Source organism: Choloepus didactylus, chromosome 2, assembly GCF_015220235.1.
Source record: "Choloepus didactylus isolate mChoDid1 chromosome 2, mChoDid1.pri, whole genome shotgun sequence".
Taxonomy (NCBI): domain Eukaryota; kingdom Metazoa; phylum Chordata; class Mammalia; order Pilosa; family Megalonychidae; genus Choloepus; species Choloepus didactylus.
The window spans coordinates 33189404-33333582 of record NC_051308.1 but is presented as its reverse complement, the minus strand read 5'-3'; the positions used below and the strand labels follow the sequence as shown (position 1 = coordinate 33333582).

At 46.9% G+C, this 144179-nt stretch overlaps 1 protein-coding gene across 2 annotated transcripts; it reads left to right on the top strand.

The window, feature by feature from the left end:
• Positions 1-81608: 81608 nt before the first annotated feature.
• STUM (stum, mechanosensory transduction mediator homolog) lies at positions 81609-143470 on the top strand. Of its 2 annotated transcripts, XM_037822766.1 has the most exons (4): positions 81609-82006; positions 133208-133387; positions 135108-135116; positions 136135-143470. In XM_037822766.1, exons 1-4 carry the CDS (start codon positions 81808-81810, stop codon positions 136167-136169), a joined length of 423 nt encoding a protein of 140 aa, XP_037678694.1. In that variant the 5' UTR covers positions 81609-81807; the 3' UTR covers positions 136170-143470. The 2 variants fall into 2 exon arrangements, with proteins under 2 accessions (XP_037678694.1, XP_037678696.1); XM_037822768.1 differs by lacking the exon at positions 135108-135116.
• Positions 143471-144179: the final 709 nt, after the last annotated feature.

The window sequence follows — 144179 nt, the reverse complement described above, 5'->3', positions numbered from 1 at the left end:
AGTTTCTTTCTGTAATAGGCTTACACAGATTTTTGAGTCAGTTTTGTGCTGACTTATCCTGCATTAAAGTATTTTAAAGATATTTTGAGGAATAGTCATATGTGTAGATGATTTTGTGCTTCAAAGAAAGGTTGAAGCAGTCTTATCTGGGAAGGAGGAGGCAGGAATCCAGGAGAGAGAGAGAGAGAGAGAGAAAGAGAGAGAGAGAGAGAAGGGAGGAAGGGAGAGGGAGATGAGACTCTGGGTGTCCCTTGGGCTTGCTTTTGTCAGTGTTTTAGAATTAGTATATTCCTTGCTCCTTCCTGCTCCTGCCACCACCATCCCCAACACTCCACCCTGGTGCTCAGCCCATGCAAAGCAGCGGGACCCCAGCCCCGGCCTGGAGAAGGCCAGCTGCCCTCCCCAGCTCTCCTTAGTCTTTCATTTGTTGAACTGTTGGGATGACAGGCTGAGCCCAATGGCCAAACCGTGCTGTGCAAAACTTTCAAACTCTCGCCAGCAGTAGCCTCATGTTCTTGCTTTTTCCTCCTTTTCCCTTTCTCTTAGGTTTAGAGAGGCTTTTTATGATGGGAGGAGATGAAATTTATGAGTTACTGAATTAGGGGTTTGGTTGAGAGGGTCCTTGTTCCAGCCACATTGGTTCAAGGTCTAATCAAATATCTCTGTTAAAGGAGATGAGCCTCTTATGCTCTGCCCTAGGATACCAAACAAACATGCCTGTCTCTTCAAGTATTTCTCAAATAAGGGAGTATTTCAGCCAGGTTGCCTGTGGCTACAAGTAATACAAAACACAGCTCAACTCACTTAAACAATAAGGACATTTATTGTCCTGCATACTCAAGTCCTGAGGTGGGGCAGATGGCGGGGGAGGGGGACACAGTCCGGAGCCTCTGGCTCTGTTTCTCCTTCAGCCTCCAACTCAGCCTTCCTCTGAGATGTGGCTTCATCGTCAGGCTGGTGCAAGATGGCAGCCCAAGTTCAGCCTGACATTAAAATAGGAGAGAATTCACAGGAAGAAAGGGAGGCTAACTTCCTAGAAGCCACGTACCTCATTGGCTTGAAATAGATCTCATGTCTTTTCCTGAATCACTTTAAGGGGATGGGAGGACCCCAAGACCAGTCACACCCACTCCTAGAGCTGGTAGCAGTTTAAATTATCTTAAGCACATGGGCTGCATGGGGTAAGTGTGATACCTGAAATAAATTGAGGTTCTGTCAGGAGGGAGGAAGGGGAAGTGGATGCTGGCTAAGCAACCAGCAATGTCCACCAGAGATGAGTTCCAGATTCTTCTCATACTTGGTTACCCTCTTCTGGGTCTTTTGTTGAAATTGGATTTGAATGATGAGAAGAACTTGAATCCACAGAGAAGAAGGAGAAGAAGAGACATGCTGTGCAGATATTAAAGATTTCTTAATAAGTCTTCAGCTCTCTGTGGTGGAGAGGGTGCTTTGCCCTGTGGAGATGACCATCTGACCGCTGGACACGCATAATCCATCTGTTTATTACAGCTTGATAAGAATAAGCAATGTGACCATTCAAAATCATTAGTCTTGTTTCACCTTCACCCAATGACCTCCCTAATGTAATTTCTCAAGTAAATTTTCCTACCAAGAAGACAATGTTTAGACTGGCCAAAGTAAGTCCTCTGATCCTCTTGGTAATTAAATATTAAATGTTATCTTTCTCATTCTAAATAAATAGTCATTCTGGTTCCTAGAACAATTTCTTTGGAATTTTGGTTAAATCAGTTAGCCAAGACCTGATCACCCCTGGTGAACTAAAGATATTTGGACCTCCTGAACTGAAAAACCAGACCAAGGAGGTAGCATATGTTTAAACACCTAGATAAGTATCATGACTGTGATTGTTGGTGCTAGGTTCAAGTGATCATAATAGAGTAATAAAACACTGGGCAGACCCATCCTAAAACTATTTCCTCTTTTCAGCCTGACTGCACAGTCCTAATTAGCTAAGGTGGCATTTGGTAGGATAACAAGCAACGAAGATCATCCAGGAAGCACTTGAACATTTTCTAGGTGCACTTTTCAAAAGGGTGGGGCTAAAAAAAAAAGGTGGGGTGGGGGCTCCAAGTAACTTGCAGTCCATATGACTGTCCTGTGGCCTGGCCCCATTGGAATTAGCTTAGCTGCCTTGTGAACTTCAGCTACTCTCTATCTCTATTGATTAGTAAGTCAGTGAGCACTTACGATAGCCTATATGAACATCATGAGGAGATATGCAAGCCATAGCATGAATACACAGGTATTCCATTAGCAGAACTTCCATGCTTGGCAGAAAATCCAGACTAACTGTCTTATAAATAGAAATCCTAGTAGCTTATGTAACAGGGTTGCTCTCACTTTAGGCATCACTAGATCCAGTTGCTCAGATAAGGTGTTCAGGGTCTCTCTTTCCATCCTGCCTAGCTGGTCTCTGCTTGCATTATTTGCATGCAGGCCCTGTGGCTCTGGCAGCCTTGGACTCTTATCCTCTTGGCTTGACAACTGTGGTTGAAGGAGAATGAGTCTCTCCAAATGTTCATAAATCAATCCCAGGGAGGCTATGATTGGCCCTGATTGGGCTGTGTGTCCCCTCATAAGCCAATGGCAGGAGGATAAGGTAAAGTGACTGGCCCACTCTGACAGGCCGTTTGGGATTCTGATAAAGGATGTGCACCTCTGCCATTATCATTCAAGACCATTTTGGGTCCCTGTGTAGTTGTGTACAGGGAGTGTCATGCTGGGGATGTGGGAAGCCAGATAGACATGGTTCCTTGCACTCCAGGTGTTATAAGCTCCCTCTTGGGCTGGGGGAAAAGCTGATTAGGGGCTGGTTCCATTCCCCATTCACTAAGGGGCTTATTGGGAAGTTGGGGGGTGGGGTTGGGGTGTTTGAGAAGAGCTAAGAGAAATGGGATTTCTCTTACAACTTTGGTCCCTTCTAAGGGAGAGTAAAGCATATTTGTGTGGAGTGTATGAGTGTAGGAAGGATGGCTCAGTACCAACCCATGAGGGTTGCCTGCATCCTAGTGAAGGCCATCTCATCTAATCTCAGGAACAGCTATCAGATCTAGGACCAATGTAACTGAGTTTGCTATTTTTCATGTAACCCATCACACAATACCTCCAGGGACACCAATCATGGAAAGAGAGGTCCCCACCACAGCATATAAGCACCTGGAATTTTCACAGCTTGGTAGCACTTGCCCTCACTGCATAGTGCATGCCATTCCTCTGCTAAATTAACACTTGAAGGTCCTGGACAACCTCTGACAAAAGCCTTCATAGTGGGTCCAATCTACAGGTTGATGAAAGCAGCTGCTGGGGAGACAGAGCACCCATTTTTCAAGGTGGCTAAAGAATCATCCCAGACACCTACCTCGAAGTGAAGGTACTGCATGATCTTTTTACCCTGACACCCAATAAATGTGTGTGCATGAGTGTGTTTTAAATTGAAAGGGTTAGTTTTGCTAATTTTATACTGGATAATCTTTGTTATATTAAATCCTATAATTAATATAAGTAATTTGAATAGATTGCCTGTGGTTGGTTTTTACTTCTTGTGTCAAAGCCAGTGATGATAACAGGGTTGACTGTAGGTGGGCTTTGATAACGCTTCCCCCTAGGTGGAGACCCACACCACATCTGCTTTGCTGAGTAAGGGAGTGAAGAGGAGGAACTTCGAACTTAATCAGCACTCCCAGGAGAGAAGAAAGGCCCACTAAGTAGGTGGCACAGTCCACCCTCAGCACCGCTCTAGTGCCCAGCTCTCCACTCGGGAGACCCAGCAATGCAAAGCACAGGGTCATCGCTCCTCAGTTTTCCTGGGACTGGTGGCAAAGCGTCAGCTTCCAAACCTGCTTCCACACAATGGGCTAATGGTGGCCTGCAACTCTCACAGTTATATTGCTCTGTTCAGATGTTGCTTTGAAGAGACGGAGGCATTTGGAAGACCTGTCATTTCCGATCGGAGGGCACCAAGGCGCTGAGGGTGGTTGAGAGACTGGGTCAAGGTCACCGAGTTAGGCTGACCATGGTGGCTATATTGGATCAGCCAACCATCCAAAGCTCATCACCACCCAATAGTGAGGGAGGGAGAAATCCCATTTGCAGCAGGCAGCCTTTTGCAGAAAGATCACCGTCACAGATGGAAGTTTCTGAAAAACAGAAAATAGCCTTATGGCCTTGGTCATTTCCTGCTGTCAGCATAGAGGCCCAGAGTGGGCTGATGGGAGGTGGGAGGGATGGGATAAGAGGTGAGGGGAATGATCTCTGCTGAGCACATTAGCAGCACTTTCTTGCACTGTACCCCATTAACTCACGTGCCCTCACAGAGAGCAAATTACGGACAGCAGATTGCAGAAGAAAGGAAGCTTACAGATTTCAGCTCTGCAGAATACCTTTTCCCTTTTTCTGTTTTTAATAGTATTAAGAGTTCAGGAAGAGGCTAGAACACTTTCAGTCTTGTCGAGTTGGCTATTTTTACTTTTCCCTTGTTAGCTTTTAGGCATGCAGAGCGTTTTACCTTAATAATAGCAATAATAACCCTAAGGTCAGAGGCTCACCTGCGTGCGGTGCCTTCTCCTCCAGAGCGGTCTTAAATCTATGATCTCATTTTAACAATCATGGTAATCCTCTCTAAAGCCTCTTCAGGTTGTCTGGAGACAGCACTTCACACTCTGAGGCAGAGGAAGCCAGGGCCTCCCGGGAATGTGTAATCTGACAAGGGCAGAATCTTCCCTAGAACACTCAACTCTAGCCCTGCACGCAGGGCCTTCTGGCTAAGTGATGGTGGCTTAACAAGCCAGACGTGTCTTTCTTCTCATGCCCTGAAGCCCTGCAGGGTAAGTTTTGTGAGGTTGCTTCCGCTTCACATTTTAACTGAGGTACCTATGCAGGGGTCGGGTGCCTATTAGCACGCAAGACTGCCTGTGCAGTGCCCTCTGGGACACCATCGGGCTGGCTGGAGAAAGAGGGCGAGGGGTCCAGGCAGAGCTGCCCACCTGCCCACCCGCTGCCATTCTCAGCTGCAGACTTGGGCAACACATGGCGATTCGTGGGCAGAGGACAACCAGGTTGGGAATCTGATGAGCCAGGCCTGGGTCAGGCTCTTTAAGAAAAGTCAAACATGCAAGTTCAGTTAGAAGGAGTAGAGGAAATTGATGGAGGAAGGGAAATTTTTAAAGCACAATTTTGAAGGCAGGTAAGCGTAGGTGGCTAGACAGGCGAGTGGGGAGACAATGACAGGTTCAAATAAGGCTGCATTTGCCCAGTAAGGGTTGGAATTCATGCTCAGGGATCACAAGCAAGGCTGTCAGGCACTGGGGACAAAAGCACGCTTTTCCTTGGGTGGGAGGAAGGGCAGGCTGGGGACAGGTGGGTGGGGAAGAAACAGAAGTTCCTCTCTCTAAGTCTGTGCAGAGGCCTGCCAATCATATGCAAATAAGGTGCAAATGAACTCAAGATCTCAGTTCACACAAGTCTTTGACCCTGGGAAAGTTCTGGATGAGATCAAGAGGTTCATTGGAGCAGAGTGGAGAGGGTGATTAAGGGGTGGTAGGTGCCTCCATTGTCTATCAGTGGGCTACAGCAGATCCTGCACTCAAGCAGGATAAGTTTTCCCAGAAAATTTCCTTATTGTTTCAGTAGAAACACCATCCAGGTTCTGTTCTGTTTCCCCACTTGACAGAGCAGTCCCAGGCAAGTGGAAAGGCAGGCCCAGGCACACTTAAGTAAAAGGCTTGTTTTTAACAGTCACACCCTGATCTGCAGCTTTGGTGCCTGTTAGGCTGTGCCGAATGGTGCAAAGAGCACTCAGGAGTCCAAATGTGTGGGCTGAGCCTTAGTGCTTCAGGTATGGTGAGTCTTTCCTCATTCTCCCTGTGTTTTAGTTTCTGGGCTGCTGAGAGCAGATACCATGAAATGGGCTGGTTAATCTCTCTCTCTCTCTCTCTCTCTCTCTCTCTCTCTCTCTCTCTCTCTCTCTCTCTTCATAGGATCTTTAAGGGATGAGGACTAAAAAAATGCCTCCTCCTCCTTTTTTTCCCCAGTCATGAGAGTTTCGGGAAAGGCATAAGAAAACCTCAACTTCTTGGACAAGCTAATACATTTCCTTTGTCAACTTCATGTCTGCAAAGCACTTTAAGATAATAAAGATAGCAATAACAACTTGCATTATAGAAGGCTTTTGCTTTCAAGGCACTTTTACCCTTATTATCTCATTTTAAACAGTCGTATGATTCTACTAAGCCAGAACTAATGTTTGTGGGGGAAGAACTAGCAGCTCTTAAGCTTTGTGCTGTGCCAGGAGCTGTGTCAGGAGCTGTGCCCAGTGCTTCTCATTTAGTCTTCACAGCCTCACACCTGGACACCAGGACAACCAGAAGCCTCACACCCTGGAGTCAAGAGCCCAGTTTGTCAGATGAAGAAAATGAGATTCAAAGAGATGAAATGTTCTTGCCTCATCTCAAGTCCTTTTTTCGGAAAGAGGCAGATATGAATTAATGAATACAAAATAAAAGTCACATGCCCAAGACAACCCTGTAGAATCCTCGACCCCCGTGTTTCTGACCTGGAGCTGGGTCACATCTGAAGAAGCACTTACAAAAACAGGGAGTAAATAATTAAAGAGTAATTTCCCCCTGTACTGGAATCCCTTGAAGGGCATTAAAGAGGATCCAGTTTATAATTTCCAGTTATACCTCTAGTAACCCCCTTTCTTTCCTTCCTAATTCCAACCCCCCTCCACTCTCTAGAACCCCAGTTATCATCCTTCCCCCCAAACCTCACACCTCTACCCTCACCTGGCCCAGCCAGCTTTTGCTCCCTTCTCCTCTTTTCTCTTTTTCATTCTTCTTGTCACTTAGAATTTTTAATTTATACATATTGAAGATTTTTCAGACAGACTCATGCCACTGTATTGTGTATACATCAAAAGGAAAAAAAATGTGAAAAAATTGGTTAGGGTATTTCTCAGGCAATGACATCTGCACCATAATTGCCACCAAGATGACAGAGATTGTAAGACTGTGCTGATGTCAGAGTTAAACACCCATGGCCCATCTTGCTTAGGAAATAGAACAATTCCCAACACCGTTTACATTAGTTTCCTGGAGCTGCTATAACAAACTACCACAAATGCAGTGGCTTAAAACAATAGAAATTTATTCTCCCACTATTCTGGAGGCCCAAAGTCCCTCCAGGAGCTCTAAGGGGGAATCTGTTCCTTGCCTCTCCCAGCTTCTGGTGGCAGCCAGCATTCCTTGTCTTGCAGCTGCCTCACCCTGCTCTCTCCTCCGTGGTCCTGTTGCCTCTTCCTCTTTTGCCCTCTCTTCTGTGTGGCTCTTATAATGACACTTGTTTTGGGTTTAGAGCCCACCTGAGCCATCCAGGCTGATCTCTTCTCCAGATCCTTAACTTCATTCATCTGCAAAGACCCTTTTCCAAAGAAGGTCACATTCCCGGGCTCCAGGATTTGGAGGTGGATCCAGATATTTGGGGCAACCATTCCATCCACCGCACTACCGAAAGCCTCAGTGTCCACCTCCAGGATCACATCTCCATCCTTTCTACCTTAGAGATTGCTGCTCTCTGGAATTTTGTGTCTATCAGTCCCTTGTCTTCTCTACAGTTTTACACAACATGTCATTTGGTCTTGTTTTTGAACTCTGCTCCACAAGTGGAACCATATCAGATATATTCTTCTGTGACTTGGTTTTCTGAGCTCAATATTGCATGAGATTCATCCACGTGAATGTGCACAGCTACTGTTCATTCCCATCGTAGCATGGTATGACACTGTGATGCTACCAGTTTCTCTGTCAATGGACACTTAGGCTGATTCCAGAATTTGGCTATTACAAACTATGTTGCTGTAAACATTCTTGTAGTTTCTCCTAGAACACCTGTGGTGGTTTCCCTAAGGCATAAATCTAGGAGTGGAATTGCCAAGTTTAGGTCAGTGTTGTCCAATCGAACTTTCTGCGATGACGGAAGTGTTCTATTCTGGCTGTGCTACACTATCCAGTATGTGGCCAGTAGCTGTGTGTGGCTCTTGAGCACTTGAAATGTGACTTGTGTAACTGAGGAACTGAATTTTAAGTTCTATCACATTTCAATTAATTTCAATTTAGATAGCCATCTATGGCTAATGGCTGTCATATTAGAAGGTGCATCTCCAGATAAACTTTCTTATTCTATTGCCAGAAAATGCTGCTGCACCCCTTTTTCCTCCCCTGGATATGCTGTTCTTGCTTAGTCTATGGACTGGACTGAATGTCCATATTCAGGGATTTTCAAGGAGAAGAGGAAGAGGAGGGGAGGTGCTCCCCAGTCACTATGGTTGTGACTCTCAGCCATAGCCCTGAGGAACAAAAGCCAGGAAGGGGCTGAGGCTACAGGGTGGGAAGGTGGTGGATATTCACAGGTTCTGCTAAGCACAGGTGTGAAGTGGCCCCACTTGACTGGACACTAGAGTCTCAGGCACAGTTGACACCACAGAATCCACGCTGAGGTCATACCAGGCTGTGAGAGATGGAAATTCAAACAGAAGATAGCATCTCGTGCTGATAGTGCATGCTTCTCTTTTACTCATTTAAGCTGCAATAAGGAAAGCTAGAATGAGTTTTCTAGGGATATGTCCCTGTGTCCTGCTTCCCTTTGCAGCTTCCTGCCCTGGCTCCTCTTTAAGGAGCTACAAAGGTCACCGTCTCCTGGTCTCAGATGTCACGGTGTCAGTGCCCTCCAGCCATGCCACCCTCTGTGCCTCCACACTGGCTTCCATGCCACCCTCTCCATCATCTTAGAAGCCATGTGCATTTCTCTACCTCATGGTGTGGCCCTTGTTTTGCCTTTGAAGTTCCTAAGAAAGAAACAACCTGGATGGGTCTTTCGCACAGAACCGGAACCAGCTGTCGATTGGATCCTATCAGATGATCTGAGCCTGTGTGGAGGCTCATTGCACTCCCCCGTCCCACTCCCAGGACATCAAGGAGGTGACCCCTGGAGGGCTCTTGATTCTCACCTTAGCCTCATTCCCTTCATAGCTGCTGACTCTTGTCCCTTGACCCAAGCACAGATGTGTCCGTAGAGTCCCCGCATGGGATGGCCTGGGTACTGCTGGGACCCTCCGCTGGCGGTTTCAGGAGAAAAAGGAGTCTTTCCCAATGGCAAAGAGGAGACACAGATGCAGGTAGCTGGAACTGTCAGTGGCAAGCTTCAGGCATAGCTAGTATCTATCATGATCCTAAAGGGAGACCTTGACAGACTTCACAGGAAGAAGCCTGGTCAGCTTGAAGGTCTTTTTAGCCAGAGGCTTCTTCCCCTGGTGGCCTGGCCACTGGTGTGCTCTGCAGAGCTGGTGGCTGGTAGGGCAAGCGCCTGACCTCAGGCCATGGGAGGACAGAGCTGGTCCATGCAGTGCCCACAGTCACCATTCGGATACAGACGTGTGTATCATCACATCTCCTCTTTTGCTGATATGGATGAAGTTGCCCTCATGCATTAGTGTGTACTTGAATATATCATATTCATAGCACAGTAGACCATGCAGTGTGGCCACATTTATCCTCTATTACCCTCTGTGGCCTGTCACCCATACACATCCCTTATTTCTCACCCCCATCAACTGCCCTCAAGGGAGAGCCAGGGATCTCCTCCCAACACGAGGCCTCTGCTGTAGGGGACAGGCTTCCTCCTTGGGGATGTGTGTGTGGGGGCATCTTTTCCTTCTCCTTCTGCAGATTCACTCACCCTCTTTCTTGCCATCTATCCCCATCTCCCAGGGCATCTCTGGGCTTTTTCTGGGCCATTTCATGGTTTCTTTCTGTAGCACAGAAAATCTAGGAATTGGTCTCAAAGTCACCCTTGATAGAGAATGAGGAATTGGGATGGCAAGTTTTGGGATCTCTCTGGGGGTTAGGGAGGGAGAATCAGTTGGGATTTATTGAAATCCAAATGTTTGCCCTAAAAGCTTAGAGCCTTGACCACCCCTGTGTTTGTGGAGCATCTGCATGTGGTAAGTGCAGGGCTGTGGGGAAGAAAAGAGAGAAAGGGAAGTTCAAGGAGGAAAAGATAGTCCTTTTCTCAATAACTTACCCTCTAGTCAGGTACCCAAGATGAACACACGAGAATAAGAATAATTTCTTCTGTTTATTTAACACTTCTCTGTCCACATAGTTTTTTTTTTTTCTTTTTTAACTTCATTTTATTGAGATATATTCACATACCACGCAGTCATACAAAACAAATCGTACTTTCGATTGTTTACAGTACCATTACATAGTTGTACATTCATCACCTAAATCAATCCCTGACACCTTCATTAGCACACACACAAAAATAACAAGAATAATAATTAGAGTGAAAAAGAGCAATTGAAGTAAAAAAGAACACTGGGTACCTTTGTCTGTTTGTTTCCTTCCCCTATTTTTCTACTCATCCATCCATAAACTAGACAAAGTGGAGTGTGGTCCTTATGGCTTTCCCAATCCCATTGTCACCCCTCATAAGCTACATTTTTATACAACTGTCTTCGAGATTCATGGGTTCTGGGTTGTAGTTTGATAGTTTCAGGTATCCACCACCAGCTACCCCAATTCTTTAGAACCTAAAAAGGGTTGTCCACATAGTTTTTTAACATAGTTTTTCACTATCCCCCGGGAAAAGCCCCTAATGGCCCAAGTCCAGGATGGCAGGGGATGGTGATTGTGCTCTCCAGGATTTGTGATGTAGCCCAGTGTGGCTTGTGTGCAGATTTAAAGTGTCTTTAAAATCTGGTTTCATCTTCTGTAATCATGGGGATTTCTTACTCTACTCCATACTAAACCTGTGTTGGCATAAATGTAAAAATAATGAGCTAAATTATTATCCTTGGAATAAAATTGAGGCACCTGTTGATTCTGCAGTTTGAGACACGGGGATACCCCAGCTAACCTCTGTGCTGGGGGGATGCTCACTGCTGCTTCAGATGCATGGGGGGTAACTCCAGTGATCCTTAGGGACTCTCTGAGTGAACCAGGCACAGTAAATACAATCCCTCCTTTGTAAAAAAGAAAACTCACGCTCAGAGAGAAGGGACCAGCCCAGTTCCAACAGGCTCAGAAGTGGTGATTTTGGGACTTTAGTCCAGGTCTTTGGACTCCTAATTGAATGTTCTTTGCATGTGCATCCCAGTCTGACAAGAAGCAAACCACTGCAGCGCCACGTTCACCATGGTGGAAAGAGCGAGGTGAGCTTTAATGTAAAGTCAGAAGGGGGCGCTGCCAGGGTGGGGCAGGGGAGGGCGAGAGGGAGAGAAGAATGGGGGGTGGGGGAAGAGAGCTTTCTTCTTCCAGGAGGGGGAGTGGAGCAGGGGAGATTATTATTATTATTATTATTATTATTTCTTTTTTTGCAAAGAGATGGGGAGTAAGTGACTCTTTTCTCTGTAGAAGGATCTAGTTTGCAAAGATGGAAGGCAAGCCCTCAGTCATTTGGTTTTGATGATCCTGGGTGCTGCCACTGTCTTCCACCGGTGCTCGAGTGACAGCTGTAGAACTGAGTAGGCCTCACTTCTCTCTTACTAGTTGTGTTCCCCTCCCCTCCCTTCATCCTCTTCCAGCTCCACAAATGCCCCGGTGGTTCTGGGGCCCTGATGTATCAGCTGCACTGGTGCAGTCCCAGCACTGTATCAGGTAGCCTTTCAGGATAAGATTTGGTGGAGGCCTCATAACTAACCTCCACTTACCCACTCACTTAACTGACCTTCGCTCCCATCCCTGCCCGCAACCCACCAGCACCTTGCACACTTTTGTTCCCATAGTTACATGTATTTTTACCAAGAAACAGTGGTTTCCAAACCTGATTATGCCAGTTGGATTTGTTATTGTGCCTATGTAATTTACTTAACATTATGTAAATAGATATAACATGAGTGTAGAATGTTTTCTTTGAAGACTAATGTAAATACTTCAGAAGGATTTAATAAGGGCAAGTCATATGCAAAAAATTAGATGTTGATGAGGGAACAAAAAAAATTGAATAAAAGATACTGAAAAACCAGGGCTCTGACCTCAGATTGCCTCACAAGTGCCTTTACTGTCTCCCTTCACTTTAAAGAAGCAGACATTGGAATCCTCAGGGATAAATTACAGTATGTTTCCTGCAAGAAAGAGGACTCATAACTCCAAATGGCAGAACTACGTGCAAAGAAAGGCCTCTACTCTAACTAAAAGATTGCAGAATATTTATGTGATTTACATAAAAATGAAGTGTTTAAGGGATATAGAAATAAATTTGAATGATTTCACTCTGACTGTTTTGATTAACATACAAACTTCCAGGTTTGATTGTGCTGGGTAAGAGGGCTCCAGCTCACTACAGTTAGAGAGTGATGATGTGATACAGACACGCCAGGTCACTGGAATTCCAGAGTGTGAGGCCTCGGAAAGCCCGTGGAATCAGTGGTACTTGAACCTAGTCTTAAAGGAAGGCCAATCTGGAGTCACGTGTTATGTAACTATAAGGGCCACCATTCTCGCTGAGCTGAGCTCCTTTTCTTCCAGGCCCTTGTCACCTCTGGGCGTCTACCCACCCACGAGGGCACAAGCATCATGGATGCAAGGATGAATGTGATTTTTGCTTCCCATTGCATCTCCACTGTGCCTGGCACATATCGGCTCTCAATTGATACTGGTCAAACAAATGAAATAAAATGAAAGGGTCTCATGAACACCAAGGAGGTTCTTGGGTTGTCTGCATTTTAAGGACTCCAGATCTACATCCCCCAGAGGAAAAACAAGAAGAAATGTTCTGAGGGCCCTTCCTTGGAGCTGTCCGGGAACTGCATGCAGAAGTGGAGTAGCTGCTGATGTTTATTTTACCTGTTCTGTTTCACTTATCACATCTGGCGACTAGGGATTAAAAAGAAGTCACCCCCCTCCCTCATTTTAGCTTGTGGATCACAGGAGCTGATGCCAGCCAAAGCCCTGTGGTCAACGTGAAATGTTAAACAAAATGGGAAGAACAAATATAAGGCATTGATACATTAAAGTACCAGCAGAGTCCCTGACTACAGAAAGTCCATAATAAAAAACAAGCAAACAAACAAAATCAGAGCTAAGTTATGGGTGACCAGGGAGCAGTTATTTGCATTGCAAGAATGTGTTCACTTTGCAAATGAAGTCAACAGAGGTGTCTTAAAAAGTGGTCTCCTTTAGCACTTCAAAAATACAGTGCAATTTACAATTTAAAATACTTTCCAAATTTAGAAATGATCACTGAAAGGCCAAATCTGGTCAGGTCATTGATGAATGTGTGTGGTTGTTCCCAAAGAAGAGATTTCACTTCACGTAAGTAAACCTGTGGTGGCCACAGACTTGGTCTTACATGTAGCGCTTGGGTCATCTCTTACAGAGCTAGGTAAAATGGGCATGATAGAACTTCCTTGCAGGGTTGTTGGGAGGGTATATTTGTAGTAGGCCAAATAATGGCCCCCAGAGCTATCAGGTTCTAATCTATTGAACCCGCAAATGTTATCGTATTTGGAAGAAACATTCTTTGTAGATGTGATGAAGTTAAGCATCTTGAGAGGGGGCGATTACCCTGAATTTTCTTGGCACACCATAAATGCAATCACATGTGTCCTTACAGGAGGGAGGCAGAGGGACATCTGACCACTCACAGAGGAGAAGGTGGTGTGGAGATGGAACAGAGAGAGATTTAAAAGGTTCTGTCTCGAAGATCAGAGTGATGCGTCCACAAGCCAAGGAGGGGTGGCAGCCACCAGAAGCTGGAAGAGACACAGAAGGATTCTCTCCTAGAGCCTCCAGAAGTAGTATGGCCCTGCCAACACCTTAATTTCAGCCCAGTGATACGGATTTCAGACTTCAGGTTTCCAAAACTGTGAGAGAATACACTTCTGTTGTTTTAAGCCACTGAGCTTGCAGTAATTTGTTACAGCATCCCTAGGAACCAAATACAATATAGAAATCTATTAGCATAGCACCTGGACACAGTAAATGTTTAGGAATCAGACAGACATTGATTTGAATTCCCACCCCATCCACTTGCTATGGGATGTTGGATAAATTACTTAATCTCAGCCTAATCTTAGTGTTTTCAGTAACTATTTCATAAGACTGTTGTGAGGATTAAATGAGAAAGTGTAATATGCTTAGGGTAGAGCAGAGTTTCTCAGCCTTGGCACTACTACATTTTGGACTGGATAGTTCTTTGTTTTAGGGAGTTATACCATGCTTTTTAGGATGGCAGTAGGACCCATCCCTCTTCTACAACCAAAAATGTCTCTAGATATTGCCATATGTTCCCTGGGGGGCAAAATCGCCCCCAGTTGAGAACCTCTGGTATGGAGACTGGCTCCTAGAAAGTGCTCAATGGACAGTGACTATTATTGTTTGCTGAATGAGTGGTTTCAGGAGGCAGGAATGCATGGTAGTCAAGAGCACGGGCTCCGGCCTCACACATCCCAGGTTCCAATCGACCTTCACCACGTAACCACCTCCATGGGTGCATCATTTAACACGTCTCTTCCTTAGTTCCCATATGTAAAACAGGGAAAGTAATAACATCTACCTCATAGGGTTATTGTCAGGATTAGATGAGATGATCCATATAAAGAATTTAGAATAGAGTCTGGCATATTGTAAGCCTCAATAATAATAATATTTGTTATTTATTGCTATTATTATTATTATTACCTCTGAATAAGCAATTGGGAATCAGAATGTGGACACTTCTCAGGCATGCAGGCAGTCGTCTGCCAACCATCCAAGGCTGAAGCAATCCTTCCTTGGTTTATCTTCAATCTGAATTCTACGGAAAGCTTGTCCAGGTTGCCTCCTGTCCCAGCAACTTCCCAGGGGCCCCATGATCACCGTATTTGGAAGGAGGCCCAACCATGAGCACAATTTGCCCACACTGTTGTTTTCATCCTGTCTTTGTCACGTCAAATGGAGAGGCATGGTACCAGCCCTCAGCAGAGCTAGTGCATGAGCAGAGGGCAGTTCTGTCCTCCAGAAGTAGCTCTGAGGATGCTGGAGGCCAAGAAGACCAAGGAAGCCAGGATTCCATGTTTAATGATAAGAGTCAGGACAATAAGGATGCTTTATGGGGTACTGATCTAGGCACCATCCCTGTGCTGGCAGTTCTTGCTGTCACCTGCCTCAGCATGTGCAGGAATGCAGACAGGTAAACATGGACGAGGACTCACAAGTCCACGGGGTGAATGTCCAGGCAGCAGGAACACAGGGTGCTTGGCGTGCACCTAGAAAAGCAGGTAACCCCATCTTGGAGGGCTGAGTCAATCAAGATAAGGTTCAACTGCATAAAACAATAACACCCCAGGTCACGGAGGCTTAAGCAAGTTTCATTCTCTCTTTTTGCAAAAGCAGTCCTGAGTTAGGCAGCCCCGGGTTGTGAGGATGCACCGTCCAGTTGTTGAGCCCTAGTTCAAGGCAGCGGGAAGAAGGAAGGGATGGAGATAGGTGCATCCCTTCCTTTAAAAGGAGACTTCCTGGAAATCCTACCCAGTACTTCCCCCAACTCCTCATGGACCAGTAAGTACAGTGTCACATGGCCACACCCAGGTATAAAAGACACTGGGAATAGAGCTTTTTAGCTGAGAACTTGGTAGAAACCCTAAATGAAATCAGGATTCTGTTACTAAGAAGAAGGGGAGAATGGATGTTGGGGCAGGCAATTAGCGGATTTTGTACAGAAGGTTGGGTAAGTTTTCTTAGAAGGATGCAGTTTCCACTATTAAATATTATGATATTATGATTTTACAGAAAAATCCTGGATTCCAAAATTATAAGCCAAAGGAAGTACATCTGGGAAATAATTTTTGGAGTGGGTGGTATAAGGGGAGTAAGGCTTTCCAGCTGTCACACTTCTCTAACTAGCCTTTAGAAATCAATTTCCCGTTATCCAGCCTCAGTTCAAGATCAGATTAACCCTAACACCACTAAAACTAGCTCTAATGTTAACCTTAAATCCACTCAACCCCTATCCTAACTTTAATAACCTCAACTCTAACTGTAATACTAATCCTAGCTGCAACCCAATCCTAATCCTAACCCCGACTCTAACCCTGACACTTATACCTTAATCCTAACCCCAATCCCTAACTCATCCTCAACACCAGCTCTGAATCTAACCCCAACTTTAACTCCAAATCTACTCCCTTCCCTAATCTTAACCCTGATCCCAAGTCTAACTGTAACCCCTTCCCTAATTCTACCCTTAATTTTAATCCTAAATTGAAATCACAAAGCCAACCTCAACCCAAATTCCAACCCTAATCCTAATCGTCTCTAGAAAGAATCCATTCTCCGAACCCAATCAGCTTTTCCCCTGCAGAGGGGCTTGTCTAACAGGGCTCCGGGGCTCGCTGGGTTGGTGGAGCAAGTCAGGACACCACGTGCCCCGCGGAGCCAGCCTGCCTTGGTGCAGGGCGGCTGGCAGCGTGGTGCGGGCAGAACCTCACGCCCCGGCCCCTGGTCCGCGTGAATACTGGCGGTAATTGCGCTTACAAGGTGGCAGGACTTCAGAACACTATTTCACGAATTTGGTCTTCATGTTGAGTTTAAATACAATTGTAGCAAATTGTGCTGATTTCTATTTCACAGGCTTGAATTTAGTGGCTTTTGAAGTCATTATCTAAATGTATGTAAATTATTCACTTTGAACCAAAATCCAGCAATTTTTATGAGGACTGTGATTTTTAAAGAGGACTGAAATTTTTGTAGGAGGACTTTACACCGCCTCCTGCTAGCACTGGCGAGCTGGGCATGGGCCCAACAGAAGATTCAAACGAGGACTGAAAGAGCATTAGCGAAATTCACAGGAACAAGGACCGCTTTTTAGAGAGTGCAAGAAAAGCAATAGATGGTCTCGAGTCCATACAATTGAACAAACATTTGTTGGATCCATGCAAAGCACTGGGCTGGGCACTGAAGGAAATCAAATATGAGAAAGATTGCTACCAGGCCTCAGAGCTGGGGAAACTGGGGAGGGGGTGGCAAGACCAACAAAGAAAACACTTCACACTCCTGCAGCTCTCTGCTTAAATGTTTCATTATCGGAGAGGCTTTCCTTGAGTACTCTATAAGAAAGTGGCAATCCTCCTATATGAGTCAGGCTCCCCCTGGAAACAGAAGGTTCATTCTACAAGCATTTTGAAGAGCATTAATGAAAAGGCGGGGGCAGGGAAAAGCAGGGGTACTGAGGCCCCAGGGACCAGTGTCATTGCTAAGCTGTCCCTACTCCTGGGCCTGAAGGGACAGGGGAGGGAGTGGTGTTATTAGTGTCTGGTGAGAGCTGGGGTGGTGGAAGATGGGCTGCTGGACAGAGCTGTCATCCTAGGCCAATGCAGGCTCTGCCAAAACGGAGGCTGGAAGGAAGTGGTGAAGACGTTCCAGACCTCTTCTCCTCCCACCGATGGTGTACTGGAATTGGATCACATTGGCTCAGGGGAGCTGAATGTATGCATCTCTTCCCAACTCCAACATCAAGCTGGAAGTTTGAAATCTCTCATGGTAGAAGTGTTTATACCACAGAGATGGGCAAAGGCTACAAATCAGGACCTTTTCCCCTGGAGAGATGGCCGATAAACATTTATGAGCACACCACTGCTCCCTGCTGTCTCAACTCCTCTTTTCCCTTCTCATTGGCTGAATCCAGTAGCCAAGCAGGGCTTAGAAGGAAGAAGGGAGATGGGAGGCATGGAAACAGAATAAACAGCACAGACAACTGTCACTTTTTATCCCCTTACCCTGCTTTAGTTTTTTTTTTTTTTTTTTTTTTTTTAAGGAACTTATCCCCACCTATTATATTACAAAGTTAATTGTTTGCCATCTGTCTCCCTCACTAGATTGCAAGCTCCATGAAAAAGGGGACTTTGTTTTCTTTTCTAACATGTCTCTAGCATTTTGGGACAGTGCCTGACGGCTGGCTCAATCACTTTTGTTGAATGAAAGAGTACAAGGCAGAATTTCCTAAGTGGTTTAAGAGAAGTTGGAAGTCCTGGGTTATGCAGAGAACTGAAGGTGCCTGTGGAACAGATAGCCAGAGAGAAATGTCTAGCAGATGGTTGGGAATGCTGAGGATAAAAACTTGAGGGCCTGCATCTTCTTGACCAAAAGGGGGATGTGAAAGGAAATGAAATAAGCTTCAGTGGCAGAGAGATTCCAAAAGGAGCCGAGAGGTCACTCTGGTGGGCACTCTTACGCACACTTTAGACAACCCTTTTTAGGTTCCAAAGAATTGGGGTAGCTGGTGGTGGATACCTGAAACTATCAAACTACAACCCAGAACCCATGAATCTCGAAGACAATTGTATAAAAATGTAGCTTATGAGGGGTGACAATGGGATTGGGAAAGCCATAAGGACCACACTCCCCTTTGTCTAGTTTATGGATGGATGAGTAGAAAAATAGGGGAAGGAAACAAACAAACAAACAGACAAAGGTACCCAGTGTTCTTTTTTACTTTAATTGCTCTTTTTCACTTTAATTATTATTCTTGTTATTTTTGGGTGTGTGCTAATGAAGGTGTCAGGGATTGATTTAGGTGATGAATGTACAACTATGTAATGGTACTGTAAACAATCGAAAGTACGATTTGTTTTGTATGACTGCGTGGTATGTGAATATATCTCAATAAAATGAAGATTAAAAACAAAACAAAAAAAAAAAAACTTGAGGGCCTGATCCTGGGGGACACCACTCTGCTGAAGACCACTGGAAGGGTATAAGAGGAAGGGACAAATGCAAGAGCCAGAATCTTGGAGAAGTCCTACGACCAAGACAGGAGGAGCAGGGAGAGCCAAGGAAGCAGACAGAAAAGGCCTGGCCAGGGAAGCAGGAGAATGGGAGGAGGTGTGGAAATCAAGGAAGGAGCATCTCAAGGAGCAGGGAGAGGAGTGATGTCAGTGGGAACTGGCATTCTGTCAACACTCAGGCAACCTTCGCTGTTGAATAGGTTGAACCCTGGGAAACAGCCACTGGACTGTAAAATGGGGAAACCACTGTGACCAACATGGGCCATCTCAGTAGAGTGGTGGTTCAGAGTCAGATTCCAGTGAGTTCAGGAGCTAATGGGCTACCTTAAAAATTATGAGGCTACAACATGGATGTATTGTCAAAACATTAAGCTAAATCAAAGGAGCCGGTCACAAAAGACCACAAATTATGTGATTCCCTTTATGTGAAACACCCAAAATGGAGACAGAAACATTAGTGGTTTCCTGGAGCAGCAGATGGTGGGGAGTTGAGGGGGAATAAGGAGTGAGACCTAATGGCTACAGGTGAATGAATATGTTCTAAAATTGGTTGTGCTGATGGTCGCACAACTCTATGAATATAGTAAAAGCCATTGAATTGTGTACTTTAAATGGGTAAATTGTATGGCATTTGATTGTTTCTTTATAAAGCTGTTATTAAAAAATTAATTATGAAATATTTAGTATATACAAATACGTCCCCTGTACTTTGTCTATGCTAAGGCACCACTGATTGTCAGCAGCACCATTATGTTATATACCACAAAGAAAGCTAACCTACCAAATAAACTATGGCACAAGACTCTTTTTTTTTTTTTTTTTCTTATCACATTGACTGTGAGATACAGACCCATTTCAGAGAGGTTAATTTTTAAAAGTGCGTGTCTTCAGGTCAACAAGATAAGGTTGCTCTGGTCTGCTAATGCTGCTGCTATGCAAAATACCAGAAATGGACTGGCTTTTATAAAGGGGATGTGCTGGTTTGGATGTATTATCCCCCCAAAATGCCATGTTCTTTAATGCAATCTTGTGGGGGCTGATATATTAGTGTTGTTTGGATTGGAAAGTTTTGATTGGATGTTTCCAGGGAGATATGACCCACCCAATTGTGGGTGATGACTTTGATTGGATAATTTCCATGGAGATGTTACCCCACCCATTCAGGGTGGGTCTGAATTAAATCAGTGGAGCCATATAAAGAGTTCACAGAGAGAAGGAGCTCGGAGCAGCTGTGAGTAACATTTTGGAGAGCAACCGAGAGTGACATTTTGAAGAGGAGCTGCAGCTAAGAGAGGACAAAATGCCCCAAGAGTGACATTTTGGAGAAAGCCATTTTTAAACGCAAACTAGGAGCAGGCAGATGCCAGCTACGTGCCTTCCTAGCTAACAGAGGTTTTCCTGATGCCAATGGCTTTTTTCCAGTGAAGGTGCCTGATTGTTGATGCCTTACCTTGGACACTTTATGGCCTTAAGACTGTAACTTTGTAACTGAATAAACCCCCTTTATAAAAGCCAATCCATTTCTGGTGTTTCGTGAAACAGCAGCATTAGCAAACTGGAACAGGGGATTTATTAAGTTACAAATTTATAGTTCAAAGGCCATAAAAGTGTCCAAACTAAGGCATCAACAAGAGGATACCTTCACTGAAGAATGGCCAATGGCATCTGGAACACCTCTGTCAGTTGGGAAGGCACATGGCTGGTGTCTGCTGGTTCTTTGCTCCCGTGTTGTGTTTCAAAATGGCTTTCTCCAAAATGTCTCTGGGCTAGCATCTCTTAGCTTAGCTTCTTCAAACGTACTCTGTCCGCATGTTCAAACATCTCTAAGTGTCAGCTCTTAGCCTCTCCAGTGAACTAATCAAGACCCAAGTTGAATGGGCAGGGCCACCTCCATGGAAATAATCTAATAAAAAATATCACCTATAGTTGAGTGAGTCACATCTCCATGGAAACAACCTAATCCAAATATCCCACAAGACTGGATTAAAACATGGCTTTTGGGAGGTCATAATATATCCAAACAGGCACAGAGGTATATAGCAAACACATGTGGCTGCAGAGGAGGCAGGCATGGTTGGATACAGGTGATGAACTAAACAAATGTCATAGAATGAGCTCCTGGGAACCTCCCAGCAGCGCAAATCGTAGCTGTGTGTGTGCCCCTTCCCAACCCCATCCCTTGCTTTTATTTATATTTATACTATATATATGCACTTCCAAATACTATATTATTTGGTTTTACATGTTTTTAAACTTATGTCAAGAAATCAATTCAACAAATATTTACTGAGCTTCTGGTGGGTGCAGGACCCATCCTGGGTGCTGGTGAAATGTCCAGGGCGGGAACAGACATGGGCCTGCCCCGTGGAGCCGACAGTCTGGTAGGGACATGCTCTTCAGGAGGGGAATTGCAAGTAGGGTGCATGTTCCTCAAGGGACTTGTGGGGGTGGGTTTCAACAGGGTTTTACCTTCCTCAAGGGGTCAGGGAAGGCTTCTGAGGAAGTAACGTCAACAAGCGTGATAATAAAGAAGAGAAGCGGAGTAGAACGACCCTGCAGAGGGGAAGCAGGCTGTGGGAAGCAGGCGTGGGGGGATGTGGGGAACTGTCTGCCTTCCTGCAGCGTGCTTCCAGGGGGTCCCTCACAGAGCCGCTGAGGCTGGGGGGGGGGCCTTCTTCCTGGTGCTACTGGGGGTCTGAGGCCGAAGAGGGGAAAAGCTCACTTGTGCCCATTGCCCGGCAGCCTCACTCCCAGAGCCCTTCTGCAGGATCTCCGGGAACATGAAAAAGCCAGTTTTTCAATGGAGAAATTTAGCTCAAGTGGGTTGAGGGAATGGAGGGGCAGGTGAAGTGATGGCGCTGGCAGCAGCGGAGTCTCTCACGAACACCCAAAGCAAGACACCCACCGTTACACCCACCCCCTGCAATCTGCCGCGGCGGTCACCCTTCTGGCTCGTTCTATTGATAGGACCCGGGTGCGTGTTCCACCTCAGGATAGCAACAAGTCGGAGTCTATTGAGACTCTCCTCCGTGCTGCGAGTGGGTAGGGGCTGCGGGCCAGGGGGGACCCACGCCTCCGAGATGCCCCGCCCCCTGTCCTTTCACCTCCTCCCGCCAGTCAGCCCCGCCTCTTTCCAGTGGGGCTTCCAGGGTGGAGCTGGAAGGAAAGGTCAAAGGCAAACTGCTGCTGAGGATCCCGGAACACCTGGTATGGCCAGGACCTCAGCAAAAGGCAGCTGCGACTCAGTGGCGCGAACTTTGGAGCCAGGCTTAAATTCAAATCCTTGCTCTTTCAAACCTACCAGCTGTGTGACCTGTGGAGCGTTACTTAACATCTCTGAGCCTTTTAATTAGCTCCACTACCAAGTGGAGTGCAGTACTTTCTTGCAGACTGATTGGAGGATTAAAGAGATAACGCATATAAATTAACCGGTACAGTGCCTGACTTTTGGAGAGCACTTATTAGAAGCAATTATTTTCATATAATGGAACACCACACTAATAATAATGGAATGAACTATTGATACATGTAGCAATGCAGAGGGATCTCAAAATAATTACGCTGAGTGAAAAAAACAAAGCCAAAAAAAAAAAAAAAAAAGAGTACATGCAGTATGGTTCCATTTAAATAAAACTCTAGGAATCGCAAACTAATCTATAGTGACAGAAAACAGTTCAGAGATTGCTTGAGGATGGGGGAAGGGAGGGTGGTTAGGATTATAAAGGATTCTATGGAAACTTTTGGGTGTGATGAATGTGTTCACCATCTTGATTGTGGTGATGGTTTCATAGGTGTGTCCATGTGTCAAAATTCATCAAATGAAATACTTTAAATATGTGCAGTTTATTGCATATCAGTGATACCTCAATAAATCTGTTAAAACACACACACACACACACAAAAGTGATAATGTGGATGATGATGATGATGATGGTATGGAGTTGTCCTGTCCCATCAACCACGTTCCCCAACCCTAGATAATCACCATTCTCAAAAACAGAAGAAATTCTCCTGCAAGGAGGGGCTGAAGGAATATTCCCTTACACAGAAACACCAGCAGAACTCCTCCTGGATCCAGGCAGGAAAGGTTCCAGGGTCTGCTCGAATGCACCCCCCTCACTGGGCAAAGGGAGCAGAGGGGAAGGACAACTGCAGCTCTGGGGAGAGGTTCCCTCCCAGCTCACCTGTGCGTTCATGACAAAAGGCTGCAGGGATAGTAGCTTCACGGGAGACACTTCCATCCCTTTGACCTGGGGCAGTAGGACCTGCAGGCAGCAGCCACAGGAGCTTTCTGGGCCCTTTAGAATTGTGCTTCTCTTCCTTTGTGTATGCTCCAACATCTGTGCTGCACCCAGCACAGTCCCCCATTAGCAATGGTCCACTGGAAGCCGGGATCACAGGTCCCGTCAGCAAAGATGAGAGGTGGAAGGGCCCTAATCCAATTCAAGCCCATTTTGCTCAGGGGAGACAGAAGCCAGCTCCTTCTGCTCCCTCTGCCCATGTAAAGGATGAGCCCATTAGTGCTTCTGGGCTGCACTGGGAAACAAAGCTTCTTCCTCACAGAATCCATGTGGGGCTCTGTGCCCCCTCTGCCCAGCTCGTGCCCTGACACCCTGACACTCTCCTTGCTAGCCCTTATCAGGCTGAAGGACTCAGCTGGTCACATCACATCCCCTGGATACTTCTGGAGTCTGTGGGCAGGTGGAGGGGGTGGCAGGACACAAGAAAGCTTGGAGGATGCTGCCTTGGCCAATTGCTAATTCTAGAGGGAAAGGAGTCCTGGTCGCAGAGCTTCTGCAGCAGGCGCCAGGGCAGAGCGTTTGAACTGGTGGGGTCCTGCAGTCTGATGCTGCCCGCAGACTAATTTTGTCTCTGGGCCACGTAAGTGCTTGTTTCTCTTTTAATTGCATTCATTGCCAATATGGAAAATTGGGGCCTTTCAAATTAAAAATGCAGACTTCTCACCTTCCTGTGACAAATTGGATGATCTGGCATCACTGTGCCCACTTTGCTGAAGGACAATGATTGTTTGAGGCTGCATGGCAGCTGCCTCTTTAATAATAGTAAGGATAATAATCACTAACACTTACTGGGCTCTTTCGATGCGCCCAGCACACTTTACACACGAGTCATTTATCATGGTCCCATGGACCCGCTTCCCCTGTTTAGGGTCTATGCCTGACACCTGCAGGCTTTGAGCTTGCAACCCCTGCTCCACCTTCTAGGCTGCTGCCTTGAGCTGATGAAAGAGCAGATACCACCACCATGCCCACTACTTCCGGACACATTTTAATCTTCTCCCTTCTGCCACCTGGCAGACATCATCACGCTTTACCCTCTGTCTCCTCCCACTGCCCTTTGTTACTTCCAAACATCACCAATCCTTTTGATCTGGGTTTCAGGAGGGCCAAGGAGCTAACCTGGCCTGGGGCCAGGCCCTCCTGCTAAAAACAACAGCCCAAGCAGGCTCCTGGGACGGAGCTGCTGGGCTCGTGTCTGTTTATTACTCGGGGAGCCTGGGAATGGAAAGCCCTGATGAAATCTTGTGTGGAGATACAGCCTTGATTTTAGCAAGGCTTTTGGTGAAATGTCTCAAGTCTTCACAGCCGAAGAAATGTAGGCCAGCTGATAGCAGGGTTCAGTGGATTTTTAACTGATGGAAAGCTGCACCCTGACAGTTATGATTATTGAATTAAAATCAACATGGGTCTTGATAAGGACTTTGCTCACTAGAAAGAAAACAGAAAATATGTTTACCAAATGTTTAGAGGATGAACCCCACGGCAGTGAAATTAAGAGCCTTGGATCTGGAGACAAGCAGATTCAGGATTAAATACCTCTCTGCCTCTTGTTCACCGTGTGACTGCAGCAGGACTACTTAAACTTCAGAGAGTTAGTTTCCTCTCTGAAGTAGGGATGGTTGCAATGCTGTCTTATAGGGTTGTTGTAGGATTAAATGTTCTAATGCTTGAAAATCACCTGACCCATGAGAGTGCTCAGTAAACATCATTCTGTTGATCAGGTTTATCGTGACACACTGGTGTGGGGAAACTGAGGCAGAACACGTGGCATGAAGACCTAATCTTTCTCCCAGTTAAATTAGCTAGATGTGGTGACTTTGCTGCCACAAACGCTGGACTGTGTCATCCCCTTGGGACACAGGGAGACAGCAGATGGGAAGGAGGGTCACAGGTATCACTCCCCCTTGGACACTCAGGGATCAGCCTGAAGCCCAGATAATCGCTGGGCAAGAAGGAGAAAAGGAGCAGAGATGATAATTAAGGAAAAAATGGAAGTTAGAGGAGGAAGGGGGAAGAGGAAAGTGAAGGAAGGACATGGAGGGAGACACAGAGGGTCTCCCTAGTCTTGCCCTTTCATAGGGGAGTCTTACGGTTTGACAAACAGGGTCCTCAAGGGGCTGGCAGTGTTCCAGCAGGTGCTAAGGGGGGTTTTGTAGTTTGCTAATGCCGCCGGAATGCAAAACACCAGTAATGGACTGGCTTTTATAAAAAGGGTTTTGTTTGGTTACACAGTTACAGTCTTAAGGCCATAAAGTGTCCAAGGTAATGTATCGACAATCGGGTACCTTCACTGGAGGATGGCCAATGGTGTCCGGAAAACCTCTGTTAGATGGGAAAACACGTGACTGGCGTCTGCTTGCTCCCAGGTTGCGTTTCAAAATGGCATTCTCCAAAATGTCTGCATCAGCTTCCAATGGCCATCTTCAAAATGTCTGTCTTACCTACAGCTAGCTGTGAGCGCCTTCTGTCTGAGCTTTTATAGAGCTCCAGTGAACTAATCAAGGCCCATGTTGAACGGGTGTGGTCACACCTCCATGGAAATACTGAGCCAATAGGTTGCAACCTAATCCACACTAATACGTCTGCCCCCCCAAGATTGCATTAAAGAATATGGCTTTTTCTGGGGGACATAATACATCCAAACCAGCATAGGGGTCTAGGAGGGGTTGTGGTCTAGAAGCAGGCTGTGTAGGGCTGTCCCTCAGATCACTAGAAAGTGAAACTTTACCACCAAAACACATTCCAAAACACCAAATTCAGAGCCCTCAGTGGCTCCACTCCAGCTGAGGGAGTCAGGAAGCCCACTTTTCTGCTGAGGGCCTGGAAGAATTGTTTTATGTCAGCCTCATATATTATGAGGGAAAAGTGGAATATTTTGCCAAAAAAGAGAAGTGTTATTTTTCTCTGAAGCCTCAGCCTCCAACTGCCTGGCACATAGCAGATGCTCAATAACTGTCGAGTGAATGATAGAAGTGAAGGCCAAATGGCAGTAGGGGCTGGCAGATCAAAGGGGACACGCAGGCCTGCTGTAATAGTGTTGAGGACAGAGAGGGTTCCCGGGTAGCCCCCATTCACCCAAGGGCACAAAGCCTTTTTTTCTACTGTTATCAGAGTAATATGGGCATATAGTTTTAAAAAGTCAAGTGGTACTAAAAGGTTTATAACGAAAACAGTAGATCCTGCCCATCCCTGTCCCACTCCAGTGGTACCACTATTAGCAAAATGACCTCTTCTCAAAGCTATTTATTGCAGCATTGTTTGCAATAGAAAAAAAAATTGGAAATGAACTAAATGTCCATGAAAAAGACAATGAACTATTGCAACAGCAAAGAAGAAAAAAAAAAAAAAGGAAGAATCTCTTTATTTACTGATATAAAATAATCTTAGGATAACATGAAGTGCAGAAAGTCAGATGTGCAATAATCCAGACTGTGTGGTATTGGTTAAGGACAGACATTTAGAGCAATGGACTGTAACCAAGTCTAAAAATAAACCTGTGCATTTATGGGCAATTGATTTTCAACAAGGGTGTCAAGACTATTCAATGGGGAAAGAATAGTCTTTTAAAAAAATGGTGCTAGGGAAACTGTAAATCCATGTGTGAAGAATGAAGCTGGACCCCTAACTCATACCATATACAAAAAATGCACTCAAAATGAATCAAAGGCCTAAATGTAGGAGCTAAAAATGATAATACTTTTTTTAAATTCAGTTTTATTGAGATATATTCACATACCATACAATCATCCATGGTGTACAATCAACTGTTCACAGTACCATCTTATAGTTGTGTATTTATCACCACAATCTATCTTTGAACATTTTCCTTACACCAGAAAGAATCAGAACAAGAATAAAAAATTTAAAAAAAAGAACACCCAAATACCCCCTCCCCCATCCCACCCTATTTTTCATTTAGGTTTTGTCCCCATTTTTCTATTGATCCATCCATACATTGGATAAAGGGAGTGCAATCCACAGGGTTTTCACAATCACACCATCACTCCTTGTAAGCCACATTGTTATATAATTGTCTTCAAGAGTCAAGGCTACTGGATTGGAGTTTGGTAGTTTCAGGTATTTACTTCTAGCTATTCCAATACATTAAAACCTAAAAAGTATCTATATAGTGCATAAGAATGTCCACCAGAGTGACCTCTTGACTCTATTTGAAATCTCTCAGCCACTGAAGCTTTATTTCGTAAAATGATAACACTTCTTGAAGAAAATGGGTATAAACCTTTGTGACCTTGGATTGAACAATGGCTTCTTAGATATGACACCAAAAGCAGAAGCAAGCAAAGAAAGAATAAATCAATTAAACTTCATCAAAATTACAAACTTTGGTGCTTCACAGGACACCATCAAGAAAGTGTAAAGACACCCCACCAAATGGGAGCGAGACTGTCCTGTCCCAGGACACTTTCCTCCCTTCTGTTAGCTTGCTATTGCTGTGTAACAAATTACCTCACACCTAGCAGCTTAAAAACTGTGTGTTTATTATTTCACAGGTTCTATTATTCAGACTGGGGTTTCAGGGCTTCTCCCCCATCTCCTGATGGTTCTGAGCTGTGGCCGAGCCCTCAGGGTTACGGGGGCTGCTGCCCAGTGCCGGTGCCCACCCCAGCACTCCCAGTGGTGTTTGTGTCTTTGGAGTCTCATGTCAAGAAGTCAGAATCTCTAAGAAATAAAATGCCATTTCTGCTTCCACTCTGGGGACTTTCCAGGCCTTGTTCATCTTCGACAGCAGCACCGGGTCCTTCCACAGGAGCCTTGTCTCATTGCTTTGCAGGGGCCTCTGCTTGCCAGGGCCCCTTCTAGACAGTCCTTTGTCCCAGGGCAATGACAGGGTTGTTCAGGGGTGTCCCAGCCTGAGCCTGGTCACTGGAGCCAGACAACAGAGGCTGGGCCCCAGAGCAGATGATACAAGGGATCCTGGCAGCAGGCAATAGTGGAGGCCGGGGAGGCAGGGGGCTGGCGGCCCTGGAAAGGCCAGCTGTTGGAGGCAGGCATAGGTCCCAGACAGCAGGCTCTGGGCACTCCGAGTCAGGCATGGGTGGCAGAGGAAAAGCCAGCAGGCCGCTCCCAGGGAGCAGGGTTTAGCTTGAGCACTGGGGTCTGAGTTTAGGGGGAAGGCAGGACACTTGTTCCCAGGAGGCAGGGCTGGCAGGCACAGCTCAAGGCAGAGAGACTCATGCAGATTGTAGTAATACAAGGGACAGTTCTTGGACTTAGATAGGGGAGAGGGGAGGGGGATGAGGGACAAGGGGACAAGGCAATAGCTCTGGAATCTGAGCTGGAATAGCAGCAAGTGGGACAATCAGGCCTCCTGGTCCAGGCTAGGGTCAGGAATGATTCCCAAACATGGATCAGAGCAAACCCACAAGGGACCCTGGAGGTGACATCAGGTAGACCCAAGGACACATAATAAGGAATTCCAGAGGAGCCTTGTTCACCACCAGCAGCTGAACTTAATGCAACGTGCTCCTCAGTGAGGACCTTTTCCTGGCAGGAATTGACTTTGGCATCTCATTAGCTCCGCAGCAGAGCACAAACAGGAGGCAGATGCACCTTCCTCTGCTGCACCTTCCTCTGCTGATGTTTGCTGGCAACCCCGATGGTCTTGATGAATGGGATTAGGGGAGACAGTGAGCTTCTATTGAGCTGGAGCTTGACACACATTATTTCTGAGATGGTTTTATCACCCCCATTAAACAGATGAGGAATCAAGGCTCAGAGAGGGTGAGGAGATTGGCCAGGATCACACAGCTAGGAAGTGGCAGACCTCAGATTCAAACCTGGGTTTGCCTGAGGCCAAATGCAATCACTTCCCACTCTCTTTTGACGCCTTCTGAGATGTGACTCATGTTCCTTCAAGAGTTGGGTGGTCCCACACGCCTTGATTTACAGGGGAACTCCTGGAGCTGCTGTTGAAGGCCCAGAATCAGCTGATGTGTCTCCTTCTCTAATGACGCATCAGGTGTGAGAGGCACCGAAGCAGAAGCTCTGTGTTTGCCTCTGCCCAGCCCACAGCCCTCAGTTCTTTGGAGCCAGTATAGGATTTAATTTGCAAGCCTGTCCTGAGCTCCCCTAAGTCTACCAAGTTAGTTGGGTCTGGGGCATCTGTGAGCTGTGATGAAGTATCTACATTATCCAGGGAGAGGAGACTATAGCCAGTGCTCCTGCCAATCCTGTTAACATGTGGCCAAAGTCCTGAATCCAAACCCACCTTCAGGTGCCGTGTGGGACCACCTCTGTACAGGTTCTGAGGGAGATCAGATAGAAGTAGAAGCTATAAAGCTATAAAGCTAGTGATCAGATGTAGAACTAGAAATAAAATATATACAGTTAGATGTATATAGATACATAAGGTAGGCAGATAGATAGATAGATACAGATGCACATATAAATTTCCCAAAGACAAGCCACGCAAAGGTACACTTTGAAAATAGCTACCATTTACTAAGTTCATTTAATCCTCATGGAAACTCTGTGAGGTAGGAATTTTTATCCCCATTTCACAGATGAGCAACTGAGGCTCTGAGTGGTCGAGTGACTTGTTCTGGCGACTGGCAGTGGTGGGGTCCTGGTGGGTCCAGGTGTGCTTGAGTGAAAGCCCAGGTCGGCAGCCATAGCCTCCACTGCCCCCCACACCTCCTGCTCTGACCGTCCTCTGGCCTCCCTTGGCCCTCTAAGGCAGCAGAGGACAGCCTGAGACCCCATCCTGTCACACAGCCACTGTGAAGGAAGACACCTTGATTTGGGACTTTTGGCCTCGGGACCTGTGAGAGAGTACATTTCTGTTTTGTTTTGTTTTGTTTTTGCCACCAAGTTTGTGGTAGTTTGTTAAGCAGCCCTAGGAAACTAATACAGTCCCTGACTCTTCATTCCTCCTTTACTCTACTGGGGCCACTTAGTGCCCCTGCCCTTCTCCCTGGCTGGGTAGACCCAGCCCTGCCTTCTCTCCCTTAGCCCACTACTGACCTCAGGCTAGAGGGATTTAAGCAGACCTGTCCACTAGACTGTGATCGAACCTCAGGTCGTTGTTGGAGGCAACTGGCTCTGATTTGGGGACCTGCTTCTCATACCTGGGCTCTGCCTTGTTTCTGAGACTCAGACCCTACTCCAGTGGAGCCCCGGTTGGGAGAACTGGACTCCTGTCTTATTCCTGGGGCCTGAATCCTTTCATGATGAGCTGCCTAGGCTGAGGTGCCCCTGGGATTTGGACCTTCCTTGCTTCAACAGGCTCCACACCCTGGGGCTGGAGTCCTGCTGTCTCCTGGAAGCCCCCCCTGCCCTGGCCTCCCTCCCCTCCCTGCCGAGGTGGCCTTTCTGGGCTCCCCATCTCCTGGATCTGTTCTCCTCACAGGGCCTTCCCAACACAACACTTAGACTTAATTAGAATCACTTCTTTCTTTCCTTCCTTCTTTCCTTCCTTTCTTTCTTTCTTCCTTTCTTTCAACTTTATTTATCACATTTATTTCTTAAAAGGTTGTTGAACTGTTTCCACATGCCAGGCTTTTCTATAGGCCCTGGGGATATAACGACGAATAAAACTAGATGGTCGCAAACCCTGAGGAGCTTAGAGGCATCAGGGAAAAAGATATTAAACATAAGATTATAATGGTGATTGGTGCCCTGAAAACCCTAAAGTCTGTGAAAGTGCATTCTAGGGGAACCTGACGGGTCTGAGGGGGTCAGGGAAGGCTTCCCTGAGGAAGCAGCGGCACAGGTGAGTCCTGAAGGGGGAATAGGCACTAGCCAGGTGGGAGGGGAGAGTGTTCTCGGCAGAGGGAGCAGCACGTGCAGAGATTCCGAGGCAGGAAGGTGAGTGGCTGCAGACCCGGGACTTTCCACCCCAGTGGATGAGGCAGAGGAGGGTGCACGGAGAGGCTGGGAGCGGGGGCAGGCCCCTCTAAGCCAGAGACCACCGGTGAGCCCTCTGTGTCTGCTGGACTGGGCCTCCCCCTGGTGTGGGGCCTGAGCCCTGCCCCACCCCACTGCATCCCAGGCAGGTCCCTTCCAGGCCCAGCTGGGTCTTAAGATCTCTTTCTTCATCTCTACCCACTCCCCCATGTACACAGGACCCCAGGCCATAATTTACAGTCTCTCTCCACAGGGTTTGTTCTCCTTAGGACCTTAGGGCAAGAGAAAATGTATAGGATAATCCTTATCATCAGTGCTTGATGATATAGGATGGAAATCCTGGGTTCCGTCTCATCTGAGCTCTCTGGTGACCTTGAGAGCTGTACCCTGACCCCGCCCACTGCCTCTTGTGCATGTGGGGTGGGGGTGGGGGGTGAGTCACCTCTCAAACAGCCTTGTGGGCACAAGGCTGGCGGAGGAAGGCTAGGAGAGAAAATAGGAGAGGGACTTCATCACCAGGCCCTGCTGGGCGCTTCAATACATCCTGCAATTCTGGAACCAGATTGACTCTGTTACTTCCTTTGATTAAACTTCTGTTTTCCCTCAGCCCACTGGATTCGTCTTTCAGTTATTTAATTCCAACCATAATAAAGAATCCATTGAACTGCGTGCTAACTCAATATGAGGCTACGAAGCAAACAGCAGGCCTGGGAGGATGGGATTGAGCTGGGTGGAGTCTACAGGGGTTTGTCATTTTTATGAGGTCTGCTACATAAAATCTGATTGCATTTTGACTCAGAACTCGGAGATGGGAGACATACTCGGGACAAACTGGGGACCTCGGAGCAGGAGAAGAGACCAGTGCTGTCCTTGCTGCTGGCAGTTCAGTTTTTTTCCCAAGTCACCCGCTTGTAGCTTTTCTGATCCCTGTCAGGGCGACGGGGTCCTGGGCTCCCATCCATCCATGTCTTAGCACCTGCAGGCATGCGAGGCTCTAAGGCATCTTCAGGCTGGAATTGCTGGCTCTGACCCACCTCCCAGTCCTTTACCAAATTGTTCTTACTCTTCCAGCTTCTGTCTTCCAGGCTCATTTCCCCATCTCTGGTCCTGCCCGTCCCGACCTCACACTCAGGGCTGCCTGTCCAGCTTTCGGTCCCTTCCCGGCACTGTAAGGACTCACCCTCACCACTCCTCCAGCTGGACTGGCTCACCAGAGACCCACAGTTCTGGCCCATGTGGTGTTGCTGACCTGGTTCCTGGGGTCACTGAAGGAGAGACGGTTGCCCCCGGTGAACTGTCTGCCTCGGGAACCAAACCCTCTGTGCTGGCACAGCCTCACCCCATGGCTGAGTCCTCATGCATCTTCCCGCAAAATCAACCCTAGAGTCTTGGATGAGGAGGACTGCTTTGCCCCAAAGGGCCAGGAGATTTTGGAGATGCTCTTTCAGATAGAAGTTTTCATGAGGGGGCTGGACCCAAAGGAGAATTTCAAAAACAACAACAACAAAAAAAAAAAACAAAAAAACTGGTATGCATAGGAACTGCCCAGCACTGACCAAGCCCCCACCAAACACTGGAGTGGGGATCTGGGGGGTCCCTGCAGGGACAGGCATTAACCCTGAAGCTGTAGGACCACAGGAAGGTCCTGGAGCTATAGGACCACAGGAGGGGCTGGAGCAGATCAGAGTGATGGGGCCAGGAGGGGTGGTGTCAGGGCAGCAGCTGCTCCCCAACTTGTGTAAGTATTTCAACATTTTAACAACAGGTACAGCTGCAATGGTGCATACCAGCTGGTAAGCTGTCCTGGTTGGTCCTGCTAAATGAGATAGAAAAATGGGCCTTAGTTACAGAGGCTCTTCATGGAAGCAGCTGCTTTGCCCAAGGGCTCCACTGGAGCCACACTCCCTCAGAGGCTTCTCCAGTGTCTGGTCAGGTTGCTGACCTGAGGCTCCAGGTCCTACCCCTATTTGCTCTTTCTGAGAGGAGGGGAAAAGGACACAGTGGTCAAGAACTCAGGCTCTGGGGTCAGATGGTCCTGGGTTTGAAAACTGACTATGTCACAAGCTGTGTGACTTTGGGAAAGTTGCTAAACTCCTCTGAGTCTTGGTTTTCTCATCTGAAAGGTGGGGATAATAATGTTCCTCTAACTGGGGGACCATAGGGTTCCACTAAGCTAAAGGTCCATAAAGCACCTGGCATAGAGTAAGCACTTAATTGATGGTAATTAATTTGACTTTGATGGCTCAAATTGACCATTTTCTTCCTCAACAACCTGACCATGGTCATATTTAGTACCAGCTCCCCCTGGGAGCTTACCATGCTGGGGATTCAGAAATCAATGACAAACTATGTACTAAGTGCTACAGAAGCCTTAAACAAATGAACAAGATACTTACAGACTACCACCCCTCCACACTCCATATACCAACTCCTCACCTATTTTGTGTGGAGACTCCCTAACTCTAATGGTCTCATTTTCCTACTGTGGAGGTTTGAGGCTGTATGTACCCCCCAAAAACATGTTCTTAAACTTAATTTGTTCCTGTGGGTGTGAACCTCCTGTAATTAGGAACTTTTGATGAGTTTACTTAAGTTAGGGTGAGACCCAATTCGATCAGAATGGCTTTTAATTCTAATACTGGAGTCCTCTATAAGCAGAGTGAAATTCAAGCAGACAGAGAGAGATTCACAGAGTTAGCAGCCAGAAGTTGAAGGTCAGTGGAACCCAGAGAGGCCACCATGTGCATTGAGATGTGACAGAGGAGCCCAGGATCGAGGATCACCGGCAGCCAGCCCCAGAACACCAGTCTTTGGGAAGAAAGCATCGCCTTTATGACATCTTGATTTGGACTTCTCCCAGCCTCAAAACCATGAGCCAATAAATTCCCATTGTTTCGCCAACCCATCGCATGGTATTTGCATTGGCAGCCAAGGAAACTAAAACACCTACATTCCCACAGAGAGGCCAAGAGGCAGGGAGGTGGACCCATGACACCTCACAGCCAGGGCCCACACAAAGGCAAGGGGCTGTTGGCACAGAGAGGGGCCTTTAGCCCTCCTTGGCAGTGGGTGGGCCTCGGGGAGGGGCTCTTTGCTGCTGAGGCAGGGCAGCAAACAGTGGTGTGTGTGTGTGCGTGTGCGTGTGTGTTTGTGTGTGTGTGTGAAGAGCCGGGTTCCCTGAACCCAGGACCTGGAAACCCACAGGCCGAGGACAGGTCTCCCAGTGGCCAGAGCAGGGCGGGGTCCAGCCTGGGGAAGAAGGGTGGAGGGCCGGCTCTCTCCACCCTGAGGACAAGCAGCCTGCCTCATGGGTTCTTTCTTAAGGGGGGACAGTCGCTGCACTCAGCAGGGAAGGCCTGTTTCAAATGGGCCAGCTACATTAGAATGGATATGTTTTATTCAAGATTCTTCAAACGTACATACTTAAACTCACTATCTATCTAGTCTGTCTTTCCATCTATCCACCTATTGATTCAGAGATGACATCTCAAATCTGTTCTCCCTGCTAAAATTGCCGGTGTAAAATCATCCCAGCATGGAAGAAAAGAAATCTTATTACTGGCCTCATTGTTTGTACTTATCAATTAAATGCTATTGCATAACAAAGAGAAGGGTCCTCACACTTTGGAAATGAAGATAATTGCCTGATCATCTAATATTGATAATTCCTAAAACAATTCTTGTGTATATTGTCCAAAATTCATGCCACGAGTCAACATGATAGTCCACTGCATCATTTTATAGACACCCCTTCATGCCCCATCTCATACCTGCTGCCTCTGTCTACACTGTGTCCTGGTGTGAAACACCTACAGGAAGGCAGAGCAAGGCAGCAGAGAGCCCATATGTTTCTCACATCAGTAACGTAAAGAGGTGAGGCTGCATTTCCTACTTGTCAAACTCTAAAGCTTAATTGGGCCAGAAATATTCCCTGGTTCCTGCTTCTATAAGACAGATCTCAGCTGTCACTAGCATCTGTGGTATCCGGAAGGGACAAGTGGAATTCTGTGGGCTGGCAGCTTTGAGAGGGAGCAGATTTTCCCCACCATGCCAATTATGTGCACAGGTTTGGTTTTCTTTGTTGGAATGGCTGTGTCCGAACCTGGGGTCCTGGGGCTGACGCTCTGAGCTCGCCTGGGTACCAGGCCCTCTGCTCCCGGCAGGACCAGCAGGGAAGCTGCCGACTGGATCCACGGCACTGCTGTCCTTAGGACAAAGAGGGCTCCCCGCAGCGGGGTGCTGGCCAGGGGAGGCTTCCAGAGGGAGGTGAGGTGGAGCCGAAGGGTGATGATCTGATGATCGTGGCTGGATGAGCAAGAAGGGAGGGCGGTCGGGGGAGGAGCGGGTCAAAGGCTCAGGGGCAGCACCTTCACACATTCACTGGATCACAAGTATTTATTGAGCACTTACTGGGTGCGACCCCGTTCCCACCTTTGGGGAAGGGAAGACAGATACACAGCAAACACATATATATCTTTGATATCTGCTAATGAAATGTACTTTGAAGACTGCTAAAGCAGGGAAGGGGAGAGGGAGGGAGCTGGAGGTTGGTTTGGATGGGGCGGTCCTGGCAAAGAGTTGCAGAATGTGTGTGGAGGACCAGCAGGCAGGCAGGGCATTGCCTCACCTGGAAGGTGTTTTGCAGACTGGAGGGGTCAGGGAGGACTTAGAGAGACGTGGTGTTGGGGACTGTGATGCAGGCTGGAGAATTTTGATGGGGCCTAATTGGCCATATGAGACCATCGTTGGTGGTGGCCACGGAGGTGGGGAGGGGCTGTTGCTGGATGTTGGGGCTTCACTCTCTGCTCCGTGAAGGAATCTGTTACCTTATCCCATCCGGATCCTCCAAGCCAGCCTAGGGTATGTGACAGCAACCACTGGTCCCACCACCTTTGAACAGAGGAGTGGACGGAGCCCAGAGGAGGGAAATGACTCTCCCAAGCTCACTCAGGCAGTGAGGAGGCGGGACCCTGGTTCTCCTGACGGATCTGCCTCAGCCCCACCTTCCCTGGGAGGGAAAGGCAGTGCTGGCCAGGCTGACCTTCCTTCAGAAAGGGGAAGGTGAGGGGAATGGGCAGGCCCTGGGGCCCTTGGTGATACGTTGGGTGGATTACTGGCTTGCATTGCCCTGGGATAGCTTCTGTTCATCTAACCAGAGAGGACAGCTCTTTTCCCAGTTCCCATCTCCTCTCCTATTTGCATTCCTCAGTTCTTGCCCTTTCTCTTCTCTCCAAGGCCCCTCCCTGCTTCCCATCCAGGGCCCATGGGTGTGAGACAGTAGTAGGGTCATGGGACGGGGTTCCCTTCGTGGCCAAGATTCTGTGAGTTCCTGGGTGACGTGTGATGTGCCAGGAACTATTCCCTCAGCGTGGAGCCTCGTGGAGCTTCCTGGGGGACTCTGCAGACCCTGGCACGCGTGGGTGCGGGGGGGGGGCAGACGCCCCTCAGAAGCCAAGTGCTTCTGGGTGGGCACATCATTCGGTGTTCCCTGTTTATTGTACCCTCACAGGGGCTCTGATGGAAAGCTGCCCATGTCCTGGATGGCTTATAAATGTCATCACAGGCCAAAGCCCGATCATCACTTGGATTTTAGCTTCCCACTGGAGTGATCCTTCAATCCACATGAAAGTCTGAAAGCCTCTCCTTGGAGACATTAATTAGCTCCCAGTTAATGCAAGACAGACGCTCACTCTGAATAGGGAGCAGGATTAATTCCAGCCCTGGAATCTGTCTCTCATTTGTCTACAAATTGCCCAGCAAATCATGACAGAGGCTTCAGTCCTTTCTTATCAAAAAACAAAATAGCTAATGTGAATGTTAAAGGGCCTGCTGAGGATGATTTCCTTGGCCTGAGTTGAAGACTCTCTCCAATATGGGCCCAGCCTTGTCGCAGACTTTGTCTCCCACTCCTCATCATGCCCTAATCCCAGCACCCAGAAAACCCTCTTAAGCAGCAGCCTGGGTCTTCAGTTAGCAGCTTTGGAACCAAGAAAAGCACCTCCCTGGAATGGAGATGCCAAGGTGTCTCCAAGAATTATCCTTAGCGGGTGGAAGGGGAGTATCTGAGGCATGTGGGGCTGTCACCGTGACCTCCTCTGTCTCCAAGAAGAAGACCTTATTCATCTTCAAGCAGCTGGGGGTTGGGGGGTGGGGGTGGGTGTAGGTGGGGAGAGAGGAAACCAGAGTCTGGTTCCCAAGTGGGCTTTCATTCGCACCGCAAGCAGCCATCAGACACCCACACTCACTGCATAAGCATTTAGGGGCTGAAACGATGAATCAGGCATGAGTCCTGCCTTAGAGAACTCCCAGCTGTGCAAGGGAGTGAGGCACAAACACACATCACTACCATGCAAGATGATACTGCAAGCCAGAGTAAATGTGGTCATGGCCTTGTTTGACTCAGGAAGGAAAGTTTTAAATCGGCCACTCATTTAGTCCTTCACCTTTTTCTTTATTTCAGTCCCAGGGAAATGTGTTCACAGGAGACCAGCACCCCGGGGTCTGTGAAGGGAAGGGGAGGCGGGGACCTGAAGAGGCCAGCTCCGTCGGGCGATGCTCCTCTCTCCCGTCCACTCCTGCCCCAAGCAAGCCCCAGAGCAGGGAGAATTTTGGGGGCAAGGGCAGGCTAGATTTTAATAGTTTAAAGGGATAGAGGTAGGGGTGGGAAAGAAGTCAGAGAAGGTCAGGGCAATGAAAGAAAGGTTTTATGTGGGATGGAGCCTTCCACCCCCGACCCTCACCGGCATCCCTCCCCCACTCCTGACACACAAAGACGCACACTCAGATGTAGACGGGGTGGGGACCTGGAGCTGGAAATAAGAGAAGGGCACGGGGAGGATGGAGGGTTTATGATGGGATAATTGCTCATTCTTCAATAATCCCTCCAGCTCTAACAACAAAGAAAATTGGGGCCCCTTATCGCTGCTTTGGAAAAGTGATGATAGTTGGCAAATACCAAGAGTCCTCTATATTTCTGTTAAAGGCTGGTCAAGAGAACATTGACTTAGGGAAAATCTGCAGTCTCGTTGGGGGAGAACTGTACATGGAGAACTATTTTCAAGCTAGTCCAGGTGAGTGCCTAACAAGCGATGAGCTATCCAACTGAGAACATTGCTATGTGCACTGAGAAATAGTTTCTCTATTTGTATTTCCATATTTCAGCATTTATTTTTTAAAATAAAGATTTATTTCCCACTGAATTATGAAGAAGGCTTAGGCTTGGGGTAGAAGGGTCTGGGTCATTTCCGTGGCTATCGTGACCCTAGAGAGCCCCTAGCCGAGACCCGAGGGGTCCCTATCACCGCCTTTAGGGTTTGAGTCATCGGTGGCCCCAGCATTTGCAAAGGGAAGGGGGGCCACCCTACTTAGAATTACCGAGGCTGCTTCTCTTCTTACAGCTGGGCAATATAAGTCCTCCAGGTGGTCTCATCTCTTAAAATATTGTCAGCTGCTTGTCAGCACACGTGGTGAGTCCAAACCTGCTTCTCATTCCTAAGATCCAGGTCCCCCAACAGGTGGGTGGCCAGCCTGGCTGCTCGGAAGACAGGGCTCCTGAGCCTTTTCTTCTTTAAAGCAACAGGGAGCATATAATGATGCTCCATATGCATAAAGCGATGCAAACAGATTGTAATGGAACACAGACTACTCAAGTAATAAAGGCCATATACAACAGTTATTCTAATACATATTCAATTATATAGGCAATTTCTTTTTTAATTGTGTAAGTAATGGAAACGTTCACATAAGTGATTAGTTTTCACCCTGGGGGTTGCAACTGCCATGCTCTGCCCTCTGGGGTTGGTGCATCCCGTCCTGGGTTGGGGATGTCCAGAGCTTTAGCCCAGCCCTTGGAGCACCAGTGCAGTAGGAACCCCTCCCACCTGAATCCAGCATCTGAAACTGCTCCTGCTGTTCCCGAGCTGAGGGTGCCCCTCATAACCTGACTTAGTGGTGAAATTTCTGCCACTCACTGTGCCAGAGCCCCTGTTGTTGTGACCTGTTGAGTATGAGTCCTTCTAGGGAGATGGACTTTCGTCACTATTGCCAGCCCCTTGTCTTGTTCCTAAACGCCCTTCCCCACCCACACATCCCAGAGGACTGAGAATCTGTGGCCAGAAGAAGTCAGATCCCCTTCCCCAAGAATGTCTGAACATTGCCTGGTGGAAGGCTCTGTCTCCTGCTAGAATCCCTCTTACCTCCTTCCTGCCTTACCCTGATGCCAACTCTTCGCCTGGCTTGTCTACCATCTGTTTCTAGTGGCATGATTTCCAGCTTCCTGGGACCCACTTGCCTTGCCAGACTTTCATCTGTGTCCAGCAGCTGAGCTGGTCTTCCTTTCTCTGGCTATGCTTTCACCACTAGGCCTGGAGCTCATTTCTCTTGGCTGGCATCATATCTGGCTTTTGCCAACCTCTCCTTCCAGAGGATTGGGGACCACCTGCACTTGCCCAGTTCCCTGACCCAGGTTCTGACAACAACAATGATGGTGATGATTGCCATTTGTTGAACATCTGCAATGGGCCAGGAACCATATACACATTGCCTTTAAAAATTTTTTCTGTTATGGACAAATTTCAAACATATACAAAAGTAAAGAAAATAGTAAGAAACCCTCATGTATCCATCACTCAACTTCCACAATTTTCAATACATGGCCAATCTCATTTCATCTATCCTACCCACTTTGGTTGCTTGTTCATTGGTTTACTGGAGTATTTTAAAGGAAATCCTAGATGCCATGTTACTTCAGACATAAACACATAAATATTTTCTGTCATATTTAACTGATAATGAAATACACATATGTAACTGCCATGTCATTATCACACTCAACACGACACTAACCCCTTTACATCATCAGTCCATACTCGCATTTCCCGATTATTTTTTACCAGTTGGTTTGTGCAAATCAGGAGCCAAATGACGTCCGTACACTCATTTAGTTAAGACTCTTTCATTCCTTTATTCCATAATAGGCCCCTCCCCATTTTCTCATGATTCTGATTTGTTAGAGAACCTGGGTGATTTGTCTAACAGAATGTTCCACATTCTGGATTAAGATGAATGCTTCCTTAGGATGTCTCTTAATTTGTTTTTCTATATTCTGTATTTTCTATAAGCTGTGATTGAGGTCTAGAAACTTGATCAGATTCCAGCAGTGGTGTGTCATGATGGAGGTCACTGGGAGCAGACATCCTGAAGTAAGGGGGATTTTATCATTTTTATCACTGACATTGTTTGGAATTGCTTGTGCATGATGATAACAGGGACTGACTTTTAGTTGGTTTTATTGTTGTTTTAAAATTCTCTACCAAGTACCCTGCCATTGGGTACTGTTAGGATCCAACTCCCAACCCCACCTTGGTATGTCACTGCGTTCAAGTTCCATTGGTTTTCAGAATAAAGGAGTTCTTGCCCTTGCAACCTCAAATTTATTGTTTTTTTTTCTGTTATTATGAGCAAATAGATTTTTAAATGATGTTTGATGCCTCCAGTCCATTGCAGTTATTATTCTTTTGTACTGCTCAAATTGCCCCATCTTAGGCCAGTGGGTACAACTTTGAGTTGGCTCCTTTGTTCTTTTGACAAGACTTCAGTGCTTCCTTGTTTTCTGGCCCAGCAAGGAACTCTAAGCTCCTCTTATGTATTTCCTGCCCCAGACCTAGAATCAGCAATTTCTCCAAGGAGCCACAATGGCTTTTGGTGGGAAACAGTACTTAAACACTGCTGGATGGTTACAACTGCTCATTGCTATGGGGTTGGCGTTACCTCTAGACCTTTTCAAAGGTCAGAGCTGGAACTTTTTTTCATCAAAGTTTAATGCACATAACAAGGAAGTGAACAAATCAATTTTGCTTGTTTTTGAAATTTATATAAGCACAATTGTGCTGTATGTACTCTCATTCTTTCCTAAAGAGAGAAAAAAAAAAATCCATGAGCTCATACTGTTATTTCTAATTAAAACTTTAAGATTATGGGTTTTTTACTTAACTTTGTCAATTTTACATTATCAGCTCTTTTCTCTTTTGCTAAAAAGCTTAGCTTTCAATGACTTTAAGACAGTTACTTATTTGCTTTATTCTACAATATAACTGTCATAGTTTCAAAATATCTACATGAATATTGCTGCCAACAGAAAGATTATTGCATGCAGTTTAAGATTTCTTTGTGGTTTGTTTTGTTCTTAGAATATATCCCACTAGGATTATATAATCAAAATTCTATATTTTAAAATCATTTGAAGTCATTATTTTCTTCATGTTGTTATGCCAACTACTTGACATGCATTAGGCACATTTCTTTCCTTTGTTTGCAATTTCTAAGGTTTTTTTTTCCCCTTTTTGAATTTTTTTTAAATTGTGGGTTCAAAGCCAAAACTATATAGTGAGATACAGTCACAGAAGTCTAACTTTCAATTCTATCCTTGCCACTTCGTTTCTTTCCTCCCCACCATAGGTAACCATTTGTATTAGTGTTTAGTTCATTCATTCATCGATTTTTAATTTCCCCTCCCATTTTGTAGTGGATTAATGATAGCCCCAAATTCTTTGTCTCTTTCCCCAATGAGAGACGGAGTTTCTCTCTCCTCCCCTGGGTTGGTCTTATGACTGCATTAACCAGGATAGCCCCAAGAGGACTGCTAGCTTTCATTTCCTCCTCCTTGGAATTCAGCTGCCATGTAAAAATCCCAAGCGAGCCATGTGGAGAAGGAGTGGTGCCAGCCTGACAGTCATCCCCACCGAGGCACTCAGCAGGTGAGTGAAGCCATCTCGGACATTCCAGCCTGGCAACCATCTGACTTCAAGGGAAACCAACATAGGAACTTCTCAGTGAGGTATCAAGATTTGCAGTTGTGTTTGTCAGTCTCCAAAGTCCTTGCCTTCACTCTCACCTATGTTGCCTTTTGATTATTGGAGCAATTATACCAACACTGAATCCTCAGGCCTGAACACCCCATTGTTGGTGGCCGAGGCAGGTCCTGGAAGGAAGCTTCTGACAGAGTTCCAGGCTGTTTGACGGCTCAGGTTGATTAGGAGAAGGACAGGCTTGTCTTACCACTCACTGTGTTATTATGAGTGTCACTTCTGGGGGAGGGTGCTGGGTGAGTACACTTAGTTTTATGCTGAGTACTGCCTACAGTCTTGATTTTCCTTTGCTATCTAGCACAAGTCCTCCTGTCTCCTCTAGAGAGACCTGCAGTGGCAGAACTGCCTGGGAGGAGAAAGCCCAAGTGGGCCTAAGGCTGGAACTTGGGAGTTGAAGTTTAGGCAGGAAATCAGAAGAAAGGCAGGGGGGCTGGCAGCCTGTGTGATCTGAAAAGAAGAGCTCATCTCTTGGCCGTCAACCATACAGTTTCTTTCCTTTCATTTTCCTTCACTGTTTCTGCTAATTTTGATTCAGAAAAGGTAGGTGGTCTGCAAAAGATCATTTTCCCCACTGGTGCTGATAACCTGGCTTTGAGCTGGTACCTGGGACCCAGCTCAGGGATCTCTCTGAGAAGGTTTTCCAACTTCCAAGCATTTGCTCATACTGTTCACCGCCTGGATGCCTCTCCCTCCCTTAGCTGTCCAACCTGCACTGCCCTTAATGCACAACTCAAATTCAGCCAACTTCTGGAAGACTTCCATAATCCAATCCCCATCCCTGCCCAAAGCTGTTTCTTTCTTCTGTCAATTCTGTGGACTTGTCAACCCTACTACTCATGACACTTAGAATTTACTTGTATTTTTAGTTACATAACATGGTATTAAAAGAATTCTCTTTCTATCTCAGAGTTTTTGCAGAGGCCCCAAGGCTAAGAACAATGCAACAGAGGTCAAGTACTCCCACGTCTTAAAGCAATGCGCTGGACCCTGCTATTTTTCCTCCTAAGACCATGCAGAAGGTTGTGGCAGCATTAGCCTATCACTCACCCCATGCTATCGGAGAACATGAACAGATCACTGGGAGATTGAGGAGGACAACAAAGATGATTTCTTTGGGGAAGGTAGCACTTCCCCCAACCCCAACTCAAGCTAAGAAAAGGGGACTTCACAAGAAAAGCCTGGAAAGCTCAACATGTGTTCCCTAAAGTTCGGGGGACATGGGGACGGTCTGGGGGTAGGCTTTAAGCATAGGCTGGTAGAGGGAAGAGTTGGGGTTGTGTGGGGAAAGGGCTGTAGTTTTGGAGTTGGGCAGAGCTAGGATGTAGGATCTTGTGGTCAGATGTGGATGTCATGGAAGGGATCGGGACTGGATCATCTCTAGGAGGGGCTCTGCCCAAGAGAACCTCCTGTATGTGGGGGCCATGTTGACCCCAACACAGGATTGGATCACTGTGAACTAGGGGACTGAGGGGGAAGTGGTCAGAGGACAGATGGAAGAGACGCAGCCTTGGTCAAGGGAACTGGTAGTGAGAAAGCCCTGGCAGTGGGGGATATCTAAAGGCTCACAATAGGTGCCCATAAGAGAGTCAGCCTTGGCTACCCACTTTACCCAAAGGGCACTAACCCAGGGTTATAACCTCCTTGCCCTTACCTGGAGAGAAGGTGCATGTGTGCAGGGGGCAGGGAGTGACAAGCTAGTTAAATTTAAGTTGTTACTGATAAGGTGACTTTATTTAAACTCACAGGCCAATGGAGGAAATTTGAGTTACAAAATCATAGATCATCAGAGCTAAAAAGGGTCTTAGAGTTTATCTGGAGTTTGGATTCTGGATAAATTCTCTGATTTCCCAGATGGCAAAACAGATTCAGAGAGGGAACATTACTTGCCCAAGATCACAAAGCTGAGCCAAGGTTTCCCAATTTCCAAGAAAAAATCTTGGTACTTGTATTAGTCAGGGTTCTCTAGGGAAATGGAACCAACAGGAACCAATATGAGATTTACGAAAGTGTTTCACACAACTGTGGAGATTCAGGAGTCCAAATTCTGTAGGGCAGGCCATGAGCTGGCAACTCCAATGAAGGTCTTTGAAGAACTCCCCAGGAGATGCTAGCTGGCTGAAGTAGAAATGAAAGTTCTCTCTTCTCCCTTAAGAGTCTTCAACTGATTGGATTAAATCCAACTGATTGTATTCTCTCATTGCGGAAGACAATACCTTAGTTGATTGTAGATGTAATCAGCCACAGAGGCAATCAATTGACTGATGATTTAATAAACCAGCCTTCTGGTTTATTAACCAGCCACAAAATGTCCTTGCAGTAACTGTTAGGCCAATGTTTGTTTGACCAGAAACCTGGGCACCATCACCTGGCTGAGGTGACACATAAACCCAACCACCACCGTACTGTACCAGCTGCCTCCAGGCAGCCTCCCAGTCCTTGAGACAAATGCACTTGTCATCCCTGGGCCTTAAACAAGAAGCCCATAGTTCGCTGGTTGTCCAACAAGTTGAGAGTTGGGTGTAAGGGGTCAGGGTGCTGGTCTGAGCAGTAGCTGGAAACCTCACACTGGGCGGAGAGAGAGGAGAGGGAGGGTCTGGGCCTCATGGAGAAGTGAAAGTGGGGCAGAGGTCTAAAGAGAGAAAGGAGGGTGGAAATGGTGGTCTTTTCTGTGGTGGTGGCTATCGTGTGTGGATGGGGTGGAGGTGGCGGGGGTGGGAGATCCTCAGTTCTAGGCCAGAAGACAGGCCGACTAGGGGACTAGGGAGCCAGCTGATACTTTATAGAACATCTGGCCCCTTCTCTCCTTTCCTCTGCCCCTTCTTCTGTAACCACTCTTCACCAGCTAGAATTAAATTCGAGGACTGGAAACTTGTCTAAAAATCCTTTCTTATCTTTCACAAATTCAAACACAGGAGAGGAAAAAAGTGAGTCGTTCTTTAAACATTTGTGGATTAACTGAGTATTGATAAATTTTTTAAAGATTGAGGGGGTAGGGGAAGGGGATTGACTGCAAAGGAATGAGGAAACTTCTTGGGTGATGAAAATGTACTATCTCATGATTGTGATGGTGATTATGTGACTGCATATATTGCCAAAACTAAATGAATTGCACACTTAAAATTAGTGACTTTCACTGCATGCAAGTTACACCTCAATTAAGCTATTTAAAAAAATTTTGGATAATATGTATATATGCTATATTCACTCGGGGTATTGTGACACTCATGAAGAATTTACAATAGTGTGAAACATAAAACGAGAAAAGCAGAATGCAAAATTATATACACAGGATGTTTGCCACCATTAAAAATACATGCTGATAAAAGACCAGAAGAGAAGAGTCAGTTTTGCAATGATGCAGGACAAATCCTTAAATGTGAAGCTATGCCCCCCTATTCCTGGCTTTGGCCCCTGTTTCCCACATGCCTAGCACCACCCACTGAAGGCAGCCTTCTCCATTTTGGGTGCTCTGGATTTCTATTGCTGCATTTAAACTACCCCACAACTCAGTGACTTAAAACAACAACCATTTTATTATATTTCATGAATTTGTGTGTTGGGAATTCGGGGAGGACTCGGCTGGGTGATTTTTCTGCTCCACATGGCATCAGCTAGGGTCCCACAGTGGTGTTCAGTGGGTGGTTGGCACTCTCTGGTCTGGAGGGCCCCACGGGGCTGCACTTGCACGCCTGCGCCTTGGCAGAGATGCTGGAAGGCTGGGCACACGGGGTTCTGCTCCCACTCCACGCGGTCTCAAGCCTCTCCATGTAGTCTTCACTGTGGCAGCTCAGGGCTCCTAGAGCCCAAGGCAGAAGCCACTGCTCTCCTAAAGGTTGGGCTGGAACCAGCTGAGCCTCACCTCCACCTAACTCTATTGGGCAAAGCAGTCACAGGCCCAGACTCAGAGAACAGGAAACAGATCCCGCCTCTCTGTGGAAGGAGCGCCAAAGAACCTGTGGCCGTGTTTAATCTGCCGCAGTGGGCTTAGACGGGCAGGTGCACACAAGACCTTCTCTTTGAGAGGATATTGGAGAGCAAATTTGTAATCCCTCAAAAAATAGGGCCCCCAAATAATAAGAATGTGATGGTGCCACAAATGATAAATTAAGAACTGATTTAGAAGGCATACAAAGAGAGAGAATTGTTTTTTATTCTTCACTTTATTATGACAGAAAGAATTTTAGGGAAGAGTTGCTAGTGGGATAGGACAGTTCTTTTACCCAGTATGTTTCTATGTTGTGATAATTGCCATTTCATTTACCACTTTTTTACCTATATCTTCTTAAACTGAAACAACAAAGGGTATTAAGTGGGCATATGTATTCTCCAAAATATTCATATCAGTAGTCTCTGAATAGTGGAACTATGGGTAACTTCTCTCATTTTAAAACTTTTTCATGTTTTTCTGTGTTTTCTTGCAGTAGTTGTTTCTTTTATAATGGAAAAATAAACATCATAGAAGTATATTTTGTTTGTTTATTTTTAGAGAAGTTGTGGGTTCACAAAACACTCATGTGTAAAATATAGGATTCCCATACAGCACTCTAACTCCGGTACCCTTGCATTGGTGGGGATCATTTGTTACAAGTGATAACATTTAAAAAAGTAATTGTACTATTTTTTAATAGTAGTTGCCTTTGTTATGATTGATGAAAGATTATTAAAATCGTACTATCATCTATCATCCATAATTTACATTAGGTGATTTTTCTCGTATACTGTCTTATTATTACTTCCTTGCATCCGCATCATACATTTGTTATAATTCATGAAGGAGCATTCTTATACTTGTACTGTTAACTATAGTCCATCATCTACAATAGGGTTCACTGGGTTGTATAGTCCTATGTTTTATCTTTTAATTTGTATTCTAGTAATATATACTTCATAAAGTTTCCACTTTCAACCACATTCATCTCTATGCTTCAGTGCTGTCGATCACACTCACAATAATGTGCGACCATCACTGCCGTCTACTTCCAGGCCTTTACCATAAACCTAAGTAGAAACTCTGTACAAATTAAGCATTAACTCCCCATTCTCTAACCCCAATCTGTCTCCTGATAACCTACATCCTAGATTCTAACGCTATGAGTTTGCTTATTATAATTGGTTCATAACAGTGAGATCACACAATATTTGTCCTTTTGTGTCCAGGTTATTTCATTCAACATAATGTCCTTAAGATTCATCATGTGGTATCAGGACTTCATTCCTCTTATGACTGATATGCCAGTTTAGAAGTATTATGTGCCCCAAAACTCCATGTTCTTTGATGCAATCTTGTGGGGGCAGACGTATTTAGTCTTGATTAGGCTGGAAAATTTGGATTGGGTAGTTTCCATGGAGATGTGACTCAATCAACTGTGGGCAAGACCTTTGATTGGATAATTTCCATGGAGGTGTAATCCCACCATTCAGGGTGGGTTTTAATTGAATCACTGGAGTCCTGTTAAAGTGTTCACAGACAGAAGGAGGTGCCACAGCCAAGACAGACATTTTGAAGATGGCTGTAGAAAGCTGATATTTTGGAGAATGCCATTATGAAACACAACCTGGGAGCAAGCAGATACCAGCCACGTGCCTTCCCAGCTAACAGAGGTTTTCCAGATGCCAATGGCCTTTCTCCAGTGAAAGTAGCCTATTGTTGATGCCTTACCTTGGACACTTTGTGGCCTTAAGACTGTAACTTTGTAACCAAATAAACCCCCTTTAGAAAAGCCAATCCACTTCTGGTGTTTTGCAAAATGGCAGCGTTAGCAATCCGGAACAGCTGAATAATATTCCATTGAATGTATACACCACGTTTTGTTTATCCATTCATCAGTTAGCGGACACTTGAGTTGCTTCCGTCTTTTAACAATTGTGAATAATGCCACTATGAATGTTGGCGAGCAAATATCTGTTTGAGCTTCCAATTCTTCATGGTATATACCTAGTTGCTGGATTGCCAGGTCATATGGTAATTCTACATTTGCCTTACTGAGGAACTGCCAAACTCTCTTCCACAGCGGCTGCACCATTTTACATTCCCACCAGCAGTGAATAAGTGTTCCTATTTCTCCATATCATCTCTAACACTTGTAGTTTTCTGATTTTTAAATAGTGGCCATTCTAGTGGATGTGAAATGATATCGCGTTGTGGTTTTGATTTGCATTTCCCTAATTGCAATGTTGAGCATCTTTTCATGTGCTTTTTAGCCATTTATATTTCCTCTTTGGAGAAATATCTATCCAATTATTTTGCCCATTTTTAAATTGGGTTGTTTGTCTTTTTACGGTTGAGTTGTAGGATTTCTTTATATATTCCGGATATTAAACTTTTATTCATTACACGGCTTCAAAATATTTTCTCCCATTGAGTAGGTTTTCTTTTAACTTTTGTGACAAATTCCCTTGATGCACAAAAGTTTTTTAATTTCGAGGAGTTCCCATTTATCCATTTTTTCTTTCATTGCTGGTGCTTTGGATGCAAAGTCTAAGAAATCATTGCCTACCACAAGATCTTGAAGATGCTTCCCTACATTTTCTTTTAGGAGTTATATAGTCTTGGTTCTTATATTTAGGTCTTTGACCCATTTTGAGTTAATTTGTGTCTATGATGTGAGATAGGGGTTCTATTTCATTCTTTGCATATGAAATCCAGTTCTCCCTACACCACTTGTTGAGACTATTCTTACCTAGTTGAGTGGACTTGGAAGCCTTGACAAAATCAACTGGCCATAGATGTCAGGGTCTATTTCTGAACTCTCAATTTGATTCTATTGGTCAATATATCTATTCTTATGCCAGTACTATGCTGTTTTGACCACTGTAGCTTTGTAATATGCTTTAACATTGGGAAATGTGAGCCCTACAACTTTGTTCTTCTTTTTCAGGGGTTTTTTGGCTATTCAGGGCCTTTTATCCTTCCAAATAAGTTTGGTAACTGGCTTTTATATCTCTGCAAAGTAGGATGTTGGAATTTTGATTGGGATTGTGTTGGATCTGTGAATCAATGTGAGCAGAATTGACATCTTAATGATATCTAGTTTTTGAATCAATGTACACGGAATGTCCTTCCATTTATTTAGGTCTTCCTTGAGTTCATTTAGCAGTGTTTCATAGTTTCTGGTGTACAGCTCCTTTATCTCCTTGGTTAAATTATTCCTAGGTATTTGATTATTTTAATTGCTATTGTAAATGGATTTTTCCCTTGGTTTCCACCTCAGATTGCTCATTACTAATGTATGGGAACACGACTAATTTTTGCATGTTAATCTTGTATACCACCACTTGATCTTGAACTCGTTTATTAGCTCTAGTATCTTTGTTGTAGATTTTTCAGGAATTTCCATATATAGGATCATGTCACCTCGAACAGGGAAAGTTTTACTTCTCCCTTTTGAATTTGGATGCCTTTTATTTCTTTTTCTTGCCTAACTGCTTTGGTCAGAACTTCAAGCACAATGTTGAATAACAATGGTGACAGTGGGCATCCTTGTCTTGTTCCCGATCTTAGAAGGAAAGCTTTCAGTCTTTTGCCATTGAGCACAATGTTAGCTGTGGGTTTTTCATATATGCCCATTCTCATGTTGAGGAAGTTTCCTTCTATTCTTATTTTTGAAGTGTTTTTATCAAGAAAGGATGCTGGATTTTTCCAGTTACCTTCTCTGCATCAATTAAGATGATCCTGTGATTTTATCCCCTTTGTTTTGTTAATGTGTTGTATTACATTAACTGATTTTCTTATGTTGAACCACCCTTGTATACCTGGGATAGAACTCACTTGGTCATGGTGTAAAATTCTTTTACTATGTTACTGGATTCGATTCACAAGTATTTTGTTGAGAATTTTTGTGTGTATATTCATAAGAGAAATTGGTCTGTAATTTTCTTGTTGTATCTTTATCTGGCTTTGGTATTAAGGTGATGTTGGCCTCATAGAATAAGTTAGGTAGTGTGCCCTCCTTTTCAATTTTTTGAAAGAGTTTGAGCAGGATTGGTATAAATTCTTCTTGGAAGGATGGGAAGAATTCACCTATAAAGCCATCTGGTCCTTTGCTTTTCTTCATTGGGAGGTTTTTGATGACTGAGTCAACCTCTTTACTTGTAATTGGTCTGTTGAGTTCTTCAAGTTCTTCTCAAGTCAGTGTAGGTTGTTCATGGGTTTCTAGGAACATGTCCATGTCATCTAGGTTGTCAAATTTGTTGGCATACAGTTGTTCATAGTATCCTCTTATGATATTTTATCTGTGTGGGGTCAGGAGTAATAACCTCCCCTCTCATTTCTGATTTTATTTATTTGCATCCTCTCTCTCTCTCTCCCTCTCCCTCCCTCTCTCCCTCTCTCTATTTGTCAGTCTAGCTAAGGGTTTGTCAATTTTATTTATCTTCTCGAAGAACCAACTTTTGATTTTGTTAATTACCTCTATTTTTTTAATTCTTAATTTCACTTATTTTGCTCTAGTCTTTGTTATTTCTTTCCTTCTGCTTGCCTTGGGATTAGTTTGCCATTTGTTTTCTATTTCCGTTAGAGGTGCAGTTTGATCTTCGATTTTAGCTCTTTCTTCTTTTTTAATGTAAGTGGTTAGCACTCTCAGCACTGCCTTCACTGGATCCCATAAGTTTTGATATGTTGTGTTCTCATTTTCAGTTGTTCCAGCATATAGTTGGATCATGCTTTTTATTCCTTCTTCCAATCTATGTCATCTGATTGGGGTGTTTAATCCATTGACACTGAATGTTATTACTGTAAAGGCAGTACTTACTTCGGTCATTTTATCCCTTGGTTTTTATATGTCAGATATTTGTTTGTTTGTTTGTTTCTCTTTTTGACCTTTTAGTTTCCCTTACTGATAATCTTCATTTCTACATTCCACTCCATGCCTCTCTCTCCTGTCATTTCCTTTCAACCTGCAGGACTCCTTTTAGTATTTCTAGTAAGACAGTTCTCTTGTTGATTAACTCTCTCAGTTTCTGTTTATCTGTGAGCATTTTAAACTCTCCCTCATTTTTGAAGGACAGTTTTGCCAGATAAAGAATTTTTGGCTGGCAGTTTTTCTCTTGCAGGACCTTAAATATATCATACCACTGCTTTCTCACCTCCATGGTTTCTGATGAGAAATCAGCACTTAGTCTTATTGCATATCCTTTATATATGACTAATTGTTTTTCTCTTGCTGCTTTCAGAATTCTCTCTGTATCTTTGGCATTTGACATTTTTATTAGTATGTGTCTTGGAGTAGTTCTTTTAGGATTTATTCTGTTTGGAGAATGTTGTGCTTCTTGTACATGTATGTTTATATGTTTCATAAAAGCTGGTAAATTTTTTGCCATTATTTCCTCAAACATTCTTTATGCCCCCTTTCCCTTCTCTTCTCCCTCTGGGACATCCATGACATGTATGTTTGGGTGCTTCATGCTGTCATTCAAATCCCTGAGACACAGCTCAATTTTTTTATTCTTTTCTCTTTCTGTTCTTCTGTCTAAGGTTTCAATTGTCCTGTCTTCTCATTCACTGATTTTTTTCTTCTGTCTGCTCAAATCTGCTGTGGTATGCCTCTAGTATATTTTAAATCTCTTCTATTGTGCCTTTCATCCCCTTAAGTTGTTATTTTTTATACTTTCAGATTCTTCCTTTTGCTCAAACATTGCTTTCTTAATATCTTTTATCTCATTAGCCATATTTCCCTTATCTCCTTGAATTGATTAAGGAGATTTGTTTGAAGTTCTTTGATTAGTTGTTCAAAATTCTGTGCCTCCTCTGAAGTTTTAATTTGTTTCCTTGACTGGACCTCATCTTCTCATTTCTTAGTGTGGCTTGTGGTTTTTTGTTCATGTCTACATCAACATCTGATTGTCTAGAAGAGTTTACTCTGAAGGTCATTGTCTCTCTCATGTAGGGTTTTATTGTTGCTTGGCTTAGTCTACCTTATTCTATACCTTTAGAATAACCTGTGATTAACTGATCAGATTTTTCCAGCTCTTCTTCATCTGATTCTTGCCCTGGATATTTGGTACAATTTTTAAGATTACATTTTTTGTGCTATTGTTTCACCTCCAAGAGAAAGCTTCCTTTCCTCTGTTCCTTCTCCAGGAATCTGGATCTTTTCTGTTTGTTTTGTTATGTCTCCATAGTTCTTTATACTCCTTTCATTGTGTCTAGCTGCTTTTGCCTGGAAGGTATATTCTGGGAGGAGGCTCACCCAGGAGAGGACTTTCCCAAGTCATTATTTCCCAGGCAAAACAGAGTGAGGGGCCCACAAAGGGGGTGCAGACTATCCCCAAGTGTCCTAGGGAGTGTATCCAGAAGGGCTCCAGAAGTCTCTTTGATGGCTCCCAAATCTGTGCTTCGCGGCCTGCCCAGTAAATGCAGCCCCTCAGCTAACCAACCCGCCCACAGAAGTATTTTGTGATAGACTGGGCCATTCCCTTTCCCACCCTTCACTTTTATCTGGATGAAGTTTGGTTAAAAAGACCAAAAAAAATAGCACCTCAGAAGGTCATAGAGGCCCCCAGGGGCACAAGAACACCCGAAGGTGGGCGGGTTGTTGGGGGGATGGGGAAGAGCATCAGTCAGTTCTGGGTCTAGTCAGAAAACTGAGGCATGCCAGAGAGCTCAATAGAAGGAACTAGATCCAGCTCACCAAGCAAGAAGCGCCCTGGGGACCACGTGGGGAAGGGAGTAGAGGGCCCATTGCTTTGCAGGAGCTTGGCGCAGCCCCCAACCAGGGAATGGAGGGGTCCTACCTGGCTGCCCAATGATAAGGCTTTAACCCACATGGCCAGCTGGCCCTTTCTCCCTCAGAGCAGTCTCATTTCCTCATGCTAACTACCGACTCCACTTTCTGTATGCAGATAAATTTAAAGAAATCTGTTCGATTGCTTTAGAGTCTTTCCTTCTAGTGGAGGAGGGAAGGGTGGGGGTAGGAAGGCGCAGGAGTAAAAACCAGAAAACCTTTATCTTTAGGAAACTAGCCACCTGATCTTGTAATGCCTCTGACCCAGGCCCTAGAACCCCCTTACATCTTGTAAAGAGAGTGCCACATTGTGTTTAATTCAAAGTGGAGCCTGGCTTGACTTTGGCAGCAGAACAGGCCTTACTGACTTCCCAAGAGGGAGTCAGGAGGGGCCACATCTGGCGATTAAACAGCCTGTCTGGTTTAGGCCTGTGCAGCCAGAAGATGAAAGGAGCAAGGCCCGTGTGCCCTGCTGGGAGGCAGCTGGGGCGCAGGTGTTTTTCTGCCTTTGTAGTCTGTAGCTGGACCTCTTTCTACCCTTGAAGGGTGTCTGGTGCACACCAGGGGGGAGCTGGGCTGGAAGGGGCAGAGCAAGCTGAGGGAGTGTGAAAGTTGGGCCACAGGCTGTCCTGCCCATGATGACAATGATGCCTTGCTTTTTAAATGTCTCTGCCCAGCCACAAAGTGCTACTACATCCTGTTCCTGCCCAGAAGCAATGTTTGAATGACAACAATAGCTCATGTGCCCAGGAACCACAACTAATTTCTCCTTAGATGCAAAATACCTTTCTTCTAAGAAACTCAGGATCCTTGTGTGTTGTGCACAAACCCATAGTCACACACCAGTCATTGGGTTTCTTAGGGGCAGTGCATTCTCCAGGTTGTGCACTCTCCAGGTTTTGGGGCAGCTGTGAACAGAATTATGGCAAACAGGAAATGGGCTGGAGGATTGGAACTGGGCAAAAAATACAGATCTTTTTAAAAGGATCAAGCTGGATTTTAACGTCTATCTTCTGTTGAACGTAAAGTTGGACGATGAGAAAATTCTCCAGACAAAAAATTGTTACTTGATTTTTATGTACTTAGGGGAAAAAAGCAGTCTTCTCTAAGTGTCATTGATTGTTTATTAGAAACACTTTCTCAGGGATTACTAGGTAAAGAAAACATATTAAAGTGGATTACAATCCGTCTACTCAGCATAGACTCAAATAATTGAAATCAAGTCTCAAACAGATATTCGCACACCGATATTCATATTATTATTCACAATTGCCAAAAGACGGAAGCAACCCAAGTGTTCGTGGATAAACAAAATGTGGTATATACATACAATGGAATATTATTCAGCCATGAAAACAAATGAAGTCCTGACACATGCGACAACATGGGTGAACCTTGAAGACATCATGTTGAGTTAAATAAGCCAGACACAAAAGGACAAATATTGTATGATCTCACTGATCTGAAACAATTAGAATAAGCAAACTCATAGAGTTAGAATCTAGAATATAGGTTACCAGGGTGTTCTGGTTTGTTAATGCTGTCATTACGCAAAATACCAGAAATGGATTGGCTTTTATAAAGGGGATTTATTAGGCTACACATTTACAGTTCCAAGGCCATAAAGGTGTCCAAACTAAGGCATTAACAAGAGGATACTTTCAATGAAGGAAGGCCAATGGCGCCCCGAACAGCTCTGTCAGCTGGGAAGGCACGTGGCCGGTGTCTGCTGGTTCTTTGCTCCTGGGTTGTGTTTCAAAATGGCTTTCTCCAAAATGTCTCTGGGCTTCTGTCTTTGCTTCTGTCTCTTAGCTCCTGTGCATCCTTGCTTCTTTTTCCCAGGGCATTTCTCTCTAAGCATCTGGGGGTCTTCTCTTAGCTTCTCTGGGGCAACTCTGGGCATTTTTCTGTCTGCATCTCCAAGCGTCTCCAGGTGTCGGCATCTGTATTGGCTCTTGAGCTCACTTAAGGACTCCAGTAAACTAATCAAGACCCACCATGAATGGGAGGGGCCATACCTCCATGGAAATAATCTAATCAAAAGGTCTTACCCACAGTTGGGTGAGTCATGTCTCCACAGAAACACTCAATCAAAAGTTTTCAACCTAATCAAAAGACTAATAAATCTGCCCCTACAAGACTGCATTAAAGAACATGGCTTTTATGGGGGACATAATATATCTAAACCAGCACACAGGGGATGGGTTGGGAATAAGGAATGGGAAGTTAAGGCTTACATAATGTATAGGGTTTCTATTTGGAATGATGGAAATGTTTTGGTAATGGATGGTGGTGATGGTAGCACAACATTGTAAATGCAATTAACAGTGTTGAAATATATATCTGAATGAGATTAAAAGGGGAAATGTTAGATTGTGTAAATGGTAACAGAATAAATTTTTTTAAAAAAATCCACAGAACTGTGTTGCACAAACAGTGAATCCCAAGTTAAATCATGGACTATAGTTAATAGTACAGTTTTAAAAATGCTTTATCATCAATTGTAACCAATGTTCCACACTAATGCAAAGTGTTAATAATAGGGTGGTGTATGGGAATCCTGTATTTTATGCATGATTGTTCTGTAAATGCACAACTTCTCTAATAAAGAAAAAAAAAAAAGCTGGATTACAGAATCTTCCTTTTCCAGTACCAACCCCAAAAAGAGACAAAGACTTTTTAAGAAAGGAAAATTATGAGCCCATTTCACTTATTAATACAGATACAAAAAACACTAAATAAAATATTAGCAAATAAAATACCAAAATAGCATTAAAATATAATACATCACATTTAAGTGGAGTTTATCTTGGATATTCAGGAATGGTTTAATATTAGAAAACTGCAAGTAGTACATATCACATTAGCAGTTAAAAAGAGAAAGGTAGCTAATTATCTCAGATGAAAAAATATCTTGGATAAATATGAATACTAGTCATGTTAAAAACTCTTTCTAAATTGGATAAATATGAACACTAGTCATGTTAAAAACTCTCTCTAAATTAGGAATAAAAGACCAAGTTTTTAATTTGACAAAGCATATCTAAAAACATATCTAGGCAAATAAAATCTAATAAGGAAGATATTAAGATATATTTTCTTTAAAATTAGGAGTGAGACCAGGCTACCCACTATCTTTGGTTCTATTCAACATTTTATCAGAGGCCCTGGACAGTTCAATAAGAACAGAAAAAGAGATGAGAGGCATAACGTCTGGAAAGGAGTTAATAAAATTCAGTATTTGCAGGTGATATGATTACTACAAAGAAAACTCAAAAGAATTGATGCACAAATACTGACATTCATGCGTACTCGAGTTTAGTAAAGTTGCTGGATGTAAAATAAAGGCACAAAAATCAGGCTAGCATTTCTGTATAGCAGCAGCAAACAATCAGAAATGAAATGGCTATTGATGATGGTAATCATAGAGTACCAGGAAGAGACTTAATGAGTGTCAGAGAATGTCAAGTGTCTACCAAGAGATGTGCAAGATCTCTAGGGACAACACTTAAAATTATGTTGGAGATATTAAAGAAGACCCAGATAAATAATATACCAAACACACAGATAGAAAGGTTTAATAACATGATGTTAATTCTCCACAAGTTGATCTAAAGATACCATGCAATTCCTATCAAAATCACAACAATGTTTTTCACAAAAATTGATAAATATTTTCAAAATTTTATATGAAGAGAAAATGACCAAGAATAGCAGAATCTTCCATAAGAAGATGAGCAGGAAGGGGCTGGAAAACTTCTCCATTTGCAAAAAAATGAGAACTCCTACTTCACACCATATACAAAAAATCAACTCCAAATGGATCAAAGTCCTAAATATAAGAATCACAACTATAAAACTTGCAGAAGAAAACATAGGGAAGCCTCTTCAGGACTTTTGTTAGGCAATGGCTTCTCAGACTTTATATCCAAAGCACAAACAACAAAAGAAGAAAACAAATAAATCGGCCCCTATCAAAATTTAAAAGTTTTGGGCATTGAAGGACTTTATCAAGAAAGTAAAAAGACAACCTACCCAATGAGAGAAAATATTTTGAAATCACATATCTGAAAAAGGTTTAATATCTAGAATTTATAAAGAAATCCTACAATCAACAACAAAAAGGCAAATAACCCAATTAAAATATGGGCAAAAGACTTGAATAGATATTTCTCCAAAGTAGTTATCCAGATGGCTAAAAAGCATATGAAGAGATGCTGAACAACATTTCCATTAAGGGAATGCAAATAAAACCACAGTGAGATACCATTTCACACCCACTAGAATGTCTACTATTTAAAAAATGGAAAATAAGTGTTGGAGAGGATGTGGAGAAATAGGAACACTCATTCATTATCAGTGGGAATGTAAACAGGTGCAGCTGCTGGGGAAGACAGTTTGGCAGTTCCTCAGAAAATTAAGTATAGAATTACCATATGACCTGGCAATCTCTTTTCTAGGTACATAATCCAAAGGATTGAAAGCAGGGACTCAAACAGATATTTTCACACCAATGTTCAAAGTGGCATTATTCACAATTGCCCAAAGAGGGAATAACCCAAGTGCCCATCAACAGATGAATGGATAAACAAAATTGGCATATAATACTGTGGAGTGTTATTCAGCTGTAGAAAGGGCTGAAGTTCTGATACATGCGACTACATCATGTTGAGTGAAATAAGCCAGCCATAAAAGGACAAATATTGTATGACCTCACTGATATGAAATAATTAGAATAACCAAATTTAAAGAATCAGATACTAGAATACAGGCTACCAGGGGCCAGGATAGGGGATAGGGGATGGGGAGTTAATGCCTAAATGGTACAGAATTTCTATGTGAGATGATGGAAAAGTTTTGGTAGTGGATGGTTGTGATGGTTACACAGCACTGTGAATATAATTAACAGCCCTGAGTTATATATTTTAATGTGGTTAAAAGGGGAAATTTTAAGTAGTATATAGAACAAAAATTTTAAAAAACACCAAAGGACTGTACCACACACTGAACCCTAACATAAATTATGGACTATAGTTAATCATACAATTATTATAATATTCTTTCATCAATTGTAACAAAGTTATCACACTAATGGAAGGTTTTACTTATAGAAAGGGTTATATGGGAATTCTGTTTTTTTCCGCATGATTTTTCTGTAAACCTACAACTTCTATAATAAAAAATATTTTTTAAAAAAGGAAAGCAGAGATAATGGACACAGGATTAAGAATGGTTATCTTGGGCAGGAGGAGCTGAGGGATGGGATGGGGTGGGGCCATATGGTAAGATATAGGTTATTGCCTCAATCCTATCTTCTTTGGATCTGGTGGATTCTTAAGTGCTTATCATAGGATTTAAAAGAGGTGCTTATTATAGTATTTAAAAGAGGAAGGAAAGATGATTTCCCTTCACGAGAAGTTGAGTGAATGACATTATTTCATAGCATTTCTTTTCCTCTTTCCTCTCTTGCTATTTGCTTTTGAGCTACTCCATTCTGGTTAGTTAGCACTTCCACTGGGTGGAGGGAGGGTGAGAAAGGGTGGGAGAAGGAAGAAGCAGTGGCCAGAATGAATTAAGTTCATTGAGGTCACTTAACTGGCTTAGCGGTCACTAGCGGGGCAGAGTTATTGGGGTGGCTGCTCCTGGGAGTGGGGAGCTCCCAGTCCCCGTCTGCTGAAGAGCAGGTGGTCCCGGGGTGGTCCCCTCTGCTTGCCACCTGTGGGAGGAGGGGGCGGGTCAGACTCTTGGACCTTCCCTGATCTTCAGTGAGTCTGTGTGAGAATGAGCATAGATGGTTCTTAGAATTTTCCTATATGAATGTTCTTTGCAGCTTTATTTCTAATAGCAAAACATTTGGAAGAAAAGTTTGACCCTCTTGTTATCATTATTTTAGTAAAAACAATTATACATTGCCTTGGGCTATGAGTGGGAACAGGGACTGACTGCAAATGGGCACAAAGGCTCTTTTGGAGGTGATGGAAATGTACTAAAACTCAATTGTGCTGATGGTTGCACAACTCTTCAAATTTACTAAAAACCATTGAATGCCATTTCAATTTTACCTCAATAGTTTTAGCTGATTATAAATGCTTTAAAAACATACACCAAATAACAGTAGCTGCTTTACTGAAAACTCACTTTGTGGAAAGCATTCTGGGGGAGGCAGAGATGAACAAGATATGGTCCTGTGTTCTACAGAGCTTGTAAATTAGCCTAGTGAGAGAATACAAATTGCTCTATTGCATGAAAGCATGTGGTTAAATGGCACCAAAGAGGAGGGACAGGAGGAGGAATTGTGGGCACAAATGAGGATGAGAATCCAAGGCAGAACCTGTGGGGAGCTAAAGGCAGAAGGAGGATTGGGGCAGGTGGCCTAAGTCTCCTGAGGATTAGGAAAGAACAGGGATGGGGACAGGTGCTGTGGGTAATAGTCCCTCTTTCTAGCCACCCAGTGACCCAGCAGGACCAGGATAGGTCCAGGGTGGCCATGGGGAAGCGCGGCTCTTTGCTCCCATGGCCATTTGGCCATTTGGTTACTTGGTCACATGGAAAGCTTGCAAGGCTGGGCTTCACACCTGGGGAGGACATGGTCACTGCTAGTAAGGGGAAAAACCTGATTCTGGGCCCTCGACCACAACACCACATTTTCTGCCTTCCTGAAAAGGAAACCCAGATCAGAGAGGCTGAGTGAGTTGCCCAACATCACACAGTAGGAAGTGGTAGAGCTGCGATGTAAATTTAGGTCTTTGGTGCCAAGGCTTGAGCTGACCCCGCTGTTCTCACCTTTCCGGTGGTAAGGAGGGACTTCTCCCTAGGATGGGAGGATTCACCTCATCCTCTCATCTTCCTGGGAGGACAGCTAGTCCTCTCATCCTCACAGGTGGCAGACTGTCTGGATGTGTCACAGAGGGGAGGGCTGGGGGGATTGGGGAATCCAGCTGTGGTCAGGGGATCAGGAAGAGGACACATAAGCTCTTCACCTGGCTTTCTTAAAAGAGCAGCTTCAAAGCTCCACTAAATAATCCTTTTAGTGTGGGAGGGAATCCTAGCAGGAAATGGTTTTACACTACCCCTGCCTGTTCAGCATCTAAAACGGCTGCCAGCTGTGCTAGGCTGAGGGGAGTGCACTTTGCTATTTTCACTCAAGGAGAAAAGGAGAGAGGCAAAGCCTTTTAACTCAACTACTTCATGCTATGCCTTTTTCTTTATTTGCTTTAAGAGTTCTCATTCTTTTACGTACTGTAATAACATGCATTGACTATGCATAAGAACCAGTGTCCCATCGTGGTTCCATGTCCAAATTTAGCCCCTGGGTTGGAGTGTGTTCTGAGACAGGTGTATGTGTTTCCCTACAATGTTGATGCTTTCCTGAGTGATATGGGGAAGTAGAAGAGGGGCAATGTGGGGAAGGAGGAAGGAAGCATGGCACGCCCAGCTTTGGACACCTCCACAGGAAGCGTGAGAGCTGGGTGTTATTATCCCAGCTTTATTGTGAGGAGACTGAGGCAGAGGAAGGAAGCCAGTGCTCAACGTCTCCACCAAGCCCTCATCTGCTCCCTGAGGATGCTGGGATGTGGTGTACCATTTTTTCCATTCCACTCCCGCCATCATCCCAGGATCCTGCGATGTCTGTGAAGACTTGTCTCCTACAACAGGCTGAAATTCCTGAACTCTGAAATCCCAGGGATTCTGCCTCCACTCCTGCTCAGCTGCCTGCTTCCTGGGCATGCCCTGGGCCTTCCTTTTACTCCCATAGCTGTTCCTCTTCTGAAATCTTTGCTTCCAAGCCCTGTCTTTCCCACCACAATCTCCATAATTGGTCTTCTTTGCTGAGCCCTGCTGGGAACAAGTCCCATTACCTCTGGCCCAGCCTCAGAGGGATGCAGGGCCACCCACAGCTACTCAACTGGTCTTCCAACTCTCTCATTCCCCTAAATGACTACACCAAATCTTCAAAACTTCCTTCAAGTCCTCTGTCCTACCATTGCCCCATCTATCACCTGCTTTACTGAGCAAACTGAGCTGGGTTGGGCACCCCTGCACTCCTCTCATTGATTGACAATCATTTGCTTACGTACTTTTTCCCCTAACTCTACTGTGCCCTTCTTTGGGCCAGGTTGTCTCTTACTCATGTCCTTATCCCTGGTGCCTGACACAGGATCTGGAACCTACTTTTGCATAATAAATGCTGTTGAGTGAATATGAGTAGGTCAGAGTAGCCAAGGCTAGGCAAACATTTGTCAGCCAAACTCGGAGAGTTCCCGTGAGCCAAGAGCAGCTCAGGAGTGGCCTCCTGGGGTCATCGTGCTGCTCAGCTAGCACAGAAATAAGAGAAAACCAGTAACTGCTCTCCACATTCCACAATCCTACATTGGGAGATGAAACTCAGAGTCCATTCAGTCCTTAACAGGGAGGAGGTTTCCATGGCGCCAGTGGCCTATGCCTGAGAAGGGAAGGGGGACAGCTGTGCCTCACTGGGACAGATGTGAAGCATAAAGACCCCCAACACCTTCTTTCTCCATGCGCAGGTGGGCAGAAGCTTCCAAGTCTGTTCTCTTCCACTTCACCCAGTCAAGACCATGAACTTCCCTGCAGAGTTACAAGTTTGGGAACGAGGGTGGTGGGGTGGTGGTAATAGAGCACTAACCCTGAAGAGCAAGACCTCCCTTGTACACCCTAGATTCCTCGGTCCACCACCAAGCACCACCCACAGTCACATGGCCAGGCTGCAGCCAGGGAGCTTTCAGCCTCCTTCCTCTGTGACCGGGTCTCAGGCAGTTGGGTCAAGATAATCTTTGCGTGTTTCTCACCTCTATCCTGCCCCTCTGGGATATGACTGAGCTTGGTGGCCAAGCTGAGCTTGGCTCTTGAGGTCCTCAATTTCCTCGTCTGAACAATTAAAGGGTCAGACCCAAGGAAGTTCTAATATACCGCACTTCTGTGTCTACCAGCTCCACACCCTCATCTCAATCCTCTACCCCGTCTTCTCTCCTCACACCCCTCTCTCCATTCCCCTTTCTCCCTACTCCCCTTCCCTGACCAAACCTGGGTCCTGGCAGTCCTGAGCTCCTGGTCTCTCTGGAGAGAGGTCTTGGGATCTCCTCTTTCTCTTGGACATTTGGGCTCTGTCCAGATTCATCTTTGAATGAAGAGTGATGTTACTGGATCAAGGCGGTAGATTCTTTGCCCAATGCGCTCAAATTACCAATTCCTGAGACACTGGGGTTTCAAAGAGAGAGAGTTTTATTGCTAGGTGTGAAGCAGGAGAGCAGATGGCCTATCAGCCCAAAAATCTGTCTCCCTGAACTGCAGTAACTTTCATAGTTTTATAGCATTAAAAATGGGCAGGTTTTAGGATAATGAGCATAATGGTTCCAGATGATGTAATTAGAGGTGATCTAATTATTGAGCATGTACAGACTGATTACATGCTTAGTCACAGAATGTATGTAAGAATATGGAGGTCTTAATATGATGATGGGTGTGATTTTTGGTACTATAATGAGGTATAGGTGACTTGTAGGTTAAAGTCTAAACTACTGCACATGTCAGGCGGCCCATTTTGGTTAGATCCTACTTCAGTTATCACGATAACTTTGGACTTGGGGTGGGTTAGTTCTGAGCTGACCCAAGACCCTTCATTAATAAACATTAGGAGCTGTCTTTAGGGATCATAAGACTTTAAATTTGAAAAACTGGATAAATGGGTACAAGTGAAGGTTAGTCACAAGTTTTTTACAATCACAAGCGCACAAGATAAAGGCTATACAATCATTATCAGAGATCAAGGCAGCTGGATTACAGTTCAGAGATCTCAGGTACTTCCCTCTGTCTACTCCAATATACCAGAAGGTAAAAAGGAATATCTATATAATGATTCAGTAATCATAACCTTAAATCCTAACTTCTCAGCAACAGTGGGGTAGGGGAGGAAACTGAAGAGACCAGGCTCAGACATGGCATGGCTGCCCAAAGAATTATGAGTAGAAATTGGCTATGAAGATTAAATGAGATAATGCTTTCTCAGTCACTGAGCCCATCATGGCAGCTATCACTTTTTTCGTATCCTCTGTTTATGTGGAAGGGGAGGAGCAGTTTCCTCAGGCCTCCAGTCACCTGTCTCCATCTGGTGCGTTAGCCCCAGGGGTGAGGATTCCAGCCTTGGGAACTTGTGAAGGCCGTTTTGGAGACTGAGGCAGATGTCGAAGAGATGCCCAGGCCTCCTAGACGGCCTTGAGATGGGTTTGGGCTTCGGATTGTTGTGGTTTCTCCGTGTGATCGCTGACCACTTTATTTTCTTTGTCTGTGAAAGTTAAAAAGTTGGTAATGCTTACCTTATAGGGTTGTGTTGACTAGGATTGAACAATGTGACGATGAGAAAGTAGCTAGGGTAAAGCCAATGTCTGAAGCCCCGCTTTTGCAGTTATTCTCTGCAGAGGAAGACTTTAGGGAAGACGTGAGCAACAGGACACCCACCCAGGGTGCAGCAATCCCTATGGCCCCAGAGGACCCCCGTGCATGGAGACCCCTGTCGGGGGAGCCCAGCAAAGTAAAGGTCAGCGGCATCAAGGACGGCGAGGGCTGCCGCCAACTTGAAAATTCAGTCTCGCCTTCTCACCACCGCTCAGCCATCCTTCGCTCATGTCTTGTTGATGAATCCTTTCCGCAGGAGCTGCTCCAACTCCCCCCACTGTTGTGAGAACCAATTCACGGTCGAGGAAACTGAGGCAGAGAGAAACTGATTTGCCCAAGGTCTGGTTCAAATCAAGGCAGTCTGATTCCAGAATTCATGCTTATTAACCACAAAAAAGAAATCACAAAAAAAGGAGCTCCCTTGACTCTGCTTCTTCCTCAAGTTAACTTTCCTGCTTTTTTCTTCCTGTTCCAGCTGGGCCTCTCAGCCACATCCACCTTTCACTCCTGGAGGCTCTCAAGTGAGGTTGTGACAACCTCACATCTTTCCTTTAAAGGATATTCAGCCCCCAAACTGCCAAACTCAATGTCTCTAGTCAGCTCTCAGCCTTCCTGGTGAAGACAGCATCTTGTTTTCACCACCCACCATTACGCAAAATAACTAGTTGGACCCTGAGGAAATGCTCAGATGCTTTCTGGAATATCCTTGCTGATCTCCCATCCCAACCACACCCCATTCTTTCTTGCTTATGGTTTTCTGCAGGACTTTCCCTCTACAGGACCATATCTGAGGAAACCCCTCCTGCTCCAGCCCTTAGAGACCCCTCCTGATAACCAAGGCACAGAGCTAGGAGTTATCCCCAGTATGTTACTGAAAAAAGGCTGCTTTTCCTGTTTCCATGACATGTTGTTATAGGCTAAGCTCTTCTATTTTTTTCCCCCATATCTTGGGATATATTTACTCAGGACAGACTGATTTCTCTCTCTGTCCTTGTATCTTGTTTGATTTTTTTCTTTTATTTATCAGTTTTCAAAATAATGAATTGTTTCATTAGCATTCTCAGCTGCCTGATAGACTCATGGGTTTAAATATATTTGACCCGTTCTAATCTATTGCAGTTATTATCCTGATCGATGCTCATATTGTCTCATCTCTGGCCAGTGGGAGCCGCCTCACGCTGGCTCCTGTGTTCTTTTGACATGACCCTACCTGTCTTTGGTTGCTTCCTCTCCCTCTGGTGTGACAAGTTGTTCCAGGCTGCATCATTTTCAGGGGCCTCTCTGCTGGCAATGGTGAAAGAGGGCTCAACTGAGTTTCTAAAATAGTTCCTTTACAGCATCCCTTTCCTCCTGGCAGAGAGAAGAGGATGGGAAGGTGGGACGTATATCTCTTTTGTGTTTCAGGTATGTTGAGGAGGTTTGAGCTGAGTTCCCTTGGGTTGGGGTAGGGGACAGGGCTGGTGCTGGGAGGGGCCCAACCTGGAAAGGGGTGAGGAGGAGTTTCCCCAAGGGGGGCAAACGGTCAGGGTTTGGGGGTTTCTGAGGGTGGCAGAGAGCCAGCCACGTTCCCCTGCAGAGACTGGGAGCCGTCAGACCTCTGCTGGGGTGGCCCACGAATGCACAAGGCCGCTCACTGTGAGCCATGTGTGGACTTGGGCTCCTCAAGGGGGATCCCTGTTTCCGGGCTTAACTTGGCAGAAACCTGCCCATAAACCAGCCTGGGCACCAGACAGCTCAGAAATGATCCCGTGGATGGAAGACTGGAGACCCTTCCTGGCTTCCTACAAATTCTGTTCTCTAATTTAAAAAAAAAAAAAATATTTTGATATGTATATATATAAAATACAAAATTTCCCATTTTCACCATTTTACCATTTTCACCGTATTAGTTACATTCACATGGTTGTGCTATCATCACCACCATACAATACCAAAACTTTTATCACCCCAAATGAAAACTCTGTACCCACTAAGCAATAATTCCCCAGTCCCTGTCCTCTCCCCCTTTCCCCTCCCCCCACTGCCCCATCTACTTTCTAATCTTGTAGAGCCCTTGGGGAGAGGCTGAATTTGATACCATCCTAGAAAGTGGGGCTGAGAGCTAGATTTAACTTGTTTATGAAAAGGCGTGAGGCAGTTCTCACATCTGAGGACAACTGTCTGTGGCCAGGTCCCCAATTTCGAGACACACTCTTTGACTTAGGACATTTTGTTCTCCTGTTCAGAGAAGTCTCTGGGGAACAGGAGGTTGTTCTTTCTCCAGATGTGGAGGGCCGACTGTTCTTTAAAATCCTTCATAAACTCCAGCAATTATGATTCTCCTCTGTGTCCTGTTGTTCCAGGAACTCTCTGTGACTCAGCAGCGGGGCTCCACTCTCACCCCTGCTTCCTTTTCCAGCCCCTCTCACCACCCCCTCCTCTGTCACATACTTTATTAAGCTCCAGCCACTTAGAACCCTTTGCAGATTGAGGAATATGCCATATGCTCTTTCACTTCTGAGATTCTGCACATGCAGGAGTATCAGTTAGGATTAGGTTCAGCTGCATATAACAATAATAGCACCACCACTGATAACAAAATAAATAACTTTTGTTGTGGGGCAGCTGCACACACAGTTGTCAGGGATTCAGGCTCTTTTTAACTTGCTGCTCCACAATTCTTAGTGGTTGGCTTCCATCTTCACGTTTGCTTTATGGTACAAAATGGCTGCTGGCACTCCAGCCGTCAAGTCTACGCTCCAGTCAGGAATATGGAGGAACTACACTGAATCTCCTTGTTAAGATAGTATTCCTTCCAAGAAACCCTATAAATTTCTACTTCTATCTCATTATTCATTACTAGTCACAAGGCAGTTTGGGAAATGTAGCATTTCAGATAGAAACACTGCCCACCAGGATAAAATGATGTTTTATTAGTAAAGAAGAGATGGCTGGATATTAGTCAAGGAGCAAGTAATCTTTGTTATGTTCTCTCTCTTTGTTCAGCTTACTCTATTGACCTTTTAGCGCTCAGCTTAGATACAGTTTCTTTAAGGAAGCCTGCACTGCCAGTCCTGTTCCCCATCTCACTACTAGCCCCAGACTTACCTGTTATCACATCTCACGCATCAGACTCTCTCACTTGAACAGTGAGCTCCCTAAAGGTAGGGATTGCAGGAGTTCAATGAATACTTATTGAGCGAATGCATGAAGCGGGCTGGGGTAGCTTTAATCCTAGAATATTCAAACTAATTTTACCTGCTCAGGATGCTTTTGTAACCCCCAAATGATCTTGTCATTTTTTCACTTCTAACTCATCACCACAAACATGTACCCAAACCTCTTTTCTGAAAGAAAAAAACATTTTTTCCCAAACCACTGGATATGGCCCATGATTTGTACCTTCACAGCTTTGGAGAAAGACTGGTGTATCCAAAACAGCATTCATGCCTGTCTGGAGGGTGGTTTGTAGGGTAATAAAATAAAAAGTAATTTCTAAGTGGCAAGGAATTTGAACTGAATTATAATTATATTTTGTGCAGAAAGCCAAGCCGTTATGCCTAATTTGTCCTCCAGCCAGGGCTCTCTGACTTGCTCAAGCCAAAGGCTCCTAATCCCTCCCTGTCTCTGACCGGATCCTCCTAATTTAATTCTAAGTGGCAGGGCTCCCAATATCCCCAGTAAAGATGTCCTGTATCCCTCAGCTGAGCCAGCTGGTATGCTCTTTGCAAATGGTTATCCTGGGTTGAAAAATCTTGGCCATACTATTTCAGAAATTTGCTCTCAGAAAAAGTCTGTCAGAGGTTTTCAGTTATCTGTTATTGCATAACAACCCACTCCAAAATGTGGTGGCTTAAAATAACAAGTTGTTATTTCTCATGACACCGCAGATTGGCTGGGCTGGGCTCAGCTGGGCACTTCCGTTCCATGTGAACGGCATAGCTCACCCATGTGACTGCCTTCACTGGGAACCAGGCTGTGGTTGGATCGTCCAAAAATGCCCTTTCATCCTTCTAGGGTCTCTCTCCACATGGCCTCGCACCATTCAGTAGCCTAAATTGAGCTTCTTTCAGCTTGGCAGCTGGCTTCTGAGAGGGAACTTTCCAAGAGGGCGAGCCCTGATTTGTGTGTGTTCATCAGGCCTCATGTTTGCTAACATTCCTTTGGTCAAAGCAAGTCACAAGGTCCAACAGAGCGTCAGTGTGAGAGGGGAATACAGAAGGCCATGAATGCTGGGAGGAGTGGTTTATGGGGCCACCAACCTAACAGTTTATACAAGTGGCCTCTTTGAAGAGTGGAGCAGGAGAGGGGCACAGTGAAATTCAGACAGATAGAGAAAAAGCCACAGGAAGCAACAAGCTGAAATTCAGCTGAACTCGGAAGAGAAACGAGAGGCCAGGGGAGGCGGACATGTGCATTGCCATGAGACAGAGGAGCCCAGGACCAAGGATGGCTGACCACCAGCCCCAGCACACCAGTGTTTGGAAAGAAAGAATCACCTTGATGATGCCTTGATTTGGACCTTTTCCCAGCCTCAAACTGTGAGCAAATAACCTCCCATTGTTTAAGCTGACCCATTGCATGGTATTTGCTTGAGCAGCCAAGGAAACTAAATCAGAGATTAAATAAGATGAGCTTCTTCCCAGCTCAGAGTCGACTTAAAGCTCTCCTTGGCAGTCCTAGAACCATATTTGTCTCACAGACAGCGAGTTCACGTCAGGCCACCCGGGGGTAGGGGTGGGGGTGGGACACAGTCTCCCAGGTGGAAAATATCTCCTCAGCAGAATCTTTAGGGACAGCTCTCCGGACTGGAAACTTCGAGCTATTGTGCTACCATTGACTGACAGCTGCGATGGGGGATGAGAGGGAGGCCCCTCCCTGTGCGGTCAGCCCTGAAGGAGGCAAACAGGAAGGTGGGATTGGACTCTGGACAGGAGTCTCTGAACAGCCTTCCAAGAAGCACTTCTGCTGGCTCCACACAATTCCTCAGGGGCTGCTGGGAGAGGGATGGGAAGGGGGGTTTCAGGAGGGGTGGGCAAGCATGCAGAACTCGGCGGGGGAGAGGCCACCCAACCTGAACAGCTCCACTTTTGTGTTTTTTGCAGACAGGATTTTCTCATAAGAATTTTGTTTGAAGAAAGGGTTCTAGGATTAAAAATAAAAGTTTTTAAAAGACCACCAGTTTCCAGATGAGCCCTGAAACCCAGAGATACCAGTCTCTCCAAGAACATCAATCAGTTTCATTCCTCTACCCCATAGGGTCAAAATCCCTTTCCAGACAAAAAAGTTAGAATGGCCATTGCCCAGATATCCCTGAAGATTGAGAGAATGATCAAATGAGAGGGAGGAGTTGTAACTGAGAAATTAGGATTTAACAAATGATTGTGACTCCTGACTCACTGTATAAATATTTCCTTTTGGTTTCTGGGCTATTGGAGTGGCCAGAAGGAAATACCTGAAGTTGTTGAACTGTAATCCAGTAACCTTGATCTTTGATAATGGTTGTATAATATATAGCTTTTATCATGTGACTGTGTAATTGTAAAAACCTTATGACTGACAATCCCTTTATCCAGTGTATGGGCAGATGACTAATAAAGACAAAAAAATAATAATGGTGGGGGGATAAGGGTTACAGAATGTTTTGGGTTTTCTCTTTTATTTTTTATTTTTATTTTTTGGAGCAATGAAAATGTTCTAAAATTGATTGTGGTGATGAATTGACAACTATATGATGATACTGTGAGCCATTGATTATACACTTTGCATGATTGTATGGTATGTGAATATATCTCAATAAAATTGTGTTAATTTAAGAAAAAAAAAATGCTGCCAGAGAGATCCGTCCATGAGGAACACTAAGTTAGCCCAGGGCCCTGCTGTGGTGTGGGTACAATTGCACAGGGGAATCTCACAGAGCTAGGGCCAGAGGAGCAGGCTCCACAGGCCTTTGGAATTGAGGGAGGGCAGTTGAAGTGAGAATGGGCAGGAAGTCACCTGCCTGGGGTCCAGAGTCAGCTCCAGGTTCAAGGCACACATCTGCACCCTTTGGTCTGAGGGTGCATTCTGGGTGTGCTCAGCTCTTCTTTAGGTGGCCCCAGATCTACCTACAGCTGGAGTGAAGCCTGCAGGTAACAGAGCCAGGGCCAGGATGCCAGAATGACCACCCTCTGGAATACTGGGGGCAGCAGGGTACGCTCTGGACCAGATCTGCTTAGGAGAATCTACAGCTTTCCCAACAACTCCCAGCAGCCCCCGCTCTGAGTGAGCCTTGGAACCTGGGTTCTTTTCCTCCAGAGGACCTGGTTTCCAGCAGGGAGAGTGTAACTCAGGGATGCTGCTCTTATCATTTCAGCTTCAGGCAAGAGTTCCTAGGGCAGCATATCCAGCCAACACCACCTCTTTCAACCGCAAGACAAAAATAGAGTGGGGAACAATAACGTGGGCAGGGCTGACTACTGCAGCCAGAGCTGAGACCAGAGCAGTGAGAAGCAGGACATCAAGATGTGGTTAGAGCCTGTCTTTGGCACTTCTGTCCTCCTGTTCCAGGACACTTTCCTCCCTTATCCTAGTTTTCTAGTGCTGTGTGACAAATTACCACACACTTAGCAGCCCAAAAACCACACATTGATTGTGGGTCAGGAGCCTGGGCACGGCTCAGCTGTGTATTCTGCTCAGGGTCTCACAAAGCTGCAATCAAGATGTCAGCCAGCCTGTGTTCTCCTCTGAAGGCTCCAGTGGGGAAGCATCCACTTCCAAGCTCACTCAAGTTGTTGACAGATTCATTTGCTAGCAGCTGTAAGACCAAGGACCCCTGCATTTTGCTGGCTGCTGGGTAGAGGCTGCCCTTGGGTCCTGGAGGCCACCTGCAGTTATGTGCCAGGTAGGTTTCCTGTACATGGCTGCTTGCCTCATCAAGCCTGCAAGGAATGTCTCTCATCTTGGGGATGACCTGTCCCTCTTTTAAGGGCTTTCACCTGATTAAGTCAGGGCCACCCAGGATGATCTCCCTTTTGATGAACTCAAAATCAAACTGATTGGGACTTTAATTGAATCTGCAAAATCCCTTCACTTTTGCCATATTCTGTTGTCTAGAATCAAATCACAATCCTGCCCACACTCAAGGGGAGGAGATTATGCACAGTGTGAACACCAAGGAGCCCTCTGTGGGATCTGTGTGCCACACCCTTCCTCTAAGACCCCCCGACATCCTAATCCACACCCTCCCTTGCTAAGACCCACACCACACACCACCCATGTGCAACTCATCCAGGCTGCTTATCCCAGCTCCTCATCTGAGACTCATCTTTCCCTCTTGCCCCAACACAATTTTCCTCCCAGCTATCTGACAGGGTGGAAATGACCAGATCAAAAGAAGTCTTCCAAAACATACTCAGTGCATCACTTCTGGCTGGTCGCCTTTCACAAGGGGACAATGCCTTATCCCAAAGAAGTGACAATGGTGGGCATTTTAGGGACCCATGACTGGCCAGTCCTAAAAATGGTTTATTTGGATGTCGGGAAGGTCCCTGCTTAGATGACCACCTCCTTTGCTCACCTGTAGGGCCATCTCTTACGGGGTTCCAGGGTCACGCCTCACCCCTCCACCATCCTAGAAGACAACCGGCCTGATGAATAACCTATGTTTTATATGCTTGTATTTTGTAGATGGCATAGCTAGAGGGGCTTGGTACCAAAAGAATTGTCCGAATTTCCTCTGTAAAGTCTTAAGAATAACAATTATGGCAGATTGAATTATGTACCCCCTCAAAAGACAGGTTCTTATCTTAATTCTCGTTTCCGTGGATGTAAACTCACATGTAAACAGGACATTTTGAAGATGTTATTTTTATTTAAGGTGTGGCCCAATTGAATCAGGGAGGGTTTCAATCCATATTACTGGAGGCTTTAAAGAGAAAAAAACAAAAACCAGAAGTTAGAGAAGGCCATGAGGAGAAGTGGGAAGTCAGGGGAAACTGGAAAAGCAGACAGAAGGAGAGAGAGATGGCCATGTGACAGGAGGCTGAGACGCGAGCTCTTAGGAGCCCCAAGGATGGGGCAGCAGGCCAGCACCCGAACGCTACCACTGCAGGGAGAAAGCATTGCTCTGCCAATGCCTTCATTTTGGACTTCAGGCTTCTGAAACCATGAGCCAATAAATTCCTGCTGTTTAAGCCAGCCCATTGTGCATTATTTCACAGCAGCCAGAAAAACCAAGACAATAATGGTGATAGGTCCCATTTACCAAGCACATGAGCTAAGCATCTTCTATGCAGCCCTTGTGTCAACCCTGTGAGTTAGGTACTAATAGTGTCCCCGTTTTACAAACGGGGAAACTGATCCGAGAGTCCAAGCCTCTTGACCCAGGTCACACAGCTGGTGAGTGGTGGAAGTAGGACTGTTCCCTCCCTGGAACGTCTGACTCCAAAGCCCATGTGATATTGACCCTCACGGATCCTGGACACTTGCCGGTCCTCGGGCCCGAGTGCACATCCCCTGCCCTCTTCCTGCGGCACAGCCATGTGGCCGAGGCTCTCTGAGGCCGCCCCATGGGCCCTCGGAAGAGGGGTGGGGTGGAGAAGGGGTTGCCGCTGGGAACAGGGCCTGAGGGCCTTTTGGGGGGGGCCTTTGTAGCATGACAGCTCCAGAAGCCCAGCTGAAGCCTTGGAGGTACCGACAGAAGTGCTGAGTGCCTAAGAGAGAAACAAACCAACCTACGCCCAAGAACTAAATGCCAGGAGAGACCAGTCTGTGGTGCCTGCCAGAATGAGAGCTTCATGTCCCCATGTGTCATCACAGGAAACGCAAGACCACGCAACAGGTGTGCTGCCTCAGGAGGGCTGTGGAGAGAGGGGCTGCGGAGGGGCAGCCAGCCAGGCTGGGCCTCTCTCTCTCGGTTTCAGGGCCAGAGGGAGTTCAGTTAAGCAACTTGGAAACCAACCAGTAAGAAGACACTGAGGCCTGTCTTCTGCTACCCGGGGCTGTCCAGGACTGACAATGCCTGGCTTCTTGCCTGGCTGGGCTTTCTGTTGCTTCTCTTTGTTTGCTTTTGCATTGTACCACTTTGTCAGTTAAATGCCAGGTAGTGCGTGTGGGGACACCTGACCCACCCCTGTGCCCTGGGACAGATTACCTTTAAGGCAAGCACTCTCTGTCTCTCTCTCCTTCCCTTCTCCAGGCCCACCTCTCTCCTTTCTTCTCTCTCTTCCCCCCCACCTTCTCCTTTGACTCTTCCTGGCTTCTCCCATCCTCTAGCGGGTCATCAGTTCTAGGACTCCATCTCACTACTTCTGAAAAGAAGTCTGTGAATTGGGGGGTATCTGGGACAGATGGATAATAAAAATCGCATGTGGAGATACGTGAATTCATCCATGCCTGAATGAGTTGGCTAATTCAATTCACGTTGATTGAACACCCAGGATGCGCGAGCCTCCGTGCTCAGCCTTGGGTGTGGGAGTGCGCTGCACGGAAGGGAGGGGGAGGAGAAAGGAAAGGCTATGGAAGCCCAAACTGAACTTGAACGATTCTCACGGGAGGGCAGGAGGAGGGGGAGGCTGTCAGTTTTCTGGGCATCTTCATCCTCTGTGCCGCTTAGGCCCTGCCCCCTGTCCGTTCTTTGGTCCCCACCCTCACGTCCTCTGCTGCCTGAAGTCCCCTTCTGTTTCTGTTGGAAATAGTCCAACTCAAATGCAGACTTTCGAGACCAGGTAGGGATCTGACACTCCCCCGCTCCTCTGTACCCGAGTGGAGGGAGAGAAACCAGATGAAACTGAAGGAGGGAAGAGAAATTACCCAAGACCCAGGAGGAGGAGTTCCCATGAGTGGGAGGTTTAGAATTCCAGCCCACCTCGGAGACCCCTTTCTCCATGGCTATCAGAAACTTGCCCTCTGGGCCCAAGTCTGTTCTGGCGCCCACACTGCCAGCTTTGGGAGGCGGAGGCAGGAAGGGGGACAGCAGGGAACAGAACATCTAAGGACCACAGGAGAGAAGAGGTAGGGTGTTTTGAGGTAACCCCATTTTTTCTGTCAGTCAATTTGATTTATTGTTCGGGTCTTCAGCTTTAATTACAGGAAACGAAAACCTTATCCCCACCAGGTTTAATCAGGAGAGCTGTTTTATAGATTGATTGCAACTTAATAGATTCATTAGGCACTGAGTGGAACCAGTGAGACTGGCCAGTTGCACTGAGAGAGATGAAAAGAATGAAAGCCAAGAGCCAGGGGAGAAGCAGAGAGGGATTAGGATGGGAGGAGGGAGAGAGGCAGGCGAGAGGACCCAAGAAGGAAAGATGGGCCTGGGACAGGAGAAGAGGAAGTGGCAAGTGGCATTTAGTGAATATGGAGAGAATGCTTTCCTGACCAGACAATCTGGCGGTTTTTAGGAATTAAGCAGGCCTGTTATTACCTTTTCTAAACAACAGACTCTTCATCTTTAAAGTGGACACACCTAATACTTAGCTCACAGGGCGACTGTGAAGATAAAAGGAGGTTGTGTACGTGGCAGAGCCAAGCATGGTAGCTGATATATGGAAGGGGGTGCAAAATGGGGACTGAGGTAGAAGGAAGAGGAAGGAAATAGGAAAGCAGAAGGAAAGAAGAGAGAACAGAGGGAAAGATTACAAGAAAGAGAATTCTGACAGAGACTGAGTCAAGTGCTACATACAATTGCTGTGGAAGAGATTGCTATGTGCTCCCAACATCTATTCTCTCCTTCTATAAACCTTTTATTTTTAAATCAGAGACACCCAGAAAAAAGTTTCCCAGCCTCCTTTGTGGTTGGTTAGCTGAGACCATATAACAAATTCAACGGGAGGTAAGAGGAAATAACCTGTGCAACATCTGGGTCATGCCTTTAAAAGGAAGGGGTATGCACTCTCCTTCCCCTTTCCCTCTGGCTGGTGCTGTCTTGGACCATCAGCAAGGCAGACACCGTAGGAAGGGCAGAGCACCAAAATGGGGGGAGCGGAGCAGTGGTCCCTGACCCTGTGGACAACATAGGGGCATAACCAGTCCAGGTGGGCTTTGGGGATTTGAGCCACTTCTAGAACTTGATGAAAAAGATATCTTGTTTAAACTACCTTTATGTTGCATCTTTTTAATATGCAGCCCCACCTCTATTCTAACTCAGTTCTGTCTAATTAAACTTTCCAGAATGATGAAACCATTCTCTTCTTTGCAGTCCAATATGGTATCCACCAGCGACTTGAAATGTGGCTCGTGTGACTGATGAACTGCACTGACCTCTGAATTTCACTTAATTTTAAGTATTTAACTTTAAGTAGTCACTTTGGTTAATGGCTACCGTATTGAACAACATAGTAACTATTGACATGTCCCGGGTGTGCCTCTGTGGGATTGTGCCCCTTTTCCTCTCAGGAGGGAAGGCTTTTGCCTTTTAAACTGCTTCAGTATAAGAAAGAGGCTCCAGGGGCAGGGTCCTCCTTGTTTCCTAGTAGGGTTCAGAATTTGGCCCATGCTTCAGCAGTGCAGGGCTCTGGGAGTCCTCGGTTTTTAAAAGAATGCAAATCTGCCCAATTTCAGCTGCTTTCGGGCCAGAGTGGCCTTGGCTGGCTCTTTTGTTCTCTCTCTTAACAGCATTCCACATTTTTCTTGGTAACCTGGTCTGCAGCTTCAGCCTCACCAACTTTAGAAAAATGTAAAACTGTTTGCATAAGAAGTAAGACTTGCCAAGGTAAAGCACTAGCTGGGAGCCACTGACTGACTCTTTTTTTTTTAATTCATTTTTTTTAATCTTCATTTTATTGAGATATATTCACATACCATGCAGTCATACAAAACAAATCGTACATTTGATTGTTCACAGTACCATTAGATAGTTGTACATTCATCACCTAAATCAATCCCTGACACCTTCATTAGCACACACACAAAAATAATAAGAATAATAATTAAAGTGAAAAAGAGCAATTGAAGTAAAAAAGAACACTGGGTACCTTTGTATGTTTGTTTGTTTGTTTCCTTCCCCTATTTTTCTACTCATCCATCCATAAACTAGACAAAGTGGAGTGTGGTCCTTATGGTTTTCCCAATCCCATTGTCACCCCTCATAAGCTACATTTTTATACAACTGTCTTCGAGATTCATGGGTTCTGGGTTGTAGTTTGATAGTTTCAGGTATCCACCACCAGCTACCCCAATTCTTTAGAACCTAAAGAGGGTTGTCTAAATTGTGCGTAAGAGTGCCCACCAGAGTGACCTCTCGGCTCCTTTTGGAATCTCTCTGCCACTGAAGCTTATTTCATTTCCTTTCACATCCCCCTTTTGGTCAAGAAGATGTTCTCCGTCCCACGATGCCGATGCCGGGTCTACATTCCTCCCCGGGAGTCATATTCCACGTTGCCAGGGAGATTCACTCCCCTGGGTGACTGACTGACTCTTAAAGAGACAGTACTTTCCTTCCTGGCCTTGCTAGAGGTCATCTTCACATATTTTTCTCAGATCATCAAGACCCGCAATTCAGTGTGGCAAAGATTCTGCACTTGTTCCCTAAAGAACATATAGGGCAAGGAGCAAAATTGTCTAACAGTGATCCTGGTGCTCAGCCTGGGTCCTCGGGCTCCTCTTTTCCCATCTGGAGGTGCTGCACCCACAATCACCTTCATAAGTTAAGAAACTTATTCAAAGCACTAAGCTTTCTCCAAATACTTCTGTGGACAGCTGGCATCCAATTTCAGATTGCCTGGTCTGATGATCCCTCCCCTGACAAGGTTGCTAACATGCTTGCCCTATATATGCGTATAAAGGACCCACAGAAGAGACCACCCTGGCTCCTCCAGGCCTCTCAATGGGAAGAAGGAGGGAGGGTGGTGTCCCATGCCTTCACTTCTTTTGTTGACCTTGGCTTTATAAGCTTTCCTTTTCCCTCATCATATTCCTCTGCAAACATCCCACCGTTATGCCTTTGTGTAAGGAGTGTGGAGGGCAAATGTCACCTAAGGGAAGAGAAGGGAAAGTTCCATCTACCAAGGAAGCAGGGAAATGATCCACCTGCTCAAAAGACCTGAAATAATGATGCTGTTCTAATTTAAGATATAAGTGCACACTCCTAGTCTTTTTGAGTGGGAGGCATGAGTGTGGAAATTCTCATTAAACAATTGCACAAATGGAGGCACAGAGAGATGACTTGGTCTGACCAAGAACACACAGCTTTGTAGAAGTGGAGATGTGTTTAGAAAACAGGCCAAGGCTCTGTCTTTAAGATTGTATTTCACATGGACGTAAAACATCTGGAAATGGCAACTGGAAGATGTGTCACTGGAAGTCCATATGCGGAGGGAAATCCAAACAGGTGGCTCATGTAGGTGAAAATCAGTGACTCAGAAGGATAAGTACCAAGAAACCCACCGACCAGTTTTGTAACAGACAGTGTCATTACTGTTATGTCTGTCTGTCATGCACCCCAGACCCTGTCCTGCTCACAGTACCACAATTTCATTGAGGCCACTTCCATCCACTCCTTCAGGTCTGATGGGGCTGTCAGCCACAGAATCCCATCCCATCATGAGCTGTCCGAACTCAATGCCCAACCATAGTACCCTGGTAACAATTGCTGATCCAAGAGGTGGGCCCATTACCCAGCTGGACCAGTCAGAACTCCTTCCCTGAGGAAGAGAAAGGAGTCTTTCTGCTGGGCTTTCTTGGGAGGATATGATTCTGAGATCCTTAGATCCTATATTCCATGCCACATGGAGACAGCCAGTCTGCAGAACGAAACCACACACAGAGGGAAAGATGTGGATTAGAAGACTTATCGATATAATGTGAGCACCTGGATCCAGCCATACCTGAACTTTCCCTGGATTTACCAGTCACGTGAGCTTATAGTAATGGTCAGGTTTCAACCAGAAAAGCAGAACTAGCAGAACCATATATATGGGTTGTATATGGAATTGGCTTACACAATTGTGGGGGCTGGTTAAGCAGTAAGTCCTAAAGTCAAAAGGGCAGACAGTGAGGAAAGGAAGACCACAGTCAGGCTGGAGCCCATGGCAAGAGCTGAAGCTTGATGTCCATAGGTGGTGATTAAGAAGGGAGATGTAGGGGGAAGGGAAAGTAATTGTTGATCCAGAAGCCACCCATCTCTCCCTTGGAGAAAGCTGAAGCCCTCCTTTAAAGAGCTTCCAGTGGATTAAGTCACGTACACCCAGGATAACCTCCCTTTGATTAACTTAAAGCCAACTGATTAGGGACTTCAATCACATCTACAGAACCCCTTCACAGCAGCATCTAGATGAGTGTTTGATTAAACCATGGGTAGAAGGCATGTGCATGCTACAAGATGGCCACTGCCTCCCTTCCATCCTCCAACTCTTGTAGCTCACCCTAAATGGAAACATATTAGAAAGAGAATTCTGGGGATTGTAGTTCATCCTAACCAAGTTGATACATCAAAAAGCCATCACATCCATAAGTTCTTTTTTTTTTCCCCCTTAAATTAAATTTGAATTGGGTTTCTGTCACTTGGGATGAAAAGGCTCCTGACTCAGTTGCCATTTACTGAGTGTCTTATACCTATTATCTCACTTAATCCTCACACATACACAAATGAGAAGGGTATTGTTTACAGTTTTGGAGACTGAGGTTCAGAGAAGTAAAGAAACTTATTCAAAGATACAGACTTCCAATAAACTCCTTCCACTGCTGATGTTACAATGCCAGTCTTTGCCAAAAGGGGTCATCCTGTGCTTGGTTATACGAATTTCTTGTGCAGTTCAAAGCTGACTTATAGCAGAATTATTTTCTTAGCTAAAAAGAGGGCCCAAGCTGAGGTACTTTATTCAGCTGATGACAGAACAAGGTCAAAAAATAGATCTTATCTTCATGACCAAGTGCCTGGCCTAGATGTGCAATTTGGTTGATGTAGTTAATTGTTGATCTATTTTCCTGTTGTGTTTGTGTCTGAGTTTGGGGGGTGGGGTGGTTATTTAAAGATTTAACTTTTATTTGGAGGCTTACTCCTACCTGAAATAGCTCAGAGCTTAATCTCTTCTTCAATCATCGTCCCCAGTCACAGTGTCATGTAGATGTGGTATAAACCCCTTGCAAGAGTGATGAAGAAAAAAGGAGAGAAAGCCCAAATGTCCAATATCAGGAATGAAAGAGGGGACATCACTACAGGTTTTACAGACATTACAATGATAATAAAAGGATATTATGAATAACTTTATGCCAACAAATTCAACAACTTAGACGAAATGGACAGTGGGTGAGACTTCAGCAAAATACTTTGAATGGGAATCCAGAGAGCTGAACCACCTAACTGCCAGATCCAGTGGACACTCAGGTCCTTTCCTTACCTCCCCTCTGTGGCTTTTGATATGGTTGACTGCGCCTTCTTAAAATTTCCTGCTTTTGACTCCCATGAAATACTCTTAGTGTTTATCCTACCTTTTTAACAGTTCCCTTTCAGCTTCCCTCTTCCTCTTTCCTTCCTGCTTAAATACGGAACCCTCTAGTGACTTTTGTTGGCCCTCTACTTTTCTTACTCCATATTTACATACAGGGCTTGAATTACCACTTGCATGCTGATGGCTCCCGAATCTGCAGCTCAAATTGCTTTCCTGAACCTCAGCTTGATTAAATATCCAACTTCTGTCTTGTCAATTATCTGTGCTGTAATTTAATCAATAGCCTACCCCACCCCTTGGATGTCCTCAGACCCCTCAAACTCAATATTTACTCTTTGTCTGCTAATATCACCAAGTTTTCATTTAGAAACTATCCTTTCCCTTTTCCCAGTCCATTTAGGTCAGGAAGAGTCCCTACTCCCACCCAAATTCCACCAGTAGCCCCATGACCCAGTTTTACCCCATTCCATTCTCCACACTGTTGACCTAATGGTCTTCCACCCCCAAAAAACCATATCTGGTTTACGGTTGCCATATTCTTTATGGTGCCAAATTCTTTAACACTCCTCCCATTGAATCTGGTCTCCTTCCTTGGAATCTGGCAGGCATCTGATGCTTCTACCAATACAGTACCACAGAAGTGACTCTATGACTTTTGAGGTTAGGGCAGAAAAGTCCTTGCAGCTTCCACCTGATCTTGGAGTGCTCACTCTCTGGAGGCCCCCCTCTCGGGAAGTTGCCTATCATTACCTGGCAACCGTACTGTGAAAAGTCAAACGCATGGGTGCTCTAGTGAATGGTACTAGCTGAGCCAGCTTTTGAGTTATCCCAGTCCAGGCACCAGATGTGAGAGTCATTTGGGAAGAAGGTCCCCTAACCCTAGCTGTTCACCACCAGCCATTTGAGTCTTCGCAGTTGAGGCTCCAGACATAATGGAGCAGACAACTGTCTCAGCTGTGCCCTGCCCAAATTCTGATCCTTAGAATTCATGATCATAATAAAATGGTTGTGCTTAGCCATTGCTAAATTTTGGGGTAGTTCGTTACATGGTAATGATAACTGGAACACTTATGCTGCAATCTTGCTTAAAATGTTTCAATGACTGTGCATCACCACCAGGAGGCAAAGTCCAAATTCCTTCCGCCTTCATTACTAAACTCTTGCCTACCTCCCCAGATCCATCTCCTGTCCCTGCCCACATGAGCTCTGCTTTCATCCATACTGTAATTCCTGGAAAGTTCCCTATTTTCCTAGGCTTCCATGCTTTTATACATGGTGTTCCTTTGCCTGGATGTCTTCCTGACATCCAGACATTCAGCAAATCTAGATAAACGAATGGATGCAAATCCACTTTCTTCCCTCTTGTACTGTTCCTCCAGGAATAGTTTGTGACTCTATAATAGTCCAGGTGCTCTGAGAAAGAATATTAACAGAATGCAGGTTATTTTCTAGGTCTCTGAATAAAATTATGGCTATACATATGGATTCTGGAGCCAGATTGCCTGCATTCAAATCCCAGCTCCACCACTTATTAGCAGGTGACTTTGTGCAAGTTACTTAACCTTTCTGTGCTTCAATTTCCCCATCTGTACAAAGGAGTAATAAATAATACCTATTTCAGAGTCATGGGAAGGATTAAATGAATCAATATGTGTAAAGTGCTTAGAATGGTGCCTGGCAGAGAGTGATTGGATAAATGTTTAAAATAGAAATAAACGTTAACGGCAAGTAGTTAACTCTAATCATTGCTCATGTCTCATTCAGTACATCTTCTTTGGGAGACCTCTAGATGCCTCCACACTCTAGCTGGTTACAGAGATGGGTCCATGTTTCCATAGCACCTTCAGCTTACCGTAGTTGCAGCATTTGTCACTGTCTCGAATTTTATCATTGTAATTGTTGGTATCCCTCAGTTCGTCTATTAGATCCTTGAGGGCAGGGGCTGGATTTACTCATTTCTCTATCCTCAGAACCTGAACCATAGGAAGCCTTCAATAACTGTGATTTAACTCGATTCTTGCTTTGATTTTACAAACACAGTAACTCAAGCCCAGAACAAGCTGAGTGAGTTACTCAAAATCATTCAGGTAATCAGTGGCTAAACAGAATCAGAGACTAAAACTTTCAGTCCTGTTTTCTGACTGCCAGGCCTAAGCCAGTTAGGGCACGTGTGTGTGTGTGTGTGTGTGTGTGTGTGTGTGTGTGTGTGTGTGTGCACGTGCAAATGTGTATAGCCAACAGTATCACCACTAACTCCAGGCAATGTGCATTAAACATTTTAAAAATTCATATACCCATAAAATAACCTATATTTTTAAAGAATTCTTCCTCTGCACCCCTGGGTTGTTTTAGGGTTAATCACTATTATTCCTGGAAACGAGGATTACAGGGAAGGAAGTGAATTTGCATCCTTCCAATTATTCAGACTATTTGCTGAATGTCTAGATAATTAGATGCCTTGAACCCCCCATCCAAAGTAAGAGCAAGTTGCTTTTATCCGTTTACTTTTTCCAAGTGCCGAGGTGAGGATGACATTATTCAGGGAATTTAACTGAATCTGGGACCTGGCCCTGCAGGCTTGGAATCCTCTTGCTTCTGCCATCTGCCACGTTATCAACACCAGACGGCGCTGTCTCCTGGCTGGCTTTTTAACGACCACGTCGAGCACACAAAAAGCCCAGGCATCCTCCCCTGCTCAGTCCAGGGGATGGTACCCGACGTCTCCCCTACCAGGCAGAAGGCGCATTTCTTTTCGCTCTTCGCATCATTGTATGTGTGTTCGCGAGCAGGGGATATCCCAGTTTTAAACCAGTCTCGCGGAGACCTGTGTCTATGCCTCCACCTCCAGTAACGACCCCAAGATTGTTTTTTCTGCCTGACTTGAATACATTCAATCAGAATGAATTGAAGGCCTCCTATGAATCAAGCTCTGGGGGTTCCTGGCCTCCATTCTCCTAGCCATTAAATGCATCCTCCAGATTAAAGGTCTCAGCCTCGAGGCTTTTCCTGCGGACAAGAGCGGTGCCGGACCTGCACACATTCCCAGTTCGCGGTGTTCCTCGGCCGAGGCTCCCAGTTCACCTGTCTGGGGAGAGCGAGGTGTTGCCCATCCCTAGTACCGTACAACGAGCTCCCTCTGTTCTCCTCTTCCTACTTTCTTCCCATCGCCTAGATTTTCCATTCCTTGTGAGTGATATTTTTTAGGGGAGGAGAGGCGAAGAGGAGGGCGGAGAAAGGGGCCCACCCGTCAGGGAGTGGCGTCGGAACGCTGTCACCGAGTGTCACGCTGCCCTCCCCGCCCCTCGGCCGCGGGTGTGGGAGCGCGGCGGAGCGCGCTGCAGAGGGCCGGGCGCGTGGGGGAGCGGGAGCGCGGGATTCTCGGCGAGCCGCGCGGCACACGGAGCACGCTGGGTGCCTGAGCTCGGCTGGAGCTCGGAGCCGGCCGCCACCCTCCACCTGTGTGCAGGGCGGCAGCCCCGGCCGCAGCAATCCGACGCCGGGGGAGAGCGCCCCGCCATGGAGCCTTCGCACAAAGACGCCGAGACGGCGGCGGCGGCGGCGGCGGTGGCGGCAGACCCCCGGGGGGCGTCCTCATCCAGCGGGGTGGTGGTTCAGGTCCGCGAGAAGAAGGGCCCCCTACGCGCCGCCATCCCCTACATGCCTTTCCCGGTGGCCGTTATCTGCCTCTTCCTCAACACTTTCGTGCCCGGACTGGGTAAGAAGTGGCCGCCGCGACCTCTGAGGCTGGGAGCCCAGTGCGCGGGGGCGGGAGGGGAGGGAGCTGGGCGCGGCCGGAGACCCTCGGGCAGCGCCACTGGGCAGCTCCCCTAGGCAGCATTGCGCCCGCGCGCGAGGTGCCGCGCTCCCAGCGCCCCCTGGCAGGTTGGAGAAGCTCGTGGAGTGGTCGCCCGGGAGAGTAGGCGCCGCGCAGGGGCCCCTGGCTCACCTTTCGTTCTGCGGGATACAAGGGCGAGGTTACGGAGCTCGGAAGAGCGGGAAACTTTGCCGGGAATGTTGTAAGCCCTCGGGCGGTGTCTGGGACGGCTCCTGCAGTCCCAGAATAGGCTCCATTTCCAGCGCCTCGAATCTTCCTCTTCTCTCTGCAGTTCACACCCTCCGGCGAGTCCCTTTCTCAGAGAGACGCGGAATCGGGGCGGGAGGAGCGCTCCGGGCCGCGCGTAAAGGCAACAAAGCTCCCAGACTTGATACTTCCCGGGCAACGGAGAAGTTGGCCGAGCTGGAGAAAGGGGAGGACGATTGGGGTTTAGGAGATAAGCCGAAGCCCCGCCTGCGTTCACGGAGTGCGGACGAGAGCTCTTTAGCCCGAGTCTCCTCTGCCTTCCGCGATGCGGGCGCTTTGGCCATCACCGCCTCAGGAGACAAGGGGATAGGGAATGATTTCCTTAGTCTGGATGCGTGTGGGGTTGGACTGCACCTGACGAGGGGTGAGCACATAACTCCCTCGCAATCCTTCCGTTCCTGAGAAAGTGGGGAGCGCGCCAATGTACTTCTGACTCCGGCTGCCCGGAGGGGCCCTGATGATATCTGAGTCCCAAATTTGAAAACAGAGCCCAGCGCAGAGATGGGGGCGGAAGGGTGCGTAGAGGGAGGGACGGAGAAGTTTTCTTGACTCTCCCTCCCCTAGCCCACCCCCAAACATCTGCCCGCAAGACCCCACTGCCCACCCACAGCTTGCCAATTTGGCAGGGGCAGTTCTTGGCGTGCTGAGATTACCCCCCTCCTACCCCCAACCCTTTCCGGGCTGGGTCGTAGAGACAGGCACCCCAGTGCCTTCTCCAGGAGAAAGCTTGACTGCCCGCGAGCCAGTTGCCAGCATATGGTTCCAAGTTCCCCAAAGCAGAGGTCAGCGGGAAATTGTTTTCTGTTTTACAACGGCCTTTCTCACGGCCTCGCTCTTAGCGCGAGTGGTTGGGGCCTCTGCGGAAGTGACAGCGAAGGTCACACCCTCCCACGCAGAACGTGTGCACCTTCCCGTGGGTGCTTGCTTGTTCTTCTGCCGCAGGGGCTGCTGCGGCGGGAGCCCCCTATCCGTCTGAGCAGTAAGTTGGATGGCACTTGGTTGGGCTTCCCTGTTCGTGGAGCTTCAGGCTGCCTGCCCCCGGGTTGATGTCGGCAGGCCGGCTTTCTCTACAGATTTGGACACCGAGGAGGCAAGCTGATGTCAGTGTAGTCATGTCGGAAATTCCCACCTGTGGGAGTAAAAGCAGACTGCCTTTCCGTCCCTCTGGAGGATGTGAAAACCATGAGCAGTGATGGAGCTTGATTCCACTTTTTAAAATGTGAATAAGTAAATGCCCCTTACGGTATTTTGAGAAAACAGAAACATTGGTGCTAGGTGGAAGGGGCTGCCACAAGTGGCTGGGTGGGTGAGGGAACCACCCCCATGGGAGACCACTCCAAGGAGGCAGCAGCTGCCCACAGGCTCCCTCTGGGTCTCACCTCCCTGGCTACCTTTCCCACACTTAGCCCTGGTTGTCGGCAGCCTTTGGCCTTCCCGGCCCTCCCCACTCCCTCTGGCACCCTGCCCCAGGGATCAAGCTTTTCCCTCTTGACACTTCCCTTTGTTAGATCAGAATCCTATGGGATTTTTCTTTTAGCTCAATTTTATTGAGATATATTCACATACCACACTATCATCCAATGTGTACAATCAGGTATTCACAGTACCATCATATAGTTGTGCATTCATCACCGCAATCAACTTTTGAACATTTTCATTACTTCCCCCCAAAATAATAAAAGTAAAAAAGAACACCCAAAACATCCCCCTGCCCCCATCCCCCCTATTATTCACCTAATTTTTGTCCCCATTTACTCATCTGTCCCTACACCAGATAGAGGGGATGTGAGCCACAAGGTTTTCACAATTACACAGTCACACTGTGGAAACTATATAGTTCTACAATCATTTTCAAGAATCTAGGCTATTGGATTACAATTCAACAGTTTCAGGTATTTCCTTCTAACTATTCCAATACACTAATAATTAAAAAGGGATATCTATATAACGCATAAGAATAACCTCCAGAGTGACGTCTTGAGTCCATTTGAAATCTCTCAGCCACTGAAACTTTATTTTGTTCATGTCTCTTCCCTTTTTTGGTCAAGAAGTCTTTCTCAATCCCATGATGCTGGGTCCAGGCTTATCCCCAGGAGTCATGTTCCATGTGGCCAGGGAGACTTACACCCCTGGGAGTCATGTCCCACGTAGCGGGGAGGGCAGTGAGTTCACCTGCAGAGTTGGCTTAGAGACAGAGGCCACATCTAAGCAACAAAAAAGGTTCTCTGGAGGTGACTCTAGGCACAATTATAAGTAGGCTTAGCCTCTCCTTTGTAGTAACAAGCATCATAAGGACAAGTCCCAAGATCGAGGGCTCAGCCTTCTAAATTGGTAGTCCCCAGTGCTTCTGAGAATATCAGTAATTCCCCAGCTGGGGAAGTTTACTATTTCCACATTTTTCCCTATGGGATTTTTGTAAGAAACTTTTCTAAGGGAACCAGAAGAAAATAAAGGGAAAATAAGCAAACCGCGAAAGTAATAGAATAGGCGATCCATGGATGTACTGACTTCTAAATTTTCAATGACCTAATACAGGCATTTTTCATTTCATGTCAATTGTTGCTCTTTGGTTTACTGGGTTCACAGGCCCGTTCCTCTGCACACTGAATGGGGGATTCCCAACCCATGGTAGCTTCACATGAATCAGCGCCTCCTCCTTTTCCCATCTTTGGACAGAGACACCTACCTCGCCTGGTTGTTGGCAGGATGAAATGTGATTATGTAAAGCCCAGGGTCTGGCACAGTGGAAGTGCTCAGGACATGGAAAGCCTGCCTTGCTCTCAGTCCTTGTGCAGAACTGAGCACTGGTCCCGTTTCTGGGTGGGGCTGCTGCAGCGGTATCTGTGGTATGCTCTTGGTCAATTACTTCTGAGTACTGATCTCTCTGCCCCCTTCTCCATGTGCAGTGGAGTCCTGGACAACAAAGCAGCCCAGGTGAAACTTGCAGGCAGTTTTTTGGTACTCCCCACCCCCCACATACCAGGAATAGCTCTGGCTCCTGGAAATCTTCCTTTTGGTCCAGATCTACTTTTCCAGGAGTGCCTAGCTTATCTGAAGCTCCTGTGAAAACTGAATATTCATGTCTGGCTCTGCCCTTTGATGAAACGCAGCTTCTTTCAATTCATTCACTCATTCACACAGAGCACCCACCACATGCCAGGCGCTGGGGATGTGACGGTGAATAAATCAGACAAGGTGTCATAGACTACTGGGGAAAATTAATGCAAACTTTGAATTCGACAAGTGCTATGATGGCAGCAGGAATAGGGTGTTTTAGCAGCAATTAATTCTTCCTCTGGGGTTCAGAGAAAGCCTCCCAGAGAGAATGGCATTAGGTTAGATCCTGCTGAGAAAATCCATCATGTGGCCCCAAGCATTTGCCATCTTCACTTCACTCCCACTCCCTGGAAACTGGTTAGACTGCTGGTCCAAAGGTCCCTTCTTTTTTCTGAAAACCTTCTTCCCTCCAAGTCTCTCTTAGAAGAGAGTACAGGTGTTGGGCTGAATGAAGACTCCTTTCTCCTCTGATACAGTGCCTCAGGTTCACACAGTCTGCGGGGACATCCATGGTCCTTGGAGAAGCCCAGTCCTTTCAATTCCCTAATGCCTCTCGATGCATGCACCGGTGTTCACCTATGTACTGACAAGATCACACACACACCATAGGAGGGATGGATGTTTCCTCTCCTGGGGAGTTAATGGGAAGTAGAAGTGATTTGTGATCACTGTGACTCCTCACTGGAATAATTAAAGTCAATTAGAAGCAATTAAAAACAATAGATGTTAAAGAGCATTCACCCCAGCCCTAGTCAGTGAAACTACTAGTGGAAACCACTGTTGGTCCCTTCATGTTCCAACATTTCAGGGCATTTATAAGTATGTATATAATTATTCCTGTATGTAACGAATGTTAATTGTTATGCCCCAAAATGGCCAAAGAGTTTCCTATTTGTCAGGGGCATAATTATACTTTCATTTTTAAAAATTATATTTATCTTGATTGATTTAGTAAAATGAAAATGCTGATGATTCATATAGTGACAGGGAAAGGGAGGGAGGAGTGTCTCCATTGACCATTAGCCATTCCATCAGACTAGTTGTCTATTAACTACTGTTGAATATTACATAAATCTTTAGTCTATCCCAAACACACTACCCATTCTTTGAGACTCAACTGAAGCCTTGCTTCCCAGTAAGAGCACCACAGGCCAGCTCAGCTTCGGGTCTCTCTCTTTCCTCTAGGCCCATGGCTTGAACTGATGATTAATCATGCTCTACTTTGTGGATCTTTTCTATTGTTGACTTTTTTAATTTAATGTTTCAAGAAAAACACAGGTTAGAGAAGTTGGGAGGTAGAAGAGGAGAGGAGAAGTGGAAGTTTGATGGGTTAAATTATCATTCCCAATTATTGCCTGTCCTGAAAGAAGTCTGCACATCCCCAGCTGGTGCCCTCTGATCCGCCATGCCTCCTTTGGGAGAAAAATACCCATTTCCCTTCCCACTGTTAGCAGCCTTAGCCATATGCCTTGTGTTGGCCAATCGAATGGAAGTGACAGAATGGAAGTGACAGCTGCCACGCCCAAGCGGACACTTTAAGAGGCATTGTGAGGCTCTGTCCTTGTTCCGGCCTCCCCACCCCCACCATGAGAATAGCAGATCTCACCTCGGGGCTGCTCTTCCACCTGGTTCCCGGAAGGAAGAGGGCATCCGAGGCAGGGCAGGATGTGTCTTGGGAATGAGAAATAAACCTGAGTTTCTGGGGTTTTGTTGTTGTTGCTGTTAGCATTGCCGTTGCCTTAGCATAACCTAACAAAAGTTGACTTCTGTGTAGAGGGTACAGTAGAGGCATGAAAAGCCTCATCATGTAAAGTAGGGAATCAAGAGATGTTGTCTATAGTTGATAGAAGAAGAAATAATGGCTACAAAGGTAGCCAACAGATGCATTGAAACAGTGACATAATTATGTTGGGATAAAGGTAGAAGGGAGAAGAGGGATGAGGTAAGTAAACTAATTCTTAACACATCAATATGTGACATCTAAAGCTGAGAAAACAAGAAAAGGCAATATAAACATCTCTTTGGAGGTTAAAAACCCATTAGAAGAATTCCCACTCTTTCTGGCATTATCAGTTTTTCTGTCTACTGGCTCATTCCCAGCAGTGTATACACATGCTGAAATTGCCCGAGTCACCCATCATCTCCAAGTTGCTAAATCCAGTGGTCTTCCTGGGCCTTCCTGGATGTCTCAGCACCATTGGACACAGTTGCTCACACCCTCCTCCTTGAAATTCTTCCTTCCCTTGTTTTTTGCCATCCCACCCTCTCCTGGTTTTTTATACCTCACAGCTCCTTCTGTTTCCTTTGCTCAAGTCAGCAACCTCTAAACTTGGAAGTGCCCCAGGGTTCAATCCTTGATCTTCTTTCCACCTACACTCACTCCTGTGGTGATCTCATCAGTCTCCTGGCTTTGAATTCCATCCTTTTGATGATGACTTTCATATTCACATCTCCAGCTCAGACCTCTTCCCTGCACTCCAGAGCCTAATATCTAACAGTCTTAACATTTCCACTTGAAAATCAAAAGGCCTCCTAGGTTTAACTTATCCAGAACTTATCTTCTTCCCCAAACCTGCTTCTCCTTCCTTCTCCAGCTCAGTAACTGGCATCCTTTCAGTTGCTCAGGCCGAGGCTGGGACTCATCTTTAACTCTTCCTTCTCTTTCTCACTTCCCACACCCAATCTGCTGGGAAAGTCTCTTGCTTTCAAAACCTACTCAGTACCTGACCACTTCTTACCCGTCGCCTCTATTGCGCAGGTGCAAGCCTCTGTCCTCACCCAAATTATTGCAACAGCTTCCTAAACGGTCTGCTGGATATTATTGTTGCCCCCTACAGTCTGTTCTCAACATGCAACCAGAGCTATCCTTTTAGAAATGAGTCAAACCCTCCAACAGCTCCCACCTCCATCAGAGGGAAAACCCAAGTCTTTATTATGACCGAGAGGGCCAGCACTTTCCAACAGAAATACAATATGAGCCACACGTCTTTTAAGATTTTCAAATTCTCATATTATAAAGAGTAAAAAGGAACAAGCAAAATTAATTATAGTAAATGTTATTTAACCCAGTATATCCAAAATATTATCATTTCAACACATAATATAAAAATTACTAAGGAGACATTTTACATTCTGCTTTTGCATATTAAGTCTTCAAATCTGGTGTGTATATTATATTCACAGCACATCTCAATGTGGACTACCCACAGGGGCTGCCAAATTGGGGACCCTGACTCGGTGTCATCATCTTCCCCCTGCCCCCATTATCTTTCTGACTCCCTCTTCCAGTACCCACTCTCCCTCATTCTGCTGCAGCCACACAGGTCTCTGCTGTTTCTTGAATACCCCACAGGTGACTTCTCCCCTCAACACTTTGGCCCTTGCTCTGCTGCTGCCTGGAGTACTTGTCCTACAGTTAACTATGTGACCCCCTCATTTGCATCCTTGGGTCCATGCTCACATGTCACCAGCCCAGTGAGGCCTTCCCAGGCAATCTGACTTAAAAGTGCCCTCTGCCTCCCAAACTTCCTATCTTTCCTTGCTTCATTTTTCTTTAGAACATACTCACTGTTAAATATACCATGTTTTACCTATCTTTTCTGTTGTATGGCTCCTCCAGCTTGAATGTGAGTTCCAGGAGGACTTTTTTTTTTTTTTTGGGTCTGTTTTATTCATTGCTGTATCCCCAGCACCTAGCGGAGTACTCAGTTCATAATAGATGATCAGTAAATATGTCAAATGAATGAATGCACTAAAACCAGAAGGGGAAAGAAGTGCTGCTGAACTCAGAGCACAGACACCTGGGAAAGGAGCTATGCTTTTCATTAAAAAGCCTTTTTCTCCTGGTCTGATTTGTTTTTGCACCGTGTACATGTAATACTTGTATTCTTTTCAAGGGTAAGTATCAATGTTAGTGAAAGAGAAGGGGCTTTCATGTTCTACTGGTGGAAGTAAAAATTGGGACATCTTTTCTGGAAAACAGATTAGCAATTATATATCAGAAGTCTCAAAATGTTCATACCTTTTAATTCATTAATTCCACATGTAGAAATTCATCCTGAGGAGATAACCAGAAACATGGACAAAAATTTGAGCATAAAGATGTGCTATGAAACATTATTTATAATATTGAAAAATTGAAGACAAACCCAAACAATAACAATAGAAGAATGGTTAAATTATGATCTGTCCTTATGGTGGAATATTATGCATTCATTAAAATGGTGTGTCTCTTGATGTGGGGGAAATATTTAGGGATAGAAGGGAAAGAAGGAGGTTGCATGAGTATTATGTCTGTCAGAATGATCTGAAATACTTCTTATTTGCTTGGTTCTAAGGCACCACCTTTTCCCATATTTTGATGTTTCTGAGTTCAGAATGTGTCTTATAATTGATATAGAGAGAAATAATTTCTTTTTTCCTTTTTTTTTTTCATTTTTCTCTGAAAAGCTTTTGCTAAATCAGTGGTACATTTTTGATCAATGGTGTCTTAAAATTGTGAAAATAAAAGGTAGTGATAGATGATACAGAGGTAGATAAATGGATAAGATAGATAAAAATGACTTGAAGGAAATACATTAAAATGTTGACAGGTGGTGGGAATATGGTGATTATTTTCTTTTTTACACTTTTCTGTATCTTCCAAATTTTCTAAAATGAGCATAAAAATTCATTACTTTTATAATTAGAAAAGCTAAATAAGCATTGTTTTGAAAAGAAAAATTCTCCTCACAAGGTGATAATGCCATAATGCAGATCAGTTTATGGAAGTGCTTTGAAAATGGCAGAATGCTGTGAAATGTATGGGGCTGCCACATTTCTACCATCCTATATTTATACTCTCTATGTATACAGTAAAGGATCATTTATAATATAATAGACAAATGTCATGTGCCAAGTGCTGTAAGGGGTCAGCGGCTTCTCTGCCACCCTTATAGCTGAGTGACACCGCAGGGTCTCCCATGGGGTGTACCCATCGTGGGTTGGGTCACAGCCTGGGGCTGTGATACTTTGAGGGTGACTGGGCCAGGTTCAGTAAAGTAGACAGCCTCCTCATTTCTTGAGAACTTCAAGGAACCTAGCTGTACAGGGGGTGGATATGGTCAGTCAACAACTGATACAGAGGAAGTTTGTGTTTGAACAAAGTGTGGACAGTATGCTATGCAGAGGAGAGCTGACTCCTGCAAATATGCATTGTGCCCCTATGATGTGCAGGTCCTCTGCTCAGAGCCGGGATACAAAGTCAGAGAAGGTGAGGTCTCTGCCCCCAAGCAGCTGATGCCTAAGTGAAGGTCAACTTTAAGAAATGCAGACCGTGGATGCATGCTTTAATGGAGGGAAGGATAAGTTGCTGAGAAGCATCTAATCCAGTCCACATGGGTGAGGTGAGGGAAGGCTTTCCTGGCAAATGTGACTACTTGGGAAATCAGCAACAGACTAAATAGAACAACCTGGAGAGCACTGGACTATATAACTTCTCCAGCTCTGCGGCAGATTCAGGAAGCAGCAACATGTAATAGGAAAGAATGGTGGACTAGAAGTCAGGAGGTCTCACACCTAGTTCTGGTTCCTCAGTAGCAGGGCACTTTAAGCAGATCACTTAACCTCTCTGAGCCTCAATTTCCCCATCCCTTGAAAGGAAATAATAATCCCTGTTCGGCCACCCCTCAAGGTCATTATACTCTGTTACCCATAAAGACTCAATGATTGGAAAGGACTATTGTCACCAATTAACATTAGCAAAATCCTCTTTGTTCCCAAGATCATTCTTGGGTATTTCTCAGAGTGATGCCGGTGGGTGAGAGAAGGGGGTAGGGGGTTAATCAACAAGTACTCCCACCTTTTTCAGCATCCTGGCCCTGTGGGGTCCACTGAGCTGAGACCTGGCTCCACACACCTGACACGCTGGGGGAGAGGGGATAGAGGACAAGTTCTCCGGTGCTTAGATTAACACTCTAAGTAGAAGGTCTTGCCGTTATATACCCCAAACCCAGGGTCTGTGAGGGATGCGTCTCTGAGGCAACTTTACAGTTTGGCAAGAAGCTTTGGGAGCATCAGACTGGTGAACAAGTGTTTGTGTGTACTTGCTTGCCCCAAGGCTTTACCTATAGTTAATTTACTGTAAAAATTGGAGGACAGTTCCTGGTTTGTGTTTGAACATTCCAGCCTTATAAGTGCAGGGAAACCACTGGGCAGCTTGTGCACACATCCTTGAGGCACTTAGTTGGTGGTTTATAGCATTGAAGTCCTGTCCACCCTAGGGGAAGTGGGGTGGCCTGGAGAGGACGTGTGTCTGTTGGGGGCAGGAGTGTCTTCAGCATGGAACCTTCCCAATGAGAACTGGGGCCTGGGCCTCATTGGCCCAGATTGTCTCAAAGTCATGTTAAATAAGGACATTTCTAGGGGAACGGCAAGGCAAAGTAAAGTGCAATATTTTCCTGATCAAAAGGCAGAACACAGGATTAATTGCACCTGTTTTGTGAAAGGTCTTAAATTACACGAAGAAGTCATTTTTCTTGAGATAAATAAAATGACATTGAAACCTGCAACGTGTGAGGCCATGGGCAGGGTCGGCTTTGCTTTGTTGACTGAGAAGTTTGACCCTGAGATCAAAATTAAGTTAGCGTTTGTGGTGAAAAAGCCATCCTTAAACCCCAACAAAGAAAATGGTCCCACTTTCCCAGGGCCAGAGAGTTTTAAGGCCACTCCAGACTAAGAAAGGAGGCTTTCCCCTGTATCCAAGGCTTTGACCCACAGTCTTATCCTGAGTTAGGTTAAGTCCTGAGGCAGGGCTGGGGCTTGTATTTTTGTATCTTCCTACCTATCACAGTGCCTGGCTTGTAGTGGAGAGTTAATTAATATTTGCCAAATTAAATGAATGCACCAATGTTATAAAGATGTGGTGACAGATCCCCCACAGATCAGTGATATCAGAACCAGCAACCCAGACCTCCTCCTCACTGCCTCAGCTTTTTTAAAAAATAAGTTTTATTGAGATATAATTCACATGCCATAAAATTTGCCCTTTTAAAGTGTACAATTCATTAGTTTTTAGTATATCACCATAGCCTTTTGCTCATTCCTTGCTCTGTCTTCCAATCTCACCATTTGACCACATTTTCCTGAACCTCAGAAGCTTACAGTGACAAGAACACCTGATAAAGGTAATTCTGGGGGAGAGTGAGTGATTGAGGACCTTCATGCTGTTCCTGTCTCAGGGTTCTGCTGGTGCAGGAATGCATTGGTCTCAGAGGCCAAGCTCCTACCAGTGCTGCAGATTAGCGAGACGCAATCAACATGGAGGCTTATGGAACAAACATTGCCTGGGAGGTTGCCATATTTTAGTTTTTGCTTCATTTTAAAAAGAAACTTCTTAGCAAGCAGGAAAATCTCCTCAATGAATATGCAATAGCATGGTGCCACTGGCTTATGCTGAAATATGGGGCATTTCCCTGGTGGCATGAGCCTCCTCCTTACGGGGACAGGTGGGCCCTGGCCATGGTTGGAGGTGATGCCTCACTCTAAGAAGGGTCGGTCTTAGGCCAAGCTGCAGAAGGGAGTGCTGACACCAGTTCAGATGGAAGTGGGTCTTCCTGGGTCACATCTCAGTGCAGTCTCTGTATTATAATTACTGTTTAAATGGAATTTCTGTACTAGCAGATTAAGCAACATCTGTGCACATGGCTCAGCTCTGATCATTTCATTCCTCTGCTCTGAAATCTCCAGTGGCTCCCATTGCCCAAGGAACTAAGCTCATATTCCACGGCCTGTCATTCAAAGCGCCAATGATCTCCAGCTACACTTTCTCTCACTTCTTTAGTTGAACTGGGCAATAAACTGCTTTTTACAAGTTGCTGCCCTTGTGTTTTTGCTCCTGCAGTACCATCTGCCTAGAACACCCACTGTTGCTATCTGCTTTCCACCAGTCTTCAAGGTCCATCTCAAATGCCCCTCCTTTTTTTTTGCCTTTCTTGATCACTCAAGCCAGGTGGAATCCCCCTGCTTGAACCCTCAAGTCCTTTAGGATATTTCTTTTGCTCTGCCTTAAATTCTGTTTTGTTGTTGTTGTCTTAATCTTCTTATTCAAAATCATGTCCTTGAGGTTGGGGCTGTGCTTTGTGCGTTATCTACCTCCCACCACACCTAGCATGTCCAGTAAGTATTTGTTGAAGTGAAGATATGTATACATGCTAGATTCTGGTTGTATGGATGGAACCAAGAACGGGTTCTTGTTCCTTTAACCTAAGGAGCCTTTACCCAAGGGACACAAGTCTTTAAAGTCACTTCACAGCCTTCCTAACACAGAGGGAAACAAGAGCTCTGGTAGGGTGTGGGGGTTGTTCTACACTTCTGAGATGTCACTGGTGTCCTGGCCACTCGGGAGGGACTCGGTTCCCTGTAGCAGTAGGTTTGCTGCCCCATCGCTGGGTCGGAGGGCCTGCTCTGAGGGGTCTTAGGGGAGCAGTCACTGTGTAGTTCCTGAGAGCAGCTGGGCATTCCGGGCCAGGCCACCATCCACAAATACCCCCTTGTTCTTTCAAATGTGAAGGGAGTGCAGGAGTTGCTAAATCTTAGTAAAGCATCTTCCTTTTTTTTTTTTTTTTGCTTGATAGCTTATGTGATAATCTCCATTTTATTCACTGTAATTATAAAAGTAAAAATGCAATTCTGCAACCATATTCAAAGATTTCTTAAAATTAACCAGTGTTTACTAAGAAAGCACACAAACTAGCTTGTTTCCACTGTGACATTATCGACAAAGGAAGGTAACATTTCTTGGTTTCTTTCTATATTCTAGGTAATCCATTAAGGATTTACATTCATTTTATTTAATCCCTACGGAAATTTTATGACATAGATATTATTTCCATTTACTATTGTAAAATTTGAGGTTTTGTGGTCAAATTCATGGAAACATAACTCAAATCTGATTCTGCTTGATATAAAAGCACTACCCTGTTAGCCTTCCTGTTTTGCATCTGATAGCAACTTGATTGTGACTTAAATGTGGTTTATTATTCCTAAATCAAGAAATGACCAATAAAATGAAGATGCTTTACTCCTCAAAAGTAAAGCATCTTAAAAAAGATTGGTTTGGGCAATAATCATCAAAGGATGTTAAATCTAGGGGACAATTTGATGAAGAGCACAGTATCTCCCCACAGAATGCCCTAACTTGCTTGTAACCACACAGTGGAGAAACCAGGCAACATTTTGACTGGGCAAACAAAACTAACATCACTGAAACCTTGAAAAGATGATGTTCAGTGAAAGAAGCCAGTCACAAAAGACCAGACATTGGATGATTCCTTTTATAGGTAATGCCCAGAATAGGCAAATGTATAGAGGCAGAGAGTAGACTAGTGGATTCCTAGGGCTGGGAAGGAATAGGGGAAACTAGGGAGTGACTGCTAATGGGTTCTGGGTTCTTTTTGGGGTGATGAAATGTTCCAAAATTGATTGTGATGATGGTAGCACAGCTCTGTGAATATACTAAAAACCATTTAATTATCCACTTAAAATGGATGAATTTTATGGCCTGTGAATATCTCAGTAAAGATATTTTTAATAATTAACATCACCAGTGTGGGACAGACAGACATTGTGTGCTCCCTGATGTGAAATCCCAAGATGACACAGCATCGCTTTTGCTGTATCTGTATCTGTTCATGAGGAAACATCAGAAAAACCCAAATTGGGGGACATTCTACAAAATACCTGACCTGTATTTTTCAAAAATATCACTGTCATGAAAGATTAAAGGAGACTAAAAACATGACAACTAAATGCAAAGTATGATCTTAGATTGGATCCTACACCGGAGGGAAAAAGAATACTATCAAGGATGTTGTTGCAACAATTGACAACATTGTAATATGGACTATAGACTAGATAAAATATTGTATCAATATTAGTTTTGTAAATTTGATAACTGTACTACGGATATGTATGAGTACATCTTTGTTCTTAGGAAACACACTCTGATGTACTAAGGAATAAAGGGTTGTGATGTGTGCAACCTATTCACAAATGGTTCAGAAAAAAGTAAGTAATTTGGAGAAACAAGAAGAACGACAAAACAAGTATAACAAAATGTTAAAAATTGGTAATTGGGGTAAGGAGCAGACGAGAGTTCTCAGGATTATTCTTGCAACTTTTCTGTAAGTTTCAAAGTATTTTAAAATTAAAAAAAATATATGCCCAAAAGCCAAGCATACTCATCCAATTTAGACCTAGCACCTGAATCCTTGCACCTAGCACCTTGCACCTAAATTGAAACCACTTTACCCTTGTTACCCTTCTTACTTGTCACTTAAAGTCTATCAGCTCTAGCCAATTCAGAGGCCATCTAGGGACTACAGAAAGAAAGTCCTGGTACAAGAGGGCATTGGCTTGCAGAGCCCAGGTCCCCAAAAGAAAATGTCCCAGAGATCCTACCATTAAAACCTTAAGAGCGCAGAAAAGTTTGTTGCCGTCGTTTTGGAGTGTGAGCTGTTCCCCTCATCCATCAGCAACAGACTTGATTACAGCAAAAGTGAGTTTCCAGGGAGGTTGGAGCCAATGCAGACAACTAGATTGCCTTGCAGTGGCCAGTCAAGGTCTACCAAGTTGTGTTTGCAGCCTTCCTTTGGGGCTGATCAGGAATCTGAATGCTTCAGCCAGAACTGGAGCAGATCCCAATGCTGCAGAGCTCTTTTGGAGAAGCCTTCATTTTCTTGATTATTTCTCTTTTTGACATCTTAATGTGGCATCCAGGAATCTTTTGTGGACCTCGGAATCCAACCTCAAACCACAAACCAATGACTGAACCACACCAGGAGGGCATGGGAGAGCTCCCCCTTAGCCTTGGCTTCTCTGAGGGTTCATGGGGGTTCAACATGCAAATGGAATCTTTCTGGGAATCATCCTGTGGCCTGACTCAGAAGGGAAAAGATAAACATAACCATCTTAGGCCCAACTAGAGGGGTTCTTAGACTCAAGGCAGAAAGGGGGACGGGGAGCCGATACACCGAAGCTAGCAGATCAGGCTTGGCTGGAAGGCTTGGGTGATCTTGGTCCTGACTGTCCATCTGTCCATGGCTGGTCTCTGAAGCTGATACATCAAGAAAAGAGGGGTCTTCTGCTTGGGAATTGATTTGGGTTAAAGGAAAAGCAAACACAGGAAAACCACGGGTTTGTCAAGACACCAGATCCCTTGGGCCCACCCTCAAGGTGGGACGTGTGTGATTTATTTTTCCTGCTAGCTTCTCATCTGAGCCCAATGCAGTTAATGCAGTAGAATGTTCTAGATCTCTCTGTGTGGGTTCCCCTGAAGACTTGAGAGCTGGGTCTACCTTTGTCGGGATGTAGTAGGTACTTGGGACATGCTTGGAGATGAGCCAGTACATGCCTTATAGGCAGACACAGGGAAGGGAGTGAGTGAGTGGTTGTTTCCCCAATGCTATTTCCATCCCATCATTTCATATTCTGCACAGGGCTCTCCACCTGCCATCTCTAGACATAAGGCAATTGGCATCACCACCACAAGGGGAAGTACACATGATCCTTAATAGAAGCTTGAAGTGAAGTAATACTGACTAGGTGCTGAGCAGAGTTTGCATGAAAACCCAAAATCCACTCTTTTGGATTATCTGGTCTACCTGCCGCTCTAACGTTGGGTTTTCTCTTTTCTCTTTTGGGTTGGGTTATTCTTATCTCTTCTACTACACTTTGTGTGTGTGTGTGTGTATGTGTGTGTGTGTGTGTGTGTGTGTGTGTGTGCGCCTTTCCCTAAGAGCAGAGCATGCACTAGGATCTCAGCCATAATTGCTGAATCATCATGAACCAAGAAATGTTGTCCCCTCCTCAAGAAGAATGCAGCCTCTACCAGGCTGAGATCCAACGCCCTGGTATCACATTTCAGCTCTGATGATGCTCAATGTCCTTGTCTAGGTCCCACCTTGTACACTTCCAAAGCAGGGATGGTTATTCTTGCCCCCTTGTTTGTGCTGAGATTGAAAAAAAAAAAAAAAAAGAATCCAGGCTATCAACACCATGTACCTTTAAGTCAGGAAGTGAATTGAGGCTGTGCTCCAGCAGTGTCTTTCCTGCTCGTCAGGAGCCAGACCGTGCAGCCTAACTGATTGCATGCTTTCACGCTCTAAAGGAGTTAGAAATCTTGCCCTTGTAGAGGTGGGCTGGAGAGGAGGCTTAGAGGGTGAGCTGATTGGTTTCCATGCCCCCTTCCCTATCCACTCTCTACCTTTCCTGTCCTGCTCTGTGCCTGGAAGCTGTCCCCCATGACCTGTACAATGGGCTCCCTTGCCCCTGCCTTCCTGATGGGAAGCCAATGGGAGATGCTGGCAGGGGATCAGAGTAAAGGAGAGAGACTGGGTGTTGATCTCTCCCATTCCCATTCCCTCTGGCTTCCAGGGAATCCTGGCTGTGGCTGCATCTGTCTGTGACAGCAGCTTGGTCCTGCAGCCCCTCTTCCACTGCCCAGCCCTCTACCAACCCAGACAACACCACCTTTCCCTCTTCCTACTCCTGCAGGCTTAGGGGTGGGACCATCCTCTGGCTGGTCACCAGCATTTCAGCCCCACCCTCCCACCCCCCCCCCACCCCCGCCACTGGTTCCCTGGATCCTGCCCAGACTTCTGTCAATAGTCTCTTCATTAAGAACAAAGGTGAGAGCTGGGACCCCTAGCTCTGGCTGGGGATCCGGAACCACCAGCTCCATGCCTTTATTGCCCCCTGTATCCCCACCCCACTCCCTGGATTTTCCTAAAGTGGTTATGTTTCTAACAGAGTCTTCCTTCTGGAACAGCCATTACTCAGAGCCAGACTTCCTGCCATCTGAAAAGTGTGGAGTTCTAGCTTCCAAATGGCTCTCGGTGCTCTTGAGATGCCAGCTTCTCACGTGGGGACAGGGAGGGGGTGAGGAGGGGGGCAGGGGGCTGCAGAAGTGCTCAATGTGACTTCCCTTGGGGGGGAGTCCAAATCAGAAATCTTCTTTCTGTGTTTTCCTTTATGGTTTTTCATGTTCTTTGGTTAATGACTGGCACCAGCCCTGGCTCTTCCCTGGGAAGTTCTGACAGGACCATCCTCCTCCCCAGGGCTCTGACAGCTCTCCTCTCAGGAAACCCAGGTCGCTGAGAGCATTGCTGCCTCACAGGGGCACAGTTTTCCTTGCTTTTTTCTTCAGTCATGGCCTGCTCGTTCCATGGCTCACTTGTTTCCCCTGACGTGAGCCCACAGATGGTCCACCCCTCAAGAACTAGCTCACCATTCACAAGTTACTTTTGGATACCTCTCTGTCTTAATGGTCATTTTGGAAGATGCATCATCTGCTCAGCCCATTGCTTGTACTTAAATTTAACATGCAATGGACAGAAGATACTGGAAGCAAATTACTCCCTCAATGCAGTGTTCTTCCTGCTTTCTGCCACCCATCATTTTGTCTTCTGAGCCGTCTTCTTCCACTCCTACCCCTCTACCCCCCACTTCTCACCCCAGTTTGGAGATTGAGATCTGCTGAGAATAAAATCACCAGTTGCATGGTTTGGTTTTTCCTATTCCACTTGCAAAAAGAACCTCCACTGTTTGTATTCTTAAAGCTCCCAATGATTCCTTGTTATGAGAAGAGTCATCAAAATGTGCCTATTATGTTTTAAATCTTTACAAAAGACACCAAAAATTAGTTTATCATCCACTTAAAAGGATCCCCTTTGATAGCCATACAAATTACAGTCTTATAAAGCAAAAAGGTTCTAGTTTGGTGCTTTTGAATTTTTTTCCTCCTGCATGATTTGTGTGCAGACTTCTGAGAAGCAGGTTTTATAATAGAGTTTCAGCCAGGCTAAATCACAGTGGCAGAAGCTTATGCAACTGCTAAAAACCTATGAGTTAAAAATGGAATAGTCTTGCAGAGTGGGGAAGGTAATAATATCAGTGATGTGAAAATAGAAAGCAAGAAATTAGTATTTCAGTAATTCAGGTCTCTTACCCACATTTTTCTCCACCCAAAGATCTTCATGCCATTTTCCAGAATAAATCCAAAGTGCAACATCTTCTTAGAAAAATCCAACTTTGCTTTCAGAAGCTCAACCCTCTGCTCCCAATTAATCCAGGGTCAAGAGCCCCTTTTACTGACTTGTTGCCATCATGCCACAAAACCCATTTCATATCTGTTAGAATCTGTATGTTCACTAATGCCCATAAAGAAACAGATTTTAGATTTTTATAAGTGGGTTTTGTTAATTTGCTGTTTTAAAAATACTTGTGAGGCCTTTACAGTTGCCATGGCAATATAATTTCCATAAACATGATTTTTTGGGGGATTTTTGCACATTGAGGTTGATATGCCGTGTTGGGGGAGGGGGGAGTAGGTGGTGAATTTGGCAGCAACCCCATTGCTGCTTCCCTCAAATGCTGCAGATCTGATTCCAAGAATCCATGTTATGGCAGAGATCTGGATCTCTAAACCAAGCAATTGACTCAACAGGCTTCTGGGAAGTGCGCCTGGCAGGATTTGGAGGCCAGCCTGTCCCCAGGTGAAGCCGAGGGGATGGAGGGCCATGGGAGCCTGCTCTGCTCATCAGTGGTCCTCCACAGGTTGGTCCTGCAATCTCTCCCCTAATATTTATTTCATAAAACGTCTGAGGAATAGAAATCCTGGAGCCTCTTAAGGGATGGTGAAAAGGCTAAGGGCTCTTTTTTCCTTTTAACCACATTAGTCCCCAAATCCCATTTAATGCATAATACTGCTAAAAGGCTGAAAATTTGCAATGGAAAATAATAAAAAGTAAAAGTACAACACTATTAGCTGCTAAACAAGAAAATATTGCATAAGAAATCGTTTAGCATTCATCTTGAATGCCATTGGTTGAAGAAAAGCAGATGTAATTAGAAGAGGAGGTGGATGGTCCTAATGGCACCAAACATTTTTTTTTTAATCAATGATGATAGACATTTAGTTTTGGCTCACAGAGGGGTTTCCTCGCCACACGGTGTTTTATGGAGAATGGGAAATATGCTAAGAGATTAATGGAGGAGCACAAGTAAGAGAGAAATTTCTAATAACTAAAAACAATATGGAAAAGAAATGGTGAATAAAAAGATGCACAAGCAGACATGTGTCAGCATGAGGTAATTCCACCGAGGGCCCTTCAGTGAGCAGGCCGGCCATTCGGTGCCAGGCACTGCCTAATTGGGCACCTGGGCACAGCAGAGGGGTTTGAATCATACAGAATCATGAATCATAGGGAATTATGAATTACTAGAAAGCCATTGTGTTGACTGTTATTATTTACATATTACCAGAAACTCAAACAGGGCCACCCAGAGGAGGATGTGCCAGGCTCCCTGTCTGGCAGAGTGCTGATCTCCGCGTTCCTTGAAAGCTGAACCTACGATGCCCAGGCGCGCTTGTGTGTGCGCTCGTGTGTGTGTGTGTGAGCCCGCACGCCAGAGCCCGCACGGGTGTGGGACAAATGGGAAGAGGCCAGTGGACTGTCCATTCCACAGATTCTGCAGCCACAGCAGCTGCTACTTATGATCTATTCGGTGTGTTTATTGTAAAAGAAAGAGGGATGAATGAAAGGCGTGTGATGATGTTTTGGGCTTCTGAGAAGAGTAGTGAGGCTTGAGGCAAGGCTTATTCCAAGGGTGCTCGGGGCTGTGGTTCCCAGCCCGGGTCCAGGGTAGAGGGGTCGGCACCCCAGCTTCTTTCTCTGCCTGGGTCGTGAGGACGTGCCCAGCTTGTCTATCTGGGGCCGTCAGTCCTGGGTTGGGTGACTTGTTCAGGGCATGGGTGGGCTGACCTGAGGCAATGCATTGGCTTCCCAGGCTCTTTTTTTTTTTTTTCTTGCTTGCCCTAAAATAGCTCAGAGGAATTTGGCAAGGAAAGCTGAGGGTAAGGGGCTCAACTCGCTGTCCAGAGTGGGTATCAGAACCAGAACGCTGCCCAGAGCACTGCTCCAGCCTCTTCCCTTAACACCCATTTAATTTTTAAATTTGCTTTTTTAAGCATCAGTAGCAGGCAGTGTGGGATGTGGCTGGTGGGCCGCAAAGAGGAAGGGAAAGAGCCTGCCGAGCACAGAATGCGGCTGCCCCCGGGACCAGCGCCTTGCTGACAGTTGCGCCCCTCTGGCAGCCACTGCCCCAGCCGAAGGGAGGAGAAGGCACGTCTCTCAACCTGGCTCTGTGCTGGGGCCTGAGGCATGAAAGGCAGTGGGAAGCTCTGCTCCAGGGGCCAGTGGCCTTCTGATGTGCGCCGTGATGCTCCTGGGTGCAGGAGGGCCTGGCCTTTGCTTTCTCTTCCAGAGCCGAGCATGGCCTGTGTCATTCTCCGAGGGGGAACAGCAAATAGAAGCAGAACCAGAACCACCTGCCATGCTGCCCAGAGGAGGATGCGTGGGAGGGAACGGTCCTCCATGGGTTCCCGAGAGAAGGGGCATTTGATGATGGTGAGTCAGGGACCAAGAACGTTTTTTGTGCTTCCTCAAATCCTGGTGCCCATTTTCTGGGCATAGCTTCTTTATTTTGCTGAGGGAATACCTCCTGGATTCCACTGTATCATGCAATAACTATATGGCCTTGGGCAAGTTACTTAACCTCGCTGTGCCTTTGGTTTTTTTGTCTGTGAAACCAGGATTGTGCCAGTTTGTCACCCAGAAAAAGCCATATTCTTTGATGCAATCTTGTGGGGGCAGATTGATTAATCTTTTTAATTAGGGTGTGAACTCTTGATTGGATGTTTCCATGGAGATGTGACTCAGTCAACTGTGAGTGAAATGTTTGATTGGATAATTTCCATGTAGATATGAACCCTGCCCATTCAGGGTGGGTCTTGATTTAATCACTGGAGTCTTATAAAAGAGCTCACGAACAAAAGGACCTCAAAGCAGCTGAGAGTGACATTTTAGAGACATTTAGCTGAGAGAGACATTTTGGAGACAGCCATTGAAAGCAGACTTATGCTAGCCCAGTGTTTGCTCTGGAGAAGCTAAGAGAGGACAAAACGCCCCAAGAGCAACATTTTGAAGAATGTACAGGAGCTGAGAGAGGAGCTGGAATGCAACCCAAGATCAACAGACACCTGCCACATGACTTCCCAGCTAATAGAGGTTTTCCGGATGCCATTGGCCTTCCTTCGGTGAAGGTTTTTTCATGTAGATGCCTTAATTTGGACATTTTCAAGGCCTTCAGACTGTAAATTTGTAGCCAAATAAACCCCCTTTATAAAAGCCAATCCATTTCTGACATTTTGCATAATGGCAGCATTAGCAAACCAGAACAGGAAAATAGTACCCATCTCATAGGGCTGTTTTGAAGATTAAATGAGTTATTACATATAAAGTACTTAGAACAGTGTGTGGCACACAGTGAGGAATGAATATTACTATTATTGTCCTTTGGATCTGAATTGGGGTGAAGCCAGCTCCTCCAGTTCCAGCTCTGAGGGGCAGATGCCCTGTGAACCAGCAGGGCCACTGGGCTGGGGCCTGTGGAGTGCAGGACCAGTCCACGTGCAGCTTTGCACCTCCAAGGTGGGTAGAGTGATTTTGGAATAGAATAACCTGACAGTGACACAGCTGACGTGTGGTTCTCCAATTTCAGGGTGCATCAGAATTCCCTGGGGAGCTTGTTAGAAAGGTAAAATCCCAGCTCCCACCTCAGAGAGTTTGATTTCATAGAAGTCAGAATGGGGCGGGGCCTGGTAATCTGCATTTTAAAAAAGAACCCCATTTGAGAAACACTCCCGGGGAGTCTCAGTGTGCCCTCAATATCTGGGGCTAGGGGAGAAGGAGAACCGGGAGCGGCTGCCCCAGCAGCAGCCTGCCTCTGGGGAGGTGGTGTCGCATTGCAGAGCCCTTGGTCTGTGTGGTAGAAACACAGAGGAAGACTAGATAGAACCTTCCAAGGAGAGACACTGATTGTGTTGGGTCTAAAGCCTGTTTAACTTGGAGCTGGCCCACAGGGCATGGTGAGGTCGGTGGTTCTTAGAAATACTAAAAGGAAGCCCCCAGGGACAGCTTGCTGCTCTTCTTTCTCCTACTGCCAGAACTGAGGGCCACATCTGGCCGGTCCTGCAATGTCTGCCGCACATCAGGGCCCTTCTCATCCTCGTGGCTCGGCCGCAGACAAGGCGGAGCCAGGCCCTTCCACTCCAGCCCTGGCCTTTCCACCCAAGGCCATCGCCCCAAGACCAAAAAGTCTGTTGGGGTAGTTGGGGCAGTGAATTGGATGTAACTTGAGGCTCAACATGTGGCTTTTAGAAAACAGCTGTTAGTTTAATCTAAGTGGCCAAAGAAAAGACACGATGGAGTTTAGTGAGGAGGAATGTACTTTTATGGAGCTGTATGTTTAAAGATACATCTGGGATTTGTTCCTTAGCAACAGGGCTCATCCAAAGCATGCTGGCAGTGTCAGAACATCCAGTGATGCCTTCAGCACAAAATAAAATGAAACAAAAGTCTGTAGAGTTTAGGAGACAAGAGTCTGAGCCTCGCTCCTCCGAACAGGTGGAATAACTCAGAACTCTGACCAGATGCGGCTGCTGTTGGTTTAGAAAAGATCCCGTCCCTCTGAGGCCCAGCCACCTCCCTCCACTTGGGAGGGAAAAGGCCAGCAGAACCTTTTCTCCAACCAGCCTCATGCAGAGGGGGCTTCTCTCCATTGCTTCCCTCTTGCCCCAGCACTTGGAGCCCCAGCATCCAACCTTATGGCCTTCTGTGGTCCCCGTTTGAAGAGTGGCGGGTTGGAGCCCTAAACCCAGAGGACTTAACCTTTTTTTTTGTACCATGGACGCCTTTAGCAGTGTGGTGAAGCCTTGGATCCCTTCTCAGATAAGGTTTTCTTAAATGCATTAAAAAATACATAAAATTACAAAGAAAATCAATGATACTGAAATACAGTTACCAAAATATTTTTTTAAATTGTATACAGAAATGCTGGGCTCCTATATGAATGCATTAAATACGAAGCTCCAGCAGGGGTCTAATAACCACCATGATTTTGAAATAGTGATTCCTGTTGATGATAGCTTGAGATCTCTGTATCAACTGCAATCCGTGATGAAGACCAGGTTCTGCTAATATTACTGCGGTTGTTGCCAAATTCACAATTAAGAGAAATGCTAAAGTTGAGTTAGAGGTTAGTAAAAACAAAGATGTAATTTTTACATCCAGTACATGGATTCCCAAGGGTTTTATGGACCCCGGGTTTACTTATTAGGACCTCTTCCCTTCTTGATCTTGAAACAGCCCTGCTTTGCATTTTCTTTGTACCTGAGGCCCTGTGAGCCAAAGTTGCTTAAAAACTTATGTTGTCAGAGTTACAACACTGGCAGGGACAGATAGACAGACAAACCAGATAGTCAGCAAGACATTGGTGAAAAAGCATGATCAATAAATAATAAAGAGCATCACAGTGTTATAGGCTGTAGTGAGAGCCTATGACCCCAGTCATCAAAGAAGAACATGCGGTCACCTTACTCCACAGAGGGGCACTGAAACACAGGTTTCTGGGGTCAAAGTCATCGAAATGTAATTTGACCTTGGAAAGAGGAGTGCCCTTGAGATTCTCCAGGCTCAGGTGTAGGGCTTTTTCCAGTCTGTTTTGCTAATGTCTATTACATTCATTTAACAACTTTCAACAAGTATGTCTCATGTGCCTAAAATGTAGTAGACTTTACTACATCTGGGTCTACAGTGATGTTCTCAGAAGCTGGATTTTAGTGGAAACCAGGAAACCCAAGATGGGGAAGATTAATAGTCCTGTGCAGCCAGATGCCACTGAAAATGGAACTGTTCATGTTTCATCATGAGCAGACTGGACTCGTGTGCAGGGCCATGAGTAAGGATGAAAAGATGAGCAAACCTTGAGCAAGCTGCCTCCAGAGGGCAGGGCCTGCCAGTGGATTAGGTGGGCAAGGGAAAGCCTCCCCCAGATGCCCAGAATCCCTGAGTCAGGCCACGGGGTGAAGACTCCTGGGTGCTCCCGGCTGCTCTGCCCACTGGGAAGGTGTACCAAGTGCCCCATGCCTGCTGAGTTGTTCTGTACCACCCTCATTGAGCCAGGGAAGTTGTGGCATCCCTGGCACTGGTTCTGCCAGGGAATGGCTTTCTCCTGTTTTATAGTACCAGGATCACAAAAAGTTAGAGCTGGCACTCTGTCCACGCTTCTCAGAGGCTGACACTGAGGCTCAGAGGGGAGAAGTGAACCCCAGTCTCCTGACCCCAAACCTTGCACAGTGGGAGGTGAGCACATCTTCCTTTTCTTGTCCATGGGGGAGGAAGGAGATCGTGCAGGTTATGGAATGTGGGTTGCTCTTGTTGTTCTTTTACCCAGAGAGTCAGTTCAGCACACACCCACAATAGTGCTATCTGGCAGTTCTCCTACCGGCAGCCTGCCTTTCTGCATAGGTTAATAGGTTAGTTACTACATGCTGCAGGTTTTCCAAAATCGGGCATCAGTGCTGCCATCCTTGGCTCCATCCCTTTCTAACCTTGGGCAGGTCAATTAAGTTCTTTTTGCCTCAAATTCAAAAAACCTTATGTTAATAATATCTACTTCACAGGCTTGTTGCCATCGATGAGTTAATACATGTAGAGCTCCTATAACAGATGGTAGTGGGTTAGTCATGACTCTCAGTTTAAAGTGTCAGGAAACCAGTGCAGCTGGCTTGAACAGAAGAGGAAATTTAATGAATCAAAGAATCATAAAGACTGGGGGTACACTGAATTTCAGGCCTTGCTGCATCCAGGTGCTCAAAGATGTCCTCAGGACTCAATTTCCCTTTCCAGCTCTAGGCTCTACTTCCTTTCCTCTCTATTTTTTATTTTTAGGTGGCTCTCTCTATACGGTAGCTCCCAGGGACTCCGTAGTGACAATGTCTTTTCAATTAGCATGTCCAGTGAGAGGAGGACTTATTTTTCCCCAATTGGTCCAATAAAACTCCTGGAATTGAGTCTCATTGGCCTGGCTCAAGTCATGTGACTATCTCTGAGCCAATCATGGTGGCCAGGGGAATGGAATGCTTGGATTGGCTGGGCCGGTATCACATGCCCACAAGGAGGTGGGGACCAAGGTCAGTCCCACCTGAGCTCCCTGGCCTGAGTGTGGGGGACAGGTGGACCCTCAAGGAAACTGAGGGTAGTGTTTCCAGAAGAAGGGGAACGGATGTGAAGTGGGCCCAAGTAACAGGTGTCCAGATGGGACGAGGGAGGTGGTGGCCCCACACAAACGTGAGCAGCCGGGGGACCCTGCGGGTGGGGGGTGCCACCTCTGCCACACAGAATGGTAAGAGCGGAGGAAGAGGGTCCTGTGGCTGGGACTGGCCTGCAGGCCAGGAAAATGCATGTGGCATTAGAGGCAGTGTCTGTCCTGAGTGTAAGCCCGGAGCTTCCTTGGGGAGTTACTCACATTGCATAATACATTTTGGCCCAGGAGTCTGGCTCCTCTTTACGGGGTTTTTTTTTTGTTGTTTTTTTCCCTGTGTGAGCAGGGAGCGACTTTCTGAGGGAGATGGGGTGGATCCCTTTGGAAATCTGTTGCAGAGCTGGGGAATCTACACATCCCCAGGTCTATATTGGAGTTGGGGCTGTGTCAGGACTGGGGGGAATCAGTCTCTGGCAATGAGCAAACTGGAGAAACACAACTGGGGCATGGGCTGGGGGTTGAGGGCCCCCCAGGGCTGCAGGCCTCACAGTTCTCCAGGGAAAGGCCTGTCCTGAACTCACAGGGAGCATGCAAGCAGAGTAGGTGTGACATGTGCTCCAATCCCATGATCAGTTACAAATAGTGCAGACAGCATGTGCCCAGTGTCAGGGTGACAAGCGCAGGCCTGGAGTCAGGTGACTTAGAACCCCAGCCGTCAGTCTGCCGTGTGCCAGCCTCTCTTCCAGGAGCTCTCAGATAAGCTCACCTTGGTGGACTTGCCCCAGGTCAGGAGTGGGCCGACCCAGGCCTGACTTACGCAGCCCAGCACCAGGGCCAGTCCATATGACCGTGTCTCTCCAGCCCCTTGCAAGTAGCAGTGCCTGCCTCAAAGGGCTTTCACGCGGACTAAATGACATCCTGCAGGTTGAGCACTTGAAGGGCACCTGGCACAGAGTAAGCCCTCAGCAAAGGCGAGCCATTGTCACGCTGCCCTGTTGCACAGATAGGACAGTGGAGATGCAGGGAAGTGGAGCAGGAAGTTATCCCCATCCCCACCCTCCTGCCAGCTGGGGACGGAAGTTTCCCAGAAACACAGATTTATGTGGCCTGGCTCCCAGACAGCCCACTTCCTGGCCCCCACACAGGCAGAGCACCCACAGGGCAGTGGGGGTCCAGGCAGGATGGGGGTGAGGCAGGTCCCTGAACTCAGGGTGATCGAGGGGGCGAGGGCAAAGGGCCAGCCTCTGCCTCACTAGTCCCTGCCAGGGAAAACGTGGAGGGGGGGGTCACAGAAATTATTTCTTGGTGTCTATCAGAGGACAAGGTTTCCCCAAGTGCCATTTCTAAGAGGAAAAAAAATAAAAAATAACAAACTGCCTGCTTTACCCACTCGCTCATTTTTCAATCCCCTTTTAGGTGGATTGGAGCCCACAGTGGCTAGTTGGAACTACCAAAATATCAAAGGATTTGTCCAAGCACGAATCTAGCCTTTCCCATCTGCAGCCTCCTTGCCGTAATAGGAAATGTCTGGTGGTGAGCTTCTCCCCAGAGCCTGCCTGGGCGTCCAGCCGAGGGCTGAGGCCCCACCCTCCCCTTCCCTGGGGCTGCCATCTCCATCATTTTCCTGCTTCTTTAGACAGCTAGAAAGAGAATGTACTGCCCTAGGTTGTAAAGCCCCAGATAAGACTCCCTCCACCTAATGAGTTATGCTTTGAGAAATCCATCAGCGGCTCTGTTTGACTCTGTAATTCTTGCCTTGACTCAGTAATCAGCTGGGATCACCGAAAGGAACACAATGCCTCCTCTGGCTGCTCCCTGGCAAGTGGATTGATGGTCTGTGCTTACCTTGGCTCTCAGAAGCTCCTCATTAAAGGCGGTGGCACGCTCTCTGGAAGCTGCTGGCTGGCGAGGCTGCAGGAGCAGGGTTTAGGGGGACAGAGCTGGCACTGGGGGTTGGGGGTGGGCAGGCTGTGCATTTGGGGGCTCCCTAAGAGGCCAGCAGCCCTGATCATGGCACTTACACACTACCTCCCCATGGTTGGGGCTCCTTCGATCAGCTTGGCATTCAAGTCAAGGAAGAAAAGGGATCATCCCATACTCCAAAAGCCATGATGAAATTAAATTCAGTCACAGAGAGAGCACACACACTCACGGCTCCCAGGGGCCATGGTGTTGAATGTGCATGTCCCAGGTAAAGGCCCACCTCTCACTAGGGTTGCCAATGACTAGTGAGTAAGTCAATGTCCAAGGAGCATGTTTTGAAGGTGGTGATTATTCTCAGGGGCTCTAGCTATGACTGTAATGATCTCTGGGGTTGATTTGGGGGCTGGCTGTGGCGGGGGCTGTGCCTTTTATTTTCTCCCCTCCCAGAGGTGAAGAAGAGAGAGTGGCATTGTTCCCTGGTGAAGGTTGTGTGTGATGGGTGGTGAGGTTGACTCCCAACGCTAAGCCAATCTTGTGATACCATCCCTTGTGTGGGTGACTGGTTCAGAAATGGACAGGTGATGCAAATGTCATTAATCAGGCAAAAGGGAAAGGCACAGGGGTCTCTGGGAAATGTTTCCTCATCTCCAAAAGAGGGCCACAGGAAGAGATTACCTTCATTCTTCATTGTCTTGTCTGGATTGAGATGGAACTGGGTACCGGCCTGAGGCTGAGACCAACTCCACAAGTGACAGAGCAGAGAGAGAGGGAAAGAGCCAGGGTCCCTGGGTCTTTGGTGACACAACTGAACTGCCTAATTAACCCAGCTTTGAATTACCTTTGGACTTTCTGTTATTTGAAATAATAAATGCTTCCTATCACTTAAGCTAGTTTGAGTTGCTTTTGTGTTACTTGCTGCCCAAAACATCCCAAGAGAGATAATCTGTGAGTAGCTGTGTTCCTCTACTGGACACCAGGTGTAATAAAAAAAACCAGGTGTAATTCACTGGGCTCAACATGAGCCCTCCGTTAATCGTGAATATAGATATAACCTCATAAATAACCAATTGTGGTTGATACATCAGCCAGTTATTTATAGATACATCCTGCCACCCCCAGGACCTTGTGTGGTGTGCCTGGCATTCAATCAGAGCATGTCACATAATTGCCAGATGCCCGTCTCATTTGCTCCTGCCTCTTGGAGCCCGGTGGACATGGCCGGGGGCACTTGAGCGGACGATGTGCTGGGTCTAGACGTGCAGGATAGGCCTGACTCCATCCTGACCATGCCTTTGGGGTGGGAATGGTGGGGGCTGAAAGTGGCACCTGCTCTCCAATATCAAAATCTCCTGGGGGCACACCCCTTCCAGTGAAGCCCGGGGAAGGACGATAAAAGAACAGGACTGGTTTTTAAACCCAAACTTGTGTGCTCGGCCTTTGAACACAATCCTCTTTGAAGAGTTGAATTGTAAATGAAATAAAGTTCGTCCCACAGGACACGTATTTATGGATGATCCCCTCTTCCTGAGGCATCATTGGCTCCAGCAGGGCAGCTGCTGTGCAAAACAAACCAAGCACCCCTGCCCCCCACCAGGGGCCTGTGTCAGGATTGGCAGCGCATCCTTTTGAAAATCCTAAAGGGTTTAAAAAACTGACCCAATGAGGGCAAAATTCATTTCTGGAAATAGCCAAAGATATTTGCAGCCAAGCGTGGTGAATCAAGTGGGTGATTGAGCCGCGTAATTGGACTTCTGTCAGAGATGAGGTGAGACCACTGCCCCCAAGTCTGGCTCCTATTCTCACCCCGATGTGTGTCCCTGAAGCAGCTCCTGCAGGGTTCATATTCTGACAGTGTGTGTGTGAAAACAACTATCTCAGCATTTCAGGAACTAAACATGCATATTTTGAAGCTCCTGTCTATGTGAAATCATTATTCATGTATCTTGTAATGTTTCTGACACTCTATTTGGGGGATTTTGTTGTCTGGTCCCTCAAACCCCTTTCTGTGATTTGTGCTTGGGTCTGTTTGTGTCTGCGTTTGGGGTGTGGGATGGTCTGTGACATAAAGCCCTTCTGCCACTCGTGTAGCCCCTTATCCACTGAGCTTTGGCTTCTTATTGTCAGGCTTTGGTCCCTTTCCCTGTCCCCTTTCCAGGCCTTGCCAGGCCAGCGGGGAGATGTGGGAAGCTGTGTCCTACCTCTGGAATGCACAGCTCCAAAGAAGCCGGGTCATTTCCATTTTCAGAAGGCAAAGTGGTGCCCAGTCCAAGCATCCTGGGGACTGAACACTGCCAGTTGCCAGATACTAACGTCAATAATTATAACTGTCCCACAAGGTAGGAAGATGCTTAGAGAGGAGATGTGATGTACTGAGGTCATGCAGCCTGCAAGAGCCTCACTGGGCTGGAAGCCAGGGTGTGCAAAGACTCTGCTTTACCAAATGGTCTTTCCTAAGCAGGCCCAAGAGCTCCAAGAATGCATGCATAGTCAGTCTGTCTTCATGGGGACCTCAGCTTGTCCCCCAGGAACTTCATCTGCAGGCACCAGGAAGGGTGGATCAGTCTCTTGGGCTTGCATAATCATCGGCTTCCCAGTTAAAATGGTTCAGCAAGGGCACTACTTTTCTGTAAGCTAGCCAGCCGGTCCTGCTGAGCGCACATCATGGGAATGGGCGAGGGTGATGGAACTGGGTGGAGGGAGCCGTGCAGAGCCACTTACCAAGTCAGCAGATGACCAGGGCTTGCCTTCAAGGAACACACACTACTCCAGGACTATCATGTCACTCCTGAAAAGAACACATGGCAGCACAAACAAAAGAAACCCACAAACATGTCTTGTTCAGTTCTGAAGCAGCACAGCTCTTTGGGCCTTAGGTGATGCTGCTCTAGAGTTAGTTAATAAATACATAAATAAATCCCTGCCGTGTGCCAGGCATGGCCCTGGTGCCTAGACTATAAAGGGGAGTAAAATGCAAATCCTGTTTTCTAAAATTGTAATGATAAAGCTCGTACCCATGTAGTGTTGCTGGGTCCCTTATACTGTCCTCTGCACCTTTCACCTCCTTCAAGATTCACAACCACATGAAGAGGTAGGCATTATTACCCTCATGTTCAGGGGAAGTCCTGGGCTCAGAGAGGTTAAGTGACTTGTCCAAGGCCACACAGGCAGTGAATGGCCAAGCCAGGACTCCCCGTCCACTGCCTGCCCCACATGTCTCATACCTCATGCAGGAAAAGCTTCTTCCTGGGACCACTCTCCAGCCAGAAGCTGTGCTCATCATAATCAGTGAAGTGGGTTCTAGTTAACAGGGAAACCAAAAGCAAACTGGGAACTAGAAATCAAATATGGTTCTAGGCCAGGGAGAAGGTGAGAGGCTCAGAGACTGGGAATGAAGCCCAGGGGAGCCTCAGGGGCTGTGGCAAAGCCAGCCTCCCCCAACTCTGTCACCTCCTCACATTAAATTTTATTCATTTAAAAAAAAAAAAAGGAAAAAAATCAACACAAGCCGAGAACTGGTAATGGTTGGAAATTCTTGACCCAAGACCCCCTGCGAGCTGCCAGGGGTAAAACTGAGAGCCTCTCTGGGGACCCTGGCAATTTATCTTCGGGGGATTAAGAGCAGCTGAGAGGGATGGGGGGCCACCAGGCAGTCTCGTCCTGGAGTCTTTAATCAGATTCTGATTTATGGGGCTGCCTTCCATCCTGGGCCCTCCCCCCACCCTCCCGCCCCACAGACAGATATGTGGTTCTGCTGGGGAATTAACGCCTCTGCAGAGTTAAGTCCCCCAACTGTGAAGGAGACAGAAGGTGTTTGGGTATGGCTTTGGGGAGACAGCTGTGAGTGTGTATTGGAGGGGAGAGGGCTGGAAAAAATGCAGTCAGCCCACGATTATCCCAGGTGAGTGGACTGATTCACAGCCCTCCCCTCTCCCATGGCCTGTGGGCCATTCTGCTCCCCTTAGCCTCTTCTCCCAAATGCAACCTCACAACTTCATTTTAGTGGGAGAGCCCAGTCCGCCCTCTCCTGGGATAGCCTGGCCTGGCTGGGCGTGCTGCTGGGAAATCTCCTGCCCAGGGCACCAGGCCCGGGGGCTGGGGTAATGATAAGGTAAAAAAGAATTGCTGTTTGCCACCTTAGTCTGTCTCATGATCTAGCTTTTTGCGCACTTTCTCAAATATCTTTTTTTTTTAAAAAAGTCTTAAATTCCCTCATGTCAATTTATTCCTTTTTTAAAAAAGCCACCCCTGTTTGAGCACCTGCTCCGGATGGCGACTTTGACTACCCCTCACTTCTGCCCTGCAGTGGAGGTGACCTGGAATGGGGTGGGGGACGGCACTGCTCAGGAAGGCATCCTTTTAGATTCCTGGCAAGTTCTGTTCTTCCGTCTGCTTCACACATTCCCAGGTGCTTCAGGCTGTCAGATGATGTGCAGTTTCCAAAGCCGAACTTCTCTCTAACTTTCACGACTCGCTACCTTTTGAGAGTCCCCCTCGAGGCAGCCTGACGCAAACTGAAGGGCCTGGTTTTGAGCCTTCAGGCAAAGCCGGCCTTTGCACGGCCTGTCCGCTCCCGTGTCTGAGCCTTTCTCGGCTGCTCCCCTTACCCCAAGGTTTTCTCTTGCTGATTTCTGTCTCATATGTGGCAACAAGCAATTAAACTAAACAAAGTCACACTGAAGTTGTAGGGACATAATTTAAAATAAATTGGCCCTTTGAAAGAGAATCTTTGGGAGAGAAAGGTACATGATAGCAACAAGTAAGTGCTAGAGCTGGAATTTTCTATTCTCGTGGGAGTTGTACTTCTGCATGAGGAATCTTCTGGTCAGCCCTAAATTTCATCCTGTTCATCTATCCACTTTGCCTGCACAGATGGGGGTGGGGGTGGGTGGTCCCAGCCCCTTCCATCCCAGTGCATTTCTCTAGAGTCTGCAGCTGTGAAGCGTATGGTATTTAACAGTTCATCCGGAAGAGGGTGGTGTGCTAATCTTACACTGTCCCTTTGGCAAATGACAGAGGGGAAATGTCCTGTTTTGTCCACATGGCAGAGGAAGCCTCCGTGAGGCGTGAGCTTAGTGAGGGAAGGATGGAGGATAGGATGGGGGGTGGGGGGTGGGGCCAGATGCCCCGACTAGCAAGTGCAACCTTCAGCCAATGAACAAATGGTGTCGGGCACCTGTTCTGTGCCCGGTGCTGCAGATGCAGTGTGAGCAGACATAGCCACAGTCCCTGTCCCTGTGATGCTTCCTGTCTCTTGGAGGAGGCAGATTATGAGGTGCTCAGTGGAAGAGAGGCACGCGGAGCTGTGAGAGTCGGGGGACTAAAGAGGTCCTCCCGAGGAAGCAGTGCTTGGCTCAGAGAGCACCTTGAAAGGTGAGTCTATCTAGGGGTGGGAGCAGACCAGGCAGGCCATGGAAGGCCTTGATCTTTACCCTAACAGCCATGTGAAGCCACCGAAGGGTTTTAAGCATAATCATATTTGTGTTTTGAAAAATATCACTTAGCTGTTACAGGGAGTATGGATGGGGGCAGGTAGAGAGGATATGGGGAGACCTGTTAGGAGGCAATGGTCCAGGCAAGAGTTGTTGGTAGCTTGAACTAGGAGGCCGTACTAGTGGAGACAAAGAAGTGGATGGATGTTTAGGAGTAAAAATGTCAGGTTTGGGCACAGATTGGCTTTGGGGGGAAGGAAAGGCTGTGGGGATTCCTGAGTTCTGCTTCATGCAGCTGATGGATGAGGGAGTGCCACTGTCTGAGATGAGGAGGGCATGGTTTTGTGGGGACAGGATCTTGAGTTTGGTTTTGTGCTTGTTGGTCTAGAGCTCAGAGTAGAGACCTGTGGTGGAGAAAGAAGTTACAAATCATCTACCCTGCATGGAAGAGAGAGAACGTGGGGAGAGGGCTGGGGAGAGAAGTCTGGGGCTGCTTCTGGAGGGCTTCAGTGTTGCATGGTCAGTGGAAGTGGACAAGCAGTGCCCTGGGCTCAGGGCTCTCACCTATCCTGTCCATTTTGAACTCTTCCCCCTCCCTAGACTCCCTGCTCACCCTCACGTCTCCCTGTCCTCTTAGACCTGGGTCAGGTGCCTCTGCCCGGCCCTGTACCCTGCGCTGCCCTTTTTTACAGCCCTATCACACTGACTTGTAAGTATCTGTCTACATGTCCCATGTCCATGTCCATATCCACTGCTCAACTGCAGGGTCCTTGAGAGCAGGGGCTGTGTCTTGTCACCATCGTTCCCCCATCACCCAGCATGGTAGTGTGTGGCAATGGTAGATCGATGAGTTAGAGTACAGGCTCAGCTGCTGTAACAAAGAGACCGGGAACAGTGGCTGAAATGCATTAGAAGTCCATTTCTCTCCCACCCAGCAACCAGGCCGTGTTCTAAAAGGTCATTCATAGTACTTATCTTGGTGAATATTCTTCACCTAGGCTCTGCTAAGGTCTAGGGTGCTGTGGTAGCCCATATGGGTGAAGTTGGGCCACCATCATGTTGCTTTCTAGCTCCTGGGAAAGGAAAAAAGCAAACTCCAGAGAGTGCAGCTAGATTTAATTTGGAGATGCCCTGGAAGTTGCACACATTATTTTTGCTCACCAGCCTTTGGCCCAAAGGGTGCAGAGGAGGCTGGGAAATGTAGTCTCCAACTGGGTGGCCATGTGCCCAGGAGTGAAAGAGAAGGAATTTAGGGGAACAACCAGCAGTCTGCACAGTCAGTACTGATAAACACATCCTGAAAGGAAGGATGGACAGGCAGTTGGTTGGTGATCTGCATGCCAGGACCTAGGAATATAGACAAATGAGATGTGAATCCTGTCAGTAGATTCTGCCTCTTTGTTTTTTCCAAGATTAAGCTCAAATTTCTCCAGAATTCTTAACCTATGTTCAAATGTTAATATTTCCATAATTCAGGCTATGTGGTGGAGTGGTTATGGTGCTGCCTCTTCTAAAACGTGACCTCAGGCACAGTATTAACTCTCGAAACCTCGGTTTTTCATCTACACAATAGAGATTATTATAACTACCTCATAGAGTTGTGGAGATTAAATGAGACTGCAATCTGGCTTTTTATTTATTATTATTATTTTTTTAATATATTATGGACCCAGTAATGGCTGTCATGAAGTTGCTTGGAGGTTGCTCAGAGATGAACACATATGAAATGCCTCTTAGGGTTGGCAGATTTAGCAAATGAAAATACAAGACTTCCAGCTAAATATGATGTTGCGGTTTGAATATATTATGTCCTCCAAAACACCATTATCTTTGATGTAATCTTCTGTGGGCAGATGTATCTTTGTTGATTAGATTGTAATTCTTTGAGTATTTCCATGGAGATCGCCCCACCCAACTGTGGGTGATGACTCTGATTGGATAATTTCCATGGAGGTGTGGCCCCACCCATTCAGCATGGGCCTTGATTAGTTTACTGGAGCACTATATAAGCTCAGTCGGAAGGAGTGAACTTGCTACAGCCAACAGGGACACTTTGAAGAATGCACAGAAGCTGAGAGAGTAGCTACAGATGAGAGACAGTTTGAAGATGGCCGTTGAAAGCAGATTCTTGCTCCGGAGAAGCGAAGAGAGGACAAACACCCCAAGAGCAACTGAGAGTGACATTTTGAAGAGGAGCTGTGGCCTAGAGAGGAACGTCCTGGGAGAAAGCCATTTTGCAACCAGAACTTGGAGCAGACACCAGCCACATGACTTCCCAGCTAACAGAGGTTTTCCGGACGCCATTGGCCATCCTCCAGTGAAGGTACCCGATTGTTGATATGTTGCCTTGGACACTTTATGGCCTTAAGACTGTAACTGTGTAACCAAATAAAGCCCCTTTATAAAAGCCAATCCATTTCTGGTGTTTGCATTCCAGCAGCATTAGCAAACTAGAACATAAGTTTCTGATAAACAAATGTAAATATTGCATGGAATTTGAATTTCAGATAAACAACAAGTTTTTAGAAGTATGTCCCAAATATTGTATGGGACTTCTACTAAAAAAATTCCTTATTTATCTGAAACTCAAATTCAACTGAGTGTCCTGTATTTATCTGACAATCCTACTCATTCTATACGTAGTGCTCAGAAAATCTGTTTTTTTCCCTTTTCTCCCAATATGGGCCTCTCTTGAGATAAAGAGCTGTCTATACTCCTGCATATATATTCGTGAACTTTGTGAGGTAGGCATCGAGGGTGTAGGTTCATATCTGTCTTCAGTCTTTGTGAGGATTTCTCTGTGTTCCCCGAAAAATGCAGACATCCTCTCTGTACTTCATTAGCAGGAAAATAATGTCTCATCTAGAAACACGATGTGTCTCGAAGGTACATGTTGAAGGCCTATGGCTTGGCTGTAATGAACCATGTGACCCATTTGGGAGTGGGCAAGAGTTCACCAGGCTCTTTTGTGTTTTTTCCTGAAGATATTTATTCTTCACCAGGTAATGACCAGGGCATGATTGAGAGCGAGGAGTTGCATTTGTTTGTTTCATATTTACTAAGACCTAATGAATACCTTCTGTGTGCTGATTATACTACTAGGCAGTATGGGGGCCTCAAAGATGATCCAGACAAGACCTGGGCCCTAAAATACCATGCATCATAGTGAGAGAGATATATGGGCCAATAATAGAGGCACAATCCAAAGGCAGGTGGGGGCAGAGCGGAGCGTGGGGCAGGGCGTGGGCTGCCTGCGGAAACACCTGGGCTCTGGGCTGGCACGCTGGTGCTTGGGTGGGTTGCACTGTGGGAAGTATAAGCAGAGAAGAATGGTGGGAGGGGATGGGCAGCCACAGGCAGTAGGTGGAGAGAAGAGGAACCCAGCAAAAATAGGCTGAAGAGAGGCAGTAGGATAGAAAGGCTGGCGGTGCAGGGGAGGAAGCGGATGCTCAGGCCCTCGCTGCCCCATTAGCAGATTCCATCCTGAGCCCAGCCACGTCTGCCCCGTCCTTGTGACTGACAGGCTGTCATCTCTCAAGCAGGCCCAGTCCCTGGACTGGCTTTGGCCAGTGTCCTGTGTGTTATTACCAAAGTCCCCTCCTCAGCTGCTGAGCTTTCTCCCCACTCTGTGCCTGCTGAAGTATCACAGCTTCCGTGTCCCCCCTCTTCTGACTTCAGTCTCCCCCTCAGCTTAGTCACCCTGCAGCCACATTGGCACCAAAGCTGTTCCCAGCCTCCTCTTGGAAGCTCTGGTCCCAGGGATCCTGCCCACAGCTCCAGCGATTCAGGGGCTGGTGCTAGGCCTGCTGGGCTGGCCCCATCCTGGTAGGAGGTCAACGTGCAAGCCTCCCGTCCTAGAGAAGGCTTCTGTTTTGGAACGAAACAGCTGAGGGATGGGCTCCGTCAGCACAGCTGGTTTTAATTCTTGGTCCTTTCCAAAAATTCATGTTGTAAGCTACATTAGGAACTCACTTCCTTTTAAAAAGTAGGTTTATCAAATCAATCCAGCTCTTCCCCTTCAAAGAAATCAGCAAATGTATCCTGAAATGTTGCTCAGAGTTGGTCCCTTCTGGAAGACAATGCATGGGAACCAGACCACTTTTGTTTGGCTCTTGCTTTCTGGAAAGGCTGTTTCCAGTCCCATGAAGGCTCCTCTTGCAGAAGCCAAGGTCCACTTCTCTCCTCTTGTTCTGTGCTGGAGCTAAGGGGCCACAGTTGTCAGGCCTCTTGCTTCCCTTTCCTGGTAGGCACGAGGTTTGTGAAAGCAGGCACAGTTGTGGTCTCAGTGAGCTCTACCTGCATAAAAAAATCTTCTCAAAACTTAGTGGCTTAAAACTTGTGTGGTTGCACTTCGCGCTCGGGTTAGGAGGGCAGTTCTTTTGTCAGGGCTGAACTTGGTTGTTCTCATCTGGACTCACATCCATGTTGGGGAACTTGGCTGTGATGGCTGGATGGCTGGGGCCTCTCCCATGTGGTGTCTCCCCCTCTCACAGGCTAGCCTGGGCTTGCCCACCTGGAGGCTGGGTAGAGTTCTATGAGGCAGTGGAAGCTGGCATGGTCCTTTGTGGCCTCGGCTCAGAACTGGCACAAGGACACTTCCACTGCATTATGTTGGCCAAAGAAAGCCTCAAGGTCAGTCCAGATCTAAGGAGTAAGGGAACAGACTCTACCCCTTAAGAGGTGGAGTGGCAAAGTCACATTGCAAAGGAGGAGTGGAGCATTAGGGCCATGTCTGCAATCTACTATAGTTGGTTAATGCGCTGTTCAGTCTAGCTCTGTTCTTGTCTACGTGAGGATAAAAATATGTGATTGTTGTAAGGATTAGGTGAGGTAATGTAGTAAAATGCTAATTTGAATAAGTGCTCAATAAATAATAATGCAGATATTAAATTATACCTGTATTATACCTCTGATAGTTGCAAGGTTGGGAAGGTACCTTTCTGTAGACAAGCACAGATGTCTGGCCCAAAGGACAGCATAAAATAGTTCTGTATTTTCTTTCCTCAGTGGCTTATTAGTCCATCCTATTCCACCTAGAAGTGTCCTCAGGGAGCCCTCCTCCATGGCCCCCTTCCTTTTTCTCTTTCCCCTCAGCTCCTATGGTCCCCTGTATTCCCTTTCTGCCTCAAACTCAGCCCCTATCCCTTGACAGAATGGGGCACTGGGAGGGGAGGCAAGAGATCTTTAGGTCCTGTGCTCAGGAAGTGGAAAAAGCAAAGCAAAGTGACACAGAAGGCAAATGAGCCTCTCTTTTCCCAGGCTGCTGTCTCTGATTTTGAGGGTTGTAGGTCATATTGTCCATAGCCTGGCAGGCCCAGCTTTTGATGATTTGTGTATTTCCTGTAGCATTGCTCCAGTGTGGTATTATCCTAACAGAATCTCTGACTCTCTTCAGTTGTCCTTACTTGGTGGGGGCAGGGTTCTGAGAGGGGCATGGGAGCAAGAGCCAAGCAGAACAGGCCTTCTACAATCCTAGTCAGAAGATGCTGAATGATTGCTCTAAGAACCAGACTAGCCCACTTCCTGATCCCCGTCCTTCCCCAACATTCACATGCTGACAATTGAGGCCCCTGTTCCAGTTATCTATTGTTGTACAACAAGCCATCCCAAAATGTAGCGGTGTGAAACAACCGTTTTAGTATGTCCATCATGTCTGTGGGTCAGGAACTTGGACAGGGCACAGTGGGGGCAGCTTGACTCTGCCACATGGTATCCGAGGCTTCAGCTGGAAAGACTCTAACACCAGGAGATAACTTGATGGCTGGGGGGTTGGAATCATCTGGAGGCATTATCACTCATGTCTGGTGGTTGAGACAGGCCATCGGCTGGGACGTCCATTGGGCTGTTGGCTGGAACAGCTGCATGAGGCCTCTCCATGTGACTTCTCCAGGTGGGCTGGTTTGGGCTTTCTCAGAGCATGGCGGCTACGTTCAAGTGTGGTCAACCCAAGATTCTAGTTTCTTAAGACCTGAGCCTGGACATTAGCACAGTGTCACTTAGGATGGATTCTGTTGGTGTAACGGTCACAGAGCACAGATTTAAGAGGTGGGAACATAGACCCTACCTCTCAACAAGGTGTCAAAGATTTGGGGGCCATGTTTTAAAATGAGCACACCCCCATTTGGAAAAGGGTGGTCCAATATATAGTTTCTCTGCTTGATTTTGCTACACCTTTCTCCATTATTAGTGAGCATTGTTAATCACTTACCTAAAATCCTTTTACCCTCTTTCTTCTTCCCAGTAGAACCCAGATTTTCACTCAAGGGTCCACTTTTCCCTCATGCAATCTAGGCACTTTAGGGGAAACTGACTCCACCTCCACCTAGGGGTGAGCCCCATTACTTAAGCTAATCAGCACCTTCCGTTTACCTGGCCATGTCTTTGGTTCCATGATGGGTGTGTGATTTAAGCAGCCCCAAGTAACTCCTGCTTGGAATACTGGGACAAAAATGCTCTGTCTCCTCTGGACAAGTGATATGTGGATGGGAAGCCTGGAATTGCCACAATCGTTTTGCCACCTTGAGAAGTTGGCCTTGCACTAAGGCTGACAGCATGGAAGACAGAGAAGAGAGATGGGAGACCTCGGATCCCTATTGGATCACTTAGCCTTGGCCTCAAACCAATCCAGAATTCCCATTAATAATAAAAATAGTGCAAAGGTATTAAAGGTTTGATAAGGAGACAGGTCTCCAGAGGTTTAATAACTTGCCCAAGTTCACACAGCTAGTCAATGGCAGAGTCAAGAATAAACTCAGCAAAGTCCATGCTCCTGAACACTACTCCCTACTGCCTTTCTGGACACCTTAGTTTGCCAGGCTGCTGTGACAAATACCACAGAATGGGTTGGCTGACAACAGGTTATTGGCTCACCGTTTGGAAGGCTAGACATCCCAAATCAAGGTGCGAGCAAGGCCATGCTTCCCCACCCTGGCTCCCCACCAAGTCTGTAGTGTTCAGGTGCTGGTTTGCTGCCATCCTTGGGGCTCCTCTGCCTCCTGTCACATGACCATCTCTCTTTCTTGTGCCTGCTCTTCCAGTTTTCTGCTGACTTCTGGCTTCTGGCTCCTCTCTATAAGGCCTCCAGTCATTTGAATCAAGACCCAGGCTGATTCAGTTGGGCTACACCTAAACTAATAATAACATCTTCAAAAGGCCCTATTTACAAATGGGTTCACACACACACACAGGAACACGGATTAAAATTAAGAACATACCTTTTGTTCAATCTACCGCACTGAACTTTCCAGTCATGTAAACTGGTAAATCTCTTTATTATTTAAGCCTCTTCAAGTTGCTTACTTCCAAAATAAAGAGCACAGCAGTCAACCCCTCCCCTGCGAGCATGGTCTGCCCCAGTGGCATGAGTAGCAATGATGGCCACTGCTTGGAGAAAGCCGTCCTGAGCCTGATCCCCACGAGCCCTGGCAGGAGGGTTGTCCCTGGCACTGGGAGCATATCATGGGCTACTCTGCTGGGCAGGGCTCCAGGAAGGAGCAGATGTGTCTGCCAGGCCTGTGGGAAGCCACCAGCCGGAGAGGGAGCACTGAGCATGAGCCCCACGCAGGACTCCTTCTGCCTTCCCTTTCTCCTACCTGGTCCTTGGGGAGGTTGGGGCATCAGCTCAGCAGAGCCACCTCCTTTTCTACTTGTTGACGTGTGGCCGCCTGAATGAATCCACAATGTCTCCTTAAGGTCTCTTGGGACTAGAGTCCTTTCCTGTCTTCCAAACAAGAAACATCACCATCCTCCTCTTATCCCACCTCCCACAGCTGAGCCAAGTCCTCCCATTTGGCTGAGAGCCCACTTTGCTTGGTTTCCTGGGAATGATGCCCTAGGACTGGAGGCCACATTCCAAGGCCTTCCTGGGAACTCAGGGGCGTTTGCTGCAGCCTTGGCATGGTTCTGTGACATTGCTCATTTGCTTGTGTCTGCATGTCATTTAAGGTGCTGTTTGGCAGACATCCTTGCAGCACTGGATTTCAACAGGTACTGAAAACTTTTTTTTTTAACTGAAAAAAAATTTTTTTGAAAATAGAGGAAAAGTCTTCAATAATTCTACCATGGCAACACTATTTTCATTTTTGCTTGTTACACTCCTGACCTTGTCCACATACATAAATATTTTTAAATAGTCACCTTCACAGTTTACATACTATTTTTGTAATTTCTCTGAAAGCACTTTCTCATCTTGCTGCATAGTCATCATAATTGTAATTTTCATTGGCTGCGTAATACTGTGGCATATGGATGAGTACTGAACCTTGGGCTTCATGAGACGGACATGATGAACTGAGCAATTATTTAAAGTGGAGTGAAGAGTTCCCCCATTGGCCACAGCCACTATTGGAGCTGGATGCATTGAGCTCTTCGATTTCATGTTTATATTCATAGTTAATAACTCCTCCTTATTTGTCAATATTCTGCTCTAGTGTGGCCTCCTGGGAAAGATTTTCCTGATCACCAGTTTCCCTGGACTGGATTAAGGGAACTTCTCGTGCTTCCATGTAACACTTTCCGAGTGCTGATTAGGTGCCAGGCAATGTTCTAAGTACTTAACATGCATTAAATTTAATCCTCACATCAACCCACATATGCCACCCTATGATTATTATCTCAGTTTTACAGATGGGGAAACTGAGGTCTGGAGAAGTTAAATCACTTGTCAAGGTCTCACAGGGTATCAGTGATGGAGCCCAATTCAGAACTTGGCATTCGGACGCCAGAGCCCAAGGCTATCAACAGTGAGCCATCCTGCATCCACTCTCCGCCAGCCCTTCTCGCACTGCTTATCGCACAGCCTGTATTCTGTAGTTTGTCTCTCTCACTACCCTGTAAAATTCTTAAGGGCAGCAAGACTGTCATTTTTTATTTGGTACATGTGGCTTTAGCCCAGCTCTTGGCACCCAGTGGGCACTTTGTATATGCTGGCTGAATACATGGAAAAATGAATGGATAAAATGAATGGGGTATCATTTTAAGGAAGAGTCAGCATTGCACCCAGGAACACAGGCTTCCAGGACTAGGTGGTGTGATGGGAGATGTTCCACCACTACTGGTGATGCACCAGGTGGCCAGAGGCCCACTAAGGCCTCCGCTCAGCGTGGTCCAAGATCAGGATGCAGGGCGGGGACAGACGTCGGCTGGGAGTTGGCTCTTCCCTGCTGTCCCAGGGTGAGCTCCCACTGGTGTCCTGCACATCTGGGCATGTGGACAGATCTCATGGGGCCTCACACACAGGTGGATGCTCCCAGGGCTTCAATGGATGAGAAGAGAGTGACTTGATTTTAGCAAGCTCAATGGTAGGCGCTTCATATATACAAATGTTATTTGTGCAATCAAATGAGGTTCAGCCACGAACCAGGATGTCTTAGCCTAGGACCCTATGAATTAAAAAGCACCATTAAGGCAAGGAGTAGATGCAAGATGAGGGGATTCCCCCTCTCCCAGAAGCGCTGCCTTTGGGTTTCATCACATTGCAGATTCTCATGCTGTTGATCTCAGAAAGGCTCCCTAACAGCCGTAACCTCTGGAGAGCACCTCTCTGTTTTTCATCTCAGTGTCTACCCATCCATGGAAATTTCATCTTGTCAAATGGCAAATGCTAAGGAGACAGAAGCTGTGTTTTCCCCTGCAACAATGTCACCTCTGCTGTCCTTGCCCACCTCCCCACCTGACTGAGCTTCTTCAGGCCTATCCTGCTGGAAGGTGGGGAGGGCAAAGCAACGTCCCACAGGCCTCAGTGTGGCTGGGTTTCCCTGCCTGGTCATTGCACATCATCCCTCCCTGCCCCCATTTCCAGCACCTCAGTTCACCCTCTGGTATTTAAGCCCATTAAGTTGTGACAAGGCTCCAAGCCAAGGAACCTAGAAATCCCAGGCAGTTATATTTCTGCTTGAGCTCAACATCCTGGGGAGACTCTGAGCCTTCCTGTGGCCCCAGAGAAAGAGCTAAAGGTGTCCGGTTGTGTTGTGCAGCTCCCAGCCCCTCCAAGTCAGCCCGGAGCTCATGAGAGACGTAGGAGGTAGGAGGAGCAGGTTGAGGGGCAGAGGAGATCTGCTAACAAGCACAGGGGAGGCTGATGCAACGCCCAGAGCCATTAAATTTAATTGTCAGCTCCAGTCAACCTAGTCTCCAGCAGGCTAATCAGTCTGATGTCACACAGGAGGCACAAACAGGGGCCAAGGAGGGAAATAGTCTCCTTTTCTCCTTCCTCGGCAGGAAGGACAGCAGAATTATTTGTGGCAGCCAGGGGTCTCCCTGTCTTCCTTCCAACATAACCCAGAATCTTTTCAGTTGGAAAATCAAAAGCATATATGAACAACTTCAGCCCATCCCCATGGCTGCGGTAGCAACAGAGGACTGTTAACCGCCCGAGTCATCACTGTAAAACCCCCTGTCTGTCTGCAGCCATTCACCCCAGCAGCCTTTGTCTGAGGCCCAGGGAGGAGATGAGTATCTGCCCCGAGCTGGCACTTACTGACTGGGAAGAGGAGTGTGGCAGCTGGGGCTGGGTGCCTCTCGTCTTTTCTCTAATGTGTGGGACAGAGGCCCCATCTGTTCACCCACCATTCTTTCTCTTCCATGAAACCCATGCTTGGAAAGATTTAAGTCCTAACAGATTCATTTCCCCATCTCTAATTGATCAAAGCTGGATAGAATGGCCCTTAGGAGCAGCTGATAAATTACTGTACTGAGATGATATGATTTCAACCAAAATGCTTATAAACTCAGTGTTCCAATGGGCTGGTGCTACCTCCATAAGGCTTTTTCCGTCAGGCTTCTGAGAAAGTTGAAAGCAGTTTTCAGACCCTTTCACCCCTGGTCCGGGATATATGGATCACAGGTGCTGGCAGAGAGACTGAGTTAGGTTTGAAGAACTTTGAGTGGAGTCAGGGTAACTAAAATACTAGAATTGTCCATGTTTTGCCTTGCAGTGTTCTCTAGGTTTTAAATCTTGTCTCCTCTCTGCAAGTTCCTTGACGGCCAGGACATGCAGCCCCAGCCCCAGCCCCACGTTGGCTCCACAGACACTTTGTGAATGAACGACGATGTGCCTTTCCCAGGAGAGGACACAGGTGCTCTCACAGACTGCCTCAACCTGGAGCCCTGTGCTAACAAGCTTTCAACTCACAGAGATTCTCTTCCCCAAGATACATGAGGCCCCGCTCATATTAATCCAAGCACCACCTTCCTCTCCTGCCCAGCACAGCCTTCTCCTGCTCTGCTCTGGAGTTAACAAGCTGAAAGCACAGAGCGTCTTCCCACGGCACCTATGAGCACATGATGTCCACAGGCCTCTCCCCTTCCGGCCCCTTTTCTTGAGAAATCAGAACCCAAAGGCTTAGTCAAGAGAGGAGCGTGCTGAGCCACTTTGTAGACCTACCCTGACTTATTTCGGCCACGGACACAGAGACCCTTTTTACTTTCAAGCCTGTACTGAATCTGCCTTCTAGGATCTCGTTTTCCATAAGCACTTGTGAACTTGCAGTCAGTTCTCTTTCCTTTCCTTTTTTACTTCTGGTTGAAATAATTGCACAGTGATGAAAAGATAATGGCTGGACCTCCTGAATTAAAATCTCTGGTGACAGGGCCCGGGAAGGTGTATTTGTAAGGTGCTCTCTAAGGCTTCTTATGCCTCCCCAGAAGTTTAAGAATTGAAGCTACATAGGGCTGAGTTTGGCCCTGAACATGTCCTTCCATTTTTCTCATTCTGGCCGTGAACTAGGCAATGCTTGGCAGGGGGACCTGTTTCTTAGGGTGTGGCTTATCCCTTCAAGTCAGCTGTCAAGTCCCAGGTCAGAACTTCCCTTACATTTCCTTCCTGTCCCCTGCAGCTCACATTCAGGGCTGTGCCCATAAAGGGAGCTGTGCTCAACCAGCCCTCCTTAGAGGAATGACAGAGAGTGTCCAGGTGTAACTCGTGGCCACTGACAAGCAGCACATGTTAATGACTTCAGAGCCAGCTGCAGGTGACATCTGGGATCCAGACTTGACTTACTGGCCTAGGCCCCAGGGGGGCACATTTTATCAGAGCAGCTGCTGCAGAACACAGCGCTTGTCCTTCTCCCCCTGAGTTCCACAAACCCCCTTTCTAACCTGAACTCCTTCTAAAGCTCACATGTGAGTCATGCTAAAAGCGAAACCGTGATGGGAATTCATGAAGGACGTCTCCAACCCCCAGGCTCTATCCTGTGGGAGCAGAGCTACCTCCTGTCACTGCAGTGCCTACCCCCTCTCCACTTCTGGGCTGCTTCTCTCCTTGTGCCTGATGGAGTAGGGTGGGAGAGAGAGCCAAGTCGATTTGCAGGAGTGGGAGCCAAGCCTGGGAACTCTCCTCCGAGGCCAGGCACAAAGAAGCCCTCTGGGGTCTGCGAGGACGACAGTGGATGGGGAAAGCAGCCAGCATGGCAACCTCAGCAGGAGTGATGGCGCCAGAAGGGGCTGGTTAGAAAGCCAGGCTCCTCTCTTTGCCATAACTCGATGGCAGCTTTCCTTCTCAGAATCTCGATAAGTGCAAAGCACATGTTCATGCCTAAAGCTCCAAGTGTCTTATAAACAGGCCTACACTGATTTTGGTGGTTGACAGGGTGTTTCATTCCCATCATTTTGCTTTGTGCCCATTGGTGTTTGCTGGGCCTTGGCACATTTAGGAACAATATGCACCAGGGCCCCATCTTCTGCATCTGCCAGAGAGGATAATCTCCCCAATTCAGCACTGATGGATGTGGGGGAAAATTCTTGGATTTAGAGGAAGTTCAGGATTGTGAACTAGTTTACCGCAAGGTTGTATGGCTCTCTGGTTCTGTGTCAGCGAGGCCAATCCCTCCACCCCCTCAGAGCATGGATTTACAAACCTGGTTGTATGTTAGAATACACCTTAGAAGGATTGTTTTATTTTTTTAATCAAGCCAATTCCTAGAACCTTAGGTGGACTGGAGGTGATGCCCTGGAATATGAATTTTTATAATCTCTGTTTAAGAATTCCGGTGCATGGACAAGTTTGGAAAACTTTGCTTAAGATTTTCCCCCTTCTTATTTTATCAAGGACCTTAATGTCTACTTATCCTCTGTCTGGTTGTATTCTCAAACTCTCCCCTCTTCTAGTAGCTGCTTCTCAGCAGCTAAACAAGGGTAAATTTCTCCCATCTCACATGTACTTTTTGAAAGTGTGATCTTCACCATGTTCTGGAATCCACACCTCCATTCACTTCCCAAACTCCTGACATCCTGCTCTGACCCCTGTTATTCTCTTGGGCTCCTCTTGCTAAGGTCACTGATGGCCTAATTGCCAAATCCATGATTTTTTCTTGGTCTCACTTCACGTCTCTGCAGAATATGACCCTGTTCACCACCTTTTCTTTCTCGAGACTCTCCCGATTTCTGGAACACCCTCTCTTAACCTCCCTGATTGGTTCTCTTCCACTTCCTTTGTGACCTTCTCTTTGCTTTGCTTACCCCTAAAATCTTGATGTTCCCCAGGCTTTCCCTGGATTTCATGCCTTCCTTCAGTGACCTCCTTAACTTTGACCACCCATAGTTGACACCTCCCGAGTCCCTGCCTTTGGCTTGGCTCTCTCGTCAGCTGATGGACACACTCCCCTCTGGGGTCCCACCCTGGTTGATGGCTCCACACTCTCCACCCGGGTCACCTGAACCAGAAACCCAGATTCATTCTGTGCCCCTTTCTCCTCCCCTACCCCACATACACGTCACTCAATCCCAGTGATACTGCCCCTTATCGTCTGCAGAGGTCCCTGCACCCCCACCTCGCTTCCTACTTCATCATTTCTCACCAGGATTTCTGCACCATCTCTTCTCCCAGCCTTTTGGCTCACCCCTTCCAACTCATCCTCCCCTTGGGATCAGAGCATTTTCCCCAAAACTCAAATCCAATCATATAATTCCCTGTTGAAAACCCTTCCCACTGGCTGCCTGGACGATGAAGTTTCCATGGCAAGGCCCTGCAGCACTCCACAATCTCACCCCTCCCATCTCTGGCTTCGTGTTTTTTTGTTTGTTTGCTTGCTTGTTTTTTGTTTTGTTTTGTTTTGTTTTTTTAATTCAGTGAAGATTTTTTTACTGAAGTATAAATCAGCCTTGTTTTCCATCATTCCCCTGCATGTTCCCTGTGCCCCGGCTGCCCTGAACCACTCAGAGCTCCCCTGTGCCCCTCTGAGCTTCGGGAAACTCTCAGTTGTTTCTCTGGGATGCCTTTCCCTCCTTCCCTTGATGGTTTCCTGCTTGGCTCTCAAATCCCCCCATTCCCCATCACTTACTCTTCTATAGAGTCTTTCCTGATGCAAGCAAAGAGAATCCATCGCTGCTCCTTTGGTGACCCAGTGTCCTTCACCAGAGTGTGACCTCCTGGGTTGGGGATTGGCCAAGTTCCCGTCACCTGTCTGGACTCTGAATTCCCCAGGACTCAGAACTAGCCATGGCACATGGTTGGCACTTGATGGAATAAATTAGAACTAACAAGTTGGGGTTGGGTGGAGCTTTTTTTTTAACAGCTAAGACTCATTTAAAACAATCAACACCTCTTCATACAAAAATGTGCTAAAACCATTTTTTAAATTTACTGCTGACTAGATTAAACAATGATATTTATATTTGTGCCAGTTTGAGTGTATTGTGTCCCCCAAATGCCATTATCTTTGTGGTCTTGTGTGGGGCAGAAGTTTCGGTGCTGGTTAGATTTGCTTGGAATGTGCCCCACCCAGCTGTGGGTGATAATTCTGATGAGATGTTCCCATGGAGACATGGCCCCGCCCATTCGGGGTGGGCCTTGATCAGTGGAGCCATATAAATGAGCTGACTCAGAGAGAGGGAAGGGAGTGCAGCTGGAAGTGATGTTTTGAAGAGGAGCAAGCTTGCTAGAGAGGAACGTCCTGGGAGAAAGCCGTTTTGAGGCCGGAGCTTTGGAGCAGACACCAGCTGCCTTCCTAGCTAGCAGAGGTTTTCCGGACGCCATTGGCCATCCTCCGGTGAAGGTACCCGATTGCTGAGGTGTTACCTTGGATGCTTTGTGGCCTTAAGACTGTAACTGTGTAGTGAAATAAACCCCTGTTTTATAAAAGCCTATCCATCTCTGGTGTTTTGCATTCTGCAGCATTAGCAAACTAGGACAATATTTTAGATCCACTCACTTAATCCAGCCCCAGTCCCATTATCATTGTTTCTTAAGTAGTGAAATCCAAGTTAATGCACATGCAGATAATATGCATTCACTTTATCAATCATACAATTCAGCCTGTGTATAATGTGCTTATATTTTTATACATGTAACTGGTCTATTCAAAGGTCATGCCAGAGTCATCATGAGTGTGTCAGTGTAGGTAAAAGAGAGAGTAATGACCAAAAGTCACTCCCACACCTTATCATGCTAAGCTTGTCTCCTCTTTTAAATAAAACATGGACCACCCAACTTTTCATAACATGTAAGGACAGAGCGTCTTCCCACGGCACCTATGAACACACGATGTCCACAGGCCTCTCCCCTTCCAGCCCCTTTTCTTGAGAAAACAGAACCCAAAGGAGTAGACAAGAGAGGAGCGTGCTGAGCCACTTTGTAGACCTACCCTGGCTCATTTAGGCCACGGACACATATCTGCAGAGCATTGGTTCACTGGGTCACCCCCTCTCTGTGACAAGCAGACAGGTGCATAAAAAAGCCCGTTGCCTCTGGTCAGCTTGAGGCAATTCTGGTGAGTTTCCATCTTTTGAGGGGAGATGGGCTAGATGACCTTCTAACTCTAAGAATCTCTGAGTTTAGGGACAGAGTTTTCCTATGCTCAAAACTTCCATATACAATTAGGCTGACCCATATGAATTGCCATTTTTTTTGGGTAAAAAAACAGTTGAATAACAACAATTTCATATGGGTCAGCCTAAACAAACAAACTAACTAACTAACAAACAAACAAATAAATAAATAAATAAAAGGCATTGATCACTGTACCCATTTCCTAGGCAGGAAGACTGAGGCGAGGCCACAGTTACAAAGAGACAGAGGATATATTAGTTAGGGTTCTCTAGGGAAATGGAACCAACAGGAGATATCCGTAAAAATGAGATTTTATAAAAGTGTCTCACGCAACTGTGGGGATGCACGAGTCCTAATTCCATAGAGCAGGCAGTGAACTGGCAACTCCGATGAAGGTGTTCGATGAACTCCCCATGAGACGCTGGCTAGCCAAAGAAGTGAAGGTTCTCTCTCTTTCTTCCTTAAAAGTCTTCAACTGATTGAATTAAATCCAGCTGATTGAATTCTCTCATTGCAGAAGACATGCCCTTCAAAGATATAATCAGCCACAGATGCAGTTGACTGATGATTTAAAAAACCAGCCTTCTGGTTTATTAACCAGCCACAGATGTCCTTGCAGTAACAGTTAGGCCAGTGCTTGCCTGACCAGACACCTGGGTACCATCACCTGGCCTAGTTGACACATAAACATAACCATCGCAGAGGGTCATAGAATCTCAGCCAGATCCCATCAGGTCAGGATGCTGCAAGCCAGATATCAGGGTGCCACTTGCTTCAGAACTTTCTGTGAAGGACGCTGGCCACTGCTGGGAGTGGGCAGTTTTAAGAATATTTTGAAAATCATTAAAAATGATGTTTCTTTCCTATTTTTTTCATGTAAGGATGCAACATCCTAGATTGAAAAGAAGATCTGGGTTTAAATCTGAACTCCGACATATGGGCAGATCATTTCGCCTCTCTCAGACTCGTTTTCTCCATCTGTAAAACAGGGATAATAATGACAATCGTAAGAATTGGGGGTAGTGCAGGTGGAGAGAGGGTAAGTGGTGCACAATGTAGACTCATGACAAATGGCATCTATATTGTCTTTACTAAATATTTTCCCCTCATATCCTTGTTCATCTTCCACCATCTTTCTACTTCTGTAACTGTCTTTTTTAATTGTTGCAACCTGCATTTATGTAATATCCCAGAGGCAAAGGACCGTGGCACATACTTCCTAATGGTCCCTAAATCCCCTGTTTCCTGCTGTGCCCACTTCCAGTGCCTGAGTCCTCCCTGTCCCCTCTCAGCTGCTGCCTTCTCCTCCTGGTTCCTCTTTCCCATCTCAGACACTTTCAATCCACCCAACACCCTGCTGAAAAATTAATTTTCTTAAATCACTGCTTCCATTGCATCACCGTCTTGCTCAAAACTCTTGGTCAGAGCTTTGTCTCTTTCACGTTAGGAGCAAACTCCTTATCTGGACATTTAAAGCCCTCCACAAATGACCCTAAACCAGTCCTCCCACCTTATGCCCTCAGCTGCCCCATGTTGCCACTCAGCCCAGATGTGCCTGCTCACTACCTGGAGCACCCTTGCTCTGCCCCCTACCCAGTGGGGAGAGACTGGGTTCAAGTCCCACCTCCATCACTATGGTAATTATGTACCCCAGTTTAGACATGTTCTTAATCTTAATTTGCATTCCTGTGGGTGCAAACCCATTGTAGATAGGATCTCTTGGAGCTATCATTTGAGTTAAGGTGTGGCCCAGTTGAATGAGGGTGGACCTTAATCCGGATTACTGGAGTGCTTTATAAGTAGAAAAAATTCTGACATAGAGAAAGCCACAGGGAGCAGCTGGAAGGAAGCCAGAGGTGAGCAGGAACCTGGAAGAGAAAGTAGAGGACATTGCCATGTAAAGTGGAGGCACAGATGCAAGCCAAGGAACCCCAAGGACTGTGGCAAGCCAGCAGCAGACACTAACCTGGGGTGAAAGCAAGCCTTCTGGCCTCCTATACCGTGATACAATCAATTCCCATTGCTTAAGCCAAACCATTGTGTGGTATTTGTCAGAGCAGCCGGGCAAACTAAGACAGTCACTATTACCTCTGCAAACTTGGGCAAACCTTTAACCCTCTCCTCGTCTGTCAAGTGGGGACCATGAGCTTCCAGCTCTCCTCCCCACCCTGAGCCTGTGAGCTCGCCGAGGGCAGCAACTAAGTCTGGTTTCCGAATGAACCACTATAGAGACTTGAGATGCAACTGAACCCCATCCCCAGAAAGGAGGGTTCAGCAAAAGCTCTTTGAGAGTGGAGGTGCAGCCTTTACCTCCCTGCATCTCCTGTGGGGCCAGCACAGGCTCTGTACTAGGATTTCAAAGAAGACTTTGGTTAGCAGGGATTGATCTTGAATCCGGTGGTTCTCACAGTTTAGTGGGTGGGGAGAGGAACTTGTTTACAAATGCATATTCCTGGGCCTACCTTTAGGTTTTCAGCAGATCTCAGGTGAGCTCAGGCATCTGCAACTTTAACAAATGTGCTGCAGGTGATGGAACAGGTGGTCCAAGGTTGTGGGTCCCCAACAGGCTGCCTGCTGTGTGCAGGGCACTATGCGAGGGGCCAGGGGCATAAAGGTGAGTCGACACAGCCTGGGACCTTGAGGAGCTATCAGCTGTGCAGGCAGCAGGAATCCCTGCAACTAGGCAGAATCTGCACTGGGGCTCAGGGTGCAAAGCCTGGGATCTGGGCACAGGCATGAGGGCCGAGAGCAAATGCCATGCCTGGAATCTGGTAGGAGCAACCAAGGTTGAGGAGGGGAAGGGCCAGAAGCCAGAGTGCTCAGGGAGAGGCAAGATCAAAGACTAGAAAGCTTCCTCAAGGAGCAGGAAACTGAGAGTTAGGAACATGAGAATAGTCACAAAGCCGATTGGCTGACTTCCCGAGTGTCCTCTTTTCTTATCTGCACCTGCTTGTACCAGGATGCCTGCCCCTGTGAGGCAGTGCCAGGCAGTGGAAGGAACATGGACATTGGCATCAGGCAGCGGGGGGTTTGATGCCCACCTGCGATCGTGACTTTGGACAAGATGCTTAATTTCTGAGTCTCTCTGACCCTGGACCTCTGTTGAATTTAACTCCGTGGTTGGCGTCCATGTCATGCCAGTGGCTCTGGCTCCTCCTGCCTCTGCAGTCTCATGCCCTCGGAGGCTTTCCTATGTAATGCTGGTGCCCGTTCCAGTTGCCGTTTGTTCTTGCAGGTGGCTGGACAATGGCTCCTTATCAGCAGGCACTGCTTGCCAGGTGACTTCTGTGTTCCCCCCAAGGCCCAGGGAGTGTGCTGGACCTTTGGCAGCCTCGTGTCACCCCTCACCCAAATGGTATATTGGCCTCTCCAGTTGGAGGTGGGCCAGGGTCTGAGATGGGGGCACTGGTCCCGAGGACAGGCTCCAAGCTCTCAGAGGGTGGGCAGCTGGGCTAGCAGTGGGCACTCCTGCCCCTCTGTCTCCCATGCCCTCAGAAGGCTGTCCCCTCTGGCTTCCCACAGGGACGTTCGTCTCAGCCTTCACTGTGCTGTGCGGAGCCCGGACTGACCTGCCAGACAGGCACGTGTGTTGTGTCTTCTGGCTCAACATTGCGGCGGCTCTCATCCAGATCCTGACGGCCATCGTGATGGTGGGCTGGATCATGAGCATCTTCTGGGGCATGGACATGGTCATCCTCGCTAGTGAGTAGCTGGGGACACCTCCTGGGGATCGGGGGCCTGGACCCAGCCGGGATGCAGGGAGCAGGGCTGGAGGAGGGTCTGGGGCCAGGATGGACTTGTGCCTGGGCACTGGGCAGGGAGGCCTTCTGTCTGGCCAAGGGCCTGCTCACCCCCAAGGGACAGGCACTCGAGGGTTCAGCTGTGCCCTCCTTACCAGTGCCCATGACTGCCCAGGAGAGGAGACCGTACCTGCCTAGTTAGCCCAGAGGCCTGCTGGGAATTACAATTCTTTGACAAGCAGGTCTCCTCTGCAGAGACCTGAGGCAGAGGGCCTGAATAAGAGAGGGAGGGAGGGACCCCCTACCCAGCTCAAGACTCGTCAGTCTCTGCATCTCACAAGGAAACGGGCAGGCCAGCTGACCAGACTGGGTGGCAGCGTGTGTGGCCCAAGCAGTCTCAGCTCCCTGTGCCTACTGTTCTCCATCTCCATCATGCAGTTTCCAGAGAGAAGGAAAAAGCCACTTGGTGTACTTGCCCACAAGAAACCCTGTAACTGTGGCTTTTACAGTCAGAAGAAAGTCATATCTCCTTTTAAACTTAGCTTTTTGTTCATTGACGCTAAAGTTTTATTATTCCTAATTTGTATTGTGTGGCCCATTATCAATTATTTAATACAAACTTGATTCAGATGCAAAACTGCTTTGTGAAAAAGGGCTTGAAGTTACAAAATGAAGTTTCCTGAAGACAAAAGATTAATGCCTAAAAAATAATGAATCTTAAAGCAGATGCCACCTATATTTTAAGTGTACATGCATGTTTCCCTGAACCGCCACTCGTGTGCCCTGTATCGTCACACACCTGTCCACCTCCTTAGGCCATAGTTCCTCAATAACTGGGACCACATCTCCTTCAGGCCCTTTGCCCTTCTCCGCACTCCTCACCCTGACCCCATGCTCATCATCGTGTCCAACACCCAACGAAACCTTTCACAGGTGGAATTGTCAGTGCCAGAGGTGAGCTGTGCCAGGTAAGGGCAGCAGAGTCAGGAGGGGAAGCCCAGAGTTCAGGGGCTCTAGAATGATCTGTAGCGGACTCAGCCTGAGTTCAGGTGAGCATCCAAAACCCAGGGCACACACAGAGGCCAGGGGCTAGGCAAGGCCAGAGAGGGTGCAGGTACCGTGGTAGGTTGGTCAGATGGGCTGCCTGCAATGAGTCCTCCTGGAGCCAAGGTCAGGGGAGGACGTGGGTCAGCTGGATTGCCAGGGTATCCCAGAATTAGAGCTCAGAGCTACCCAGGAAGCCCCTGGGAGACCTTGGCAGGGTGGGAAGGGGTGTGGGGAACCAGACCTAGCCAGGGGCTGGCAAGGCATTGGAAAGAGCTGCTTGGCAGTGTGTCACCAGCCTGAGCCCTTCCCAGGGGAGGGGGGGCCCCTCCCTGCGCCTTTCTAGTCCCACACCCACAGACCTGCACCTTCCGGGGGCTGGGGGCACTGCCGGGCTGCGGGGCTGGCTGACGTCCCAAAGGCCGGTCACCGCGACAGCTCTGAGCCCGCCGTGCCTGAGGACTTGGCTTCTGTGAAGTCTCTGGCACGGCCTCCGTTCCACCCTCCAGGACCCACCGTGGGTCCTCCTTCTCTTTATGTTTCAGGTAGTCCCCATAGCCACTGATTTCAGACTCTGCTTTCTCTCTCTCTTTTTCTCCTCTTTCTCATGCTGCCTCATACCTTGTGTGGCTCCAAAGTTTCCCAAGGTGAGTCTGTTGAGGCCTGCGTGGGCTTGAGCTGGGGGTCCTCTGCCTTCACAGAGCCCCCCACAGCTGCACACAGGCACCCCGCTCCCCCGCTTGGTCAGTGGGTTTACATTATTAACTTTTTCTTACAGAAAATGTTTAAACGCAGAGAAAAGTATAACGAGTCCCAAAATACCCACACCAGCTTCAACAATGATCAGCTCACAGCCACTCCTTTTTCTTGTTACTCCATCCCTCCCCAGCCCCCACCACTGGATCATTAGCACGTAAAGGTGACGCCACATCTGCTAAATCAAGAGGAAAATTGATTCAGTCTGCTGAAGCTCCTCTGCGTGCTAAGTTGCCGGCTAATGGGGGGTAACTGCTCAGCAAACCCCAGACTTACATAATTTCATCTGTAAATATTTTAGTAGGTATCTTTTTTAAAATTTAACATAACCACAATAACCCTTTCACACTCAAGTAAGTTGGCAACGATTCCTTCATGTCAGTGGTGTTCAGCTTTTCCCAGTGGTCTCATAATTATCAATAATGCTTTAGAGGTTCACGGTCCCCAGGCCCTTGGCCTGTCAGACACGCACATGAGCGGGTGTTTCCTTCTCTGTGCTGTCCTCCTCCCTCCTGCTCTCCTTGCATGCCTTCCAGATGCCCGTGTCTGGGGGAAGCCTGCCCGGTACCTTTTGCCAAGGCTCGGCATTGGGAAATCAAGCCAGCCTGATGGGGCCACCCTTGTGCAGTGGCTTCCTGAGTGTGGATGCAGGAGCACATCCACCACCTTCCAACACCCACCCCAGGGCCCTCCTCTCATGTATTCCCCCTAGACCCCAAATTCCACAATCCTCCACTCATTCCTTTGTTTCCCATTATAAAGCCAATGCCCTGTCCCCAGCCTGTAGCAGTCATTTACGGCTCTGTGGGGATGAGCTCTCCTGGGCATATTCTGGTCTGGGGGCATCTCCTGGGGGACTCCTGATGGCGGGGACCGTCTAACTGGCTCTCCTCTGCTTCTTCCTCACAGGCTACAAGGAGCAGGGCATCCCACAGCAGCTGTGAGCCCCGCCGGAGCCGCCGGGCAAAGTCCAGAGCAGCACCAGGCGGCCTGGGCACAAGGACCTTTATATGTTCTCATCTGCCGTCTCCCAGGCTTGGCGTATTTTAAAAATATTATTTATTTTGAAAATGCATCTGCTTTTCTCAGCAGGCTCTGAGGGTGCGTAGGCGCAGGTACTGGGAGCATGGAGGAGCGGGGTGGAGGAGGGATGCTGACGGAGAGCCCATCTGCAGGCTCTGGGCTTCCTGGAGAGCTGCCCGTGTTGCCCATTGTCCACCTCAATGTCATACGGGAGCTGCTGGGCCGGGCTGGGGTGGACATGATCTGGGTGTGCAGGGGCTCACCAAGGAGGCAGTACTCTGGTGGGCACTTCCTCTGGCCCCACCTGCTGCCTCTCACCTCGGGTGCCCTGAGTTTTCATGCTGTCGTCTCCCGTGGGCAGCACCAGGGCAGAGGCAGGGGCAGGGGGGTGGACAGTCTCCAGCCCGGGGGGACAGGCCCACAGTGCCTGCAGCCAGCTGAGGCCTGAGGGAGGGGATGTCTCCTGGCCCTGCCCCCCCACTGCACCCCCAGCCTCCGTGCCGCTGAAATCCACGGGGCTGGGTGTGTTTTGACCTTTGTTTTCCTGGGAAGGAGGGCACTGGCACTGTCTGGAGTTGCCAGGGTCCACATGGGCCACGGACTGGTGTTTTCACAGCAGACTCGATGCCATTTCAGGTCCACAGTCCTTTTATGGAAATCCTTGGAGCCAGATGTGTTTCTGAATTCAAAAATTTTGGATTTGAGAAAGGTAATAGGATACATTCCGCATATATGAGAGTCACCACGTGTTACCAACCCTGCTGCAGAGTCTGGTACTGCCCTCTCCCCTCGCCCCAATCAAGAACATTGATATTTCTGCAGAGAAGCATGTGCATAGTCACACTAAATGGGATCAATAAAACCTGTGAATTGCCTCACCTCAGTTCAGCTCAGATTTTGCCATAAATAAGTTATGAGGAAAAACTTAACATTTCACAGTTTTTTGGATTTCAGAATTGTAGCAAAAAAAAAAGTGTGTGAGGCTGTGGTCCTCTGTCTAAAACCTGAAAATCCTACTTGCAAGCAGATACATTCATGGGTGAAATTATTCCCCATACACAAGGACCCTTCCCATTTGCAAAGGGACCACAGGGTCCCATTGAAGAGCTGCTCCTTAAGTGATTTTTAGAGTTCAAGCCCTGCAGGTGGGAGAGAAACCCACAGAAGTTGTCCAAGCTACTGCTGATTCAAGAGAATTGAATTTGAGAGAAAGGAGAGCCAAAGTTATAATGATAATGGACATGTCCACGTCAGCTTGTTTTTTTTTTTTTAATTTTCATTTTAATGGGTAGGAAGCTAAAATGTGGGACTGGCCCAGAGCCCAGGACCTGACCCCACTGGAAACTGGACCACTGGGTATGTCCCTCTCTGAGGGACTCGTCTTGTCTCTCGGGGACTCGGTCAGAATTCAGCCAGGGCTGGAGAAGTGACTGGTTCTCCCCACTGCCTGCATTGCTTGGTGTGAGCACTCGGTGAGCAGTGACCTCTCCCCAGCCCGGGCTTTGAGCTGACAGGCCCCCTCACTCCACCAGGAGCAGCCTCAGAGGCCACCGCTTGCCTAGCCCCTGCCTGGGACAGAGGCCCACTGCACTGGGGACCGAGCTCCACCACCCGTCCACCGGGCTTTCTAATAACAGACCCGCCAGAGAAGTGGGCCTGGGCTCCCTGAGGACTGGACTGCTCCCTGCCATCTGCTGAGAAACATAACCCTCTGTCCACTCACCCACTGTGGGCCCTGCCGTGGGGCAGGTTTTCTGCTCCTGGCCGGATCCTGCCCTGCCATCCCCTTAGTTCTGATGAGCATCTTGTCCTTCCATCGCTGCCTGGGGCTGGGCTGCACCTCTGAATACCCTAGGGTGTCTTTTTCTCTTCTCATCCTCCTTTCATCCTGACCCCAGGCCTTTACTTCTCTTTCCTAGTATTTAACCACCTATTGGAATGCCCTGTATTTTCAAATGGTGGGACTAGATTCGGTTTATCCAGAAAGCCATTTGATGTGTGCAGATGGCATCCTGGAGGCCAAGGCGAGTCAGGCAGCAGGCTGGCAGCTCTTCAGGAGGCTGCGCCAAAGAAGGGAGCCTCCCCTGTAATCAGATAAAACAGCTTCAACCCAGGAGATGGCGGGTCCCCGGCAGGCAGGGCAGCAGCCCACAGCCCTTCTCCCCCAAACAGCTCTCCAGAGTGTCCTGGCTCCACTGGGGCAGTGACAGGTCTCGGGTGGAGGCTGTCCCCACAAGTGCGAGAGGAGAATCTTCTTCTTCCTGACTTTGGGCTGGGGGTGGTTGCTGAGGGGGTAGAGAAGAGATATGTTTAGTGACACAACCCAGACACAGGTGGGATTCTCTTGAGTGACAGGTGTCATCACGAGTTCCAGTGTGGGATGGATTAATACAGGGGTTTGTGTGCTTGGAAGGACATCTTCCCCTCCGCAGCCCCCGCCCCCCTCCCAGGCCACCCTCCTCTCATCCCGGAGATGCTTCTGCAAACTTGAGAACACATCAGCCTCAGGTAATCGATGTGTGGGAGAAACCAAGAGGACCATGCCTGAATCCTAAACCATGAGCCTGTGAGGGTTCCCATGAGGACAGGATGAGCTCAAAACAGCATTCCTCATAATGAGACCATGGTCTCAAAATTATCTTCATTAGACACTGGACAATGGCTGGTTTGCTCCAAGAGGAGTCTGACGTGGCTGCTCAGAAAGATAGATGGCCAGAGTTAATTTATTAAACCAGCCAGCTAAAAACTCAGATCCTCGTGCCAGCACGTGCTTGGTTGGCATGCAGCCCCTGTGTGACAAGGGTGTTGGCCCAGAAGTCACAGGGCACATTTCAAGTTCGAGCCTTTTATCCGTGGGGACCATGCAGGACATTCCTTGGTCATGGGTGTTTGCAGCAGGACCCACATGCATGCAGAGAACTTCACAGTGAATGAGAACTCCCAGGACCCTAGCTGGGACACTGTGATGAGACAGTGGCAATTTTATTTAGCCAGAGCAGGATCCTGGAGAAAGAGTGGGCCGCCTGGTGCCTGGGGGTCTGCTGACCTAGATCTTTATTTGGCCAAGTCGGTTTTAGAGCTGAGGACTTCAGGCCAAGAAGGCCAGGGCCCAGGCTCTGTGGACACAGCAGGAGACAGAGGTGGCTCCCTGGCTCCTGTCCAGCCTCCTCCTACCTGCTGTGGTGCTGGGGGCTGCGGGGACAGAGCTAGGCTGCAGTGGCCCTCACCAGTGTCCAGCCAGGGTCCCCTACCCAGCCCCAGCCCGACAAGCTGCAGGCCTTGCCCTGGAAGCCAGTCTCTGGCTGCCCTTGAGGGGAGGTAAGAGGGGAACCTGCGAGCAAGGTGAGCAGCCCCAACGACAGGACCAGCCACCACGTTTTGGGCACGTACCCAGGCATGGCTAGTGCCATTCCATCTCCCATCACCCTCACCCACAGCTTGGTGGGGGAGAGATATCAGCATGCTGAGCTTCAGGTGTCAGAACCCAGGCTCCGAGACAGTGAGGCACACGTCCCCAGATATACAGCACCTAAGGGGCAGAGCTGGGGACTGACCCACGAGTGTGACTCCACAGCCTAGGGGAAGCACTTACGCCGGCCCCACACGGGAAGAAAGGAAGGCAAGAGGAGCCCACAGAGAGGATCCTGGGGAGGGGTCCTTGTCCACTCTGAAGTAATAGGGTGAAACGAAAAACCTCAGAAAGAATCAGAAGGCTGCTGCATCTCTTCGCCCCTCCACTGCCCTCCCCCCTTGTCCCCTGCCCTACAACACACCCTGTGCTCACCATTCTAGGTGGCCCTGGAATCCATACTCCCTCCTTTAAGACTGGAAGATGGCAGAGAATGGCTTCTAGAGACAGAGCCGGTATGGGGAGCTGCCTGTCCCAACCCACAAGCCCACGTCAGCTCCCCCACCCGCCCCCTCCTCCAGGCAGTCTTCTGCAAGTTGTCTCAGAGGTGCCCGTATAAATCCAGGCTCCAAATGGAGCAGGGGTGACACAGGCTTAAAGGAAAAACAGAAGGGGAAAAATAGCCACAGGGTTAACAGTTCCCCTGGAGAGAACGGGCTCCCAGCTCTCAAAAAGAAAACCACACACATACTTACCCCAAACCCCAGGCTGTGAAGTCAGCAAAAGGCAGGTTTGTGGCCCATAGTCGGGCAGTGGCACCTCTGAACCCAACTGGCTCTTCAAAACATGTAAAAATCTGAGAACCTTTGGCCCTAGAAAACCAAACCAAAAGCTCCTTCCACCTTCTTCCCGCCCACCTGGGGTGGGTTTGAGAGGGGTCCCTTCAGTTTTGTCCTCCTGCTCCCTGACAGCGGGATCCCAGCTCCCCCTGGGCCTCTGGGCTGAAACCAGGGCCCCATTTTATCTTCCGACCCACCTCAGGCTTTAATTACACTGGCTGCTTTTATCCTGTTAGTGATGTTGGCAAAGAAAGACTCTTGCATTGTTTAAACTGCTTGGGGATGTGTAATTTAAATGTAAATGCTGGAGTTGGAGGTTGCAGGCATTGTTTACTGTTACTATTGTTCCCTCTTGCTGGGTTGGTTTGGGAATGGGAAACAGAAGCACCCCCCCCCAGCCAGCTGGGCCCTCCCCAGAGACGGTGGCCTTGTAGGTGGTTTGGGGGTTTCGGGCTTTGAAGCAGTTACTGACTCCTGGGGACCGTACCTGGGCCCCAGGCTGAACAGAGAAACGGTCTCCCCTCATCTCAATGGTCCCACTTTGTAGGGTTTAGTGGGGAACTAAGTGTGGCAGTCCTGAGGGAGGCCCTGGAGGAAGGGGTGCAGGTGCGGCTTTCCTGGAGAGCACCGTGGTGCCCCCACGCCCCTGCTTTCCCAGCCTCCCCAGGGGACACAGCGGGGCCACGTGGGCAGGGACGGAACGAGGAGACATGGTCTCCAAGGACTGGGGCTGGGCCTCCTCCCCCAGAGAGCCCGGGCGCATCCTGCAGTTGCCCAGGCAGCCACGTAGGCCAGGGGAGAGGCTGAGCACGGTCCGAGTGGGGGGGGGGGGGCGCACCTAAAATTTTCATTAATTTTCTTCCCATTTGATTCTTTGGGCTTCCAAATGTTCACAGCAGGGTGGATGTGCTCACACACTCAACACTTATGGATCCGCCCTAAATCCTACTGGGCCATTGAAAAGTCACAGAGGTCACTTTGTAGGATGAACCCTTGTGGCGAAAGATGGGGGTGGGGATCCCCCAACTCCTCCCCCCAACAGGAAGCGCTGAGGGGAGGCTGAGTGCCAGCTGTCGAAGGCCTGTGTCTCTCCCCTGCCTCGTGCCTCTGTTGAACTGTGTGTAGGTTGGAAACAAGGAGAGGTGCTGGGCGGCCATCACTTTTTCCACCTCTGTTAGTGCAAAGGGCTTAGGGGCAGAGCCCCATCCGGGCAAGGGAGAGGGAGAAGCTGTTCTCTCCTGCGTGAGGATCGAAGAGGCTGGCAAACCCCGGAGCCAGGCCTCTTCCTATAGTAACCGGAAACATCGGCCTCCGCAGCTCCACTCTCCCCTCCTGAACCTGTCACAGTGGGCAGGGAGGTTACAGCAGAGTCCCACTCATATGCGTCCTGACTTTGCGATGCGATTTGTCTCTCAATTTGTATTTAGCTATGGAACCTCAGTCCCCAGTTCATCTTCCTCCCTGCCTGCATTTGCCAAAATGCCAACTACTCAGCCTAGTCCAGACCTACAGTCCACATTTCCTCCCCCAAGTGCCCCTTCCAGCTGCCCCCTCCTCTCCAGGCCACACATGCACACACCAGCCCTTTGACTTCGGTGAACATAGGGCAGGGTCTTTCTGGAGACCCAGGATTGGGATATAACATCTCCAAAGGAGCCCACACCCCACTTCCATGAGCTGAGTCTCCTTCCAACGTGAACTCTTGCTGGCAGCATTTTTTGCCCTCACCCCCCCCCCACCCCCCACCTCGGCCCCAGATGCAAACTCTGTTTCCACCTTCTCCGGGGCCCTGGTTGTGAATCTCTCCCTCCATGGGCTCTGCACCCCACCACCACAGCACAGCTCTTCTCACCCCGCAGCCCCACCACAGCTTGTACACGCTCCTCAGGGCCGTCTGTGGGGCAGGCATGGTGGACCTGCCCGGAGAACGGGGCCACCTGTCTCTCTTCTAGGGCTGAAAACAAGTCTCTCTTCTGAGGCCCCTTTCTGTTCCTACAACCTACCCACCTGCCCCAGATCAGGAGCCAGTGAGAATAAGGGGGAGGGAGCTCACCTTTGCCTCATATTCTGGTTAGAACTTGATAGGATGTTTCAAGCAGGGAGAAAGGATTTGGCTGTAACAGGCTCATCAGGGCATCCTCACCCAGGAAGGCCTGGGACCCGTGGGAACTCTGGGCTGGCTTTTCTCATGGGCTAACTTCCAGGCTGTTGTACATGGTGCCATGTTTGTTTTGTTTTGTTCTTACATCATACATAAAAACAACACACTGGTTCTGTGTGAATCAGCTGAATTTATATATGTATGAGTCTCGTGTTTGATACCGTGACTGGCTTTGTTTGGGTCTCTCTTCTTTCTGTTAAATTGGTTGCTGTACATTCCCGTTGTTCTCAGACAAGACTCAGTCCCCAATCTTCCAGAGTTTTCTTGTCTACACTTCTGCCTAGAGCCACTGGAAATCCCTCAAATATATCTCCCACTCCATCCCCATTGGCTTCCCCAGGGATCCAGTCCAGCTGTGGGGTTATCTCTGGCCTATTCCAATGATTGGAGCCTGCCTTGGTTCCAAGAGAGGAAGAAAATTCCAGTGTCGGGGGCTTAGGGAAGCTTCCAGACTTGCTCTGGCCCAATCCTCGCGGTCTGGGGCACCAGCGGCTGGCAGCTTAGCTTTCCCCTGCACCCTCAGGACAATGTCCTGGTAGCGTCCCGCCTGCCGCTGCTCAGGGGTCTCCACAGCATCCCTAGGCACGGGGCCGGGTTCCAACTCCCCTAGCCTTCCGCCAGCTTCAAAATTCCTAGCTCGAGCAGCGTTACTGTACATGCAATGAAAAATACCACATAGGACAACAAACACCTGTCTATATATCTCCATGTACATATTTATATATACACACATGCATACTATTATAAATATGTAAAGCATGGCATCTCTTTGGCATTCCAAGTTTGTGTTTTTTAAAAATCCTGGAAATATGGCTTTGGAAACCTTTTCTTCCTCTCCCTCTTTTCTATGTAATAAACATTCATGTGACCTTTGTGGTGGTTTCTTAAATCCCCATGTCCTCTCGTTCTTGTTACCTGACTGGTACTCGACATCTCCCCCCGACCCCTCACCTCTCTGCAGCACGTGCTGTTGGTCTCCTTTCGGGGAGGAGGCCTGACTTCCACAAAGCGGGCCGTGCCCTCTTTCAGACCCCTTTTCTACATACCCCTCTCCCGGCAGGCTTGTACAAGTTACTCCTCAAACGTCCACATCTTTGGCTACCTGATCCCTTTACAACCAGGAATTCGCACACTAAATCGAACACCAGGATCCAGATGGGGTTTGTGAGAACAAGTGCACAGATTCAGCTCATTTCCTTTCCTTGATTGCGAGACTTGTTGAAGAGGGAAATGTGTGTGATGTATGCATTTGACAAAGTCTCTTGTGTAAACAAGAAGCTGGAGGAGAGTGGTGAGGAGAACTGGGAACCAGCTTTCAACTATAACAAGGGGCTGGTTGAACTGACGTTACCTTGGGGGACTTGCTAGTCCATGGCCAAGGCAACTCTTTCATTAATAATTGGGTGAAGACCTACAGAGCTTATCAAATTTGTAGATGAGGGAAAATAAATATATTAGATAAATCAGAATCCAAGAAGATCTTGACAAACAGAGACAATCTAACAAGATGAAATTTGATAGCATTAAATGAAAGAGTTGTTTTTGGAATCAAGAAACTTCACACTTTCCTTCATGCTTGGAT

Bases quoted from the DNA above. Each gene is read 5' to 3' on its own strand.
- STUM (XM_037822766.1), top strand. From the start codon at position 81,808: ATGGAGCCTTCGCACAAAGACGCCGAGACGGCGGCGGCGGCGGCGGCG. The intron at 82,007-133,207 runs GTAAGAAGTGGC...GGCTTCCCACAG, and splicing joins CACTTTCGTGCCCGGACTGG to GGACGTTCGTCTCAGCCTTC.